Here is a 141,588-nt window from a genome sequence, read left to right as displayed (position 1 = left end):
TCATTTCTCTTGGGCAGATACCTAGGAGTGGAACGGCGGTGTGAGGTTTAACCCTTGGGGGGCACTTCCAGGCTGTTTTCCACCCACCAGCCACGTGGCAGTGCGACTGCACTTGCTTTTTTGCTGCCAGGTCTTCCTGCCCACCTGCCCTCATTTGGCAAATTGTTTGGCAGGAGTTCCTGTCACGGCACAGTGGAAACCAATCTGACTGGGAACCATGAGGATGCGGGTTCAATCCCTGGCCTCGCTCTGCGGGTTAAGGATCTGGTGTTGCCGTGAGCTGTGGTGTAGGTTGCAGACGAGGCTCAGATCCCACGTTGCTGTGGCTGTGGTGTAAGCCGGCGGCCGCAGCTCCAATTAGACGCCTAGCTTGGGAACCTCCCTATGCTGCAAATGCGGCCCTAGAAACTGTGGCATGTGCGGCTGAGTTGAGCAGCAGCTGCAGAAGGTGAAGCACAGCAGGGCTTGCTGCCAGCAGCTCTGCCAGTCCTGCCGGACATGTGATGCTCTTGGCGCTTGTCCGCTTTATTTGCACAGGAAGCTCTATGTTCTAGAGGGGGCACCTACCTTGCCCTCCCCCAGGAGGGCCTGAGGGAACCCCTCGGGAGTCATGGCCACCGAGCCTGGCTCCACCAGCTGGGCCTGGGGCCTGGCGTAGGTTAGATCTGAATCCATTGCCTGGCGGGCAGGTCGCGCTGGCGGGCAGGTGGGGCCAGCCGCTGCCTGCTCCCAGTGTGCCCGTGTTACTCCCCAGCCCTGTGCCCGGGACGCTGCACAGTCAGCCTCAGGTGGACAAGCAGGACAGCAGTTGGCCCGCCCTTCCCCGGAAGAACATCCGTGGACCCAAAGCTGCACAAGTCTTGGAAGAGACGCTTCCTTCCACATCCTCCCCTGGTTCAGGGGATAACGGGTGGCTCGGATGAGGCCCCGACAACAGTCTGTGCCCAGCGGGTGCCAGGGCCTCCTGCCACAACCCCTGCCTGGTGCGGCACCACATCACACCACACCCCTGGGAAGAAGCCCCACCCTCCCACCCCCCTGTGTGTGACCCCTGCGGAGGCCGGGTGTTGCCCTGGAGCTGCCCCCCAGGGGTGGCTCAGCTGTGCGAGGTCCCCACACGCTACCCCCTGCGCGAACGTACCTGTCCAGGATCATGCAGTCAGCCTCTCCAGCAGAGCCCCTCAGAGGAGCTTCCAGCGCTTGCCAGTGCGGGGAGGCCGTCGCCCTTGGGCCCCGCTGGCCCCTCAGGAGCTGATGCAGGTGGCGGCATCAGGGCGCCCAGTGCAGGAAGTGCTTTGGCCCCGACGAGCAGCTGAGGGCCCCTTAGTGGGTCCTCACAGCGGCCAGGCCTCGGCTCCTTTCCCGGGTGGTGCGCCCGGTCCCCCGGCCCAGCGGCAAGGTCTTCGCTCGCACCCTGAGGCTGCAGCAGCAAGAGCGCATCCACGTGGGCGAGCGCCCGACGGGCGAGGCCTTCGTGCGTTGCTCCCGGCACCAAAAGCTGCACCCTGCCGAGCGCCCCCGCCGCGGCCTGGCCCTGAAGTACCTCCCGCTGCGGGGAAGCCGCAGGAGAGCGCCGAGCGAGCCAGGGCCCTTGGCCTCTTCTCGCACCTGGTGGAGCACGGGCGCGGTCACGCGGAGGAGAAGCCCGACGCGCGCCCCGAGGGCCGCACGGCCGTCCACCAGCGCGCGAACAGCGGCGCCGAGCCCTAGGCGGGCCCGCCGTGCGAGAAGCCCTTGGCGGGAGCCGCAGCAGCGCGTGAACACCGGCCAGCGGCCCTAAGGCTCTTCCCCGTGCGGCGAGACCTTCGGCGGCCGCTCGAGCGCCTGCCCTCGGGGGAGCAGCCCTCGGTCCGCGCCGACCGCCGCGGGCCTGCGCGGGGCAGGGCGGGGGGGTGGCGTCCGCAGGTGTCCCCCATCTGAAGATGCCCAGGGGGCTTCTGTAGCCCTGGGCGGCCTCGGGGGTGTCCGCACGCCCCCCAGCGGAGCCCGGCCCCGTCAGGATGTCAGGATTGGCAATGCTTCCTCTGGCCTCCCCGACCTCGGGAAAGGGACTCTGCACACCTCGTGGCCGCTGGCCGTGGGCTTCGGGAGCGGGGCCTCTGCCTGCCCAGGCCCCGCGGCGGCGGCTCTGTGGTCGCTGGGGAGAGGGCTCTCTGGGTCGGGAGGCTCGATTTTCGGCAGCCTCGGCTTGGTCTGTGATGGGGAGGTGGGGACGTCAGGCGGTCCCTCCCACGCCCCACCCCCGGTCAGGCCTCCAAGCGGGACCACATCTCCCAGAAGCCCCTCAAGGCGTGGGTGCCCCACGGAGGGGAAGGCTGCACCTGCCCGAGGCCACCACCTAGGTGAGAGGCCAGCCGGGGCCTGGAGCAGAGGGCTGCTTTCCTAGCTGGAGGTATAGTTATATTTGTATGTGAGTTGAATTTCCACCTGTGCCCATCCTCCACACGCGTTCCAAAGTGACACTCGCGTGACTCCCCTGAGGAAGCCAGCGTTCGCACGCACTCCTTACAGGCCGTGCTCCCTGCCCTCAGTCACCCCATTGGAGCCTCACTTTAGCTGGGGGTGGGGGCAGGGTCGCCTGGCAACCCGCATCACAGAGGCCCAGAGAGACCACGGTGGCCCAGCTGGAGCTCCATGGAAGGAGGGCAGAGCTGGGCTCAGCCCCAAGTCCGTCACTGTCTGAGCCTCCGTGCTCCCACTCCCCGAAAGTGGCCTGGGATCCTGTAGCAAAGCCGGGTGCATCGCTGTTCACTTTGTATCTCCCGTTTCTGAGCTCCGGACTGCGGAACGGGGGAGGAGGGATGCGCAGGCGCCCTGGGGTACGGAAGCTGTTGGCTCTGCATTCCCGGGCCTTTGTTGTGCACCCAGCCCAGGGCTGGGCACCTCGCATCGGCTGGGCTCTGTGATGCTCCAGATACTGTGGAGGTGGGTGCCACGCCAGGTCCCAGACATAGAAGGTGCTGCGTTGGGGTGAGCACTGTAGCAGCTCCACTTGCCAAATTCACTCCAGACAAAGCCCCTTCTGAGGACCAGCCCCTGGGGCGGGTGTGGGATGCTCAAAGCTCCCAGCTTCAGCGATGCTCGGAATCCACTCTAGGAGAGGCTTACCTCGGGGTGTGCTCCACTCTCAAGGCCCCGACAGGCCCAGGTCCTGGTTCATCCAGGCTCACCCACGGAGGGCCTGGGTCCCCCTGCTCTGGGAACCACCATCCTTCTTGAGGGAGGCCCAGCCCACTCTGTCATGCCAGGTGGTCTCCTTGAAGCCTCCACAGGGTCACCAGTCGTTCCCGGTCACCAGGGACTCTTTCCACAGGTGTCCCTCAAGTGGCAGCTCCCCCCAGCCATTATACATTTCTCTGGAGCCAGAGGCTAAACGTCGCAAAGCTAGCCTTCAGGAACCTCTTTGCAAGGCCTGCAGAACCTGAAAACACAGGACTTTCCACTAGAGCTTGGCAGATTGAGAAGCAGACTGGAATCCATGAGGATTTGGTTTCGCTCCCTAGCCCTGCTCAGTGGGTTAAGGATCTGGCATGGCTGTGGCTGTGGTGTAGGCTGGTGGCTGCATCTCCGGTGTGATTCCTAGCCTGGGAACTTCCATATGCCATGGGTGTGGCCCTAAAAGGAAGAAAAAATAAATAAACAAATTTTTTTTTTGGTCTTTTTTTGCCTTTTCTAGGGCTGCTTCCTGCGGCGTATGGAGGTTCCCAGGCTAGGGGTCCAATCGGAGCTGTAGCCACCGGCCTACGCCACAGCCACAGCAACTCAGGATCTGAGCTATGTCTGTGACCTACACCACAGCTCACGGCAACGCTGGATCCTTAACCCACTGAGCAAGGCCAGGGATCGAGCCCGCAGCCTCATGGTTCCTAGTCAGATTCGTTACCCACTGTGCCTGATAAACAAAAATTTTTTTTTTTTTTTTGGTCTTTTTAGCTATTTCTTGGGCCGTTCCCGTGGCATATGGAGGTTCCCAGGCTAGGGGTCGAATCGGAGCTGCAGCCACTGGCCTACGCCAGAGCCACAGCAACGTGGGATCCGAGCCGCGTCTGCAACCTACACCACAGCTCATGGCAACGCCGGATCGATAACCCACTGAGCAAGGGCAGGGACCAAACCTGCAACCTCATGGTTCCTAGTCGGATTCGTTAACCACTGCGCCAAGACGGGAACTCCTGATTTCTGACTTCTGGCCCCCAGAACTGTGAGAGAAGTTTCTGTTTTCAGCCACCAGTTACTGTCATGTGTTACAGCAGCCACAGGAGAGCCACTGTCCCTCGTGTCTGCTTCTCCACGTGGGCTCCATTATCTGACAGTGTCTCCCTTCCCAGGGACCAGGAGGCTGCGGTTCCATCAGCGGACAGCTCTTCACCATTTCCCACTCCCCCGGAAGTAAAAGCCTCACTGTCCAGTAAGACTGGCTCACCTCCTAGTACCCACAGGTCCACGGTGGTCACACGTCCATCCTGAGGGCCAAGGGGGTGAAACACCTGGATGGCATATGCTTGGGTCGTGTGTTCACACTTGCCCAGATCACCTGTGTTATTTTCATTTATTTATTTATGTTTGCTTTTTAGGGCCCCACCCACGGCATATGGAGGTCCCCAGACTCGGGGTCCAATCGGAGCTGCAGCTGTTGGCCTACACCACAGCTACCGCAAGGCGGGATCCAAGCCGCGTCTGCGGCCTATACCACAGCTCACCACAACGCCAGATCCTTAACCCACCGAGCGAGGCTGGGGATCGAACCCACAGCCTCATGGTTCCTAGTCGGATTCGTTTCCGCTGCACCACGGTGGGAACTCCCTGCCTGTGTTACTGAACCAAACTCACCCCAGGTGCCACAGACCTGATCTGTCCCCGGGTTGTAGTGGGGGAAGCACAGGCACGGAGATCAGGCAGCTCCCGCTCAGAAGACCCGACATCCCCAGTGGCTTTCGGCAGCGTCAGGGGTCCCCATCAGCTTGGGGACAGTCCTCTGATTAGCGGGTGGCCAGGCGGCAGCAGCGTGACGTCTGGGAATCTCCGTCAGCGGCTGTCTGAGGTCCGCCTGCGGGTGGTCACCCTCCACCACCGGGTGGTCTTGGTTCCCGCAGCACAAGGCAGAGCTGTGCGTGGGGTTGTCAGCTCTGTTCCTGGGGAGGAGCCAGGCGGCCGGGACACTCCTGCTCCGGTCAGAGCTCTCAGAAGCTCGGGAAGGCCAAGCAGAAGTGGGGTCCAGAGGCACTTGAACCCGGACAGATAGCGGGAGAGCCTACGGAACTTCTGCACAGCAAGGAGCCTGACTCCAGCCTGGGCTTGTCCCCTAAGGCAGAGCGGGCCGGGCCAGCACCGGCTTCTGCGAACTGCAGCCCGGGCCCCTACGGGCCGCGGCGGAGGACCTGGTGGCCGGAGGATGGGCGCCGGCTCCGGCTGCGGAATATTTCTGTCTCCAGATTCGCCCTTTGTCTCGGACCCCTGGCGACCTCGGGCGGGCCCACGTGCGACTGCGTCCCTCTCCCTGAGCAAAAAGAAGGCAGGAGTCCGGGAGAATCGACGGCAACACGGACGCCAGGGAGCGGCCCAGTGCGCAGGCGCAGTGGGGCGAACCGCGAGGCTCCCCGAAGCGCAGCGCCCAGCCACCTGCCCGCCGCGCCTCCTGGCCTCCTGCCCGAGCCCAGGCGCTGGACCGGGAGTTCCTCCTCTCCAGACCCACCCTGCCCCCCGCTGCTTCCCCTCCACCTGAGCATCCACCCCGAGCCCAGCCCAGGCCTCATCTGCAGGAATAGTCACCTGTCACCCGCCTATGGTGGGAGTGGAAGCCGGTGCCGCAGGAGGGACGTGGTCTCCGACCTGAGGCCTGCCCGTCCCATGGTGGGTAGGCATTTGGGGTGTCAAATCGGAGGACAAGGCTTTCAGGCAGAGAAAGGGCACACAGGGGGTGTGCGGATGGTGGGGGCGGGAGTGGTGAGGGCACACATGAAGGGCCATCGGGGATTGGGTGCTACCCCAAGACGGGCAGACTCCCACGCAGGAAGGGCCTTGCTACAGTGAAAGGGAGCCAGGCCGGCCACCAGGCTCCATCCATGGAAACATGGGACGCCTGGGCCCAGGTCTTCCAGGCCTTTGAGATACAAATATGGGTTTTTATTGAATTCTATTTTAACTTTAATTATTTACTTAGTTACTTACTTATTTCTTGTCTTTTCACGACTGGGGGGATGGAAGTTCCCAGGCTAGGGGTAGAATCGGAGCTGCAGGTGCTGGCCTACCCCACAGCCACAGCCATACCAGATCCACACTCAATCTTCTACCTACACTGTAGTTCACAGCAGTCAGATCCTTAACCCACTGAGTGCGGTCAGAGATGGAACCCGAGTCGTCATGGATACTAGTCGTGTTCCTTACCACTGAGCCACAGTGGGAACTCCCTGATGACCTTTTTTTTCTTTTTTCTTTGTCTTTTTGCCATTTCTTGGGGCGCTCCCACAGCATATGGAGTTTCCAGGCTAGGGGTCGAATTGGAGCTGTAGCTGCCAGCCTACGCCAGAGCCACAGCAACGCGGGATCCGAGCCGTGTCTGCGACCCACACCACAGCTCACGGCAACACTGGATCCTTAACCCACTGAGCCAGGGCAGGGATCGAACCTGCAACTTCATGGTTCCTAGTCGGATTCGTAACCACTGCACCACGACAGGAACTCCCTCCCTGATGACCTTTTAAAAATTAAACTTTTGGAGTTGCCATTATGGCTCAGTGGTAACGAACACGACTAGTATCCATGACGACGCAGGTTCCATCCCTGGCCTTGCTCAGTGGGTTAAGGATCTGGCACTGCTGTGGCTGTGGCGTAGGCTGGCAGTTGCAGCTCCAATTCAAACCCTAGCCTGGGAACTTCCATATGCCGCAGGTGCGTAGCCCTAAAAACAAAACAAATTTCAGACGCTGGAATAATTAATGCAAAGAGAGTGTGTACCCTTTACCCAGTTTCCTCTGGTGACAGCATCTGGTAAACTACACTGCAGTACAACCAAGACACTCACACTAGGAGCTCCTTGGTGGCTCAGCGGGTTAAGGATCCAGGGGTGTCCCTCCTGTGGCATCAGTTTAATCTCTGGGCCCAGGAACTTCTGCATGCTGCAGGCAAGGCCAAACAAAGAAAAAACACAAAAAAGATACTGACCAATAGTCAAGACACTGAATACTTCTCTCTGCAGGTGGAGTTGTCGTAGGGCCTTTCCATCCACACCCATTGCCCTCTTCCTTCACCCCCTCCTTGGGAACCAGTTATCTGTTTTCTTTGTCTGTAATTTTGTCATTTCAAGAGTGCGACATAATGAAACTATATAAGGAGTTTTAAGCTGGGTTGATGATTTTCTTTTAAACTGGGATATTGGAGTTCCTGTCGTGGTTCAGCAGTAACAACACCGACTACTACCATGAGAAGAGGGGTTCGATCCCTGGCCTTGCTCCATGGCTTAAGGATCTGGCATTGCTGTGGCTGTGGTGTAGGCTGGAAGCTGTAGCTTCCAAGCGACCCCTAACCTGGGAACCTCCATATGCTGCAGGTGTGGCCCCTAAAGACTATATATATATATTCACCGTTTTATTTTTTTATTTATTTTTTATCTTTTCAGGGCTGTACCTATGGCATATGGAAGTTCGCAGGCTAGGTGTTGAATTGAGTTGCAGCTGCCAGTCTATGCCACAGCCACAGCAATGCCAGATCCCAGCTGCATCTGCAAACTGTGTGGTAGCATGTGGCAATGCGAGATCCTTAACCCATTGAGCAAGGCCAGGGATCAAACCTGAATCCTCATGGATACTAGTCAGGTTCTTAATCTGCTGGGCTGCAATGGGAACTCCAAAATTCACCCTTTTAAAGTGAACACTTTGGGGAGTTCATGTTATGGCACAGCGGAAACGAATTTGACTAGGAACCATGAGATTGCGGGTTCGATCCCTGGCCTCACTCAGTGGATTAAGGATCCGGCGTTGCCATGAGCTGTGGTGTAGGTCACAGACATGGCTCAGATCCCACATTGTTGTGGCTCTGGTGTAGGCCGGCGGCTACAGATCCAATTAGACCCCTAGCCTGGGAACCTCCATTGGCCGCACATGTGGCCTGAAAAAGACAAAAAATAAAATAAAGTGTACGCTTGTTTTTTTTTTTTTTTTTTTAGAAAATTAAGAGATTTGTGCAACCCCTGCCACTGTCTGATTGCAGGAAGTTTCATCACCCTCACGAAATGTGAACCCGTTAACCAAACTCCCGTTTCCTCCTCCTCAAGTCCTGGCAGCTGCTAATCTGCTTTTTATTTCTTATAGGTTTGCCTACTCTGGACATTTCAGATAAATACAATCGAATAACACGAACTCTTCTGTGCCTGGATTCTTTTTTTTTTTTTTTTTTTTTTTTTTGTCTTTTTGTCTGTTCTGGGGCCGCACCTGCAGCATATGGAGATTCCCAGGCTAGGGGTCTAATCGGAGCTGTAGCCGCTGGCCTACACCAGAGCCACAGCAATGCGGGATCTGAGCCGCGTCTGCGACCTACACCACAGCTCACGGCAATGCTGGATCCCTGACCCACTGAGTAAGGCCAGGGATCAAACCCGCGTCCTCGTGGATACTTGTCGGATTCCTTCCCGCTGCGCTGCAATGGAAACGCCTCTTCATTTTCTTTCGATAAGCTCTGCAGGGGCCGTAAGCAGCCAGCCCCTTACAGTGCATGTGGTCACCAACTGCAGTGGCCACTTCGTCTCCTAAGGAACTGCCTTCAGTTAGTGCCTCCCTTCAAGGAACTGCAGGCAGCGGTTTAATCAGGCAGGGCCGGTGGCCACCGCAGTTACCACAGTTACCGGCGCCTCATTTCTACTGGCCGGGCGCTCAGTACTGTACTGCAGACCAAGGTCAGAACCCAATCAAACCCTCAGTCCCAACTTTGAGGGTTCTTGGGACTCCTCCTGATACCAAGTATCATACCAACCGGGGTCCAGTCAAGAAACAGAAGCCACTCCAGACATTTCAAACGGAGGGATGAAGTCAGGGACTTGGTCACACAAGTTTTGCAAGGCTCAGAGCAAAAACAGGAGGCTGCAGAAACTCAGCCATTAACCCTTGTGAACTGGCTATCGCCGAGTGGGACTAGGGGAGCCCGGGGAAGGGCTGGGGACACCGTCTGGGAGACAGTGGGACAGGGCTTCGGGGCTGGCGTTGGGACAGCCGAAAGGCCCTCTCAACCTCCCCAGTCTCTGGGCTGCCGGCTCCGCTGCTGCAGACTCTGACCCGACCGTGCCTCCCCCGGCTTGGGCAGCCTGCTGTCCACGCGCTGAGGTTCTGCCAGCTTCAGTGACGTTGGCTCTGCTCCTCTGGCCATCCAGTCGTCATCTGGCTGAACTTCAGACCTTGGGCCTCTGTCCCTACGATGAAGGACGCCTCGTCCCCCAGCCGCTCCTGGAACACATGGCTTCTTCTAGGTGCTGGCTTGGGGTGGGGGCAGCAGGTGCTCAGCAAGCATGGAAGGGAGACCAGGCATTGGCGTCTCCCGCCCAGCAGAAGCCAAAGCCCCTGTGCCACCCACCGGGCCCCGCATGACGGGTCTCCACCGCGGCGGCTCCGGGCTCTCCCACTGCTCCTCTGCCCTGTGCCGCCCACTCCTACTGTCCCGGCCCTTCCTGCTCATCCTGCCTCACAGTCTGCACAGCCGCCCTCTCTGCCCGGATGCCCTCCCCCAGGGCTCAACGTCCCCAAGAAGCAGTCCCGCACCTTCTGCAGGGTAGTGGCGACAGGCCGTCCTCACTCCTCCCATCCCTCACTGTCGGGCTGTGCCTGAGGAGGGCGGGGAGCCCAGGGGACGGGGAGCCTGGCCTCCTGGCCGCAGGTGACAGCCACACGAGTGACCCCGGGCACACAGACCACCGTACACAACTGGAGCTTGGGGTCAGGGCCAGGGTGGGAGGCAGAGGCTGGAGGTCCTGGGTGCGAGTCTGCCTGCATATCCAAGGCGGGTCCCACACTGCGGATCGCTGCTCTGGGGAGGAACTGCGGGTCCAGCCAGAGCCAGGAGGTGCCTGCAGGAGCCCTGCTTGGCGCCAAGCATGGCGAATCCAGACACAGGTGAACCCCCCCTTGGCCAGCACACGACAGACGCCACTGGGGTGGGGTTCACTGCGGAGGGGCCACGCCGGGCCTCAGCCTCCCCAAGGCAGGGTGGGGGTCCCAGCGCAGCTGGCTGCTGAGGGAAAGCGATACGAGACCCTGCAGGGGGTGCCAGGGCAAGCCTGCCTCATTTCCCTCACATCCGATGCGGGAGTGACAGTAGCAGTACCTCCTGCCCAGGCCCATGTGTGGAACTGCTGACACACACCAGTGGGCGCCGCACAATTTTATTGCTTATTATTCTATTACCAATTATTATCGACACACAATCCACTTGGGGTTCCAGGGTTCCCAGTGTGGCTCAGCAGAAACAAATCTGACTAGTATCCATGAGGTTGCGCGTTCGATCCCTGGCCTTGCTCAGTGGATTAAGGATCCGGCGTTGCCGTGAGCTGTAGTGTAGGTTGCAGATGCAGCTCGGATCAGGCGTTGCTGTGGCTCTGGTGTAGGCTCTCCCACCGCTCAAATTGGACCGCTAGCCTGGGAACCTCCAAATGCCATGGATGAGGCCCTAAAAAGAAGAAAAAAAACCCCCCAAATCCACAATCAATTTGAATATTCTTTTATTACTTTAATGTATTTGTCATATATTCCCGGCTGGTCTCTGCCCCCTCTCCCCAAGCAATGCGCCAAATATTTACAATATTTATTGTTTTATTACTTTTATCGTTAATTTCTTGTCATTTGTTGCATCATCTATGTTTAACAGTGTTTTCTTTTTTTTTTTTTTTTTTTTTTTTTTTTTTTTTTTTTTTTTTTTTTTGTCTTTTGTTGTTGTTGTTGCTATTTCTTGGGCTGCTCCCGCGGCACACGGAGGTTCCCAGGCCAGGGGTTGAATCGGAGCTGCAGCCACCGGCCTACGCCAGAGCCACAGCAACGCGGGATCCGAGCCGCGTCTGCAACCTACACCACAGCTCACGGCAACGCCGGATCGTCAACCCACTGAGCAAGGGCAGGGACCGAACCCACAACCTCATGGTTCCCAGTCGGACTCGCCAACCACTGCACCACGACGGGAACTCCATGTGTTTTCTTAATTAATTAATTAATATTATCATTATTTTGGCCGAGGCCACGGCATGTGGAAGTTCCCAGGCCAGGGACTGATTGTGTGCCACAGCAGCAACCAGAACCGCTGCAGTGATAATACTGGATACTTAACCCACTGAGCCACAAGAGAGCTCCCTAGTTAATTTATTTTTCACTCGAATGATTTTATTAATCATTGGTAATTTTATCTGTTAACTGTGATTCCATTCTATTATTTAAATGTTTTCGTGGATTGCCCCTTGTGGCTAGGCAATAATGGCCTTGACTGGTATCCATGAGGACTTGAGTTTGATCCCTGGCCGTGCTCAGTGGGTGAAGGATCCGAGGTTGCCATAAGCTCTGGTGTAGGTTGCAGACGTGGCTTGGATCCCACATGGCTGTGGCTGTGGCTGTGGGGTAGGTTGCTGGCTGCAGCGCCAATTTGACCCCTAGCCAGGGAACTTCCATAGGCCGCAGGTGTGGCCCCTCAAAAGGAAAAAAAAAAGATATTTGCTAGTACCTATTGCATTATTTGTTTTAGTATGTATTTTATTTTTGTCTTAAAAATGGTTATTATTTTCCCACATTTATTGTTAGTTTTGATCATTTTTGTCTGCTAGTTTTGTCATTTTTGTCTGTTAGTTTTGTCATTTTGTCTGTCATTAATTCTGCCCTTTTCTTCATTATTAATTTAATTGATTCATTTGGCCAGGTTATTGGTCACTGTTGTAGTGGAGACTCCTGTGGCCGAACTTTGCCCTTTGTCCCGACCCGCCGGAGCCCAGCTTCTTGGGAAGGACAAACAAGCCAAGAGGTCAGCGCCCCGCACCGCCCCCCTGCCCCTGGGCTCTATCACCCGACAGACAGCTGCTGCCAGGCTCCGCCGAGGCTGACCATGTCTGCGTGGGTGGCCCTCCTGCTGCTCTGGGGTGAGGCGTCGGGCCTGGGGTCCCCGGGGCAGGGCTGGGGGCCGGCAGGAAGGGCAGCGGGCCTTACCCGTGCGCCTCCGCAGGTCTCGCCCTGAGCCGAGTGACCGAGGAGGCCTTATGTGAGTAGTAGGGTCTGGGCGTGGTGGGCCCTGCCCAGGGAGCCGCTGTCTGGGCTCCCAGCTCTGACTCCTGTGCCCCACACAGTCTTGGATCCGAGGCCGAACCTGTGGGCAGAGGCCCAGTCGCTGCTGGAACCCTGGGCCAATGTGACGCTGACATGCCAGAGCCGCCTGCCAACGCTGGCTTTCCAGCTGCTCAGAGACGGGGTGGCCCAGGACCCGGTGCGCCTGGCCTCGCCCGCCTTGGAGCACCGGTTCCCGCTGGGAGCAGTGACCAGTGACACCCGAGGCCTTTACCGCTGCCGCTCCGGCTTGAACAGCAGGTGGACCGGCCTGAGCAACCTCGTGGAGGTGACTGGATCGGGTGAGTGGAGCGCTCGTGGGGCCCGGAGGCAGTGGGAGAGGCTGCTGGAGGGGCCTCCCTTCCGCCACCCCGCCATCTCCTCATCTTCTGCGGCCCCCGACCGCCAAGCTGGTGGCCTTGGGCAAGTCAGGTGACAGCTCTGAGCCTCAGTTTCCCTGTCTGTAAAATGCAGACGGTGTCTGGACTGACCCTGGGAGGCCATGAGGAATAAATGACTGAATCTCCAGGAAGTGCTTGGGGGGGCCTGGCACATGGGGGGCCCCTAACATGTCTTTCTCGCGAATTCCCGGCTGGTCTCTGCCCCCTCTCCCCAAACAATGCTGTCTACCCGCTGGCACCCTCGGTTTTCATGAGTGTGGAGGTCCAGACCCAGCTGAGCCCCCACGTGTCCCGAGTCAAGCCAGCCCATGACCCCTGCCTCATCCGCAGAGCCCCTGCCCCCACCCTTGCTCTCAACCAAGCCAGTGCCCTGGATCACACCGGGCCTGAACACGGAGCTGCTATGCCATGGGGGACTTCACGGTGTGACCTTCCTGCTGAGGCGGGAAGGCGACGACCAGTTTCTGGAGGTGGTGGAGGCCCCGGAGGACACCAAGGCCATCTTTCCAGTCAAACGGCCTGGCAACTACAGCTGCACGTACCGGACGCACGCGGCAGGCGCCCCCTCTGAGCCCAGTGCCACTGTGACCATAGAGGAGCTGGGTGAGTGCATGGACCATCCCAGAGGTCTTCCTGCAGGAGGAGGCACCTGGAGGACAGAACTGCCTTTGCCTCGATTCCCAACCCTGAATTCTCTGCCCAGGACTGGGCCTGGGAAACAGTGTCCCCACGGCTGCCTGGCCTTGATGATGGGTAGGGATTTGCCACAAGGAAGGGTGTTCCTGGGGCAGAGGTCTGGAGGCTGGGCTCCGAGGAAGAGCCGCCCAGCAGGGTTGTCCTGGGCTCTGGGCGGGCCAGTGACCCTCCCTGCCATGCAGCCAGGCCGCCGCCACCCACACTGACCATCAAGACAGACTCCGCAGCGGTCCTGAGCCCTGGCTCGGGCGTGTCTTTCACGTGCGTGGCGACCCTGGAGGGGGTGCACTTCCAGCTTCGGCGGGGCGAGGAGGTGCTGATGGTCCCCAGAGCCAGCACCAGCCCGGACCGCATCTTCTTCCAACTGAACAATCTGACCCTGGAGGACCGCGGCTTCTACACCTGTAGCTACCAGCTGCGTGACAATCTCACTCCCTGGTCCTTGGACAGTGCACCTGTCGAGCTGGTGCTGAGCGACGGTGAGCCTGGGACACGTGGTAGCGGGGCTGGGAGGGCCAGGGCGCTGCACCCTGGGGGCTGTACCTGGGAAAGGGCGGCCTTTCCTGCAGGTCTCAGCGGCCCAGCCTCAGCGCCCCTGAGGTTCCGCCCTAGGCCCCGCCCGAGGCTCTGCTAACAATTGCCTCGTCGACACGCAAGCCTGGCGGGGCCCCGCAGGCGCTACGGTCACGCGGGCGGCTCCGGCCTCCGGGTGGGCGCAGAAGCCCATCTGTCGAGGGTGGCCGGGCTGGGGCTGCGGGACCCGCCCGGGCTCGGTCGAGGGGCGTAAAACCCCAGGAGGGGCCGCCTGCCGTTGCCGGTGCTCCCCCGAGAAAACTCGACCTCACCCTCGGCGGCTCTTACGGACACACGATAAGGCTCAGTGCAGGTGTGCAAGGGTCCGGAGAGGACGGCGACTCGGGGGGGGCGGCTTTAAACCGTCAGCCCCGCGGGCCTCCGTGCAGGAAGCAGCGGGAGCCGGGAGGGCTCAGCCTAGCCCGGGGCCGTGAGGCTGGACCCCGCGTTGGCAGGCAGCCTCCCGGGGCGTCCGGTCAGCCCGCGTCCTCCTCGCAGGGACCCTCCCCGCGCCGGAGCTTTCGGCCGAGCCCGCGGCTCTGAGCCCGGCGCCGGGCTCGGTGGTGCAGCTGCGGTGCCGGGCACCCCGCTCGGGCGTGCGCTTCGCCCTGGTGCGCAAGGACGCGAGAGAGCACCGGGTGCACGGCCTCCTGAGCCCCGAGGGGACCGAGGCCCTCTTTGAGCTGCGCGACGTCTCAGGGGCGCACTCGGGCAACTACAGCTGCGTCTACACGGACTTGGCGCCGCCCTTCTCGGGCTCCGCGCCCAGCGCGAGCGTGGAGCTGCGCGTGGACGGTGAGCCGCGGACCCAGCGGTCTGGAGCCCTTCCTGCCCATGCGCCAAACCTGGTGCTGCCTGTGGTGGGAGGCGGGAGGCGAGCGCCCTGGGCGCGCAGAGCCCGCTCTCTAGGGCAGTGGGAGGTGGGCCGCCGAGGGGCCCGGGCCGCTCGGCACTTGGCGCATTTCCCGCCGAAGCGAGGGCGCGGCCTACGGGCAGCGCTTTGGTGGAGACGGCGGAGGGTGGACCCAGATTCTACGGTTCAAAGCCCCGACGGCTTTGCACCGGCTGCTGTCTTCGTTTCCCGGTGCGACACGCTTGTCGATTGCCCGTCAGCTTATGACCCCCACCCCGCCCGGGCTGGCATCACCTCTCCCCAAGCCCACGCCGTCTGCGTGTCCCTCGGACTTCCTCGCCCGGGTCTCCCTGGGGGCGCGGGCCAGGAAGAGCTCTGGGCACAGGTTCCACCTCCAGACGGTTGAGGTGGATTCCGTCGGGAACACGATTCCCCTGGATCCTGTCTCTCTTCTCAGCTGTCCCGAGGCCCCGAGTGGCAGACGCTGGGGACTCCAGGAAGCTGCAGGGAGGCCCGGGTCTGGGGGACTCGGCAGGCCCTGGGGAGGGGGTTACAGTACAGCGACCACGACAGAGGCCACCGCTGGGGCTGGAGTGGGGCAGGCAGCGCAGGGGGCCTGGGCAGCTGCGGCCTGGGGCGAGGGGCCTCACGTGACCCACCTGCCGCTGGCCCAGGCCCTTTGCCTAGGCCGCAGCTTCGGCCCCGGCGGATCGGGGCGGTGACTCCGGGCCGCGATGCCGTCTTCCACTGCGAGGGCCGGGTGCCTGACGTCATCTTCGAGCTGCTGCGGGCCGGCAAAGCGGAGCCTTTGGAGAAGGTCTGGTCCCACCACCCCTCCGCAGACCTCGTGCTGACCTACGTGGGGCCGCAACATGCGGGCAAGTACAGCTGCCGCTACCGCTCCTACCCCTTGCTGTCGGAGCTCAGCGACCCAGTGGAGCTGCAAGTGGCAGGTGAGGGGCCAGGCGGCAGGTGAAGCCCGGTTGGGTGGGCTGGGTTGCGGCCCTTCCCTGCGTTTCCTCCCACGCTGGTTCGTGGGCCTAGTCTGCGGGCGTGTGGGGACTGCAAGCAAGGAAGCCTCCTCCCCACCCTCTCCTCCCATTTGTCCAGGAAGCTGATCCTGCTGCGGACCTGGGCTGCTGACCGCATCCTTGGGAAGTTCCTTCTCCAGCCTGGCCCGATCCCTCTTGCCCAAGCTGGAAGCTGGATTCCCCCTGGAGGGAGGGGAACTGGATGGCTCTCCCTCACCCATTCTGAGAATTAATAAATGTGAAGAAAGACCTTAAAATGTGTCTTTGGCCAATGGCAGCCCCACTGCAGGGGCGGGGTGTCCCAGGGCTGAGGGAGGGGGGCTGGGATCCTGTGTCCTGAGGGCGGACAGGCTCTGGGTTGGATCCTGAGGGTGGGGGGGCTGAGGATGAACTCCTGCGCCCACATTTTCAAGACTCCCTTCTTGTGCCTTATTCCATTAAGCTGCCTCCTACGCCCCAGTCCCCTTGCTCCATCCAGAGCAGGGAGGGGCAGCCAGCTTGAGGCTCCAGACGCACCGTGACTGAAGTGGGAGGCAGCTCAGAGAGGCTGCATTTTGTAGTTCCGGCTTCCAGGCGGTGGTGTGGGGCTGTGTCTCCAGCCAGAGGCCAGGTCTCCTACGGAGAGCCCGAAGCTGTGGAAGGAGTGGAGACGCTCTTGGCTCTTATGCACTGTCCCCCGAGGTGCTGGCACACAGTAGATGTGTGGTAGGCTTAGCGTCATCGACAAATACTTGATAAATGGTATTTCTTCAGGGAATTTGCCAGTTTCATCTGAGAGGTCTGATTTACTGCATAGAGATGTTCATAACGCAGTATTCTAGGAGTGCCTGCAGTCACCTTTTTTTTTTTTTTTTGGCCACACCCACAGCATGTGCAAGTTCCTTGGGCCAGTAATCAAACCTATACTACTGCAGTAACCAGAACCACTGCAGTGACAACACTGGATCCCTAACCCACTGAGCCACAAGGGAACTCCAGCGTCACCTTTCATGACTGATGTCCTGTCCCTTCTCCCTTTCTGTCAGTCTACCTAGAGGTTTATCAATTATATTAATATTTTCAAAGAACTAATTACCTTTTGGTTATGCTCGTTTTTGTACTTTTTCTTCTGTTTTCTTTTCTTTTTTTGCTTTTTCGGGCCACACCCATGGCATATCAAGGCTCCCAGGCTAGGGGTCTAATTGGAGCTGTAGCCGCCAGCCTACACCACAGCCACAGCAACGCAGGATCCGAGTCCTGTCAGTGACCTACACCACAGCTCACAGCAACACCGGATCCTCAACCCACTGAGCAAGGCCAGGGATCGAACCCACAACCTCATGGTTCTCAGTTGGAATAATTTCCACTGCACCACAGCGGGAACTCCAGTAACAGTTTAATGTTGGGTTTTAAATAAATTTTTCTTGGTTTAAGTCATGGAAAATTATTTTATGGATTATAAAAAGGTCTACTATTGGTAACTTCATCAATTACATGCCATTGATCCATGATGCTGTTGGGTTCTTTTGTATCTTCACGGATTTTTTGTCTTGTTCTTCAACAAGGGGTGTTGAAGTCTCCAATTACGACTGTGAATTTGTCTATTATTTTCTTTCACCTCTATCAGTTTTTATTTCCTCTATTTAAAGGCTCTGTTGTTAGATGCATATATATTTGGAATTGTTATGTGTCTTCTTGGAGAACTGGCCTTTTGTCACTATGTAATTTCTCTCTTTATGCTTGGTAGTCTTACTTGTTCTGAAGTCCTCTTGGTATATTAGTACAGACACTGCAGTATTCTTTGATGGAGTGTTTATGTCTCTTCCCACTCTTTTCCTTTATATCATTGTATTTAAAGCGGGTTTCTTTGATTTTCTTTTTAAAAAAATTCATTCTGGGAGTTCTCGTTGTGGCTTAGTGGTGAACGACTCTGACTAGTATCCATGAGGACTCAGGTTCAATCCCTGGCCTTGCTCAGTGGGTTAAGGATCCGACATTGCTGTGAGCTGCGATGTAGGTCACAGATGTGGCTTGGATCCCGCATTGTTGTCGTTGTGGTGTAGGCTGGCAGATGTAGCCCTGAATAGACCCTTTGCCTGGGAACATCCATACACAAGTGCGGCCCTAAAAAGCAAAAAAAAAAAAAAAAAAAAATCATTCGGGCAGATTCTTCCATTCGGTGTATTCAGACCATTTGCATGAACTAATGTATAGCTTGAGCTTTGATCCGCCTTTTTCTTTTCTGTTTCTCCCCCCCCCCATGTCTGTTTTCCCTTTCCTGCCTTCTTTTGGGTTATGGTTTCCTCAGGTTCCATTTTAATTCATCTACTAAGTGTTTGATCATCTCTTTGTATGTTTTATTTGAGTGGCTGCTCTAGGGATTACAACACGCATTCTCACCTCTTCACAGTCTAGGAGGAGGAGACTTAAAGTGGAACATTGAGGGAGTTCCTGTTGTGGCTCAGCGGTAATAAACCCAACTAGTACCAGTGAGGACACGGGTTGGATCCTTGGCCTCACTCAGTGGGTTAAGTACCCGGCATGCTGTGAGCTGTGGTGTATGTTGCTGATGTGTCTTAGATCTGGTGTGCTGTGGCTATGGCGTAGGCCAGCAGCTAAGCCCTGATTTGACCCCTAGCCTGGGAACTTCCATATGCCATGGGTGTGGCCCTAAAAAAGCTAAAATAAAATAAAATAAAACAAAATAAAGTGGAATGTATAGAGGAGTTCCTACTGTGGTGCAGTGGATTCATGATCTAGCTTGTTTCTGTGGCAGCACCTGTTCAATTCCCTGCCCAGGGCAGCGGGTTAAGGAGCCAGCATTGCTGCAGCTGTGGTGCAGGTCAAAGCTGTGGCTTGGGTTTGATTCATGGCCTGGGAACTTCTGTATGCCGTGTCTGCAGCCAAAGAAGAAAAAAAAGGGAAGCGTGTAGAAATCTTATCACCATATAGGTCTCTTAGCCTCCTCTCTTTGAATTTTGTTTTTTCCTTTACCACTTAAAGTAGAACATTCAGGGAGTTCCTGTTGTGGCTTGTGTTCCTCCCACAGCACACGGAGTTCCTAGGACAGGGTCAGATCTGAGCCACACTTGTGACCTACACTGTAGCTGCGGCAATGCTAGATCCTTTAACCCACTGTTTGGGGCTGGGGACTGAACCTGTGTCCTGGCATTGCAGATACTGCCAATCCTGTTGTGCCACAGCGTTAACTCCAAGAAATCGACGATTTTTTTTTTTTTTTTTTTGGTCTTTTTGCCATTTCTTGGGCTGCTCCCGCGGCATATGGAGGTTCCCAGGCTAGGGGTTGAATTGGAGCTATAGCCACCAGCCTACGCCAGAACCACAGCAACACCAGATCTGAGCCGTGTCTGCAACCTACACCACAGCGCATGGCAACGCTGGATCCTTAACCCACGGAGCGAGGCCAGGGATCAAACCTGCACCCTCACAGTTGGATTCGTTCACCACTGGCCATGACGGGAGCTCCAGAAATCTGTCATCTTTTGTATCAGTCGTCATGTGATACGGTTTTTCTCAGGCTGTTTTCAATTTTTTTTTTTGGTCTTTTTGTCTTTTTCAGGGCCACATCTGCACCATATGGAGGTTCCCAGGCCAGGGGTCAAATCGGAGCTGTAGCCATCGGCCTATGCCAGAGCCACAGCAACACGGGATCCGAGCCGAGTCTGCGACCTACACCACAGCTCACGGCAACACGGGATCCTTAACCCACTGAGCAAGGGCAGGGATTGAACCGGCAACCTCATGGTTCCTAGTCGGATTCGTTCACCACTGCGCCACGACGGGCACTCCCCTCTTTTCTATTCTTTATCCCCAACTTCCCCGTGTCCTTGTTTTAGGTGAGTCTCTTCTAAAGAACATATGCCCAGCCCATAGGATCTCTCTATTTGGTCTGTGGGGTATGGCACTGCCTACTGAGACTGCTGACCTACTTGGGCGTTCCACCCTAGCCCTGGAAGCCTGGTCAGTCACTGACATGCTCTGAGCCCTTGCCGCCACCTCTATAAGGTGGGGATGGTTGTCCTGCTCTGAGGGATGCGAGAATTAGAGATGCAGTATGTGAATTACCTGGCAGATGGACCAACACACGTAGGCCCTTAATAAAGATTCCCTCCTTCCCTCTCCTCCTTCCCTTTAAACAAACGTGCGCAGACACAGTCCGCAGGTGTCAGAGACGCTCAGGGCGCCCGCGGGAAGCAGATTCAGTTCCGCGATGACAGAAACCGGGAGAGTGGGGGCAGGGAGGGGGCATTGGAGGCTACACGACAGGGCCCGTGTCTGGGCGCTGGGTCGGGTGCTGCACAAAGCGGGTCTGAGGACTCCGGCTCTGCAGACGGAGCAGGTCAGGGGGGCTCAGGAGAGTCGCTTACCCGAGGTCCCCAGAGCAGCCCTGGGGAGGAGCGGCCTCCGCGGCCCGACCTGCGGTCCCTGTCTCTTCCACCCCCCGCAGCCTGCTGGAGGTCCGAGGTGCCTGGGAAGTCGCCTCTCTCGCCTCTGAGGTTTCCCTGCGTTTCTAACTTTCGCTCAGCCTCTCGGCCTTGCCCACACTGCACGGGGACGTCGGTGTGTCCAGGTGGGTCTGGGACGCTCACAAGTAGCAACACAGGGTCGCCGAGCCCCTGGGGCTCCGCCTGCCCATCGGAACCTGACGCGGCGTCGCTCTTTGCTCACTCGCGACACAGAAGGAGCACGTCTGCGACAGGGGGAGATTCGCAGGGGGAGATGGCGACGACGACCGGGATGCCATGGGAGGGGGTCGAACGGCTCACATGCGGTGGGCTCCCCACAGAAACGGAGGGCCGCAGGCGGACGGCCTGACGGGAGCCGAGGCCGAGGGACAGGGGCACACGACGGGGAGGCGGCCGCGGCGCTGGGGGCCCTGGGGCCACGGAAGGGGCAGACGCAGCGCAGCGACAGCGCACGGAGGCCACCACTGCCCGCCAGGCTTGTCTGAGGCCCGGGGCCCTGGGGCAGTCGGACCGGCTCTGCCCTGTTGTCTCTCCTGCTGGGGACGTGGGCGCAGCCACGAGGGGGGAGCCTCCAGGACGGGAGTTGGCAGACAGGGCCTGCGGGGGCGCGGGCTGCGGCCCCGAGAGAAGAAGCGGCCCCTGCTCCGGGAAGCTTGAGCTGTCCTTGCGGAAACCAGCGGCAAGCTCGGTGAGCACTGCACGTGGGGGGGTGTGTGTCTGGGGGATGTGGGGTGTGTGTGTGGGGATGTGTGGTGTGTGTGTGTTGGGGTGTGTGTGTGGGGATGTGTGGTGTGTGTGTAAGTGGGGGGGTGTGGGGATGTGTGGTGTCTGTGTAAGTGTTGGGGGGCGTGGGGGGGATGTGGTGTGTGTGTGTAAGTGTCGGGGTGTGTGTGTGAGGGATGTGTGGTGTGTAAGTGTCTGGGGGGTTTGTGGGGGGATGTGTGGTGTGTGTGTAACTGTCTGGGGGTGTGTGTGGGGGATGTGTGGGGTCTGTGTAAGTGTCTGGGGTGTGTGTGTGAGTGTGTCTAAGTGTCTGGGGATGTGTGGTGTATGTGTGTGTCTGGGGTGTGTGTGTGGTGTGTGTCTAATGGGGATGTGTGGGGTGGGGGGGGTGTGGAGAAGCCAGTCGGAGGAGGTTTTAAGTAAAACCAACAGGGCTGGTGACTCGTGGGATGCGGCGGGCACGGGGGCAGGGAGAGGTGGCACTGGGCAAGCGGTCGCCTGAGTCAGGACCGGGTCTGGAGCGGGCCTCAGGGAAGAGGCGGCCTCACACGCGGGGCTTGGAGTTGGACACGAGCAGGTGGCACAGAGGTGGCCGCGCAGGAGAGGAACAGTGAGACGCCACGGGGGACGTGGCGCCGGAGTCTCGCTGCCCCAGGCGTCCGGGGCCCCTGAGTCCTGAGAGCAGCCTGGCCCAGAGGACGAGGCACGACCTCGGCTCAGCTGTCCTCTCTGAGATGGGCTTGAGTGGGGCAGGGAGGGTGGCAGGAGCCTTCTGGAAGCTTCTCCAGCGGGCCTCCATAGCTCTACCCTCCTCGGGGCCTCCTCCTGGCCCCAGATGAAGACTTGTTTGCAGACAGCACCGGCGCCTGTCCTTAGGCGCCGTGTGGCTCCAGGGGGCTGTCCAGCCCCCTCCAGGCCCTTCGCCCCTTTGGGAACCGCTGCACTGCGCTGGGGGCTTCCCGGGCACCGCAGGACGACGACCTGGGCCCTCGGGGGGACCCCGAGGGCGGAGCTGTGGTGGAAGGTCTTCCCGCAGGCGCTGCAAGTGCAGGGCTTCGCCCCCGCGTGGACCCTCGGGTGCCGGGTGAGGGCCGAGCAGTCACTGAAGGCTGGGCCGCCGGCCTCGCCTCTGCAGGGCTTCGGGCCGCCGTGGGGCCTGTGCTGGGCCTGAGCTGAGCTGGGGCCGGGCCCTGTGCAGGCGAGCGCGCAGCGGAGCGGACCTCTCCTCGCGTGGAGTCTCCTCCTGCGCAGCGAAGCCCGGCCACGCGGGAAGGTCCCCAGCTTCACGGCCGGGCTGGTCAGTGGGGGCGTCCTCGGGAGGCCCTAGATGTCCCTGAAATCCGCCGCTCGGGTGACACAGCGCGTCCACGTCCCCCTGAGAATCCGGCGGCCCCGGCGCACTGCCCTCGGGTCGGCAGGCACCACCCTGCCTGTGCAGGGCCTGGGGGGAGCCCTCCTCCTCGGCTGCCGGGCCCGCTGTCGGGCGGCTCCGACTCCTCCCAACGAACGGCGCTGCCTCCAGCGTGGCTCCAGGGCTCAGGCCCCAGCTCGCGGCCTGCAAGTGGCCAAGCACAGCGTCGCTCCGTTTCTGAAGCAGGCCTCCCCACGCGGCCCGCCGGCCCCACTCCAGGTGGAGACGGGAGCCGCGCCTGGTGTTCTGCCCCGTTTCCAAAGGACAGTTCCTGCCGTGGCTCCTGGATGACAAAAGGGCCCCGGGCTGTCTTCCCACAGCCCCGATGCTGCATCACGGGTCCCCAGCGCCTCCCTGAACTCTTCATTCTTCAGGGCTCCTGCTTTTGTCTTGAGGGTCAGCAGGAAAACCCTGAGGCTTAAATGACTTGAGGGCGAGAGGGAGAGAGGAAGTGTGCCAGGCGCCTGCGCCCCCGGAATCCTCACAGGCACGCGCCCCGCCCCCTGGACCTCGATGGGTCTGCAGACGCTCAGCGAATCCGAAGAAGGGAACCCATCCCCGAGGCAGCAGACTCTACCCTGAACCCCAAGTAGACAGCAGCCCCAGGAGGGCGGGCACTGCTACGGGGCAGCTGGAGAGGGGCTTGTGTAGGAGGTAGAAGCTGCCTCAACTGAGCCGCCCTCGACAGGTGCGTGGGGCACCCGGGACGCCTAATCGGGCATCATTGACTGGACAGATTCCAGGAGGGGCTGGTGGCCTGGATAACTGCTAGTTAAGGCTACAGTGGGGCCCCAGCTCCGCCGATGGCCAGCTCCAAGGCCCTGGCACTCCTGCCCTTGTTTGGGCCTCCGTTTCCCCATGGGTAAGAGGGTACACCATACTGCCTGTCCCCCAGGCTGCTGGCCATATTAGGCTCTTGTTATGTGCCAGGCTCCACCTGCGGTGGGTAACTTCTTTGCCTCATTTCAGCTTCACTCTGCTCTCAGAAAGCGGTACTTTGGGGTGGCACAGCAGGTTAAAGATAGGGTGTTGTCAGTGCAGTGGCTTGGGTCGCTGCTTTGGTGCAGGTTCAGCCCCTGGCCTGGGAACTTCCACGTGCCATGGGTGTGGACAAAAAAAAAACCAAAGTCCTTTTTTCTTTTTCTTTTAAGGGCCTCACCCTCAGCATAGGGAAGTTCCAGGGCTAGGGGTCCAATTGGAGCTACAGCTGCCAGCCTACACCAGGAGTTACAGCTGCCAGCCTACACCACAGCCACCACGACTCAAGATCCAAGCCTCGTCTGCGACGTACACCACAGCTCAGGGCGACGCCGGATCCTTCAACCCACTGAGTAGGGTCAGGGATGGATTCTGCATCCTCATGGGGACTACTCGGGTTCGTTTCTGCTGAGCCACAGGGGAACTCCCAGAGGAGTCCCTGGATAACTGCGTTTCAGGCAAGGACACAGGCCGGCCAAGCAGGTCTCAAGTAACTCGGAGAGGTGGAGCAACTTGCAGAAGATCACATGGTTAGCCAGGGCCAAACTGGGATTTCAGCTCTCCTCCTCCTCGAAGTCCACAGGGTCCCACGAGCTCCCACGACCTCCCTCGCCACATGCCAGGTCCCAACCACCCTTTTGCCCTGGATTCCAGAAACACGGCAGCCCCTGCTCTCCCCAGAAGGCTCTCGTGCATGTCACACCCCGGGAGCTCCGCCTCCCACCCTGCCCTCTGCCTCGATGGCGGTTCTTCCTTGTTTCAACGTCGTTTGCATTTTCTCTGAAGACTCTTGGCCCCACCGGAGGATGGGGCCATGCCCCCCTGCCCTGGTGACATGCGCCCAGGCAAAGCTGCAGGAAGGGCATCTGACCAACCTCTCTCCAAAAGATTTGCTCCTCACGGAGCCACACCCGTTTTCCGAACAGGCCGTCACCAGAGTCTGACCTGCGCAGGCGCTGTCTCACGCGCTGCAAAGACCGCCTCGTCATCACCTCTCAATGGCACGGAGGTGGGTGCTACTCCTACAACCCCCACTATGCTGACGGGGAAACAGGCGAGAAAGTCACAGAGCCAGGAGGAGGCAGAGCAGGGGCTGGATGTGCTAAGTCTCAAAGGTTCTTTTGAGTCTCCCTGCCCACCACCCACCTCCTCGCCTCACCCACCCCACGGCAGAGCTTCCACCAGGTGGGGCCAGACCCTTCTGGATGGTCCCAGGGCTGGGTCTGCCTGGGGTACCATGGGACCTCCCCGGGCTGACATGTGAGTGCGTCTCTAAACCACGGTGCCCACTATGGCCTGGGGCAGGTCTGTCTCCCCCAGACCCTGGAGGTCAGCACAGCGAGGGCTCTGAGGGGGAGGCAGGGGACACGGGGTGTTTCTGCTCCCTCCCCCAGCCAGGCACCCAGCCCTTATCTGGCAGCGGCAGCCTGGCTTTTCCCTGGGGACGTGCCCTTGCTCGCGTCAGTCCCACCACCGGTCCACCAAAGCCAAGCTCACGACCTGACCTGCTCAGCAAGGCTGAGCTTGGGCATCTTTCGCTGTTCTCCCGACGGGTTTTGACACTGACGAGACACAAGCATGGGACTGCTGGGCCAACTCCGTCTCCCTCGGGGACAGAAGCTACTTAAGAATGAAACTAACACAGGACCGTCCAGGTCGGGTGACACAGGAGGGTGGGGGCGGCAGGGAGCTGGGGGGGGAGGTTTCCTGAAAGTCCCACCGGAAGACGTTATAAGAGAATTTTTGTGGGTGGGAGGGGACAGTACACTTCCTGAGCCTCTTGGGTCCTCAGGAGATTCTCTTCAGGCCAGTTTTTGTTTTGTTTTTCTCTTTTTATTTATTTTTTAATTTTTTTTGTCTTTTGTCTTTTTTGTTGTTGTTGTTGTTGTTGCTATTTCTTGGGCCGCTCCCGCAGCATATGGAGGTTCCCAGGCTAGGGGTTGAATTGGAGCTGTAGCCACTGGCCTACGCCAGAACCACAGCAACGCGGGATCCGAGCCGCGTCTGCAACCTACACCACAGCTCACGGCAACGCCGGATCGTTAACCCACTGAGCAAGGGCAGGGACCGAACCCGCAACCTCATGGTTCCTAACCGGATTCGTTAACCACTGCGCCACGACGGGAACTCCTGTTTTTCTCTTTTTAATATACAACCATAATATATATGCATATATAAAAACAACTAGTGTATGTGAGTATGGGGCTGGCTGACAGGGTGCCGGTGGGCGGGGAAGGTCGGAATCTGGCCCCCCCCCAGCACCCCTCCCTGCCCCCCAGCCCCAGGGCAGGTGCTGGAAAGCCAGGTAGCGCGATCTTGTGTGGTCTGCTAGCTGCATCCTTTCAAAGGCCACACCTTCTGGAACCCGGAGAAGGACGACCACCGCTCCACTCCAAGTGGGGGTTGCAGGAAGGGCTCCCAGAGGTGCCGGTGGCTGAAGGTGGGGGCCTTTTTGCCACTGTGAGGCACCCCCCACCCCACTAGCGGTTGGCTCCTCTGTCGCTCTCCAGCTCTTGTCACCTCTCCTGGTGTCACCCAGTCTCCAGCTAGGTGTGCAGGGCTTGTGTGGGACTAAAGAGCCAGCTCGGGTCAAAGGCCCAGGATCAGCTGGCAAGGGCTTGACCCTGCAGCCACCCTGCCTCTTCCACTGTGTCTGTGGGCGACAAGAGAGGAGAGCTTGCATTTGGATTTTGTTCCCCAACCAATCATCTCACCAGGGTGAACTTTTAATTTAAAACTTAAAAGAGACGTCTCTGAAAAAAAAAAAAAAGAATGAAGCTAACAGGAAAACTCAACTGAGAAACAAATCAGCGTCCTGATGCTGCCAAATGAGCTTCTGGATCTATTGCCGTAAAACCTCCCTACGTGGCTTTCATCAGTGTGGCCTGGGTTTTTGGTCCCTGGCAATCAAAACAGACCTGCTCAGCATGGTGTGTGGGGGTTCGGGTGAGTGGGCCCAAGTCCAAACCAGCTTCCCACGTTCCGGGGCGGGCCCTACCCCGTGTGTTGGGAGCACCAGCCACTTGCCTCTCACCTCTCTTGTCCAGCGCCTGAGTCAGATCCTCCACCAGCACAGCAGCCTCCTCGCTACTCTTGGGGCACTGGGCCCCCACCCAGGCCTGGATCTTGGGGGGCAGCGTGCCCAGGAACAGCTCCAGCACCTGCAGCTCCAGCATCTGTTCCTTGGAGTGCATCTTGGGCCTCAGCCACTCGTGGCAGAGTTCACGCGGCCGGGCCAGGGCCTCCTATGGGTTGGAGGCCTCCTTAAAGCAGAAGTGCCGGAAGCGGGTGGGAGGTGTGACCAGAGTTAGATTCCTGGACCTGGGGGAAGCTGGCCTCAGCATCCTCCACCATCACTCGAAGAAAGCCATCCTGCTCCCAGGGCACTGGGACGGCCATTGGGCAGCAGGCCTCTAGTGAGATCCAGGATGGCTGGAGCCTTGGAACTGGGTCTGCAGGAAGATCAGAGTTGTGTCATCATGTGAACTTGGGGCCTGTGTCATACCTGCTGTAGGGCAGATGTGGGCTGGGGGCCTATGAGATGTGACTCATTCTCACAGAGATACAGATAATCAAAATAATCAGGACAGTGCCTTTCTATTTTTTTTTTTTTTTTGGTCTTTTTGCCTTTTCTAGGGCCACTCCCGTGGCATATGGAGGTTCCCAGGCTAGGGGTCCAATCGGAGCTGCAGCCGCCGGCCTACGCCAGAGCCACAGCAACTTGAGATCCGAGCCGCGTCTGTGACCTACACCACAGCTCATGGCAACGCCAGATCCTTAACCCACTGAGCAAGGCCAGGGAGTGAACCCGCAACCTCATGGTTCCTAGTCGGATTCGTTAACCACTGCATCACGATGGGAATTCCTCATTTTATGGGTATGAAAACAGAGAGGAGAAAAGATTTCCCTACAGACTCCCAGATAGGGAGGGAAAGGAAGGGCAGTTGCTGAGCTATAAACCCTGGGAGCCTGACTCCAAGGCCAGCATGCTCCTCCCACAGAGAGTCAGGGCTGTCTCCTATCTCGCACATACTCCACTCCCCAGACAGCCACACAGCCATTCTCTTTACTCTATTTGCTAATTATTTTGTAGCTTCTGAGATGGAATCTTAGATAATTGATATTCAGCTTTTCTTTTCTAAAACCTGTATTTCAGGCTATAAATTTTTCTTTAAACATAGCTTTAGCTATACACCCAAAAGTTTGGTTTTACAACTTCATTATCATTTAGTTAAAAATATTTTCTAGGAGTTGCAGCTGTGGCGCAGTGATTTATTATTTGTTTATTTATTTATTTATTGTCTTTTTAGGGCTGCACCTGAGGCATATGGAGGTTCTCAGGCTAGGGGTCAAATCGGAGCTGCAGCTGCTGGCCTACACCACAGCTCACAGCAATGCTGGATTCTTAACCCACTGAGTGAGGGCAGGGATCAAACCCACGTCCTCATGGATACTAGTCGGGTTCCTTACTGCTGAGCCATGATGGGAAGGCCAGCACAGTGATTTAATGATCTGGCTCCTCTCTGTGGCACTGCCAGTTTGATCCCTGGCTGGCACAGCTGGTTAAGGATCTGATATTGCTTCAGCTGCAGCCTACAAATGTGTGGCAGGTTCGAGCCCTGGCCTGGGGAACTTCTACATGCTGCAGGTGGAGCCAAAACAAAAAAGAATGGGCAAGGGATTTGACTAGACATTTCTCCAAAGAAGATACACAAATGACCAATAAGTACATTAAAAAAAAAATAGCTCACCATCATCAGCTACCAGAGAAGTGCATATCAAAACCACAATGAGGGGCTTCCCATCCTGGCTCAGCAGAAACAAATCTGACTAGCATCCATGAGGATGCAGGTTTGATCCCTGGCCTTGCTCAGTGGGTTAAGGATCCGGTGTTGCCGTGAGCTGTGGTGTAGGTTGCAGATGCAGCTTGGATCCCACAAGCTGTGGCGCAGGTCAGCAGCTGAAGCTCCATCCAATTCGACCGCTAGCCTGAGAACTTCCACATGCAGCAGGTGCGGCCCTAAAAATCAAATAAATAAATAAATAAAACCCCACAATGAGATATCATTTTACACCTCCTAGGATGACAGATACCAAATGTTGGCACTTGAGACATGGCTTTGGGCACAAGGAGAAGTACACATTAGTAAAACAGGAACTCAATCCCGAAAGCTTTCAGTGGCAGCTGGTGATTTCAGGCAAAGCTGTGTTCTAGACCCTAATTCCACTGTAAAGCTCACCTGGGCCTCTTGTAACCTTACCTTTGCTGTTACCCCAATTCCTGAGTTCTTTTGACCTTCTTATTCTCTTGTGCTAAAATCCCTCTCTGCACCTGACTCATTTCTCCTAGTCCTCAGGCTCCACTTTAGCTGTCATCTTCTCCAAGAGCTATCCCAGCAGCTGGGAGCAGGCTAAGTAGCCTGCTGAGTACCCCAGGACTTTTTTTTGTCCTATCTCTGTGCTCTAACCATATGTTCCTTCAGCGAGAGTGGGCATGCTGGAGCCTACAGCAAGTACACAGTAAACAGGTGCTGATCAAGTGGAAGAACCGGGACAGGTGGAGTTTGATGCCGGGAATTATTATGGGGGTACCAGGAGTAAAAATAAATGCAGTGACAGTTTCCAAGCCCCCTTTTGCACCCCTGGAATTGCTGCCTTGGAAAAATCCCTGATGAGTCTTTGAGACACATGGATGTGGATCACGCTCAGGCCTCATATCAGGTCGAGCTCCCCTGGCCACAACTGCTTAAGCAACTGAGGAGACCGATTCTTTCTTTTCTTGCTCCTTGACCTGATAATAGGCCTGGCACAGAGCAAACATGCAGCAGATGCCCCATCTGATGACTCGACCGCCTGCTGCCAGACTTAAGGCCAGAAAAGGTGTCAGTGGGCATAAAGCCAGCTGGGTGACTGCTGGTCCCATAATTTCCGCTACAGACGTGGCAAAGCACAATTCCTGTCACATACTTGGCAAACGCTCTTCCAATCATCCAAATATACTCCCCCTGACAAAATCCCAGTCGTAGTTATATGCATACTCCCGCCCTCAGGCAGTCTGTCAGTCACATCCCCAAACACACCCCCGCACCCAACTTTCTCAGTGCCACGCACAGTCAGTCAAATACACACGCATCGGCATCAGCACCGTGCAGGATCATTTCAACAGCCAGTCAGCTACACACCCGAAATCACACACAGTCACAGACACAGCTTCTCACTCACGTCGCACACCCTCCGACGAAGTCTCAGTGAGCGTCTTTGTCGGTCTCACACTTGGTCGCATCGGTGAGACATCCTGTCCGCCGACCACACACTCCCAGCTCGTCAGTCAGACACACACACCGAGGCAAGCCCGACAGAGAACCACAGCCAGACACACACGCAACTGCTCAGGCAGCCCCACACCCTTCATCGCAGTCAGCTGCTCCCGGTCTGTCTGGCCGCCCGTCCGCCCACGCGCCGCTCCGGGTCAGCCCGTCACTCCGCATCCGCGCGTGTCCCTGCCCCACGGTAGGCTCAGGCCGCCGCAGGCGTTCGCGGCTTTGGGCAGTTCCTCTGCCGCGGGAGCCCACCCAGACTCACCTCACCGCCGGGCGGACGCTGCCGGGAGCCGAGCGCGCGCTGGCCGGCACCACAGTTCCCAGAATGCGCCGCGCGCCCCGCCGGGCACGTCACGCCGCTGGGAGACGCCTCCCAGAATGCACCTTGGCCCGCGAGTCCACCCAGACTACAGCTCCCAGAATGCACCGCTCCCCGGGCATGCCGGGAATTGTAGTCCTCGAGGGCGCGCGGCCCGTGGGGAACAGCAGCCGTGACTTCGGGGAGCAGTGGTGGCCGTGTGGCTGGTCCAGCCTGGAGGGTGTGTGGGAATGAGGGGGTGTGTGAGGAGGCGAGGGACGTGCATCACGAATGTAGTGTGTGTGGCCCACTGTAGACCATGTATCTATTGTGTGTTAACTGTCCATAATCTGGAAGTCAGGCTGGGTGTGTTACTCTGTGTCTGTGTGTGCCTGTGTGCAGGTGAGCCTTGAGATCCCCTGTGGGCCTGGCCTGTGCTCGTTGCCCGGAGCCGCTGGCCATGTCTCTTGCAGCTCCTCAGATGAGTCCCTGCAGCCAGAACCAGCAGGTTTTGTCTTCCTTTCACAGACACGTGCTGAGCTCCGAGGACCAGCCAGCGCCCTTTGGGCTTGGCTACTGCAGTGAAGAGGACCGCCATGGCCCGGCTTCACGGAGCTGATGTCCTCGTGTGGGGACGCAGAGGGTAACCAAGGAAACAGGTCAGCGCTCCAGGGTGCTGGGACCTCAGACCGAGTAGAGGGAAGGACTCGGGGAGAAGTGGTTCCGGAGGGTGAACATGCCTGGGCCCCAAAGTAGGTACAGGCAAGGGGGCCTGGTGGGAGGGGATTGAGGGAAGGAGATGGAAGAGGACACAGTCAGAACCGGGAGGCTTATGGGTCACGTGTGGACTTTGGCTTCTACCTTGAGAGAGATGGGAGCCATGGGAGGCCCTTGAGTGAGGAGGGCTGTGTTGTGACTTAGCTATTTGTAGGATTTCTCTGGCTGCCATAGGGAAGACCGTTGGGTGACAGAAGAGGCAGGGAGATCCAGGAGACAAATTCTGCTGGAGTCCAGGGAGTGGCGCAGGTTGAGGTGTGGCAAGTGGTCAGCAATGGACCTATTTTGAAGGTGGAGCTGACAGTGCTGATGGGTTCAAATGCAGCATTCAAAGAGAGCACAGGAGTTCCCATCATGTGCAGCGGAAATGAATCCACCTAGGAACCATGAGGTTGCGGGTTCGATCCCTGGCTTCGTTCAGTGGATTAAGGATCCAGTGTTGCTGTGAGCTGTGGTGTAGGTCACAGACGTGGCTTGATCTGGTGCTGTGGCTGTGGCGTAGGCCAGCAGCTGTAGCTCTGATTAGACCCCTAGCCTGGGAACCTCCATATGCCATGGGTACGGCCCTAGAAAAGACAAAAAAAAAAAAAAAAAAAAAATCTGGTCTCTACTTCATTCTGTAACACAGAGATAATAATTTCTCCCCACTTCCCAGCTGATGATGACACCCTCTGTGTCTCCAAGTCCATGGTGGGAGGCAGAGTTGTGTCAGCTCAGGCACAGCCACACCCTTAGACCCAAACAGACGTGGAAAGACTTCTTGCCAAAGGCTCCTTCCCACCCCTGGCACAGGCCCCGTGGGTGAGTAAGTTCAGGAAAAGAGCCGCAGGCGTCCACGCCCACCCCCTCTCCTTGACAGGGGTGACCCAGGGAGGGCTGCACTTGGAGCAGGAAGCCCTGGACCTGCAGCTTAATGGCTTTACTCAGAGCCTGTTTCCTCCTGGTACAACAGGGACAGTCCCCCAGGAGGGTGGAAGGCAGTCTGCCGTGAAAAGACTTTGTGAAATGAAAGAAGACACAGAAACAGCTCACAGGGCCCTTGCTGCCTGAGGCCACACTGCTTTCACCCCTGCATCCCCACCAGGCTCCCAGGCTCAGGGCTCCTGTAGAAAGCAGCCTTCTGATTTGATGCCTAGGTGACGGGCCTCTAGAACTGCCCCTGAGCCTAGGCCCAGTCCTTGGGCTGCAGCCCATGCCAGCCCCTGCCTGTGAGTTTTTAGGGGCTCACTGTGCTGGGCTGGCCAAGTTCCTTAATGTAGGGACAAGGAGGTACTGTCACCACCCTCTGTTAAACAGGTGGGGGGAATGGGGGCACAGAGGGGTTAAATCAAAGATTGTAAAGAAAGGGATGGGGGAGTTCCCGTCGTGGTTCAGTGGCTCATGATCCCTGGCCTCGCTTGGTGGGTTAAGGATCCGGCATTGCCGTGAGCTGTGGGGTAGGCCGGCAGCTGTAGCTCTGATTTGACCCCTAGCCTGGGAGCCTCCATATGCCATGAGTGCAGCCCTAAGAAGAAGAAAAGACAAAAAAAAAAAAAAAAGGATGGAAAGGGGGAAACGGAATCAGACTTGAGTTTCAAAAAGACAACCTGAGAGCTCCTGCTGTGGTGCAATGGGATCAGCAGCGTCTTGGGAGTGCTGGGACGTGGGTTCCATCCCCAGCCAGCACAGTGGGTTAAGAATCCAGTGTTGCTGCAGCTGCAGCTTAGTTTGAGGTGGTGGATTGAATCTGATCCCTGGCCTGGGAGTTCCCTATGCCCCAGGGCGGCCAAAAAAACAGAGTAAAGAAAGACAATTTTTACTTTTTTATTTTTTGCTTTTTAGGGCAGCACCTATGGTATATGGAAGCTCCCAGGCTAGGGGTCAAATGAGAACTACAGCTGCCAGCCACAGCCACAGCCACAGTAATGCCAGATCCAAGCTACATCTGGGACCTACACCACAGCTCACGCCAGCACCAGATCCTTAACCCACTGAGCAAGGCCAGGGATCAAACCTGTGTCCTCATGGATGCCAGTCATAGTCATTAATCACTGAGCCACGACGGGAACTCTGAAAGACAAACTTTAAAATAGAGATGAGTGCTCAGCTCAATGAGTTTTGACCAATGCACACACCTGTGTAACCCCTGTCCAGATTGAGCTCTAGCACTCTCCATGAGGATGGGATTTGGCTGCCATCAGCCCGATATGGAATGCAGGTGGTGTGACCAGGAAACTGGATTTGTGACTATTTATTGAATTCTCATTTCACCATGTGCACATGGCTCGTAGGCACCGTGGGAAAGCTCGGCTCCAGGGCGCTTCAGGACCACGGACAGGTCCCGTCCAGCGCGCAAGCCCGGACTCGGCTGCTGCTAGGATTTCTGACCAACACGTGAATTGTGCCCATTCTTGATCTTCACCCAAAGCGAGTGATATGCTGTGTAATGGTCTCAGGTCTCAGCTCCTTGCTCGTAGGCTTATGGATGGCGGCAGCTGCAGTCCATGGCAGGATCCCTCATGACGGGGACTGATGGGGACACAGTGGAAATGTCACGTGGGTGTGTGCCCAGAAGAAGACTGCACATCGTGGTCCCAGCTGTCCTGAACTCACCCCAGGGGTGGGAGCGGTGAGCTGGGCTTGGGGCCCTGGCCCACCCAGGCTCCTTCCTCGGCTGGAACAGGGAGCATACTGGGTAAGCGGTCAGATCTACGATCAAACCCACCTTCACCACTCTCTGCTGGGAGCCCTCAGGTTTCTGTCTGCGGGATGGGGTAACAGTACCTCTGGTGGAAGGCTGCTTGTTCATTCCTTTAACAAACACTCCACAGACCAGGCGTCGCATCGTGAAGCTTCCAGTCTGTGGTGAATGGGAACACGTGCAAAGCATTCAAACGTGGTGCGGGGCAAAACGCATCTCAAGGTGTGGGCGGCCAGGGAAAGGCTCTGAGTAGCTCAGCTTATGCGCTGTTGAGGGGCCGGCGAGGTGGAGGAGGTGCATGATGGGCAAGGAGGGAGCCACGGAGAGGCCTGCGACACGAGCTGAAGTTAGGTCACGCAGGAGTCAGGAGGCGTGGAAAGGAAGGTGAATTTGTTACAAATGGGGGGTCAGCAAACTTGGCCCCAGTGCCAGTTTTTGTACAGTCTGTGATCTAAGAATAGTTTTTACATTTTAAGTGATTGGGCGGAGGGGGGGATGAACAGAAGACAAATGGTACATGAAATTCAGATTTCAGGGTCCCTCAACAAAGTTCTAGATTGCCTCAGGAAAAAACCTAAAGGATGTATGTTTTCTCTCACAAGGAAAGAACCCACATGCCATCCTTGGTTTGCTCCTTGGACTGCGAAGCTGAAAACATTTTCTACCTGGGTTGCAGGGAGAGTCTCCTGACCCTGCTCTGATGACCTGCGCAGTGACCTGGGCGGTTTAAGGGGAGGGATGGCCTCATCGTTCAGGGTTCAAGACCCCTCAGTGTTATGTGGAGATGAGGGGAGGGGCAAAGCGAGGCAGAGACCCGTGAGGAGGTGGAGGCCAGGGCAGCAAAGTGAAGGCAGCAGGGGCAGGGCATGTTTTGAGGGAGATTTGGTTTCTAAAAACGTCCAGCCCTGTGACCACCGCCCTGCCCTCTGCATCACTGGGCCTCGGGCTCCATCACCTGCCACTGGGCTCTGCCTCCGGGCTGCTTGGCCTCAGTAGATGCGGGTTGTGGTCTCAGTCGCGGGCCCAGGTTGCAGATGGCACGTGAAGGGATGGATTCCTGTTCCCGGAGTCTACTCCCCACATAGCAGTGGGGCTCCAAGCTCCTGGCTTGCACCGTGCGCCCAGGGCTGGGATTCTGGTAAATGAGCACAGGCAGTGGGCAGTGGCTGAGGCCACAGCCACACACACAGGCCACCCCGGGACAGACCATCTCCTCAATCCCCTGAACTGAAAACCCATTCACAAAGCAACACTTGGGTAAACCAACTGTAGTATGTCCATAGAATGGACTGTTACTCGGCTACAAAACAAACTGACACACCGCACAGATGGATGGGAAACATGATGCTCGGCGGGAAAAGCCAGACACAAAACAGCACGTATCCTACGACCGCATTTATGGGGAGATGTCCAGAACAGAGATAGAGAGGAGGTTAATGGCTGCCAGGGTCCGGGAAAGAGGCGAGTAAGGAGTGACGGCAAGGGTTACAGGACACAAGCACACACCTGAGCTCACACCTGCACAGGCAGGTGGAGTCACACCCTGCCCTGGCAGGCACACGTGCAGGGTCCCCCTTGGATACACACCTGAGGGCTCACCTCCTAGCCCTGGTCCCTCTCCCACCCGCAAACCCGGGACGCGCAGCGCCCCGTTCTCTTTCCTCCCCCACAGTCGGGCCACTCCGGGTCTGCGCCCCCTCAGGCCCCACCGAGCGCACACACGCAGCTCCCGGCTGCTCGCACGCGCCGCCCTACTCCAGCCGCCGCCGAGCCTGAAGCACCTCCCCTTGCGCGCCGCCCTCACATGCTCTCCAAGGGCCCTTCCGCTTGTTAGGGTGCTTGTTAGGCAAGGATTTGTTGGGGAGGGAAATGGTCGCATAGTTCCAAGAAGATCTTGAGACCACAAGGTTGCAGGTGGCAGTTGCCAGCAGATAGTTTTTTTTTTTTTTTTCCTGTGTCCCTGGCATATATGGTAGTTCCTGGGCCAGGGATCAAATCTGAGCTGCAACTGCAACCTACACCCACAACGGTGGCAGTGCTGGGGTCGCTGCAGAGGCAACGCCAATCCTTAACCTGCTGTTCCACAGCAGGAACTCCAGGCAAATACTGTTTTGAGAATGGCTCGTGGTGTCCTTGAGTCTGATACAGTTCAGAAAATTCAAGTACTCAGCGACACAGAACATGCCTGAAACCACACCCCATTACATTTTGGACGCCTAAACTGTAGTTACTCCATTTTGATTTTTGTTGTTGTTTTGCTTTTGTCAGGGCTGTGCCTGTGGCATTTGGAAATTCCCAGGCTCGGGGTCCAACTGGAGCTGCAGCTGCCGGCCTAAACCGCAGCAGGAGCAACATTGGATCCCAGCTTTGTCTCTGACCTCCACCACAGCGCAAGGCAACACCAGATCCTTTTTTTTTTTTTCTTTTTTTTTTTTCTAGGGCAGCACCCGAGGCATATGGAGGTTCCCAGGCTAGGGGTCGAATCGGAGCTGTAGCCACAGGCCTACACCAGAGCCACAGCAACGTGGGATCCGAGCTGCATCTGCAACCTACACCACAGCTCACGGCAACGGTGGATCGTCAACCCACTGAGCAAGGTCAGGGATCGAACCCGCAACCTCATGGTTCCTAGTCGGATTCGTTAACCACTGCGCCACGACGGGAACTCCAAGCAACACCAGATCCTTAACCCACTGAGTGGGGCCAGGGATCTAACCTGCATCCTCACGGATGCTAGTTGGGTTGGTTACCACTGAACCACAACGGAAACTCCCCATTTTGATTTTTAATGGTTAAAGCAGATGTATAGTGAATGTGTGACAGACAGGCCTTAAGACAAGCTGTTCCAGTTAGCACAAAGTTCAAGTTAAATCGTACATAAGCCAGAATGACTTCCCTGTATCTCAGTACCTAAAAATTTCTTCCATCTGTACAAATTCAGACTAATTTATTTACCTTCTTTGGGATTCCTCAACCAACTTCATGTGGCAAGGGAGGGGTGGGACAAAAGGGGTTGGGCTGCTTTTCTCCAAAGCAACAGTCAATTCTCTGACACTGCCCACCTGGAGACAGTAGGATCCGATTCCACAGGTTGAGGGTTCAGTCCTACAAACCTGCCCCAAACCCCACTTCAGATGCCAGTCACAAGTCCAGGTTGTCACCTGCACTCCTGACGGCACCTGGCTGCAAACCAGAGGCTCCCACCCAGTGGGTTAAGGAGCTGGTGTTGTCACTACTATGGCTTGGGTTTCTGCCATGGTGCAGGTTCCATCCCTAGCCAGGGAACTTCTGCACGGTGCACGTGTGGCTAAAGAAGAGACAAGAGAAAGAAGGAAGGAATCCGGGCCTTGGCGGTTGGCCACAATCTGAGTGTCGGTTTTCATAATTTAGGTTGGCTGATACGGGGAGTTTAATAACTTAAAAGTGTATGTGCTACAACTAGCTTGCAGGAACCTTCACGGAGTCCAGGATATCTTAATCTTACCTCAACTGGCCTTGTTAACTCAACACACACACACGGACATTTAAGTGGGGAGTGGGAGATGGTGAACCATGAAACGTCATCAAATTTAGCTTAATTTGAAAGAATTAAAGTTTTGCTTTATTTAAATTTATTTTTTAAACTGGTAATACTTTTACATATTTCAAAATTCCAAAAATATCAAAAGATAGAGTGAAAATTATTCCTCATCATTCCCCTTCCTTTTCTCATCCCCACAGACAACTGGCACGTCCAGTTACCTTGCAGACCCTTCAGATACATGCAGAGCGTCCTATGCTCTTTCACTTAGCGGTGTATCCTGGGTGCTTTCCCCCAGGGGTTCCCGAAACTGTCCCCACTGCGACGTCTGTGTAGTTCTTCGCGCCACCGAAAAGCACTTTGTGAGCTCCCTGTGGTGGACACTGAGGTTGTTCCCCAGGTTTTACCTTTGAAATCAGTACCACAGTAAAAGCCACCAACAGTCTGGACACAGAGAATTCATAACCAGCAACTGGCTTGCTGAGACAAAGGGCTGGCTGGTTTGTAATTTATTTTTATCTTTTGGTCTTTCTTTTTCTTTTTTTTTTTTTTAGGGCCACACCCGCGGCATATGGAGGTTCCCAGGCTCAGGGTCTAATCGGAGCTGCAGCTGCCGGCCTACACCATAGTCACAGCAACCCAGTATGTAATCCGAGTCTGTGACCTACACCACAGCTCACGGCAATGCCGGATCCTGAACCCACTGAGCGAGGCCAGGGATCGAACCTGTGTCCTCATGGATGCTCGTCAGATTCATTTCCAGTGAGCCACGACAGGAACTTCCCCCGGTTTGTAATTTAGACGGCAAGAAACAAAGTACTCTACAGAGGCTGCATCAATTCACAGTCCCCCAGAAGTGTGTATGGAACACTTCTCCTTTTGGAAAAAAGTCAAAGGCTGGTAAGATGCTGGAGACCACAATGCTGCAATTCTCCTGAAAGGTCGTTTAGTTTAATAAGCTACATGAAATCCATTTTTTGGAGCAAAATGTTCAAAATATAGTGAGACAAAAAATTATATATATAGTAAGAAGTGTATGTTACAAGAGAACTAGATGGGACTCTGCTTTTCTAGACACGAAATAACTACACATAAATATTTTTGGTGTGTGTCTAAAATTTAGTGTTCACTGTAGATATACACACCTGTATTTCAAGGAAAAAAATTACAAGAAGAAATAAAATCTTCCCTGGATGGTGGAAGTATGAGGAATTAAATTTCAAATAAATGTTTAGGTTTTGCTATAAAGGTTTATTTTTATAAACTGATAAAACCAGGGTCTTTTCCAGAGTTCTCCTATGGTACAGCAGGTTAGGGATCCAGCAGTGGCATGGGTTTGCTCCCTGGCTGGTGAACTTCCATATGCTGCAACTGCAGCCAAAAAATCAGCAACGGGAGTTCCCTTCGTGGCTCAGTGGTTAATGAACCCAACTAGTATCCATGAGGGTGCAGGTTCGATCCCTGGCCTCATTCAGTGGATTAAGGATCCGGCATTGCCATGAGCTGTGGTGTATATTGTAGAGGCCGCTTGGATCTAGTGTTCCTGTGGCTGTGGTGTAGGCTGGTGGCTACAGCTCCGATGCGACCCCTGGCCTGGGAACCTCCAGATGCCATGGGTATGACCCTAAAATAGCAAACAAACAAATAACGCCTCCCTGCCCCAAAAAACCCAAACAAAATATATTTTCTCTAGTTTATAGTAATTTCCCCTGAGGAGTTTATCTGACTTGGTTTCAAAGTGTCTGTGAAGAAATCAGTAATATTATGCCTAGGGAGTTCCCTTGGGGCTCAGTGGGTTAAGGATCCAGCATCATTGTTATTGCTGTGGCTCTGGTTCCATCCCTGGCCTGGGAACTTCCGTGGGTGAGGACAGAAAAAAAAATTTTTTTTTGCCTAGAAAATGCGACCTGAAATCCAAAACGAGAAATGGAAAACTTGTACAGGTCTGGACGGCACAAAATTAACTTTTTCACCAGGACAACCTGAGAGGCTTTAAGCCAACAGACGGCGCCATGGATGCCCCAGAAAAAGACAGAGCTCTCCCTCTCCCCAGGTCAATGAAAAGGCAGGGCCAAAGTCACCCGGTCACTGAAAATTCCACCTACAAGGAAAGTTGGGACATCTAATCTAAATGATATCCTCTGAGGCAAAAGGCCCAAAAGGGAATGCAGCCAATTCTTTTTTTTTTTTTTTGTCTTTTTGCCATTTCTTGGGCTGCTCCCGCGGCATATGGGATGTTCCCAGGCTAGGGGTCCAATCGGAGCTGTAGCCACCGGCCTACGCCAGAGCCACAGCAACGCGGGATCCAAGCCCCGTCTGCGACCTACACCACAGCTCACGGCAACGCCGGATGGTTAACCCACTGAGCAAGGGCAGGGATCGAACCCGCAACCTCATGGTTCCCAGTCGGATTCGTTAACCACTGCGCCACAACGGGAACTCCCGGAATGCAGCCAATTCTTGAAACAATTTTGAAAATAGGACTGATTATAAACCTTGCAGGTCTCTGTGCAACACCCCTACTCTCCTGATCAAAAAGTCAAACTCAGCAGACCTTGTCCAAGACGTGAGGGCTATTAACAAGACAGTCCAAGATTTGCAGCATGAGGTACCTAACTATTCTGGGAGAACACAGCTGGTGCTCAGTTCTGGACTCAAAAGATGTTTCTCTGCACCCCTATTTTCTGTATCCCTATTGCAGAAGCAGCACAGCAGCGGTTTGCTTTCGAATGGCAGGACCCAGAAACACAGGTGGTCCAACAGTACTGTTGGACAGTCCTGCCTCAAGGACTGTCCCTTCCTTGTTTGGGGAAATGCTGGCCGGGGACCTCAGAAACTTCACACTGAATGAAGGACTCTTACTCCAGTATGTGGACGATTTGCTCATAGCAAGCCCTTCGTAGAACAAGTGTCTACAAAACACCTCCGGAATCCTGCACCATGTGGACACTTGTGGATATGAGGTCTACCAGCAAAGGCCACGTGTGAAGTCATGTAGCTGGGTTTTGTCCTTTCCAAGGTCAGTGGGGTCCTTTGCCTGAGAGACAAAACAGGCAACTGCAGTTCAGCAGAAACAAATCCGACTAGTTTCCATGAGGACGCAGGTCTGATGCCTGGCCTCACTCAGTGGGTTAAGGATCCGGCTTGCCGTGAGTAGAAGGCATGGCTCAGGTCTGGTGTTGCTGTGGCTGTGGTGTAGGCTGGCGGCTCACACAGCTCCGATTTGACCCCTAGCCTGGGAAGCTCCACGCGCCGCAGACATGGCCCTAAAAAGACAAAAAGCAGCAGTCCATAAGCCCTCACGAGTAGCCGTAATGCATTGCCCAGGCCACCAAAGGGTGAAACTCACGTAATAAAAGGCAACCGGACAGCTGACCAAGTGGCAAAGCAGCAAAAGAAGGGGATTATCAAGCTGTGACAGGGTCACTTCTCCCAGAGTGACTTGGTGAAATACCACCTGTGTATTCAGAAAAGGAGAGAGGGGCTCACACTTGCCCACACCTCAACTAGCTGGAAAGGCAGTGTGCAGGCACCTGCTTTGATCCCAGAGGCCCTCATGGACCGTGCACTGCAGCACATTCGCAATAGAGCCCATCACAGGCCAGACGATGCCTCACGATGGGTTCAGAAGTACACAGTGGGGCCGAACCCACAAAGGACATCCAGCGCGTCCCACAGAGTCGGTGACTTAAGCTAAAAGTAACCTGAAGACTGCAGCCCTGCACAGATGGGGGCCCAATGAAGAAACCTGCCCTGCTGAGGATGGCAAACAGGCTTTACTTGAGTGCCTGGAGCCGCAGGAAATTTCAGATACCTGCCAGGGGTGGTGGATACTCGATACTTTCTCAGGACGGGTGGAGGCACATCCCGCTCAGACAGAAAAGCCCCCAAAGTGGTTAAAGTCCTCCCTAAGGAAATTATGCCCTGGTGTGGACTATCGAACTCCCTTCAAAGTGGTAACAGGCCCGCCTCTGTCCTGAGTAAAACTCAACAGGTGTCTAAAGCCCCGCCAACTGGAAGCTCCATTCACCGTGGAGTCCCCCACCAACTGCAAAGACAGCGAAAACGAATCATGTGTTAAAGAGGCACCTTGTTAAAATGTGTCCGAAGACTAACTTCACTTGGGATGAGGCCTGGCTGGTTGCCCTGCTCCGGGTCCGGGTCCGAGTGGCTCCCAGAGGCAGGCTTAAAGGAAGCCCCTTTGAAACGCGGAACGGTGGGCCATTCCAGGTGTCTGCCGGCGGGGACTCTGCATGTCCCCAAGCATCTAACCACTGCTAATGATGTCAAAACTGGGCACTGTTCTGACCCCTGATCATGAGCTTGCTTCCAAGAGGTCTGCCTATCAGCTGAGGGGACCTCCCATCCTTTCCGACCTGGAGACCTTGAAAGTTCTCCAGGTCGGAAAGGGGCCTTGAAAGTTCACTGCAGAAGGTTCACGCAGCTGTAGGTAGGGAAGGAGACTGTATTACTCATTAAAACGTTAAAGGCTAACCGGCCCCAGGCCTATCCACTCCATTCCGCAATCCCTCCCTCGGAGCCCTGTTCAGCAGGAAGGAGCCAGAACGACCGCCACCCCCTTTCCCCACAAGACTGTGGGGGCGGAATTCTATCGGGTGGGGGGCATGCGGCCCTCAGCGGTCTTGCTCTGTCAACCGTGGGTGTCGCAGTGGTCCCCGTGGCTGCAGTCTCCCTGGGTCGCAATCCCCATGACCTGGCCCGTTTGCTGGCTCACGCCGGCAGTCACCGAGTTTGCAGTAACCCATCACGCACCCCTCCTTCCTGAATAAAAGCCTGAATCCTGCCTGGAGAAGAGGGTGCTTCGAGACACTCGTCTGCCACCTTCTGAGTTCCAGCAGCTCACCTCCTGATTAACCAGGCTGCTGGGTGGGAACAGAGCAAGCCTGGAAGTGGCATCAGACACCACCTTCAAACAAAGCCCAGCTTCTCGGAGCCACTGTCAGCTGGGCGCGGACTCCAGGGTCAGCCTCCACCACCAGCTGCGCCACGCTGGGATGTTCTGCGATTTAGCTCATGAACACAACGCACCCCTTCCCAGACCTGGGAGGCACCGTCTGTCTGGAAACACCCCTTGCCCAGCCATGTGACTGGGTCATCTGCGAAGAACCAAATGGAAGACGGTGTGGGCAAAGCGTGCAGGGCGAACTGCTGTGCCAGTAAGAGCTGACGAGGGAAGTCTGTGGAGGAGCCCAGGGGAGAGCTGGGTGAGGGAAACGAACCCGAGGCATCCCGGAGGCCCGCCGCTCTGCGCCCACGGGAACGCCGGTGGCTCTGACACTCACAGCGTCCGAAGAACAGACACGGACCCCAGGGGTCCCAACGAGGGTGCTGCCTCGCAGCCGGGGCGTCCCGGCGGTGGCAGTGCTGATGCTCCATCATTCGGACGCGACTCTCCGAACTGCGGCTGCTGGACCTTCCAGGGTGATGCGGCTTCTAGGAAGCTCCATGCGCTGCCAGGCCAACGGTCCTTCTGCCGGGACTGCGAGGATGGTCGTCTACACGCTGCGCTGCGCCACGATCGCTTCCCCGCGCTGACGGCAGGGATGGAGCTGCCTGAGGAGGTGTCTGCGGTGGCACCGCAGACACAGGCACGCGCGCTGCGGATGAGGGCAGCCGCCGGCGAGTCTCGGCAGGACGGGCGGCTCGCGTGGGGACAGTCCTCCCGGCCTTTTGCGCTCGCTTGGAAGCAGGCAGGCCTCGGCCCTGGGTGGCTGCACCCTCTGTGCTGGGACACTGAGGATCGCACCTCAAACCTCACGGCCTCACGCCAAGAACAGCCCAGGCCCAGGTCAGAGGCTCTGCCTTCCTCAGAAGGAAAACCGGCAGAAAGGAGACGATGGCCTAGGCGGCGCCTCCAGCGGCGAACGGAAGAAGGGCCTCGCCCAACTGCCCGGCGTCGCCCAGATGGGGCAGAGATGAACCAGCTCCCCGCAGGCTGGCTCTCCTCGGCAGCGCAGCTGAGAGCAGGGCTGTCTGAGGGTCTTGGGGCAGAGACCCTGCGCGAGACAGGGAGCTGTGCTGGAGACCGATGGACTCTGAGAGCCGAGCCGGAGCCCCAGCTCTCACGAGGCCCCTTGGCACAGGCGGGCGCCGCCGCCGAATCAGGAGTCATTCCACCAGGCCGGGGTCCGACGGGCAGGCTCAGGATGGGACCAAACATAGGCTATCCTGTTGTTTGTTTTCCCCAACATATGAAAGACTAAAAAAAGAAAAAAAGAAAGGAAAAAGAAAAGGGAGACCTACAGATTAAAAGAGACCTAGAAAAATATCAAATATCAACCAAATGACTGTGTGAATTTTGTTTAGATCATGATTAGAACAAAGAGAAAACAAAACAATTTATGAGGCAACCAGCAATATCTGAACATTAGCTATTTGATGATATAGAAGAATTACTGTTATTTGTTTAGATAGGATAACATAGTTTTAGTTGAGATTTAATAAAATTATCATTTTTCCTGCTTGATCAGACAGTCTTTTTTTTTTTTTCCTTTTTTGGCTGCTCTGCGGCATATGGAGTTCCCAGCCCAGGGACAGGATCTGAGCCACGGGTGGGACCCATGCCACAACCGTGGCGATGCTGGATCTCTTGACCCACTGGGCCGGGCCAGGGATTGAACCTGCACCCTGGCGCTGCAGAGATGCCACTGATCCTCTGGTACCACAATGGGAACTCCCATCACAGACATTTTTTTTTTGTCTTTTTTTTTTGCTATTTCTTGGGCTGCTCCCGCGGCATATGGAGGTTCCCAGGCTAGGGGTCCAGTAGGAGCTATAGCTGGCAGCCTACACCAGAGCCACAGCAACGCGGGATCCGAGCCATGTCTGCAACCTACACCCCAGCTCACAGCAACGCCGGATCGTTAACCCACTGAGCAAGGGCAGGGATTGAACCCGCAACCTCATGGTTCCTAGTCGGATTCATTAACCACTGCGCCACCGGGAACTCCCCATCACAGACATTCTTAAGTGAAGCCAGCATTTTTTCCTTTACTGTGTTGCCGGGGGAGGAAGAAAACAAGCAACAACCTTGGGCCACGTCCTTGAATCCCACTCAGGCCCTGGCAGTTTTTTTACCCACTGTGGCTTTTGCTCTATCAATGCAAAAAACATCAACAAATGATGGCTCAGTATGATTAATAAAATAGTTTTTGTCCCCACAGAACAACATGATTATATAAAAATTTAAAAAGCCTTTATTTTTTCAGAGATGTTCAGAAAAACAGATGAAACAACATGATTTCTGGGGCTGATGTGAAACACCCCCGTGGCAGGTAGGGGTAGGGGTGCGAGTGAAAACATATTATCCATGTTGTAGGTGCAATGTCCAAAATAAAATGCTAAAATTTACATTACTCCGAAAAATAAGTGGCTTCTCCTCCTTCCTTCAGACCAACTATGAATGCTGCAAATCGGTGAAAAGAAGTCACTAAAAACACGTTGTACCTGTGCCAATGGTATCATTTGTTAAAAATCAAACGTATAGGAGTTCCTGCTGCAGCGCAGTGGGTGAAGGATCTGGCGCTGCTGCAGCTGTGGCTTGGATTTGGTCGCTAACCCGGAATTTCTATATGCTGTGGGGGCAGCCAACAAACAAACAAATCCAATGTCTAGGTTGTGAGGAGAGTCCTGCTCACTCAATTTAGAGAGTTTGGGGAAGGTCGGCTTCTCCACCTCGAGGCTAGAGGATTCTCTGCTGAGGGGCTGTCTGGGGCTCTCTAGACCCTTGAGCAGCATCCTTAGCCTTTCCCATGGGGTGCCAGTGGCACAGCTCCCTTCTACCAGTTGTGACAGCCAAGCAAAATGTGTGCAGACATCACCAAATGTCTCATGGGGAACAAAACCACCCCGACTGAAAAGCTCCATCACAGGCAACACAATGGTTTTCAGCAGCAGCTGAGAAACAGGCAACGGTTTTCAGCAGGAGCTGTGACGCCTTCCCAATACGCTATGGAATTTCACAAAGGGGGGTTCTTTGTCACTTCATTTGGGCAAGAGTGCAGCTGCCACACATTTTCTAATAACTCTGACGTGCAGAACTGGCTCCCAGGCACCAGGTATGGATGTGTGGAACGAGCTGTTGGCAAAGTATGAACTGAAACCCTGGGCTGCCTTCACACACAAACACACGTTAATCCCCGCACATTTAGGATGCTACAGAAAACCTTTCAGAAAGGCAATGGCATTTTGTTTTTGTTCAAATGCTTTTCAAGAACTAGTTATCACTTTGGAAAATTACACCCACACAGCAATCCCTCCTGTAATATGTCGATGGCCAGCCCTACAGCCTGGGTACCAGATGGCAAAGCCACAGGCCAGGGTCCCAGGTCCCGGCCCAAAGAAATCACAGGGAGAGACACTGCATCCACTCAGCCCGCGTCACCCTACTGTAGATTACTCGTTTTAATCTTCCTCTACAGAAAGGGGGACATACCTGGATTTTCTGACCTGTGTGTAGGTTACATCACCTATGAATTCATTTTAGAGCAAAAGGAAAGAATGCAAAATATCTGTGGTTGGGGACACTGGGCTGGAGACGGGAGACCGCCCTGAGCTCGGGTGTTTGGAAGCATCGCTTCCTGAGGAAACGCCAGGGATTCTGAGCCCTGGTTCCCGCTCTGTAAACTCCCTACACGGACTTACCACATCTCTGCGCCCATGGTTCAAAAGTCACCCGCAGAACTTCCTCCCTAGGTGGACTCCCCGATGTCAAGCAGCACGGACGTGCCCACCGAAGGCTCTTCCACCCCAATCACATGCACAGGGCTTTTCTCCTGCGCGATTTTGCTGATGTCGAACAGGGCGAGGGCCCTGCTCACCGGCTGTCCTGCCTTCGGCCCGGCCCTGGGGCCCGGGAGCTGCTGCCGGCTGAGGGGCGGGCTCGGGCCGGCCTGCAGGCGCGGCCGGCCCTGGCCCCGGCCCCGCGGCTCCTCTCTGGTGTGCGTGATCTGGTGCCGGATGAGGTGCGAGCTCTGAGCGAAGCACTTGCTGCACTGGCCGCACTTGAAGGGCCTGTCGCTGCGCGGGGCCCTCTTCCCGGGTGCCGCGGGCTCGGGCCACGTGGGCTGCGCCAGTGCCGGCGCCTCGAACACCAGCCTGGGAAGGCCCTCGAGGGGCCCCTCACCCACGTGCTTGCGCTGGTGCTGGGCCAGCGAGGAGCTGTGCCGGAAGCCCTTCCCGCAACGGTTGCACTCATAGGGCCGCTCGGCCGTGTGTGTCCGCAGGTGCAGGAAGAGGCAGGTGGTGCGCGAGAAGGCCTTGCCGCACACGCTGCAGGCGTACGGCCGCTCGCCCGTGTGCGTGCGCCGGTGGCGGCCCAGTGACGAGTTCTGGTTGAAGGCGCGGCCGCAGTCCTGGCACTCGTAGGGCTTCTCGCCGGTGTGGATGCGCAGGTGCACCGTGAGGTGCGTGCTGTGGCAGAAGGACTTGCCGCACTCGGGGCACTTGTAGGGCTTGTCGCCCGTGTGGATGCGCTCGTGCTGCACAAGGGACGAGTTCTGGCTGAAGGCCTTGCCGCACTCCTTGCACGTGTACGGCCGCTCGCCCGTGTGGATCCGCTTGTGCACCGTGAGGTGCGCGTTGTGGTTGAAGGCCTTCCCGCAGTCGGCGCACTTGTAGGGCTTGTCTGGAGCCCGGGCCCCCACTGGCGTGGCCCGCCCAGCCCCGGGAGGCCCGGCCGAGGTCTGCTCCCCAGCGCTGGCGGGGTGTGGCTCGGCGTCGGGAGCCCGCAGGCCGCGAGCGCACAGATGCTCGGTCCTGGAAACCTCCGGCAGCGGACTGGGGCTCGAGCCCAGGCCGCTGCTCTCCGCACGCCTGAGGCTCTCGCAACTGCCGCCCCGAACCGGTGTTTCCTTGAGGCCGAAGTCCGACCGCCTCCAACCACCCTGGTCCTTCTCGGGCACGGCTGCCCGGCCCTCACAGGCCCCGTCTTCCCCCGGGGCGGCGGCGGCGGCGGGACAGGCCGCCTCCCGCAGGAAGCCTTCCCGCCGCTTCTCCGCAGGGAGGCCCAGGCCCCCGGCCGGCGCTCCACCTTCGGGCCCAGGCTCCCAGCCTGAAAGAAAGCCAAGAGCTGCGAGGGGCTGGAGGAAAAAGCTGGGAGCGGGGGACCCACCCGCGGCCTGTGTCCTAATGACTCGCCCCGGCTCCCACTTCTGCCCTCACGTCAGCTCCAGGGCCCCTTCTGCAAACACAACCTCACTCCGCGGATTCCACCAAGATTTCTTAAGCACCTGCCATGGGCCAGGAAGGCCTAGATCAGGAGCGGACCAGCTACTGCCAAACTACCAACGGTTTTCAGGGCCGTGAGGAAAAAAACAGGAGAGAGACCAGCAGAATTCTAGAGCTGTCCCCGGCTGTTTCGTCATCCAGGTTCTGCTGTGATGGGATTTTGTAGGTGACATGAAGTTCTCTCATCAGCCGACCTTAAGCCTCAAAAGAGAGAGCTGATGTGGCTTCCGGGGTGGGCCCAAAGCAAGCCCCAGCCTCTGAAAGCAGAAGAGGCAGAAGGGAGAGGATGGCTGGGCAGCGGACATGAGAGGGGAACGTGGGTGCCTTGGCAGGTCACAGCTCTTGGCTGATGGTCTGCAAGGAAACGGAAACCTCTGTGCCACCACCTGGAACCGGACTCTGCCACAACCTGACTGAGCCTGGATGCGAATTCTTCCCCGAGTCTCCCAGTACGCCTGCCACCCCGGGGTCTAGCCTGCAGACACCCCGCCTCTGGCCGTGTGAGGTCTGGAGCCGATAAACCGTCAGGTCTGATCCAACTGGGAGTAATAAACGTATGCTGTTTTAAGCTGTTGTCTTTGTGCTAACGTGTTCGAGCAGTGATAGGACACACAGAGACGGCACATTGGCCCCCAACGCCTCAAATAGCTACTGGCCAGCCTTATAGGCTGGGGATGAGGCTCCCTAAGGTGAGAGGGATGAGTACCACCTTTTGTTAACTGCAGTACATCCCCCTCGACCATATGCCCTCATGCTAAGGAGGTGACTCTTGGGAGGCCCTGGGTAGCTTCGGGACAGGAAGCTTCAGCCTCTCCCTTGTGACCGCTGCTTGCTCATGTGTCTCCTTTATGTCAGCACTAATCAAAAGCAGTAAATGCAAGGAGTGGTTCCCTGAGCAGTCACGGCAAGTTAGTGAACCTGGGGAGGGGCTGTGGGAGCGCCCAACCTACAGCCGGTCAGCCAAAAGCATGGGAGGCCCTGGCGTGTGACTGGCGTCGGAAGGGGGGCAGCCTATGGGGCTGAGGCCTCAAGCCGTGGGGTCTCCAGGGAGATGCTGTCGGAAGGGGCCGAGTCGCTGGGACCCTCGGCTAGAGTCTGGAGGTGAGGACTGGCTGCTGAGAGAAAAACCACCATCTGGGTTGCCAGCAGTACGGGTGGGTAGACACACACCACAGTACTGCCGGCAGGTGGCCTCCGGGAGCTGAAATGCTGGGAACTAACTAGGTAGTGTGATGAGTGCACAATCTGCGAACATACTCAAAACCAAAACCTTCTCACTGTAGTGACAACGCCGGATCCTTAACCTGCTGTGCTGCGGGGGGACTTCCGGCAGAGTACATTTTAAATGGATGAATTTTATGGCAACGGCATGCTTGGGACCGGAGACAGAAAAGGGCTGGCCCGAGGGGAGTTAGCTCAGGGCCTGGGGGAACAAAAGCCAGCCCTTGGGGCTAGAAGCTGCCCGACAGGCTCTAAGCCTCAGAGCAAATGAGGTGATTCCTGCAGATGGTGCCAGATGCTTGCAGGTGGGAGGCTGAGCTGCACATACTGATGTTCTCTGTCCCGTGGCCACAGCCCCCTTCCTTCAGAATGTGGTCAGGGTACCCGCACACCAGCTCCAGGGAGAGGCCAGCCAGCGACAACACTACAGACCCTGTTCCCAGCCTCCTAGCGGCTGAGACCTCGATGCGTGACATGCGGAGTTCTGATGAAAGGGGACATGAGATTGGCGCCTTTCTTCTCACATCCCTTCCCCGAGCACAGAGGCTGTGGCCACCCCCCCCCCCGCACCCCCCCTGGAAAGGCCTGAGAGTCAGAACCACCCGCCCAGGCAGCCTCAGTTCCGCAGCAGTGCTGCTCCGTGAGAAAAACGCTGCTCTTTCCTGAGCTGCTCTAGCCCAGTGTTCGGTGTTTATGGCTGAATACGATCCTGTGCCTGAGAGAACAGAGCGTGTGGGGAACAGGTTTACACAACGTGGATGTGCGAGAAAGACACAGGGAAGATGAAGGGCAAGCTCACACATGGGCAACGACCCTGTGGAAGGGCAGTGAGAAGGTGCTGGAAGCAGTGGGATCCGGACCGCTGGAGGGGAGTCGGGGAGCATGCCAGGCAGGGACGGAGGTCAGGGACCAGATGCCTTGCAGAAAGAACTACCCGGTCAGCCTGAGGCCGCCAGCTAAGAGGGCCAGCTTTCAGGGCTGGCCTTGGGCTGGGTTTGGGACCTCGGATTTTGGGAGGGCTGCCACCAACCTAACTGGTCAGAGAGAGAGGTTCACTGCTGGTGCCAACAATATGGTTTCTGACCACACCTGCTTTTCATACGAGTTTGGTCTGTGCCAGGAGCCGGGGGGGCGGGTGTGCCTGTGTGACCAGCCCCCTATAAAAACCCTGGGCCCAGAGCCCAGAGAGCGCTTCCCTGGTAGCCAACACTTCTCACATACTGTCACAACTCACTGCCGTGGGCACGGAGCATGTCCAGGCCACTCCCCTGGGGAGGGCTCTGAGGCTGGCCCCTGGCTCCCTCTGGACTTGGCCCCCGCATCCTTTCTCAGGGACTCCGACACAAGCCCTTCCACGCAGCACGCCTACTCCTGAAGGGGGTCCCCTCTGGTGGGTTCTCACCTGGACAGCAGCCCTGGGCAATTCCTCTCTCAGCCACCCACAGCTCAGCCCCTTGCTCCAGCTGGGAGATGACGTCGGGTTTGGGAAGCTCAGGCCCTGGAAACAGAGAAAGATGAAAGAGGCAGTGGGGGGTGGGTCTGCTCTGCACAAAAAGCAGCAGCCCAGGCTCCGACCCTAGACTCCTGATCGTCAGGGCACAGGACACAGCACAACAGAAGTTTCGCTTTGGGACAGAAAAGGGCAGACACCCTCCTACCAGCTCATCCCAGAGGGAATGGGAACGCAAGGTCTCTGAGCCCCAGCCCAGGTCCAGCCCTCTTACCAGGGGCCTACCACCCACAACCCACAAAGGGTAAGTCACTGCAGGCCTCAGAGCACCAGCTTGGGAAGCGGGCCTCACCCACGGACAGCAGGTGCCCAAAGGTCTCCAGCATCACGTCTCGGTACAGGATCCTCTGGGCAGGGCCCAGCCGCCCCCACTCCTCCTGGGTGAAGTCCACGGCCACGTCCCGGAAAGTCACCGGCTCCTGAAACATCACACACACTCAATTGGCTGGACTGTTCCCATCCGTGCTCTCTGGAAGCGGAGGAGGAGCGGGGACGGTGAAGACAAGCAGGCCAGCGTCCTGAGAGAGCACGTGCCGAGCAAGGCAAGTCAGGTCTCACTGGGCACCTACTGGGCTGCTATGTGTGAGGGTGGGTTGTATGGTGAGGTCCTAAGAAAGCATCCAGGCAACATCAAAGCCACCCTCGGGACCTACAGCTGACCTCTGGCAGGGAAGGTGCTGACAGAGACCAGTCTCTACTGCTGACTTGCACATGTGTGGGCTAAAGAAATGGTTACTTCATCTTGGGACAGTCTGTCAGGCAGCAACAGCTGACGCACTAAGAAACCCTTGGCTTCACAGCAGGCTTCTTACCCTCCCTGAAAAGGAGGGTGTGCAACTGGAGTCGGAAACTCACTGGCCTTCAGGGACTGAGCAGACGCATAAGTGATTGAAGTGGCCCATTTAAGAGCTGACATGGGCATTTAACCTGCGAGGTGATGATGCAGGAAGTGATGGGTAATATGTGCCCGGTCTGAGGGGGCAGCTGGCACTCAGACCAACTGACTGTGGGGGAAAGACAGGCCCCACATGCTCAGAATTTCCAATCTGTAGCAAGAAGCTGAAAATGAGACCACATTTTAAGGTGAAAACTTCAAATTTTTTAAAGTTGATGCAATGCATTTAAAAAGTTTCCCGCAAATGAAATACTCCTGTGGGTTGGCCATGGCCATGATCGAAAGCTGGGTCAGAGCCTTGGCTCTGTCATCACCTCAAGAGGCACAGCGCTGGTAGCCACTTCTGCCTCCTTGTTTCCTTGTCTGCAAAGGATCACTCCTTGGGGACTATAAGAGGGATTAAGCGGCTATAAAATACTTCCTATAGGACAACTGGAGAGCCACATGCAAAAGAATAAAGTTGTTCTACCTCACACCATATGTAAAAACTCAAAATGGATCAACGATATAAATGTAAAAACTATTACAACTCTTAGAAGAAAACGCATGGATAAATCTTTGAAATCTTGTATTTGGCAAAGGATTTTGAGACCTAATAGCAATAGGACAAGTGATGAAATAAAAAATAAACTGAACTTCACTAAAATTAAAGACTTTTTTTTTTTTTTTGTCTTTTTCTAGGACCGCACACGCAGCATATGGAGATTCCCAGGCTAGGGGTCCAATCAGAGCTGTAGCCGCCAGCCTTATGCCACAGCCACAGCAACGCGGGATCCGAGCCGCGTCTGCAACCTACACCACAGCTCACAGCAACGCCAGATCCTTAACCCACTGAGAGAGGCCAGGGATCGAACCTGCAACCTCATGGTTCCTAGTCGGATTGGTTAACCACTGAGCCACGACGGGAACTCCCAAATTAAAGACTTTTGTGTTCCTAAAGACATTATCAAAAAAGTGAAAGGACACCCACGTGATGGGAAATAACTGCAAATCACACCTGATAAGTGACTTGTAAGTATCTAGATATGAAGACCTGGTAAAACTCAATGATAAAGATAATCAAATTTAAATGGGCAAAGGGTCTAACTTTAAGAAGATATAAAAGAAAATATACAAATAGCTAATAAGCACGGAAAAGATGCTCAACATTCACCACCAGGGGAATGCAAGTCAAAATTACATACCAAATACTTCCATTTTAAAATGGTATTTTTGGAGTTTCTGTGTGGCACAGTGGAAACGAATCTGACTAGTATCCATGAAGATGTGGGTTCAATCCCTGGCCTTGCTCAGTGGGTCAGGGAACCGGCATTGCCGTGAGCTGTGGTGTGGGTCGAAGATGAGGTTTGGATTCCGTGTTGCTGTGGCTGTGGCGCAGGCCGGCAGCTGTAGCTCCTATTCAACCCCTAGCCTGGGAACTTCCATATGCCAGGGTGTGGCCATAAAAAGCAAAATAAAATAAATAAAATAAAATAAAATGGTATTTTCTTTTAAGGAAAACACGATTTTAAAATATTCAAGAGGAGTTCCCGTCGTGGCGCAGTGGTTAACCAATCCAACTAGGAACCATGAGGTTGCGGGTTCGGTCCCTGCCCTTGCTCAGTGGGTAACGATCCGGCGTTGCCATGAGCTGTGGTGTAGGTTGCAGACGTGGCTCGGATCCCGCATTGCTGTGGCTCTGGTGTAGGCTGGCAGCTACAGCTCCGATTCGACCCCTAGCCTGGGAACCTCCATATGCCGTGGGAGCGGCCCAAGAAATAGCAAAAAGACAAAAAAATAAAATATTCAAGAAATTATAGTACAGGTAGCATGTGGCTCTGACAAAAACTGTGCAGCAGATCTGTAGAACCCTTTGGTTGGAATTGGAGATCTCTGCTCCTGTCCCCATATAGTCACCTCCCACTCAGAGGGTCCCCAACCTTGATAACATGCCCCCTGTGCTCCCTGCCCCCACCCACCATCACCTACTCTGTTGCCAGTGACAGCCCAGCCGCCAGGTCCACTGGGTTCTGGCCTGTCTTAGGCCACAAGAACTCTCGGTGGCATCACATGAGGCCTTCTTGTCTCCTCCTGGAATGCCAGCAGGACACCACTCCTTGCCTCTTGTGACCCTCCCTGATGCCCTACCTTAGACCCTTGTAGCCCTCCTCTCACTCTGCACTGCTGGGGCCTGGAAGGATGGGCACTGTCAGGCCCCTTTCCTCCAGATACTCTCCCACAGCTGACCAGACCACCCTGGCATCAGCTGGCACCTGGTCACCCTACTCTCAGTGTCTCTCTTACCCTCACCTCCAGATACCTGAATGTTTTCTCTCAAGCTCATGCCATTCCTGCTTAAACACCAGAAGGGGCCCTTCTCACCTTTAGATATGGGAGGACCCCTTTAAGTGTGGCTATAGTTGGCCGAAAAAGGGCCCCCAAAGATGCCTGAGTTCGAGTACTTGGAATCTGGAATGTTACCATACACAGGCAAAGGGACTCTGTGGATGTGATTAAGGAATTTAAAGATAAAGGAATTATTCTGGATTATCCAGATGGCCCCTAAATGCAATCACAAGTGTCCTTCTAAAGGGAAGGCACTGGGAGATTTAATTACAGAAGGCAGAAGACAATGTGGCCACTAAAGCAAAAGCCTATGCTGCTGGCTTTGAAAATAGACAAAGGGCTGGAGTTCCCATTGTGGCGCAGCAGAAATGAATCCAACTAGGAACCATGAGATTGTGGGTTGGATCCCTGGCCTCGCTCAGTGGGTTAAGGATCCGGCATTGCCGTGAGCTGTGGCGTAGGTCACAGATGTGAGCTGTGGTGTAGGTTGCAGATGTGGCTCAGATCCTGCGTTGCTGTGGCTGTGGTGTAGGCAGGTAGCTCAGATTGGATCCCTACCCTGGGAACCTCCTTATGCTTTGGGTGCGGCCCTGAAAAAAAAAAAAAAAAAAAAAAAAAAAGACAAAGGGCCATGAACCAAGAAACGTAAGGTCTACAGTCTGATAGCTGGAAAAGGCGGAAACAGATTCTCCCCTGCAGCCTTGACAGGAAGAGTGGCTCTGCAGCTCTCTGCCTCCTGTGATAAGCGGGCCTCCAAGACGACCCCCAGGGATCCCAGCCCTTCTGCAGTCCCCTCCTAAACTGAGCAGGTTTGATTTGTGTAACCGATAGGATACTGCAGAGTGTGGAATCCTGACCCCAGGTCACTTGTGGCTTCCATCTAGCTCTATCCTGGATCACTCATTTGTGGGAAGCTAGGTGCCATGTTGAGGACATCCAGGCAGCTCCACGGAGAAGCCCATAGGAGAGGAACAGAGGCTACCTGCCAACTATCACATAAATGAGCCATCTTGGAGGTGGAAGCTCCAGCCCCAGTCAAGTCTCAGATGAGCAGTCCAGGCTGACATCTTGACTGTAAGGAGTTGGGGTCAGAACCACCAGCTAAGTCATTTCAAAAGTCCTATTATCAAAAACTGCAATCATATTTATCTATTTATTTATTTGTATTTTAAGGCCACACATAAATAAGGCATATGGAAGTTCCCAGACTAGGGGTCAAATTGGATGGAGCTGCAGCTGCTGGCCTACACTACAGCCACAGCAATGCAGGATCTAAGCCTTGTCTGGGAACTACACCACAGCTCACAGCAACGCTGGATCCTTAACCCACTGAGCAAGGCTAGGGACTGAACCCGTATCCTCATGGATACTAGTTGGGTTCGTTACTGTTGAGCCACAACAGCAGGGAACTCTTACTACTGTTTTAGGCTACTACACAGCAACAGATAACAGACACCCTATTAAGGTTCTCACCACTGACAAAGATTTTCTCCTTGACCAAACTTTAGTTTAGCTCATCTGAATCATCTTCTAAACTAAGCCCTGAGCTTTGGGCTTTTGCATCCATTTTTTTTTTCCTCTGGCTATGCCTACAGCACAAGAGAGTTTCCAGCCCAGGGACAGAGCGGCTGCCACAGCAGCCACCCAAGCCACTCAGTGACAACACCAGATCCCCAACCTGTTGCACCACAAAACAATATCCTGTGTCTTTTTTTTTTTTGCTTTTTTTAGGGCCGCCCCTGCAGCATATGAAGGTTCCCAGGCCAGGGGTCTAATCAGAGCTACCAATGCCGGCCTACACCACAGCCACAGCAACGCAGGATCGGAGCCTCATCTGCAACTTACAACACAGGTCACGGCAACACCTGACCCTTAATCATTGAAAGAAGCCAGGGATTGAATCCACATCCTCATGGATCCTGGTCTGGTTCGTTAATCACTGAGCCATGAAGGGAACTCCCCTGTGTCCATTTTTGCATCCCTACCAAAAATCCTGTCCCATAGGTTATAGCCAGAATCCTACCCTTCATATCCAATCCCTCTTGATATCTTTCTTTCTTTTCTCTCTTTTTTTTTTTTTTTGTCTTTTTGCCTTTTCTAGGGCCGCTCCCTCGGCACATGGAGGTTCCCAGGCTAGGGGTCTAATCGGAGCTGCAGCCACCGGCCTACACCAGAGCCACAGCTGAACTCTGGATCTGAGCCATGTCTTGGACCTACACCACAGCTCATGGCAATGCCGGATCCGTAACCCATTGAGCAAGGCCAGGGATCGAACCCGTAACCTCATGGCTCCTTGTCAAATTCGTTAACCACTGCACTACGACAGGAACTCCCTTCTTGACATCTTCTCAAAGTCCTCATCCCTCAAAATACTCCAGGTAACATCCCATCACTTGGCCTGCTTAAGCAAGAATCCTGTTTCAGTTCAGTTCAGCAAGAATTACCCCCCAACCTCCTGTAAATCCCCACTTTTTCTTGTATTTGGAATTAAGCGCAGTTCTATACTGAAGTCTCTTTTCCCCTATTGCGACAGTTCCCGAACACATTCTGTTCTTACTGCTTTAACTGCTGTCCAGCTCTGGTGTTCTGTGACATGGCTCACTCCCTGCCCCCGACTCCCAGCCACAGCAAAGTAAACTAAGGCCCGGTTGCCTGTCTCATCAATCTGCAACAACACATCTCTCAACACGTGCACATCCGCATACCAAATCTGAAATAAATGCAAATCCCCATGGACAACAATAAAAAAAAAGTCCAGGCGCTTCAGGAATTACGACTTTCTTTAGGCTCCTGCCACGTGGAGAAAGCACTATGCGGAGAACACAGGCAGCGGACACTTTGTCCAGAAACGCTGGAGCTTCGAATCAGGCGCCTTCCCAGATGGCCTTCCGAACAGGCTGCCGAGAACTGCAGTCCCCGCCAGCCCTGCAGGAGCCCTGTATCGCTCCTGCCCCACAAACGCGGTGTGTGATCCCCTGTCCTCACCCCCGGAGACTGCGTCCCGGCCACAGGCTGGGGGCTTCGGGCAGCGGGGCTCTGTTTGGGGGTCGGTGGACTCCGCCCGCGGGAGCATCTCTACGCCAGTTTCTATTACCCTTCCGCAGAGCGGTCGGCCTTCGGGACCGGGGGAAGGGTGTCGAGGGGGCGAGCCTGGTCCTCAGGAACCACCCAAAGTCGCATCCTGGAACCGGAAGGCCAGAGGCCCGGGAAGCATGCGCACTCGAGGACTGGAAGGCCCGGGTTCGAAGCCCGACGCCCTTCTTAACCAGCTAGGTTGGTCCGAGCGCCCCAACCGGGGCTTCCGTCTCCCAGTATATCCAGGGGTTGGGGCTCTAACGCCCGACCCCGCTCCGTGCGCTGCGAGGGCTAAAGGGTCATTATCTGTGGTAGACGCCCTGCCCGGGCCCGCTGCCGTCGTTGTTATTGTTACTATTATTGTTACGGCCTACCTGAAGCCGTTCCTCCGGGGGACCCGTAGCCATCGCCAACGCCGCTGCTTCCTCCTCGGGGTCCATCCTGGGCAGACAGGTGAGGACAGGAACCCTTGGCGACTCCGAACCCAAGAGCCACCCCCCAACAAGGATTTGGGGAATCGCTGCCCGGGGACAATGGCGGCTGCGCGGGCGACGCTGCAAATACAGCTCCCAGAAGGCCGAGCGGCGCCAATGGAAACCTTCGTTCCTGGAGCCTTGACCAATGGGAGCTTCCTGGCGCATGCCCTTCGGCCAAGGGGGCTGTCCCGACTGCGGGCCAATGGGAGCATCCGCTCGCCGGCTTCCCGCCAATGGGAGCCTCAGGCGGGCGTGCAGCGGGACTGGTGGGTGGAGGTCCTCCGGAGTCGTTACGGTGTTGAGGTCTCAGATCTCCCAGCCCACCCTTCCTGGCAGCCTTGCTCTCGGGTGCCCCCGCGCCCATCTATCAAACACCGGATTGCACCCTGGAATGCGACCGCCCAGGTTGAAATTCCGGCCTGCCTTTCCCAGTTGGAAATGCACAGGAGACCTGGGGCTTTTTTTTTTTTTTTTTTTTTTTTGTCTTTTTGCCATTTCTTGGGCCGTTCCCGCGGCAAATGGAGATTCCCAGGCTAGGGGTCGAATCGGAGCTATAGCCGCCGGCCTACGCCAGAGCCACAGCAACGTGGGATCCGAGCCGCGTCTGTGACCTACACCACAGCTCACGGTAATACCGCATCCTTAACCCACTGAGCAAGGCCAGGGATAGAACCCGCAACCTCATGGTTCCTAGTCGGATTGCATTAGCCACTGAGCCACGACGGGAACTCCTGGGGCTTTTCTTGTTTCTCTCTGGCTCGTATACTGCCATTATGCTTAAAACATTTTTATGTTTCAAAATATAAGAACATTTTGTTAATAAAACCGGTTTTAAAGGGCTACCAACTGGGAGGGACACATTTTCTGAGCGCTGATCAACTTGTTTCTCTATTTGGGCTGTTCCCTTTGCAATGGGTCATTTCTGTGGGTCTGTTGGAGTCTATTAAAAAGTTGATTTGAGGAGTCCCCTTAGTGGTGCAACAGCAAGGAATCCGACTAGGAACCATGAGGTTGCCGGTTCTATCCCTGGAGTCGCTCAGTGGGTTGAGGATCCGGAATTGCCGTGAGCTGTGGTGTAGGTCACACAGACGTGGCTCCGATCCTGTGTTGCAGTTGCTGTGGTGTAGGCTGTCAGCTTCGATTGGACCCCTAGCCTGGGAACCTCTATATGCTGCAGGTGCAGCCCTAAAAAGCAAAAAAAAAAAGTTATTTGGGAGTTCCCCTTCATGCTGCAGCAGAAATGAATCCTACTAGGAACCACGAGGTTGCAGTTTCCACCTCTGGCCTCCCTCAGTGGGTTAAAGACCCTGGGTTGCCCCAACTAGGTCTCATATGCCACTTGAATCTCCCTGTGTTGTGGTTGTGGCCCTGGTGTAATAGGGCAATTCCAGCTCCCACTCGACCCTTGGCCTAGGAACTTGCATGTGCCACAGGTGCGGCCCTAAAAAGACCAAAAAAAAAAAAAAAGGTTTATTTGGAGTTCCCTGGTGGCTCAGTGAGTTAAGGATCCTTTGTTGTCAGTGGCTTGGGTCGCTGATGTGGCACAGGCTGGATCCTGGCACAGGAACTTCTGCATGCCATGGATGTGACCAAAAAAAAAAAAGGTTATTAGGAAAGAAGGAAAAGCAGATGTTCATCACAGGCAGTTGAACCAGTACAAATATTTACTTGACCATTTGCTGTATGCTAGGAACCAGGCACAGCAAAGCAAGGAATAGAGATACTCACCTGCCCCCATGGGGCTGCTGCTGTAGACACACAATAAACCACAAACACTACAAAGGGGTGAACGATCACAGTCACTGTGGACACTGGGCATCTGGCTTCCAAGGGGCCGCGATTTCCACACCCTCTTCCATCCCTGTTCTCTCTTTCTGCCCCAGTATCGCCCCACTCCAGTCCAGCGACCGGCTCTTCTCCCTGCTGGGCATCACCCCTGCCACCCCACCCAGGGCCCAACCCCACAGGGTCTGCCCAACCAGGAGGTGGATGTGTAAGGCACAGTCACCAGAGCAGGTGGCTGTGGGAACCACAGATCTGGCAGACTCCAGGAAACAGAATCTGACCACTATTGGGAGCCCAACAAACTTTCCTGGCAGAGTCCCTTTCTCTATAGGCAGAGAGGTCTGGAAGGGTCTATTGCCTTTCTCTCAGCAGAAGGGCTCCAGAGGGTGAAGTGGTGAGTGTTGGGTCTGTATCTTCTCCCTGGGAACACCTCTTGTATTTATTTTAGAATCAAGCCAATGGGCTCATTTGCCCCAGTCATAACTGTGCTGAATCTTGATGATTCTGCATGCACCAGTCTGCATGCTGTTTCCCCATTATTTTGTTTATGTATTTATTTATTTGCTTTTTATGGCTGCACCTGCAGCATATGGAGGTTCCTAGGCTAGGGGTCAAGTCGGAGCTACAGCTGCTGCCTGTGCCACAGCCACAGCAATATGGGATCTGAGCTGAGTCTTCAACCTACACCACACACAGCTCACAGTAACACCTGATCCTTAACCCATGGAGCAGGGCCAGGGATCGAACCTGCATCCTCATAGATAGTAGTCAGGTTCGTTACCACTGAGCCACAACAGGAACTACCCCTATTATTTTAATTGTTTCTTTTCTAGTAGTTTTGTTTTCTCCTTGCTTATACTACAGAGTTTTATCTATTGCAGTAGTTCTCAAAGTGTGTGCTGTGGACACACCATGGGATTCCTGAAACCCTTTCTATGAGTCAGTGAGATTTTTTTGTTTTTGTTTTTGTATTTTCTTGAGCCGCTCCCACGGCATATGGAGGTGCCCGGGCTAGGGGCCTATTCCTAGGCCAGAGCCACAGCATTGCAGGATCTGAGCCGCCTCTGCGACCCACACCACAGCTCATGGCAACGCCAGATCCTTAACCCACTGATCAAGGCCAGGGATCGAACCTGCAACGTCATGGTTCCTAGTCGGATACGTTAACCACTGCACCATGACGGGAACTCTGAGTCAGTGAGTTCTAAACTAAGTTCATAATAATGCTTTTTTCCCCGACTCCCATTTTCTCACAAATGTAGAGTTTTTCAGAGGCTTCTTGATGAGTAACAGATTGAAGGTGTTAAAAAGAGTCAGACATCAGTATCTTGGCGAAAACAGATTTTATGCAGTAACTGCTGATGTAGGGGAAAGAGATAAGCTCCATTTGAAGATGTGCCCAACTGGTTGTTTTGAAGGGAGAATGAGGGAATCAGAAGGGGGGAGCGCGTGAGAAACGACAAAGCGTGGGTCGCTGTAAATGTGATGGGGCCATCTGTGTCTGCTGCTGGACATGCCCAGTTAGGAATTAGGGTTGGGGTAAGTTAGGGTTCTATCCTCCCACAGAGACTGGAGACAGAGGCCCAACCTTTTCTGATGACTGCATTTCAAAGGAATGGCTTTCAAGTCCCTGAGAAAGACACTTCTGAGTTGAAGGAAATACAAAGACATCTCAAAGGGGCAGAGAAAGGATTCACAATTGTAAACCCTTTTTAGTCAGGGCTCTAAGAAAGGGCCCTCAGGAGTTCCCGTCGTGGCTCAGTGGTTAACGAATCCGACTAGGAACCATGAGGTTGCGGGTTCGATCCCTGCCCTTGCTCAGTGGTTTGAGGATCTGGCATTGCAGTGAGCTGTGGTGTAGGTGGCAGACGCGGCTCAGATCCCGAGTTGCTGTAGCTCTGGTGTAGGCCGATGGCTACAGCTCCGATTCGACCCCTAGCCTGGGAACCTCCCTAAGCCGCAGGAGCGGCCCTAGAAATGGCAAAAAAAAAAAAAAAAAAAAAAAAAAAAAAAAAAAAAGGGGCCCTCAGGTGTTGGCTAGAGCAAACTGCAAATTCCTGGCAGCGTTTCTCAAGAAAGCATTTTGACCGGAGGCTAGGATCTCCATAGAGACACAGTCTTATGCTTCTAGAAGCCATGTAAGTGTGTGGTCATATCTTAGCACAAAGTTTTGGACAGAGTTCTTATTTGCTGAGAGTTGTGCAATTCTCAGAGGCATAAGTGGTTATGATACTCCAGCTGCCTTCAGGCAGGCCAAACGTTAAAGAGATCTGCAAAGAATAAAACAGTTTCCTAGGGTTCCATCGTGGCCTAGCGGTTAAGGATCTGCTATTGCGATTGCCTGTAGCACGGTCACTGCTGTGGCGCAGGTTCCATCCCTGGCCTGGGAACGTCTACATGCTCCGGGAGGCCAAACACCAAAAAACCCAGATGCCTACCCGGCTAGCTAAGTGATCTTAAGAAAGTCTCCGTACCTCTCTAAGACTCAGATACCTCACCTGTAAAATAATGTTGGCTCCCTCAGAGGCCTGTGATGAGAAGGAAAGAAACTGATGGTAAATGTGAAATAGTTAATGCGAGTCCGGCACAGAATCAGTGCTAGATGTACAACACACGCTACTCGCACGGAGCGGCTGATGTGAATGCGCTTGCGAATAGATATATAACACGTGATACATAACACCTGTTCCTATTTCATACACCTTTTTGTTTTTTTGCTTATTGGTTTTTTGTTTTTATCTTTTTAGGGCTGCACCTGCGGCATATGAAGGTTCCCAGGCTAGGGGTCGAATCGGAGCTGTAGCTGCCGGCCTACACCACAGCCATAGCAACGCAGGATCTGAGCCGTGTCTGCAACCTACACCACAGCTCACAGCAACGCCAGATCCTTAACCCATTGAGTGAGGCCAGGGATCGAACCTGAAACCTCATGGTTCCTAGTTGGATTCGTTTCCGCTAAACCACGACAGGAACTCCCACCTTTTTATTTGGAAAAATTTCAGAGAGATTTCAACAGAAACATTAGTTGCAAGTTCACCGACAGTAATATTTTGCCACATTTCCTCTTTCCTTCTCTCTCTCTCATTACACACAATCAGGAAAATATTTTGTCAGCCATTTATACAAATTTTTTTTTTTTTTTTTTGTATATGGAAAGTTCCCAGGATAGGGGGCCAATCGGAGCTGCAGCTGCTGGCCTACCCTGCAGCCGCAGCAACACACGATCCGAGCTGAGTCTGTGAGCTACACCACAGCTCACGGCAATGCTGGATCCTTAACCCACTGAGTGAGGCCAGGGATCGAACCTGAATCCTCATGGATGCTAGTCGGGTTCTTAACCCGACAAACAATAAATAAGTGCTGGAGAGGGTGTGGAGAAAAAGGAACCCTAGTACACTGTTGGTGGGATTGTCAATTGGTGCAACCACTGTAGAAAACAGTCTGGAGATTCCTCAGAAAACTCAAAATAGAACTCCCATTTGATCCAGCAATCCCACTCCTGGGCATCTATCCAGAGAAAACCACAACTCACAAAGACACATGTACTCCGATGTTCACTGCAGCACTATTTTCAATAGCTAAGACATGGAAGCAACCTAAATGTTCATCAACAGAGGAGTGGATCCAGAAGACGTGGTACATAGACACAATGCAATATTACTCGGCCGTTAAAAGGAACGAAATAACAGCATTTGCAGCAACATGGATGGACCTAGAAATTATGCTAAGTGAAGTCAGTCAGACAATGAGACACCAACATCAAATGCTATCACTGACATGCGGAATCTGAAAAAAGGACACGTGAACTTCTTTGCAGAACAGATACTGACTCACAGACTTTGAACAACTTATGTTTTCCAAAGGAGACAGTTCGGGGGGTAGGGGGAATGCGCTGGGGTTGTGGGATGGAAGACCTATAACAATCATCACTGGATTGTGATGATCATTGTACAACTATAAATGAAATAAATTCATTGAGTAATAAAAATAAAAAAGATTTGCTTTTCCATAACCAATAAAATTCTATCAACCACACATACAAATAAAAAAAATAATTTTTTTTTTTTTTTTGCTTTTTATAGGGCCACACTTTTGGCATATGAAAATTCCCAGGCTAGGGGTTGAACTGGAGCTGCCAGCCCACACCACAGCCACAGCAACATGGGATGCAAGCTGCATCTGCAACCCACAGCACAGCTCACTAAACGAGGCCAAGGATCGAACCTGTGTCCTCATGGATACTAGTAGGGGTTGTTACTGCTTGCCACAACAGGAATTCCTAAAACCATTTTTTCAATTGAAGTACACTTAATTTACAAGGCAGTGTTAGCTCAGGTGTACCACGAAGTGCCACATGTACCTACATTCTTTTTCAGATTCTTTTCCAGGTCCTATTTTCCTCATCATCCTGCTAGTGCTCAAGTTAAAAAAAAATAAGTAAATAAGCCTGTTATTGGAGTTCCCATCATGGCTGGGTGGTTAATGAACCCAACTAGGATCCATGAGAATGTGGGTTTGATCCCTGGCCTTGCTCAGTGGGTTAAGGATCCCACATTGCTGTGAGCTGTGGTGTAGGTCGCAGACATGGCTGGGATCCTGAGTTGCTGTGGTTGTGGCAGAGGCCAGCAGCTACAGCTCTGATTCAACCCCTAGCCTGGGAACCTCCATACGCTGCAGGTGCAGCTCTAAAAAGACAAAAAGGCAAAAAGGCAAAAAAAAAAAAAAAAAAAAAAGCCTGCTATCCAGCATTTCTTCAGTGAACAAAGAAAGCTGTTATGTACTAGGAACTGTTTGGCAGTAAAGAAGACAAAATCCTGACTGACCCTCATAAACTTACATTTGTGTGTGTCGGGGATTGTTAGGGTTTGTTTTTTTTTTTTTGCCTTTTCTAGGGTGGCTCCCGAAGCATATGGAGGTTCCCAGGCTAGGGGTTTAATTGGAGCTACAGCCACTAGCCTATGCCAGAGCCACAGCAACGTGGGATCCGAGCCGCGTCTGTGACCTACACCACAGCTCACGGCAACGCCGGATCCTTAACCCTGAGCAAGGCCAGGGATCAAACCCTCAACCTCTTGGTTCCTAGTCGGATTCGTTAATCACTGCGCCACGATGGGAACTCCTAGACATATTTTAAATACAGTCTATTTTATGTCGGATGGTATCCATCAGGATGGACTAGGTTCTCCTGGGGTAACAAGCGAGCCCCACTCTCAGTGGCTTCAATCTGTTCGCACTCACTGGGCACTGGGCTGGCAGCGGGGTGGGCGGGCAGGGGGTGGTGTCCAGGTCCTCACAACCTCTCTGGATGGAGAAGCTGCTGTTTTGACTGTTGCTGGCCCCCAGCCTCCCACCAGAGGCTTCTGGTCTCAACTCCCTTGGACCCCACAGCAGCGATCACATGCACGGCTCGGCTGAGCGCCTCTCCGCGGGATCTGCAACGACTCAGCCCAGCCTGCTTGAGGGCCGGGGACAGAGAAAGTGCCAGCTGCTGAGAAGACGGTGGTCTCCGTGGGACTTCAAGTTCCCTGGGACTTCTGCTCTGAGAACTTCAAGGTCAAAAAAAGAGCACAGTGGGTGGGGAATCTTTAAGATGAAGCTGTGACGTTTACATGGAGAGTGAGCAGGACAGACTACGAAAACAGACTACACAACCTGAAAGCAGAAGAGACCTAAACATAGACACAAAGGCTCCTACATCAGTTAGATTTCTGATGAGAATTAGATCATAGCATAAAGAATCCCTGGGTAATAGCAGATACACAGAGCACACTGTTTGATGGCCAACTGACAAAATTCATACAGCCTTAGCGTCCCGTCTAAAGAGCTAAGATTTTAAGAGCTGATCGTGTCCAAAGAAAATCAGAGCTTCCATGGTCTCCAGAAGGCAAACATACACGCCATTAGTGGATCTGAATCATCCGAGGTCAAGAGCATTCTGCTATTCTGCTTACGGTCGTCAGGAAATATCGTGGCACAGAACACCTGCACAGTAAGTAAAATTCCACCTGGTAAGCTTGATCCAGACTTTATGAAGAAGGCTCAACATTTAAATTTGTATCTTGTGTACAGGGTGTTTACAGGACAAAAAAATAAATGCACTCTTTTTTTGTTGTCTTATCAAGACATTGCGGCATTTAAGCGAAGCCTCGAGTAGGGCTTGGGATTCAAGTCTGCAAGGTGGAATCACGGCAGGGCCTGTGGAATGATGTTCCTGAAAACCGATCCCAAGCAGGATCTGGATGAACCGTCAGCTTCACTCACATGTGTAGACAGAGCAGCAGTGTAAAGTTTAAAGGAACAGGTTCTGTAAATTCTGCAAGCTGTATCCATGCAGGAAAGCTTGGGCCAAAGGGTGCACACAGCAGGTCTGAGGCTGAGAGTTTTAGGAGGTCCTGTGGGCAAGGCTGGCCCTTGGCTGGCCTGCGGGAACTGGGCTTTTAGTGCTGTCTGTACTTTAACTGACAAGGCTGTGTCCCTGTGCCTGGACTGTGGAAATATGTGTGATCTACTCCAAGCGCCTGGGAGCCTGGGATGTGGTGCATGCTGGCAGAAGGTGCCTTTTTGCCTGGTCTCTCGTGTGCTTTGTGTGAGCCCCTCAGGAGAGGGAAGGTGCTGGAAGCCTGCACAGGGACATCAGGGAGATTTTGCCGGCCTTTTCGCTTATGATCCATCCCTCATGCTACTCCCTTGCCGACACTCTCGGCCACGAATACAACTATATGCTGAGCCCATGAGTTATTCCAGGAAATCTCTGGATGTGGACGTGGTCTTGTGGACCCCCAAGAGTTCCACCGCTGCTTTTATCAAAAATATATTTAGGAGTGGAATTCCCTAGTGGCACGGCAGGTTAAGGATCCAGCACTGTCGCTGATGTGGCAAAGATTTGATCCCTGGCCCGGAAACTTCCACAATGCCAGGCACAGCCAGAAAAACAACAACAACAACAACAACAACAACAAACTATAAATTTAAGTGAAACCAAGAGGAAACAGCCATCTGGATGCACACGTTTGAGACTACTCTTCACATGTTGGGATGGGTCCAGGAGTCCGAGATTCTAGCACTTCCCTTCAGGTGGGTCTTATGCATATTCTGATTTGGAACCAGTGGCCTCTGGGTGTGAGGATGATTTGGCTGGAAAGGTCTCAGGGTCCCATTTCAAAGGAGCCCACTGCTTGGGCCCTTAAGGGCCTCGGGAGTTCGCTTTATGAAAGGGCAGCTCTCCCCGAGCAGGGCCTGAGGCACTGAGGGCATACACAGCAGCTGCAGCCCCCCATGTGCCCTCAGGCATCCGCACTCTCTGGGAGCCCGTGACCCCTAAGCCCCTGAGGGGTGCCCCGTTTGGAAAGAAGGGACTTGAGGCCACCACACACCATCTTCCAAACTCACATCTCTAAGACATGCCTTCAGTGCATGAGGCCACTCTCAAGACCTGGCAAATGGAAACATCTCTCAGATGTTTGCTCAAGAAGAACAAACAGTCGTCTGTTAGGCAAGTCCTTCTCCCAGGCCTCAGTGTCTCCCAAAATCGACAAGCTTGCAGGACCAACTGCCTGACCAGGAAGCAGATCCTGTTCTGTGCAGGTTGCACTAGGAAGGTATTTCCGATTTCAACCCCGGGTCTCACGTGAATCATAGGGCTGTTAGTTCACGGGTCTCAAGGAAAGTATCAGGTAGCTGCCCGGTGACCCTGGGGGAGCACACTCAGTACCTGTGCTTATGAAAAGTCCCTCAGAAGGGATTCCACCCGGCTGGCCCAGGATATCAGCCTCTCTCCCAGCCCCCACTTTCTGGGGCCTCCTGACGAGGAGGTGATAAGGCTTCTGGAAAATTGAACCTCAGAGCCTTGAAAGACTAATTCATCTCCTTTAATTCCAGGGACTTCTAAGAAGCCAAGGAGCCTTCCTGCTCTAATGGAGTCAACTCCGGCCCAGGAGAAGACGGACATCTTTTCTTTAAGGTCTTGCTTCTTCAATCGACTTACGATCACAGCGACACGGAACCCAAAGGAAACCTGTTCATAATCCCACCAATCAACTGCAGGTGTCCTCATGTAGTTTTGCTCACCTACAGGTTCACGTTTGCAATAACTGGTTACCCAAACGAGCAGTGTAGCAGAATATGAAGTACTACAGAAGGTTTAAAATGGGAAACAGCTGTCTTCTGACCCACTTCACCCCATCGTCACAGACCCCAGCAGCCACCTTTAATCATTGCTGGCTCTTCCGGAGGTCGCCTCTGTAATTCTGATCTTTCACGGTCTATGTACTTTACTGACTGCCTGCTCTGATACGGAGTTTTGTTTGTTTGTTTGCTTTCTTTTTAGAGCTAGGTTCCCAAACTAGGGATCGAATTGGACCTGTAGCTGCTGGCCCACACCACAGCCACAGCCACGCTAGATCTGAGCTGAGTCTGCAATGCCAGATCCTTAACCCACTGAGCAATGCCAGGGATGGAACCTGCGTCCTCATGGATTCTAGTCAGATTTGTTTCCACTACAACGGGACCTGCTGATAAGCTTAGATTTGACTCACACTGTTGCGCCTCTACTTGCTTCCAGTTTTTGAGACATGACCGTTTAGCATCTCCTAAGTAATCTGATGTACTCTATTAAAAACCCCACTTCCTAAGACGAGAATACAGGTACACTGGGAGTTCCTCTTGTGGCTCAGTGGGTTAAGAACCTGACTCTCTGAGGGCTCGGGTTCAATCTCTGGTCCCACTCAGTGGGATGAGGATCTGGCATTGCGTGAGCGGTGGCGCTGTGGCTGTGGCTGTGGCCGTGGCCGGCAGCTGCAGCTCTGACCTCCCTTCTACTTTTCTTCCCCCTCTACTCTGCAAGAGCTGCAGTCTGTATCAATACTATTGGTAACAGGACTGGGAACAATGGCACTGCATTCTGCTGCCATTATGAAACCCTAGTGTCACAGCTCCAGGGTTCTTCCTAAAATTAAAAAAAAAAGGAGTTCCTGTTGTGGCTCGGCAGTTAGCGAACCCGACTAGCATCCATGAGGATGCAGGTTTGATCCCTGGCCTTGTTCAATGGGTTAAGGATCTGGCATTGCCGTGATCTGTGATGGAGGCTGCAGACTCGGCTTGGATCCTTCGTTGCTGTGACTCTGGCGTAGGTCAGCAGCCACAGCCCTGACTGAACCCCTAACCTGGGAACCTCCATATGCCATGGATGCAGCCCTAAGAAAACCCTAAAAGGATCAACAACAACAAAAAAAACCAAAGCCCCAAACAGTATCTACTGTTTATTTCACAGCCATGCAAACACTGTTTAGTGAAGGACCAAACAAAACATTTCACCCTTTCGTTCCAGTTTCATGAGTCCTCTGCCTCTTTCAGGAAGTATTAACAGCAGAGTCAAATGAATACTCCTTCCTAAGGTTTGCTTCACGTATGGATTACAATTGTCTTCTACAATCTGCATGTTATTTTCCAAAGAATTTGTTTACTTTTGTGTGTGATTTGTTTGTTTCTGCTTTTTTTTTTGCTTTTTTGCCTTTTCTGGGGCCGCTTCCCGCGGCATATGGAGGTTCCCAGGCTAGGGGTCTAACCAGAGCTGTAGCTGCCGGCCTACGCCACAACCACAGCAATACGGGATCCGAGCCTCATCTGCAACCTATACCACAACTCACGGCAACGCTGGATCCGTAACCCACTGAGCAAGGCCAGGGATCGAACCCGCCACCTCATGGTTCCTAGTCGGATTTGTTAACTACTGAGCTACGAGGGGAACTCCAGAATTTGTTTACTTTTAAGCCTGTAATTCACCTTTCCCTTTTTAAATTAGAACAAACATTTCTTTTCCTTAAAAAAATATTCAAGTTGCATGGTGGCTCAGTGGGTTAAGGGGCTGGTGTTGTCACAGCTGTGGTGCTGGTTAATGCCATGCTGCAGGTTTGATTCCTGGCCCAGGAACTTCTTTGTGCCTTGGGCATGTGCCCAACTCCCCAATCATATTCCATTCTTAGTTTCAAAATTATCCTTTCTAGATGTTTTTGCAATATCTTTTATAATTTTTTTGGCTGCACCCAAGGCACATGAAAATTCCCAGGTCAGGGATCAAACCCAGGCTGCTGCAGTGAAAATGCTTGATCCTTAACCTGCTGTGCCACAAGAGAACTCCCATTTTGCTTTTATTTTTATTTATTTATTTTTTTCTTTTTAGGGCCACACCTGTAGCACGTCAAAGTTTCTAAGCAAGGGGTCGAATTGGAGCTACAGCTGCTGGCCTATGCCAAAACCACAGCCACAGAAATGCCAGATATGGGCCACGTTTGCAACCTACACCACAACTCACAGCAACACCAGATCCTTTAAACCCTGAAGGAGGCCAGGGATCGAACCCACATCCTCACAATTATTAGGTCCATTTCTATTGAGCCATAATGGGAACTCCCCATTTTGTGTTTTTAATTGTTTGTTTACAGTAAACATGTCTGGCTTCAAATTTCATCTTTAAACACCACCTTCCTCATGCAATGCTGAGTGGGGCTTTCAGTCTGCCATCATTTCCAGGAATGTTAAGGGGACAGGGTCTGATTGAGTTTGGGTAGCTTTTTGCACTAAAAAGATTATCCAGTGGATACGACTCCATTGAGTTTTTTAACTCCTGCTGAGAGCTCTGACTGGTGTTTTTCATGTGGTTATATTCATAGCATCTCAGCAAAAGGCAGAGGTAAATAAATTTTAGTGTACACATAAAGCACTTTTAGAAACTGCACTTTTTTTTTTTTAAACTGCTAGAGATTCTGATTTAGTAAGATGAGGGTAAGTTTGGTAGTGTGCATTTTACACATATACACTCCAAGCAATTGTAATAAATGTGGTCATGAGTCTACACTCTGAGAACCATACCTTGGTCATCTGATGTCTGTCTAGTAAAGAAAGTCTGGCAGTGAGTTTTCCATCCATTCACAGGGTTTCTCTCCCATGGGTTTTCTCATGTTGAATAAGGGATGTACTATAACTGAAAGCTTTCCCACTTTCATTACATTCATAGGGTTTCTCTCCAGTGTGAATTCTCTGATGCCTAGTAAGCTGACACCGCTGGCTAAAGGCCTTTTCACAGTGACTACATTCATAGGGTTTTTCTCCAGTATGTGTTCTCTCGTGTTTTGTAAGAGTTGATCGATCACTGAAGGCTTTTCCACAGTCAATACATTCATAGGGCTTTTCTCCAGTATGTGTTCTCTGATGTTCAGTAAGGCGTGACCTCTGACTGAAAGCTTTAACACACATATTACACTGATAGGGCTTCTCTCCAACATGTGTTCTCTGATGCACAATGAGAGGAGACCTCTGGCTGAAAGCTTTCCCACAATGACTGCATTCATAAGGTTTCTCTCCAGTATGTGTTCGCTGATGCACAATAAGCTGAGATCGCTGCCGAAAAGCTTTCCCACAGTCATTACATTCATATGGTTTCTCTCCAGAATGAATTCTCTGATGTGAAAGAAGGTGAGAGCTCCCAGTGAAGCCTTTCCCACAAAGATTGCATTCGAACGGCTTCTCTCCAGTATGACTTCTCTGATGTTCAATAAGGTGAGAGCTCCCAGTGAAGGCTTTATCACACTGACCGCATTTATATGGCTTCTCTCCAGTGTGAATTCTCAGATGCCTAATAAGCTGAGTGCTTCGAATGAAAGACTTTCCACACTGGTTACATTCATAGGGTTTCTCTCCAGTGTGAGTCCTTTTATGTGCAACAAAGTCAGAACTTTGGCTGAAGGACTTTCCACAATGAGTACATTCATATGGTTTCTCTCCAGTATGAATTCTTTGGTGTACGATAAGGTTAGAATTCCACCTGAAAGATTTTCCACATTCATGACATTTATATGGTTTTTCTCCAGTGTGAGTTCGCTGATGTCTAAGAAGTTTGGAACTCTGGGTGAAGGATTTCCCACACTGTTTACATTCATAGGGCTTTTCTCCAGTGTGTGTCCTCTGGTGTACAACAAGGTCATAGCTCTGGCTGAAAGACTTTCCACACTGAGTACATTCATAGGGCTTTTCTCCAGTGTGTGTCCTCTGGTGTACAACAAGCTTGGAGCAACAGCTGAAAGATTTTCCACACTGATTACAAGCATATGGCTTCTTTCTGGTCTGAATGATGCCACAGTCAGTAAAAGACAAGGCCACATGGAAGGCATCGCAGTCCTCCTCACATCTGAATGGTGCTTCTGCAAGGTCATTTATCTCAGTTTGTGCAAGGCATTCGTCACACTCATGCTGACTTTCCCCAAAAGGCATGGGCTTATGTTCATTCAGAGACAAATTATGATTAATGATGTTTCCATAGTCCTTACCATCATCACTGTTCTCTGCCGAAAAAATTGTATGAAGAAAACGAAGGGAGGTACCATAGCTGAAAGAGTCACTACTGACAGTATAAAGATAAGGTTTTTTATTTTCCATTTCAACATTTGCAGGTTTATTCAAGTAAATTCTCTGACAAAAGCCTATAGCACGTTGATAATCTTCACAGGGCCTCAGATCAGCCCAGCCTTGCTGACGATTAATGAAAACTGAATTCTGTTCCAACTTTTTAACCGGGGAGTTGAACTTAAGGAAATATGTTCTTACGGGTAATGTCGGAGGTAGGATGCTTAAATTCAGATAACACCCCCCTTGAGCAAATAGTCTTTCTGAGGTGGGTACCACTGGACTCTGAGGGTCCTTCTGATGCTCCCTTAGTTGCTCCCTAGAATGCTGCATTTCTAATGCGACCAACCAGGGGCCCTCCTCCTGTACACAGTGTTTTACTTCCAAGTGGTGGGAGGGCCCTTCTATAGCAATATCCTCTTTGGAAGGTGACTCTTTCCGTTCCAGCGCAGACTTCTGGTCTGAAAAAAATCCAAAATGCCTGAATTACTGGAGAAGCTTGAGAAGGGAGTGTGGGATGAAGGAGACCACCAAGTATGAGCGGTATCTCTGGGTTTGTTTCCATTCCATGGACTGTGATTTCATGCATGACGTGAAAGAGGGGGATGGCTCAGCAAATAGGAAATCAGTGCTAAAATACAAAGAACAGCAAAGACAATGAAGAGATGACCCAAGGGAAATGGTTCCCAAAGAGGGAGCACATGAATAAAATAACCAGGGAAGGGTGAAGATTAAAGGAGAAATCCAGAAAAAAATTGGGGTCTGAAGGTATACAGCCATCAATCACCAACAAAGATACCTCCATCCTCTTTGCTGGGACTTCTGAATATGGTACCTTATTTGGAGAATGTGTCTTTACAAACGTGTTAAGGATTTGACATGGGGAGATCGGGTGGGTCCCAAATGTTACCACAGTGTCCTTATAAGCGGGAGGCAGAGGCACAGAGAAGGCAATGTGAACATGGAGCAAAGAGATTTGAAAGTGCTAGCCTTAAAGAATGAAGTGATGTGGGCACAGATTGAGAAATACCTCAATCTTATGATCTGCAATCTTAGCCTGTCTATTTCCTGGTGCTGGATCATGAAATGGGATCCCAAACACCAACACTGACTTAATATTCTTTCTTTTGGGGGGGCTGGGGGAGCACCTGTGACATATGGAAGTTCCTGGACCAGGAATCGAATCCGAGATGCAGCTGCGACTTACGTCACAGCTGTGGAAAAGCCAGAACCATAACCTACTGTGCCACAGCAGGAACTCCTGACTTAATATTCTTAACACATCATTTCTACCATCATATCAGGCTGCCAAACAGAGAAGAAAAGTCTCTTTAACCACTCCAAAACAAGTGCTAAGTTTCCCCCAGGGTGTTTGGCTACATTGGGTCACTTAAGTGGACCCCACCAACTGGCGACTTTTTTTTTTTAGGGCCACACCTGCATGCCACACATGAAAATTTCCAGACTGGGGTTGAACCGGAGTTGTAGCTGCTAGCCTACATCACAGCCACAGCAATGCGGGATCTGAGTGCATCTGTGACCTTCACTGCAGCTCAGAGCAATGCTGCATCCTTAAGCCACCGAGTTGAGGCCAGGAATTGAACCCACATCCTCACAGGTACTAGTTGAGTTCTCAACCCACTAAGCCACAACAGGAACTCCTATCTGGCAACTCCTGAGGCTCATTTTTCTTGGTGTTAATCTAGGAATAAGAATACTTAATTTACATGGGTTGCTTAGAAGTGGAAATGAATCAGTATGTGAGCCCCACATGATATCTGGTATGTGATGCACTGCTATGCACAGTACTATTGATACTGGCACCCTTGTTATTGTCCTAAAGGGGATTCTTCCATCTGCTGCAAATACTGGGCCCCTAACAAAGAGTACTGCAGGCTTCCAGCTTCAGACTGTTACTTGGGTCCTCCAAGATTCTGCCTTTACCTGCCACTTTGCCCTTTCATTCATGCAGCCACCAAAATCTAGTAATATCATAGCCTTTGCCCAGATTCCCAGGCTTCACTCTCCACACTTGCCATGGAGATAAGGATGCTCCATTTGGCAAAATATGAACTACAATTTCTGGCCATCCTTTGACTTTCAGAAGGCTGTTTCCCTTGTACCAAACAAAGACTTCTTGCCCTCCTGGGCAAGGTCCTTATCCATGCCCAATACCACCTACAACCACCACAGTTCTCCTTCCCAAGACTCTGCTGTGCCCCTTTGGTGGTGTTGATAATGTGAACTTTTCAAATGAACAACAGCCTCATCGAGAAAAGTGAAATGGTATCTGGGGATGAGGAGGAGGAAAGGAAAGAAATCTTGGGGTAGGTAAGATGTGTTTTTAGCATTGCTGTACATGCAAATCTTCTTTCTGGCCCACCTTCAAGATGTAGATCTTGTGGTCAGAAATGTTTTCATTTGACACCTGGCAGCCTGATACGATGGTAGAAATGGTGTGTTAAGAATACTAAGGAGTTCCCGTCGTGGCGCAGTGGTTAACGAATCCGACTAGGAACCATGAGGTCGCGGGTTCGGTCCCTGCCCTTGCTCAGTGGGTTAACGATCCGGCGTTGCCGTGAGCTGTGGTGTAGGTTGCAGATGCGGCTCGGATCCCGCGTTGCTGTGGCTCTGGCGTAGGCCGGTGGCTACAGCTCCGATTCAACCCCTAGCCTGGGAACCTCCATATGCCGCGGGAGCGGCCCAAGAAATAGCAACAACAGCAACAACAACAACAACAGACAAAAAAAGACAAAAGACAAAAAAAAAAAAAAAAGAATACTAAGTCAGGAGTTCCCACTGTGGCACAGCAGGTTATGGTTGCAACTTGTGCCTGGCTGTTGGAAACTGGACAAAGGAGGCTGAACATTCTACAGCAGTGTCTGAATCAGGATTGTGAAATTAGAAACTCAGATTGTGTGGGTCAGCCAGAAGGTAACACCTATACAGAAGACAAGGAAGACACTGCTGGTAAACTGAATTCGGAATGATGTCATTTGGGGATTCCTGTTGTGGCTCATTGGGTTAAGAACCCAACAAGTATCCACGAGGAATCGGGTTTGATCTCTGACCTCGCTGAGTGGGTTAAAGGATCCGGCATTGCTGTGAGCTGCAGTGTAGGTCGCAGATGAGGCTCAGATCTGGCGTTGTAGCTGTGGCATATTCTGGCAGCTGCAGCTCTGATTCGACCCCTAGACCAGGAATTTCCACATACTTCAGGTGTAGCCCTAAAAATATTAAAAAAAAAAAAAAAGGAAAAAAAGATGACATCGAGGATCAAGGGTAAGGAAAAGTAGGTAAGACTTCAGAGGAAAAAATAACAGAGGCTGGAGTTCACATCATGGCTCAGCAATAAGGAACCTGACTAGTAGCCATGAGGATATGGGTTTGATCCCTGGCCTCGCTCAGTGGGTTAAGTATCTGGCATTGCTGTGAGCTGTGGTGTAGATCACAGATGTGGCTCAGATCTGGCCACTGCTGTGGCTATGGTGTAGGTCGGCAGCTACAGCTCTGATGTGACCCTTAGCCTGGGAACTTCCATATGCTGTGGGTGTGGCCCAAAAAAGAAAAGAAAAAGAAAGAACAGATGCTGAAGGCAAAATAATTACAGGGAAAGAAGGAGCAGGAACACAATAGATAAATTCAACACTTCTCAGAAGTTGTGAAGGACACATGTGTTGCTTATTTCTAAGTGAGCACCAGTCAGAAAAAGCCATGTACTGCATGATTCCAACTATGACATTCTAGAAAAGGTAAAACCACAGAGCAAGTAAAATAATCAGTGGTTGTCAGGAATTAGGGTGGAGGAAGGGACGAAAAGGAGGAGCACAGAGGATTTTTAGGGCAGTGAAACTACTCTGTATGACCTATAATGGGAGATACATGACGTTATACACTTGCCCAAAGCCCAGAGCATGTACAACATCAAGCACAAACCTAATGTAAACTACTGATTTCATATAACTTATCCATTGTTCATCACCTGTAACAAATGTACCACGGAATGCAAGATATTAAAAAGGGAACTGCATGGGGAAGGGCCGTATCCAGGAACTTTGTACGTTCTGTGAGCATGAAACTGGTGTGAAAAATAAAGTCTATCAGTTAAAACAACAAAAAGCCAGAAGCTGCCCAATCAGTCAGGGTGATGGACCTGCGAATATACTGAAAGCTTTTGCATATTTTAAGTGGGTGACTTGTACGGTTTGTGAATTGTATTTTGATATAGTTCTAAAAGAAGAAAAAGAACTCTAATTAAGCTGACACACGGGGTAGGAGGTGGGCCTATGAGATGGGGAGAAGTGGAAAAACAGGTCCACGAATGGTGATTTAGGGCGAATTCTTCTGGAAGGCATGGATGCACAAGTTCTCACCACACCTTGGAACTGGCCGGAAGTCATGGGAACATCCAACACAGAGGATGTGGACACTGAACAGTAGAGCAAAACCAGGCCTAAAGGGGAGGCCTGAGGAGCTGCCGCCCGAGAGGGAGGATGAGGGGCTGGACGAGAAGAGGGGGCAGGAGGGTCTGGCAACGAGATGCGAAGCTGAGGGGTGAAGACCAAAGGGAAGATGGACAGAAATGAACCCACGGGGGAGACACGTTCTGACAGCAATGTGTGTCCTCCGTGGGCTGACATGCACGAGAAGGTGGCTGCCTTGCTGGACACCTGAGCGAGCTCCCCAGACAGCCTCCCTGCTCCTGAGACCTTAACAGTTGGGCCACTGGCCAGTTCTCACCTCGAGGAGGTCCCCACTCCGCCTTCCATGGGTCCTCCCCTTGCTCCAGGTGGGAGATCACATCTGGTTTGGTGAGCAGAAGTCCTGGTCAATGGAGGAAGAACAGAGGGCTTGGTGCTCTGCTTGGCGATAGGCTCAGCCCTCGCCCACCTGGGGTCACACTGGATGGACAAGGAGGGCCCCACACCCACCCCAGGAAACTTCCCACTCCCTGAACCACAGACCCGCCTGGAGGTGGAATAATCGGCAACACCTGGACCTGCATCTCAAAGGGACTTACTGCGAGCACCTTTCGGCCCAGGCCAGGCACACCCTAGAGGTGAGCTGTAGCTCTGGGGCCGGCAATGGGCAGTACCCGACTTACCCAAGGAGACCAGGTGGCTGCAGGTCTCCAGAGTCACCTCACGGTACAGTGTCCTCTGGGCTGGGTCCAGCTGTCCCCACTCCTCCCACGTGAAGGTCACAGCCACATCCTTGAAGCTCACAGGAGACTGAAACATCACTGATGTTAACATGCAGCCCTGCTGTCCTGATGCAAAGGCTGGAGGACAGGACAGCACTGGGGAGGGAGAACCCAGAGGGCCTGACTTTGGACCAGAGCTCAGGTCAGACCCAAACCCTGGCGTTTTCCCTTCTTTCTGAGTAGATCATCTACCACTGGTCACAGCTGATTTTCTTTTCTTGACTTTCACCACAGCTGATGGCAACACTGGATCCTTAAAACAACTGAGCAAGGCCAGGGATTGAACCTGCGTCCTCATGGATACTAGTCAAGTTTGATACTGCTTAACCACAGTGGGAATTCCCTGTTCGTTTCTATTCTAGGAAACAAAGGGGACCCTTTTTGGAGATCCCTGCACCAGCTTCTCTACAAAGTCACAGGTCGGAAGCCAGTCAAAAAGGATGTTCTAAATCAGGGGTCAGCTCATTATGGGCCAAGGAACCAATCAGAGGTGTGGTATTTTTAGATGGCTAATGCCACAAGTTGAATTCTTTCCCCATGAATCCACATGTTGAAGTCTTACCCCACAATGGGAACTATTGGAGACAAAGCCTTTATGGATGAAATTAAGGTTAATGGAGATCATAGGGCAGGGCCTTAACGCAATGGAACCGGCGTCCTTACAACAGACACCGGAAGCCCCTCTCCCCACCTTGGGGAGACACAGAGAGAACACCATCTGAAAGCCAGGAAGAGTCCTCACCAGAGACCAACCTTGCCAGCACCTTGATCTTGGACTCCAGAACTGTGGGAAAAAAAAAACACCTGCTGTCCAAGACACTCAGCAGGTGGTATTTTGTTACAGCAGCCTAAGCAGAGTCATACAGCTGAGATGGGATTTTTCCTTTTTAAAAGGCCACATAGGAGTTCCCATAGTGGAACAGTGGTTAATGAATCCGACTAGGAACCATGAGATTGCGGGTTCGATCCCTGGCCTTGCTTAGTGGGTTAAGGATCCAGTGTTGCTGTGAGCTGTGGGGTAGGTCGCAGATGCGGCTTGGAGCTGGCATTGCTGTGGCTCTGGCATAGGCTGGCGGCTACAGCTCCGATTAGACCCCTAGCCTGGGAACCTCCATGTGCTGTGGGAACGACCCTAGAAAAGGCAAAAAGACAAAAAAAAAAAAAAAAAAAAAAAAAAAAAAAGCGCCACGTAAAAAAAAAAAAAGGATATGAGACAGAAGCTGTAGGTGGCCTGCAGAGTACAAAATAGTTCCTACCTGGCCCTTAACAGAAAAGGCTGATGACGCCTGCACTCAATAGAGGCAGCAGGCGAGGGGTCACACACTCTGTCCTTGGGTCCTGGTCAAGTTGGCATCTCAGTTTCACTAGCTGGTAATTGAACACCTGGGTGTGTCCCTGAACTTCTCGCAGGAGCTGTCGTGATGTGACTGTGAACACACCCTTTCACAGTGGAGAGTCTCACTCACTGAGTGAGGCCAGGAATCGAACCTGCAACCTAGTCGGTGGTTCCTAGTCGGATTCGTTTCCGCTGCACCACGACGGGAACTCCTGGATGCATTTTAGAGCCAAGGAGACCAAGGCAACGAGAGCAAAGATCCCCAACTCACCTGGGATGGGATCTGCTGAGAACACGACTCCATCTTCTCCTCATACCTGGAGAAGCCGTCGTGGAGAGGGCAGAGGTCCTCAGAAGGCAGGGCTGGGGTTGGGGGAACAGTTAGGGATTCAGCCCCACCTCAGCATCTCCATGCTCTCGAGTTCCCCCACAGCCCCAAAGGAGAGGGCAGCCAGTGCCAGCTGAGGAGCTGCCCTTGGGGAGTATGGGGCAGGGAGTTGGGGCTCTGACCACGTGGTCTCCCTGTTCAAGGCCCTGAGGTCAACTGAGGTTGCCAAGCCAGCTTTCCGGTTGCGGAGACAGCCAGTGTGCCTGGGTCTGGGCCTGTGCTGCCCCAGGCTCAAGGTAAATGCCTTGAGGCATGTACTGGGGTGTCTGAACCATGAGCCCACGGATACACAGCAGTCCCTTAATATTCAAGTCAGGAAGGGGCCAATTTTTCCTATCATCTCAAGATACTAAGTAGGAGGAGGTGGAGGCAATGGCAAAACAATAAACTGTACAATTAAAAAATATCCCAATGATGGAGTTCTCTTATGGCACAGCAGGATAAGGATCCAGCATTGTCACTGTGGTGGTCTGGGTTGCTGCTGTGGGGCAAGTTCAGTCTCTGGCCTGGGAATGTTCACATGCCACAGGCATAGCCAAAAGAAAAAAAAAAATCCCAAAGAAACCTCAGCTAGTTTATAAAAATGGAGTGGGAGTGGATGGGACAAAGGATATGAAACTTCCCAGGAGGAGAGTCAAGGGCACTCTGAGATGGGGTGTATCATCCTTCTGGAGCTGCTGAGATGCTGTCCCACTGCCCGGGGCAGGGGAAGTGGGGATCACACCTATTAAGCCTTGCTTTACTTATTGTGTCACTGCTTCCCACACTCTGCTCATCTAGCAGCATGGCGACAGTCCCACTTAGACGGCCGGGCAAAAATCCTCCCGAATCATGCCCCAAACCCTTTCCTATGTTTAACTACCTTTCACCCTGCCTGTATCAAAAGTGTACCCATGCCACAAAAGCACGTACACGCAGACGTATACCACACTAAGAAGGCTGCCCAAGGAGTTCCCACTGTAGCTTGGGAGGTTAAGAACTCGACTAGTACCCATGAGGATGTGGGTTCTACCCCTGGCCCCGCTCAGTGGGTGGAAGACCTGGCACTGCCATGAGCTGTGGTACAGGTCACAGATGGGGCTCGGATCCTGTGCTGCTGTGGCTGTGGCATAGGCCGACAGCTGGATCTCCTATCGACCCCTAGCCTGGCAACTTCCATATGTTTCGGGTGTGCTGCTAAAAAGAAAAAGGGGAAAAAAAAAAAGAAGGTGGCTGCCCAAGACTCTCATTCTGACATTCCTATCCATCCACAGGCCCTCTCCTACTACCTGGGTCCACTTCTACCCTCTGATTCTCTTCTTCCTTGTCTGGAGACATCCCAGGACAAGTGAGGGAAATACTCCCTCTGCAACCAGACTGCTTCCTTTCCAAGTCCCAGCTCCGCCACTTGCCTCGATAGGACCCTGAAGAGGCTTCCTTAACCTCCTACCTCTCAGTAGACATCTGGGAGAAAGGCAGCCCCTGCCTTGTGGTGCTGCTGCGATGATTACACGAGCTGCATTTATGGAGTTTAACGCTGAGCTGACACAATGTAGGAGCACAGCAGATTTAATTACATTGGTCACAGTTGGACATAAAACTCCACCTCTTCTCCTCATGCTGGACCCAGGAGTGGGCTGGTCCAGCAAGAGTTCCTCTGTGTGCAGGGGTAGGGAGAAGGCTTCTCCTTCGCCTTCCTTTTCCAGTTTCCTTTCCCTGCTAGTGGAAGATGGGGTTTCAAGTGCTGCCCAGGCTTCATGTCCAGCCCAGACCTCTCTCCCAGGCTTCCTGCCACTGCCACTGCCTCCTCCACAAACAGCCATACCTCCAAAGATTTGATGAAATAAAATCCATGTCTTATAACAAGTCAATGAAAATTTAAACAAACTTTTTGTCTGCTTGTTAGGCCTCATCCTTACCCTTTCTTTAGTTTGCCTTGTGTATCTGCATTAACCAGACCTCTTTAGGAGATGGCCTTTCCTTTTTTTTGCCATACCTGTGGCACGTAGAAGTTCCCAGGCCAGGGACTGAACCCACTCCACAGCAGCAACCTGAACCACTGTAGTGTCAATGCCGGATCCTTAATCCACTGTGTCACAGGGAACTTTTCCTTCTTTGTGAGGGGTCACAATGAGCCTTCCCCCACTTTATACTGCACTTCTGGATTATATAAAACTGTCAAGTCATCATCTGACATACAGGTCTTTATTTCTTTTTTTTTTAATTGTTTTGCTTTTATTTATTAAAACATTTTTTTTATTTTTCAGTCTTTTTGTCTTTTTAAGGTCGTACCCGCTGCATATGTAAGTTCCCAGGCTAGGGGTCCAGTCGGAGCTGCAGCCGGCGGCCTATGCCAGAGTCACAGCAACGCAAGTTCCCAGCGGCATCTGCGACCTACACCACAGCTCAGGGCAATGCCCAATCCTTAACCCGCTGAGCGAGGCCAGGGAGAGAATCCACGTCCTCATGGGATGCTAGTAAGGCTCGCTAACCACTGAGCCACGACGGGAACTCCTGTTTATTTTCATTTAAATTTTAGTTTTAAATTTTGTTTCTTTTTTTTAATAGTCCTTTATTTCAAAAACACATGTAATTGTGCTGTTACCTTTAGAGTGGAATAGTCCTCAGAGCTTGCTGAAAGACTGTTTCCTGGCTTATCCTCAGGCTGGCATGAAGAAAACCTTCCCTTTCTTTTTTAGATTGACTACCAATTGATTCTTTCAACCAAAGACTCCTCAATGCAACACAGCTGCCAGTGACCAGGGATTTCTCATCTCCTGCACAGCGGCCTTCATCTTGCCTCCTCACTATTAGTGGAAACGCAGGAGTCCTCACTCCTTCTATTTCTTTAGCGCTGCCCCTGGCACTGTGTTATTTCTACCGCTCGAAGCTTCTACTCCCCAGGCTCTGAAATCCAAACGCCAGCCTCATGAACAAGGCAACTGGGGTCCCTGCTCTTCACACCTCCAGACTCCTCACACTGAGTCTTCACTTGGGGCATCACCAAAAACAACAAACATAGGCCTCCAACACATCAGTCAAAGCCATTCGCTCTGCTAGGACTTCCCTTAATTCTTTGTTCATCTGGACAACAGATACTTTCTCTTCAAATTGAGTTCAAAGTCCACGTACCAGTGGAAGAAACCTTGTCCGTATTCCGGTGGCCTCCGGAGCACTGCGGAGCCTCCGGGCAGGTTCCCTAGGGGCAGGTTCCCCTGCGCGCCCGGTCAATGGCGGCACTTCCGGTGGTCGGCGGAAGTGCGCGCGCTCAGCGCGACGAACTGCAAGTCCCAGAAGGCATCGCGGCGGGCGGCGTATTTTTTTTGTTGTTGTTGTTTGTTTTGTTTTTTCTCCTTTGGTGGCGGTTCCTCCAAGCGCTGTAGCCGCCATCGCCCCCGGCGGCCGCGGGAGCGTCGAGGCCTTGGGCGTCTGAGCGTAGGCGACGCATCTTTCTTTCTGTTACAACGGCTGGTGTTGTGGTTGAGAGCGTTGCTCCCCAGGGGGCTCTGTCCCTCGGGCTCAGGTTAGCGGACGCTCTGATCTCCTCCTGGGCGTTTGCGACGCAGATCGAGGGCGGGACGTTCGCCTCAGAACCCTGCGCGGCCTCGCGTTTTCCTCGTGGGCCTCTGCAGCGCTCAGACGTGCAGTGGAAGTAAAGCGAGCCCACCTGATGAAGCCTACAGAAGCTGTTTTCTCAGAGCCCACCATAGCAAGGGCGTCCGGAAGCTCAGAGGCCGACAGAGGAGAGGGAAAGCTTGACAGCGACAAAAGGAAAGGCCTCAGCTGTGTCCTGGTGACTCTTGGTGGAGTGTTGTAGTTGGAGGCCGGCTAACTAGAATCGGTCATCCTATGTGATAGTTCACGGGAGCTTATTTGGCTTTCTCCTGTTGGTCCTGAGTGGGACAGGGACCAAAAGTAGGGAAGCTGGCAGTTAGCGACCAAGTCTTGACTGTTTGAGGCCTATTGCTACAAAGGTTGTCGGTCAGAGTTCTGCTATATATGGTCTGGCCATTTATATTCAGTCTCACTGCCTTGCAGAGCAGAGGCCCACACACCGTCTAACCTGCCCTGGCTCTTCAAGGAGGGAGAGGCCACAGGAAATTTTCCCAGCCTGGCCGAATGGCTGGGACCACTCTGGCCCTACGAAACTTCAGGCATCGTTAAGCTCCTGGATTGTGCTCTCGTGTCTGGGGTGCTGAAGGAGTTTTCAAGGAAATGTGACTGTTAAATGGATATTTCTGAGGGGTATGTAAATGGATATTCTAAAACTGCTAATTGGATATTCTAAAACTGATTATAGTGATGATTGTAAAATTCTTGGGTATATTAAAAACCATCGAATTGTACAGTTTAAGTGGGTGAACTGTGTGTGAATTATGTCTCAGTAAAGCTGTTAATCAATACATACAATTACCAATACCTATTAGTAAAAAAAAAGATATAATGGGGGTAAGTGACTTTTAAATATGTAACTTTTAAATTATTAACACACCTAAAAGTATTAGCAGTAATTTCTTAATATCAAATATCAAGCAGTTCCTAATGTGGCACAGAGCTAAGCTACCCAACTAGTATCCATGAGGACACAGGTTTGATCCCTGGCCTCGCTCAGTGGATTAAAGGATCTGGCATTGCCATGAGCTATGGTGTAGGTCGCAGAAGTGGTTGGGATCCCTCACTGCTGTGGCTGTGGCATTGGCCAGTGGCTATAGCTCCTGTTTGACCCCTGGGAACTTCCAAATGCCGCCCTTTTTAGGGTACAGCCCTAAAAAGACAGGAAAAAACCCCCAAGTATCCAGTTTTTAAAACCCAAATTGTATAGTTTTGTTTATATTTTGTTTACGCAAATTAGGATCTGAACAAGTTCACACCTTGCATTTCATTCATGTGTGCTTAAGTCTTACAGTTTATGGATTTCAAAACCTCCACATATTATTTTTCCTTTTATTTCTATTTATTTGTTGAAACTAGGTATATTTTTCTTGCAGGATTTGTCACATTTTGGATTTTAAAAGTGGTATCTTCCTGGTGTCATTTCTCTTTCCCTTGGTTTTCCTGTAAACTGGTAGTTGGATCTTGAGGCTTAATTAGATTCAGATTTGTATGTGTGTTTGACAGTCATAGGTGGTGCATATGTTTCCTTTTTCATCATATCAGAATGCAAATGATGTCTGGTGCATTTTGGTGATGTTGTTTTTAATCATTCAAGTATTGACAGCCTGATGCATCTATTACACAGTTCAACGTTTTTCACAGAATGGTTTTAGTGATCATTGATGCATTGATACACTGATCATTGCCTCCAACACTCATTATTTCATTAGAAATTACAAAATGGTGTTTTTCTAATATATCATTCCTTCGGCATAGATCTGTTGGAAAACTTCCCCTTACCAACTTTTGTTACCCTAAGATACAGTTTGCTCAGGAGAGGGAGGATAAACGCTTCATTCTTTCCCTTTGCTTTGAGAAAATAGAAGTGCTAGAATCCTTCAAAGGTGATCCATGTGTTTTATATTCATGAATTTTAAACATATTCTGTGGGGGTTTTTTTTTTTTTTTTTTGTCTTTTTAGCTATTTCTTGGGCCACTCCCTCGGCATATGGAGGTTCCCAGGCTAGGGGTCGAATCAGAGCTGTAGCCACTGGCCTACGCCAGAGCCACAGCAACGCGGAATCCGAGCCGCATCTGCAACCTACACCACAGCTCACGGCAACGCCGGATTGTTAACCCACTGAGCAAGGGCAGGGACCGAACCCGCAACCTCATGGTTCCTAGTCGGATTCGTTAACCACTGCACCACGACAGGAACTCCTGAGGTGCTCCTTTTATCACTGACTTTCCATATGCAATTTAGTCTATTTCTGGATCTTCTTTTCTGTTGAATTGCTCTATCTATGTGCGAATACTACAATTTAAAAAGTATAGATGCTTCATAATATGGTTTACTATCAGGTAATGCTGGCCATTCCTCACTGTCTTTCTTTTTCAGGGTGTTTTAGGCTTTTCCCTCTTGTTTATTCTTTAGCCCTTAAAAACTGTTGAGGATTGAAAGAGGAGCTAGTAATAGCAGTCGTAATAGTAATAGATTCAGGGCTTATTAACTACCAGCCCAGTAAAGTCCCTGCGGGTATGGACTCAGTACTGCTCTTGGTAACCCTGTAAGGGAAGACATGGTATTAACTTTCCCTTGGAACAGCTGGAAAGCTGAGGCACAGCTGGCTAAGTAACCAGTTCGAGGAGGGGTCTGGGCCTGGTCTCCTCGCCTCTGGACGTTTGGCTTCCCCACTGTCGCTGGGCCAGCCCGCACGGTCAGGGTGTCCAAGCTGAGGGTCGGTGCCTCTGGCAGGACCCCCTCAGCCTCCCAAGGATGAGGGGAGCAGCCCAGCAACCCCACCAGGCCCAGAGGGAGCACTGCTGGCCAGCTCTCCTTCCGCCAGTGGGTCCCGCCTGCTGGGCAGCCCCTTGGCCCACTCCAGGGGCACCAGTGCCTTGCAGGACATCGATTCCCACGCTCTCGCCTCCTCTCCTGCCCTCTGGGAGTTTTCAGCTTTTCAAGCCAGCTTCCCTTTCTTGCTGTGGCTGTTCCCAGAGAGATGACAGCAGGGACAGTCTCGGCCACTGGCGCTGCAGCAGCTGCTCGGCTGTGTCAGGACCACTTGCCCAGGCGCACCCTGTGAGTGAACACTAACCTCTAAGTGCAGTCTCTGCTTCTGCCTCATCACCAGTGTCACCGTGGTGACATACTTCTGTCACCGGCTTTCTCTCCAACACCGTGAGGATGTTGAACCTGCTACCCAGCCCTGTCTTCTGGGAAGCAACAGCAGTGCCCGAAGCCTGTCCACCCTTGTGCTCCCGGAACCTCTTCCTGCAAATGACCACCCTCCCCCCGCCTTAGATAAAACTCACCGATGCGCCCTGGTGTATCCAGGAGACCAGACCCCGTCCCTGTCTCTGTCTCACACGTGATTAGCTGAACCATTTGTTGCACTGATCTTTTGGAACAAGACGCTTTTTACCTTGAAGAGACCAAGTTTGGTTCATCTTCTCTGCTTCCCACAGGACCCTGCCCTTTGAGGCATATCAGCCTGGGCCAGCATCAGGATGTGGAGCACCCTCCCGAACAACTCCAGAAAATCAGCTAAAAAAAAAAAAGAGACATTCCTTGATCAACCGCCCGAGAGCTGCTGCTCTAGCATCCCTGCAAATGCAAAGCAACCTTCTGCCCCACCTTCGAGATGCAGATCTTGGGAGTGTAGCACAGTGGAAACGAATCCGACTAGTAACCCTGAGGATGCGGTTCGATCCCTGGCCTTGAGCAGTGGGTCGGGGATCCAGCATTCCTGTGAGCTGTGGTGTAGGTCCAAGATGTGGCTTGGATTCCGCATTGCTGTGGCTGTGGTGTAGGCTGGCAGCTGTAGCTCCAATTCAACCCCTAGCCTGAGAACTTCCATGTACCGCGGGTGTGGCCCGGAAAAAAAAAGAAAGTTGGAGCCTCACGCCATCTTAACAGCAAAGGTGCCCCTCGGGGGGTGCAGAGTGAACAGGGCAGAGCTCCTTGCTGCTGAGCTTGGTTGTAGGGCACAACAGGACCCTCTCAGCTTGGCGTAGGGGAGGATCTTCTGGTCTTTTCTGGACCTGCTGACTCTGTGCAGGACATTCAAGCCCTCCTCACATCTTCAGTCCACTTGGCTGTCCTTGGTATCAACGGACAGCAAACAGTGGTGGTTGATTTGAGCAGAAAAGGGCCCTGGGTGGCAGGATTTCAGGCAAGGAGGAGCTGGAGCAGTAGCGTGGACAGGAAAAGGGCTGGAATCAAGGGGAGCACTGGCAGAGACCTCTGGCTAGGATGCCCTCCTTGGCCCTGGCGCCCTAGAGGCCCGTCCAGACTCTGCTCCTAGTATTTCTGGAAATTTCCATGGTAAGCAGGATGATACCAACCCGTGTATTCATGTTCTGCACCTTATAATGTGCTTGTGTTACGTGCATGGGAAAAGGAACATGGCAGAGCTGAGCGAGGCAAGGATCTTGAGGGGGGAGAACGGCCTCCAGAAGGACTGCAAACCTGCCCTCGTCCTGATTTCAGCCCCTCCTGACGCTGACCTCCAGAACTTTAAAATCATGAGATTGTATTGTTTTAAGCCACAAAGTTTGTGGTAATTTCTTACAGCAGCAAGTACAGAACTAACATAGGATTTTCTGGACATGGGCCCCAGTATGGGTATTTTTTAGCTCTGCACGGCATCCTGGTACGCGGGTGGGGAATTTCTGCAGAAGTCTAACAAGAGGGGCTGTCAGTAGCCTTGGGGAGCCCCAGCTTGCCGCTGAGGCTCAGCCATGCCCCAGGAACTGTATTAGACACACATTAAGAGCCTCTGCCTAGGATATCAATGAAAATTCAATTAACTATCAAGAAGATTTTGTAAAAGGGCATTTTACTTGCATCTGAGAGTTTTAACCCAGGAGACAGACTCTCGGGATGATCTGAGAACTGTTCTGTTAGAAGTCGAGGGCATCATGATACACATTTTTTTTTTTGGTTGTGCCCATGGCATGTGGAAGCTCCCAGGCCAGGGTTGGAACCAACACCACAGCAGTGGCCCAAGCCACAGCAATGACAATGCTACGCCCTTAACCTGCTGAGCGGCCAGGGGACTCCCATCATATACATTTTTAAGACAACAGATGGGACATCAAAATGACATACTGATCCTTTTTTTTTTTTTTTTTGGTCTTTTTAGGGCCGCACCCGCGGCATATGGAGGTTCCCAGGTGAGGGGTCTAGTTGGAGCTGTTGCCGCCAGCCTATGCCAGAGCCACAGCAATGCCAGATCTGAGCCACATCTGCGACCTACACCACAGCTCATGGCAACACCGGATCCTTAACCCACTGAGCGAGGCCAGAGATCATACCTGCAACCTCATGGTTCCCAGTCGGATTCGTTTCCGCTGCACCTCGACGGGAACTCCAACATACTGATCCTTGACATAAGCTTCGCCGTGGTGACCTCGTTCGCATAAGTGCCTACGACGCGATCAGCACATCCCCGTGGCCCCTGCGGAGCTGGGAAGAAAGACATTCCCTTGAGGCCTTACGTTGCTAAGCAGCAGAAGGGTGCAGCAGGCACATCCACCTTTGAGGAGCCCTGGTCCCTGCGGTGCAGGGGCAGCCTGCACACGGGGGGTGGGGGGGGGCAACAAATGTGGAGAATTGTATGTTCAATTTTTTTGTCCTGCCTTAATGTATAAATTTTCTTTCATCAAGGGAGAGGAGCTGACACCGACACTAGGAAACCCACAGCCGCTCACGCAACGGACCCTACTCTGGTTTCATGTCAGACATTGCAGTGAGATAGAACCAGGAGCCGGTCATTGGGTTGGAGCTATTCCCTCACATCTCTCTGTTTCCTGCATCCCTGTCACTCTCCCCAGGCAGAAGGAAGGAAGGCGAAGGAAGTTCTGGGGAGATGGCCCCCATGTGTTCAGTGATTTGAGCACACCCACCTCCTGTGCGGCCCCGGCACTCTCGCGTCATTGCTGAGATGCTCCAGTGGATTTCAGGCCCCTCCTGAGAAACCACTGCGTCCTCAGTGGTGAATCCCCAGGGAACCCAGGATGAGAGAAAGTGTGGATGTCACACATCTTTCTAGAAATAGTTCCCTGGAGCCAGGTAGCACGTTGCTTCTTAGCTCCGTGTTCTCATCTTCCTGAAATCCTCACACAAAAGGGGTAAACAGTCCCACGGATTCTAATTTTAGATTCTACATTTCTTCTGGATGGTTTTTATTTGTTGTCAAGTAATTATTACAGGAATATTAAGTTAAATAGTTTTAAGAAGGAAAAATCAACAATCCATTCCACTTTTATTCTCGTCCATGGGCAAACTTTTTTTGTTTGTTTGTTTTGTTTTTTTGTCTTTTTTTGCTATTTCTTGGGCCGCTCCTGCGGCATATGGAGGTTCCCAGGCTAGGGGTCGAATCAGAGCTGTAGCCACTGGCCTACGCCAGAGCCACAGCAACGCAGGATCCGAGCCGAGTCTGCAACCTACACCACAGCTCACGGCAACGCCGGATCGTTAACCCACTGAGCAAGGGCAGGGACCAAACCCGCAACCTCATGGTTCCTAGTCACATTCGTTAACGACTGCGCCACGACGGGAACTCCCAAACATGTTTTAATATGACAGCACAAACATGGACCTCATGCATTTTTCACTTTACATAAATATTTCTTACAGAATCTGCATAAAATAGGTTAGAAACTACACAAATGGCCCCAAGTGGTAAAACATCTAAGTAAAAAAGAACATCAATGTGACATTTCCTTCAACTGTTTCAATCTCTGTACCAATAATGTACTCATTTGAACAACAAATTTCCCCATGTCAGAGTTTATATTATTCTTTTTCTTTTCCTTGTTCCTTCTCAGATTTGGGCCTCGGTGATATTATGATCTGTGCTAGGGGATCAGCTTTTGAGGGATTGTGTCATAAGAGCAGAGATGGACCATATGTCCTTACATGGAATGTTACTTAACAGTTTTCTTTAAGAAACAGTTCTCTGGGAGTTCCCTGGTGGTCTAGTGGTTAGGATTCAGAGCTTTCACTGCTGCAGCCTGATTCAGTCCTTGGTCTGGGAACTGGGATCCCACATTAAGCTGGTGCATGCCGAGGCAAAAAAAAAAAAAAAAAAAGGGTTCCCTGATGGCCAACCAGTGGAGAGCACCATCTGAAGGCTTTCTACACTGATTATCTGCATAGGGCTTCCTTCGCTATGAATTCCTTGGTGTCCCGTAAGTAAGATGGTCTACTGAGGGCTTTTCCACAGCACATTCATGTGGTTTTTCACTCATGTGAATTTTCTGATTCACAATAAGATAAAAGATGTGTCTAAAATTTCCCAAGTTGCTTATATTTATAGGGGTTCTCTGCAATATGGATTCTTTCATGTTCAGCAAGGTGAGAATTCCGGTTAAAAGACTTTTCACACTTATGACATCCCTGGTGTTTCTCACCAGTGTGAGTCCTCTGATGAGTAACAAAGTGAGGACTCCAACTGAAGCATTTCCCACATTGATTACACTCAGAGGCTTCCTTCTCTTCTACATGAGTTCTGTGATGTGAAAGGAAGATTTCCCGTGTTAACTACATTCATTAGGCTTCTCCCCAGGTGGCTTTCCTTGATACACATTAAAATCAAGGGTGTGACAGTAAGATTCCAACACTGATTACAAACCAGAAGAGTTTTTCTTCAGCATGAGTCCTCCGATGCCTAATTCGTCAAGACCTCCTCCCAAAAGCTCTTCAACATTCCTGACATTTATGGGGTCTCTCTCCAATGCAAGTTATGTCAACACGTTGGGAGCACCTGCTGAAAGACTTCCCACATAGATTATTTATACAGTTTGTCTCAGGTATGAGTTTTGTGTGTGTGTGTGTGTGTGTGTGTGTGTGTGTGTGTCTTTTTGTCTTTTCTAGGGCCGTGGCATGTGGAGGTTCCCAGGCTAGGTGTTGAATTGGAGCTGTAGCTGCCAGCCTACACCACAGCCACAGCAACTCGGGATCTGAGCCGCATCTGCGACCTACACCACAGCTCACGTCAATGCCAGATCCTTAACCCACTGAGCGAGGCCAGGGATCGAACCTGCAACCTCATGGTTCGTAGTCAGATTTGTTAACCACTGCGCCACAACGGGAACTCCAGGTATGAGTTTGTTAATGTGCAAAGAGAGGAGAAATCCATTTAATAGATTTACCACATTAATTATATGTCCATAGGGTATCTCTCCAGTAGGAGTTAAATCCTATAATTCTAGTCCTAGACATAAACACACACCTCCAATTTTCAAAGTGTTCCTTGAGTGTTTTAAATTTGACACTAACTTCCAGCAGGTATTGACACACCCAAACACCGTGAACGATTTTGGAAGTGGTGGCCGTTGTGAATGATGTAGACGCAGGAAAAGAATGAAGACCATACACTGGTGGATGAAGGTCTCCAGGAACCGGTCTTCCATTGGCTCATTCCCTGCTCTGAAGATGCTATACTCTCTTACACCAAAGTCCTTATCTGATCCTAAATAGAGCTCTGAGGGACTGCTTTAATCCTTTATGTTTCAGTTTTACCTTTTACGATCTTTCATTGGCAGTATTTTTCTATTTGCAATCTAAGCCCCAGGGACTGGTGGATTACTACCCTGTGGCCTTAGAATTTTTTTCTGCAGGCATTTAAGGACTCGCTTGTCGAGGAAACGGATAAAAGTACATATACATGTCTAGTTCTGCCACTCTCAGGTTCTGCCCCTTTGGATGAGTTGCTCTGAGTTTCCTCCTGCTCATCCACAAGTCAGGAAGAAGACTGACAACCTGGGAAGGCTAACATGAGCATTCAGAAAATACTGAAATTGAATGAGGGCTCTCGTGGTTGTCTCATTAAATTCTGGCTCCAAGAACCACTGTGGAGTTTCCCTTGTGGCTCAGGAGGTTATGAACCTGACAAGTATCCATGAGGATGTGGGTTCGATCCCTGGCCTCGCTCAGTGGATTAAGGACTCAGTGTTGCTGTCAGCTCTGGTGTTGGCTGGCAGCTGTAGCTCTGACTCAACCCCTAGCTTGGGAACTTCCATATGCCCCAGGTGCAGCTCTAAAAAGCAAAAGCAAAAACAAAAACAAACAAAAACAAAGAGGGAGTTCTCTTTGTGGTGCAGCAGAAATGAATCGGACTAGCATCCACGAGGATGCGGGTTCAATCTCTGGCTCTTCTCAGCAGGTTAAGGATCCGGTGCTGCCAGGAGTTGTGGTGTAGGTCGAAGACAGGCTCTGGCGTGGCTGTGGCTGTGGTGGAGGCCAGCAGCTACTGCTCCAATTCGACCCCTAGCCTGGGAACTTCCACATGCTACAGGTGTGGCCCGAAAAAGCAAAACAAGGAAACAAATGAACAAAAAGCGAAAGAACCACCCTAATGGTGGTCGTTTCTGCGTTCCGTGGTCTGGGGCGCTGAGGCAGCAGAAAGCCGCATCTCGGCTCAGAAATGGGACCCTCCTCTATTTGCTCCAGCCTTCAGCTTCCTCAACACACTTCTCCCAGTTACTGGCCTCATTCACTTCTGCAAGGGCCGCTGCCTCTGCCCCAGACCATCCGTGTATGTCCTTTTCCACTAGACACGTCTTCAAAATCTGAGCAGCCTCCTCATCCAGCCCATCAGAGTCTTCCTACCTCGTGTGAGAACAGAGAGCTATGCTGCTCAGCCCCGAGCCCGGGTTACGTCTGGGCTGCCAAACCTGATCCAATCCGGTGCTTCCCAGAGGAATACCATGTCCCTTTGGGCATGGCATCCATTGGTGGCAACGTTCACATCATGTACCCCCCCTGCTGTCACCGCAGAAACAAACTGCCACCAACTCCGTGGCTTGAGCAATACACATTTCTCCTCTTACCAGTGTGGGGATCAGCAGTCTGCCACGGGGCTTCAATCAAGCTGTTGCCAGGACGGCACTCCTGGAGGGCTCCAGAGGAGGAATCCATTTCCTTGTCCTTTCTCGCTTCCAGAGGCCACTCCGCATCCTTGGTTTACGGTCCTCCATCGCGGGACTCTGCTCCCGTCATCATGTCTCCTTCTCTTACCCAGACCCTGCTGTCTCCCTGCGACACCCTTTGTGATGATAGCTGGTCCACCAGGATAGTCCAGGGTACTCTCCCTGCTTCATCACCGTAATGTAATCACAGCCGCAAACCCCCTTTGGCCACGAGAGGTACCACATTCTCGGGTTCCGGGGATTCGCAGTGGAGGCCTCTGGGGGCCGTCATTCTGCCTCCTACCTCCTGCCTCCTACCTCCGCTGCAGGATGTTCAGACACGCCCTGGGCCCTGGTGGCAAGTTAGGAATGTAACGGTGGGGGGTGCTCGTGTGAACTGCGTGGAGCTTGGGGAAAGACCAGGAACCACCGGTTTTGCATATTCGAGCCCTGATCATCTCATCTGATGTTAAGGAACGTGGGACCCCCTACCTAAAGGTCAGAGGATCTCGCGGCCCTCTCGGAAGCAGTCGACTGGACTTCACATCCCGATGTTACCTACAGCTTTAAACCCTCCTAAGCAAGCGTTTCTGACCTTCACGTTTCCTTTAGTGACAGTGATGAGTAGCGACTAGGGCGCTGCTGGCCCTCCTGGCATTTATCACGTACCACCCCCCATCATCCTCCAAATCACCGTCCAGGCTCCTTATATAAATCACCCTGGGAGATCCATTTGCAAGAAGGAGGTTCCTGCAACCACTGCCCTCCACGGCTGGGCATACCCCCAGCAGCTAACTGCACCTGCCTCCCACCCACTCCCCTTACCCACACAGCACGACTGCCCAGGTCCACCCGTGGTCCATCCCTTTCGTTTGAACATTCCTCAATCCTTCTCCCCCCACCCCGTCACCCCTGCGGCTTATGGAGGTTCCCAGGCCAGGCATCAAATTCAAGACAGATATGTGACCTAAGCCACAGCTGCAGCAACCCACCGCACCACAGCAAGAACTGCTAACATTCTGTCTTCTAATTATCATTACTGAAGAGACAATTAAATACGTGGGAAAAGACACAGATTCTACCACAGAAATATAGTTTATTCATCCATGCTCTCTCCTGGTTCTTCCAAATAAATACTTTACCACAAATACAACATCAGTGCACAGACTTTTTAGTACCTGGATTTAAAAACTTACAGTAGGAGCGTTTGCGGGTTCATTAATATCTATTTCAATGACCAAATGAACAACCAAATCCACGGAGTAAAAAGTTAACTGTGCTTTTCCAACTGATGGATTCCTCAGCGGCGACTCCCACTGGTTTTCTTACTGCCTTGGGCGCCGGGCATCCTCGGCTCTTGAGAACTTCCTTGCTCCAACTCCAGCCGTTTCCTATCAGGCGGTACCCCAACCTGGCCCGCTTGGTGACACTGCGGCATCGGGCGGCCAAGATAGACGACGTCTCTCCAGCCGGCCTGGGGTTACGAGGCGGGCTGCTTCTTCCTGCATCTCGCCGCGCTGTGGGTCTTCTGATGCCCGATGAGGTGCGAGCTCTGGGTGAAGGCCTTGCCGCACTTGCCGCAGGCGTAGGGGCGCTCCCCCGTGTGGGTCCTTTGATGCCTGATGAGGTGCGAGCTCTGGCGGAAGGCCTTGCCGCAGTCCCGGCAGGGGTATGGCTTGGCCCCCGTGTGGGTCCGCAGGTGCTGGGAGATGGCCGAGCGGTCGTTGAAGGTCCTCCCGCACTGCGGGCACTCGAAGGGCCGCTCCCCGGTGTGCACCCGCTGGTGCTGCGTGAGGGAGGAGCTCTGCACGAAGGCCTTGCCGCAGGCCTGACACGCGTACGGCTTCTCGCCCGTGTGGATCTTCTTATGCACCGAAAAGTAGCGGGGGTTGCTGAAGGTCTTGCCACACTCGCTGCACCTGCACACCTGGCTGCCTCTGCGGATGCGCGTGAACGTAACCTGCGGGCCGCCGCCCCCGCCGCCCTGCTGCGACAGCCGCGCACACGGAGCCTGCGGCCCGGTCCGAACCCGCGGGCCACGCCGGTGCGGGCCCTTCCGAGGCAGCGCGGGCCGAAGGGAGCCGCGGCCTGTGCTGGGCCCAGGGCCGGCCGGGGCGGCAGCGGCGGGGCCTGCTCTGCGCGGCTTCCCGGGCAGGGGCGCTTCCTGGGGGGGCGCCACGGGCACCGCCGCGGAGTCCGAGCCCCCCGGGGCCCCGGCCGGCAGGGCGGCTCCCGAGGCGGCCCCGGAGGCCTCCTCCACTTGCAGGTCTCGGGCCGGTTCTTCCTCGGGGGCGCCGAGCATCGGCGCAGCCAGCCGGCTGCTCTCCAGGGTTGTCTCCCAGCCTGCAAGAAACCCAGCGGCGTGGCCAGGGCGCCGACGCAGGCGACAGTGTGACACCAGTAAACGTTCAGGAGCAGAAGAGCGAGACTGGAGGCGGGGCAGCGGCGGCAGCGGCGGCGGCAGCGAGAGGCGCGGGGCTGCCGTCCCCCCTCAGCGCGACGGCAAAGCAGCGCCCGGCGGCGGGACCGAGGCCGCCTCGGCGCCCACAGCGCCCGCCCCGCCCCTCCGCGGCCGCGGGGTCGGCTCGGGACCCTGGACGGTGCAGGGGGCCCCCGAGGGCACGGCCGGGGACCCCGGCCCCGGAAGGGGGTGGCCTTACCCACGGAGACCAGGTGTCCCAAGGTCTCCAGCATCACGTCGTGGTACTCGGTCCTTTGCGTCGGCTCCAGCAGCCCCCACTCCTCCCTGCTGAAGTCCACGGCCACGTCCAGGAAGGTCACGGGTTCCTGCAATGTCACACTTCGTGTCCCAGCCAGAGGGGCAGGGAGTCCTTGGTGGGGACACTCCAACAGAGTCCGCTGTGCTGGGGGTGCCCCGGCTTTGGGGGTCTGCTTGCAGGCACGGGCTGGGGCCTGAAAGAGACCCAGCGTCTCATTCTCACAAGACCAGCGGCTCGGGCCCAGGCTGGAGGCAGAGCCCCAACTTTACAGGGAACTGCCAGTGCCACAAACAAACTGCCTCCACAGGGGACCATCCCTGAGCCAGCCTGGCCCCTCCCTAGGCACGTCCTCTGGGGACAGTTCCTCCCTGCGGGACGGGGACGGGGGCTGCACTGCGATCAGTCTTTTCTCAGGGGCCACCCAGGACTCGGGGAGGAGGCGGCCTCCCAGCACCCTTTGCCTGGATTTGGGAGGCACTGTGCCCACAAGGGGCAGAGGCTGCTTGAAAGGAGGCTGGAGCCCCTGAATACAGACATGCCTGAAGCCCTTCCTACACCACTCGTTGCAGGAGAGCCAATAAATTCAGTCCTGCGCTACGGCCACGGGTAAGCCTTGACCGAGGCCACAAACACACCATCAGTGGCTGCCCCGTGAGCCTCGAGGCAGCAAGACAGGGCTGGTTCTGCCTCGTCCACACCCCAGCTCTGGGTTATTCTGAAGCAAAACCCAGGTCTTGATGCAGTCACAAACCCTCAAGTTTATGAAGGATGAAGGCTGGGCTGTGGTACCTCCTGCCCCTACCCTCAGCTACCCATCTCCTGACCCCTGGCCGCCACGCCCCTGTGTGGCCTCCAATGATGCCAGGATGGCTGGAGGGCAGGCCTGCCCTTCCTGCCCAGAGACTCTGAAAGGCCCAGCCCGTGGGAGGCCTGCAGGGATGCTGGGACCAGAGCAGGAAAGGGTGACACCCACTTACCTCAGGCGGTGCCTTCGCTGGCCAAGAGGCCACGTCCTCCTCGTGCTGCGCTGTGGTCTGGAGAGAGCTGCCGGGGCCCTGGGTGGGCAGTGCTGGGAGGAGAGGGCACGCGGGGTCAGCCAGTGTGCCAGGTGGCCTTGGGCAGGGCGCAGACAGCCCATGTTGGTCTCGAACCCTGGGGCCAGCGCACACCCACGGCTTCTCCCATACAGCGCCCCCTTCTTCTCACACCGCCCACACCCAAACCCCCACGGAGAGACCACAGGGCACCAGTGTCCGCACTGCTGGCCCCATCCCCTCCCTCCTCCAGGACTGCTCCAGCTGCTTCATCTCCGCGGCTGGCCTCACACCTTCTCCTCAGGGACAGAGGCCCCCTCTCTGGCCTCTGCGTCCTCCATGCTCCTGCCCCCGCTCCCACCCCTATAGAGCGTGGGACCCCCCCATCCCATCCTGATGCAAATTCTACCAAGCTTCTTCTACCTCAGGAAACAGCCCTCGGAGCCTTCCTGCCCCTTCCACCCGCTTCCACCGCAGCTCTTTAACGTCTGACTTGCCCTAGAGGCCGCCACATGGTCCGCGGGCTTCTGTGATGATGATGCCACCCCTGCCATCAAGAGGAACACACCACATGACCCAGGCTGGCCCCCCATGGCTTCCTCCTGGCCACGATGACCGGCTCAGGGATGAACGCCGGGCCCACCGCCAGCCAATCAGAGCCAAAGAGGCACCTGTTAGACCATTTAGGAAGGAGAGATTTCACGTGTGGAGGAAACGTACTTGAGTGAAGCCCCCAGAAGGATGTCACAGACAAGAGAACAAGCCCTGAAGACACGCAGAGGCCCGGGGTGCAGCCACGCCTGGAGCTGGGGCGCCCTGGGACTTTCCAATCAGCGGTCCTTCTCCCTTGGCCCCTCTGTGCGAGGCCTTGTGGCCGTCACACCCACGAGGCCCAAACAGACATGCCGGCCACAAGTGCAGGACTCTCGGGGCTCCCTGGAAGGCCTCGTCCATCACCGTCCGTGACCCTGACTGTCTCCGTTCACCCCCAAGGGGCTTTCACCTCATGAGCCCAACAGCTGTCTCCCGGCACTGCCTCGGGTGCCTCATGCTGCTGTGACAAGCTGCCCTGACGGTGCCTCAAAATAACGCACATTGGCTGTCTTACAATTACAGAGATCCCAAGTCTGACGCCAGCCTCGGGGGCTAAAATCGAGGTGTTGGCAGGGCTGCGTTCCTTCTGGAGGCTTAGAGAAGCATATATGTCTTGCTCTTTCCAGTTTCCAGAGGCTCCCTAAAATACGTGGCTTGCGGCCCTTTCTGTGTGTCACCTCTGCCTCAGTTGTCACATCTGCTCTGACACTGACCCTCCCCCCCGCCTCTCCTAAGGACCCTCGTGATGGCTCTGGACTCATCTCAACAACCCAGGATAATCTCCCCATCTTGAAAACCTTCACTTAGTCACACAAGCAAAGTCCCTTTTGCCATGAGGGGTTCAAGGGCTTCAAAGGTGGGTTTCTCTGGGGCCGTCCACCTGCTGACCATAGCACCCCAGACCCAGTGCGTGTGGGAGAGACCACTCCTGCCGCTGCCCAGCCAGCTCCCTCCCCGCTTCTCCAAAGGCTCCGTTCTTTGCATCCAGCCTCCCATGTCCCCTCCCCACCCAAGCATTAACGTCCATCAGTCAATCATTCATTCACTCAAGAAACAGCCGGGCACCTGGCACAGACATGGGAGGTGCAGATGTGCAAAGAAGTGTCGAGTCCCATGGAACTCAGCCTGACAGACGTCATATCTCACGGAAGCTGGCTCCCAAACACATCCCACACCTGGGCCCCCTCCCTGGCCCAACACCCCTGTCATCATCCCCGCCCAGGCCACCAGGCCTCTCGGCAGGCATGGTGACAGCTCTGGGTGGCAGATCTGCTTCTAGACTTGCCCCTGTTCTCCGACCTCCATCAACAGCACACTGCAACCCCTGAGCCTTTTTTTTTTAATGGCTGCACCTGTGACACGTGACAGTTCCTGGGCAAGGGATTGAATCCGAACCGCAGCTGCAAACTACACACCATAATTACAGCAACGCCAGATCCTTTAACCCACTGAACCAGGCCGGGGATCAAATCCTCACCACTGCAGCGACCGGAGCTGCTGCAGTCAGATTCTGAACCCACAGAGCCACAGCAGGAACTCCAAAACCCGGTGAATCTTTTTCTTGTTTTTTTGCATTTTAGGGCCACACCCGCAGCACATGGAAGTTCCCAGGGTAGGGGTCTAACTGGAGCTACAGCTGCTGGCCTACACCACAGCCGTAGCAACTTGGGATCCAAGCTGCAAATGCGACCTAAACCGACAGCGCACGCCAATGCTGGATCCGAGACCCAGTGACCGAGGCCAGAAATTGGAACTGCATCCTCAGGGGTGCTAGTCGGATTCACTCCCACCGCACCATAATGGGAGCTCCTAACCCGGTGAAGTTTGAAAGCACCAGCAGATCGTGCCACCTCCCCATACACTCTGGGGTCCAGTGCCCGATGCTTTGGAATAACACTTCCCCTTGCTTTAAGACAATGGGGCAGGCATGGCAGCGAGGAGGCAGGACCAGGCGGGGGAGGGGAACGCCCCTGGCCTGGACGGGGTGGGCACCCTTTCTCACTCACCTCCTGGGAAGGCTAGGGCTCCTCCCTCACCCTCACCACACTCACCCTCCTCCTCTGACATCCAGGTCACATCCTCCACCAGGGCCACTGCCTCCTGGCAGTCTGCTGGGTGCTGCGACGCCACCCACATCCGCAGTTTCCCGGGCAGCAAGTCCAGGAACTGCTCCAGCACCAGCAGCTCCAGCATCTGCTCTTTAGAGTACATCTCGGGCTGCAGCCACTGGCGGCACAGCTCCCGCAGCCGGGCAAGGGCCTCGCGGGGCCCAGCCGCTTCCTCAAAGCGGAACTCCCGGAACCGCTGTCGAGCGGTCTCAGGGTCAGCTGGATGCGTATCCAGATGCTGAGTGGGCTCCCTGAGGATGCCTGGGCTCAGGGCCTCGTCTTCAGCATAGAGGGCCCGGATCTGGGCGTTCCGCGGACGAGCCGCCTCCTGGTTCAGTGTGAGGACTTCGACGACCTCGATCTTCATCAGGGGACTCTCAGCAGGAAAAGGATCGAATTGAGGGTCCAGATGAGCCTCAGGACACTCTGTAAGTCGAAAGCAGAGCAAGGCAAATGGCCAAGAAATACTGGAAAAGTTGTGTGACCTCACCAGTCACCAGAAAAATACAAATCAAAACCACCGTGGAAACAACCTAAATGTCCATTGACAGATGATTGGATTAAGACGATGTGGTATATAGATGCAGTGGAATACTACGCAGCCATAAAAAACCAAAACAATGCCATTTGCAGCAACATGGATGGAACTAGAGACTCTCATACTAAGTGAAGTAAGTCAAAAAGAGAAATACAAATATCATATGAGATCACTTTTATCTAGAATCTAATATATGGGGCAAATAAACCTTTCTACAGAAAAGAAAATCATGGACTTGGAGAACAGACCTGTGGCTGCCGAGGGGGAGGGAGTGGGATGGACTGGGAATTTGGGGTTAAGAGATGCAAACTATTGCCCTTGGAATGAATAAGCAATGAGATCCTGCTGTATAGCACTGGAATCTCTATCTAATCACTTATGATGGAGCATGATAATGTGAGAAAAAGGAATGTATACATGTATGTGTGACTGGGTCACCTTGCTGTATAGAAAACTGACAGAACACTGTAAATCAGCTATAATGGAAAAAAAATCCTTATTAAAAACAAAAGAAAAAACCCAAAACCACAGTGAGATACCAGTTCATACTCACAAGGATGGCTACTATCAAACACGGGCAGTAACAACTCTTGCTGAGGATGTGAAAAAACTGAAATTCTGTTACCAGGAATACAGAATGCTGCACTACTCTGCAAAACAGTCTGGCAACTCCTCAGAAACTTAAACACAGAGTTACATCACCATCCAGGAATTCCAATGCAAAAGAACCGAAAACACATATCCACACAAGACCTTGTATAAAAATGTTCACAGCAGCATTATTCATAATTGGCAAAAAGGGAAAGCAATTCAAATGTACATCAAACGGTAAATGGATAAACAAAATATGGTCTATCCATACAATAGATTTTCTTTTTTCTTTTCTTTCTTTTTTTTTTTTTTTTTGTCTTGTTGCCTTTGCTAGGGCCCTTCCCATGGCATATGGAAGTTCCCAAGCTAGAAGTCAAATCAGAGCTGCAGCTGCCGGCCCGCATCACAGCCACAGCAATGCTGAATCTTTAACCCACTGAATGAGGCCAGGGATCAAACCGACATCCTCATGGATACTAGTCAGATTTGTTTCCGCTACACCACAACGGGGACTTTTTTTTTTCCATGTTACAGCCACAACCATAGCAATGGAAGTTTCCAGGCCAGGGATTGAATCTGAGCCATAGCTGCAGCAACACCAGATCTTTTAACCTACTGTACTGGGCCGGGGATCGAGCCTGTGTCTCTGCAGCAACCCAAGCCACTGCAGTCAGATTCTCAACCCACACCATCACAGTGAGAATTCCAGAAGAATGAAGTTTTGATACATATTACCGCATGCATGAACCTTGAACATTATGCTCAAGAAGCCAAACACAAAAAGCCACATATTGCATGATTCCATTTATACGAACTATACAGCAACAGAAAATAGTTGAGTGCTTTCCAGGAGATTCCAGGGGAATTGAGGGCTTTGAGGTGTGATGCCTAAAGGATACAGAATTTCTTTTTTGGGATGATGAAAATGTTTTAAAGTTAGATCATAGTGGGAGTTCCGGTTGTGATGCAGCAGAAACAATCTGATTAGTATCCATGAGGATGGGGGTTCGATCCCCGGCCACACTCAGTGGGTTAAGGATCCAGTGTTGCTGTGAACTGTGGTGTAGGTCGCAGACTTGGCTTGGATCCTGCATTGCTGTGGCTGTGGGGTAGGCCTGCAGCTACAGCTCCGATTGGACCCCTAGCCTGGGAACTTCTATATGCCACAGGTGCAGCCCTGAAAGAAAGAAAAAAAAAAAGATCATTGTGATGGCTGCACAACCTTGTGAAATACAGTAAAACAACCGAATTACACACTTTCAAAGAATTAACTTTGTTATATAAAATTATATCTCAACACACAAAGAAAAAAAAAGAACAGGCATCAACAAGACTCTGATGCTCTATATGTCTGCAGCCATGAGAGGCCGAGAATCTGATCTCAACTCCATGGGAGCTAAGAATGAAGATGCCTGGGAAAAGCAGAGACTCTGGGTCCCAGCGCAGAGTCTGCAGAGCATCTGCTGAACAGAATGCCAGGATGGACTTGAAATGCTAAGGAAGGCTCATAAAGCAACAGGAAGCAAATATTTTTCTTTTTTTTTTTTTTTTTTTTTTTGTCTTTTGTCTTTGTTTGTTGTTGTTGTTGTTGTTATTGTTGCTATCTCTTGGTTCTTGGGCCGCTCCCGCGGCATATGGAGGTTCCCAGGCTAGGGGTTGAATCGGAGCTGTAGCCACCGGCCTACGCCAGAGCCACAGCAACGCGGGATCCGAGCCGCGTCTGCAACCTACACCACAGCTCACGGCAACGCCGGATCGTTAACCCACTGAGCGAGGGCAGGGACCGAACCCGCAACCTCATGGTTCCTAGTCGGATTCGTTAACCACTGCGCCACGACGGGAACTCCTTTTTTTTTTTTTGTTTTGTTTTGTTTTTTTTGTTTTTGAAATATTTTTCTCTACAACTGCACGAAGAAATGCTATGACTTGGAGGCTTCAAAAAGTAAATGTATGAAAGATGAACGGTGTGGATTATGATTTACTTTTGTTGAGATTTACGTTTTATAAAAATAGAAATTGTGGGGCTTATGTCAAAAGTAAACCTGCCCTTTGACCCTTGCTGTTGTGAGTATAAACGGTGAGCACCGCTCTACCCGGGAAGGATTTTACAGCATGAACACAAAGCCTGAACCATAAATGGCCAGGAACTTTCACAAGATTAATCTACTCATGAGCAGGGAGCTATCCAGAGATGAAGACAGATGACTGCTGTTCTACCTAAAGAAGGAGGATTCAGAGACAAAGGCCACATCACATACAAGAGAACTCTGACCAAGAACCTCTGCAGCAAAAAGCCCAGCTGATCAGGACTTAGTAATGACTAAAGTTAAGTTTCTCTCTCTTTCTCTCTTTTTTACCTTTTTACGGCCACAAGTTCCTGGGCTAGGAGTCAAATTGGAGCTGAGGCCTATGCCACCGCCACGCTGCATCCGAGCTGCTGCAGCTGCAGCTTGCACCAACACTGGACCCTTAACCCACTGAGCAAGTCTAGAGATTGAACCTGCATCCTCTTGGGTCCTTAACCCTCTGAGCCAAAACGTCAACTCCTCAAGTTTCCTTTTTTGACTCCACACCAATTATCTCCAATCTGAACCAGCCAACTATCAGTGTGCTTTAGTCTCGAACAAGCACAGGCGATGGTGGCTGACCCCCTTGCTAGAGCAAAGCTCTGAGTACACAGCTCTTGCATGTTCTCATTGGACTGGTTTTTATTTCTACAACGCTCCCTGAGCAATGTAGTAAATGATGGAGTAAAACTGGAAGACACAAATAGTGTTGAAAGACGTCAAGAAAACTGTCAGAGTTTGTTCGAGGTTCAGAGGATTAAGGATCTGGTGTTGTCACTGCAACAGCTCCAGTTGCTGTTTTGGTGTGGGTTTGATCCCTGGCCTGGGAACTGCGGCAAGCCTTGGGTGTGGCATAAAAAAAAAAAGTGAGATTCCCACATTAGCATTAAAAAATTGGGACACTGGTTTTAAGGGGATTATGGAAGGTAGGAATGTTCCTGTCACATGAAGTGAACAGAACAGTGAAGACGCACAACAGGAAACTACTACTCAAAACGAATCCCCTGCTGAGTTTATGATTTACCTCTCATTTCAAAGCTTTATTCCCTTTCTTGTCCCCCTCTGACCTCAGTCCTGTGCTTACTGATCACCAACCAACCGTTGGGTGATCAAAATTGCTTTTGTTTGTAACACTGTTAAGGTACAAACTCAGGTTGTCTCTCCAGGGCAAGAAGAGCTAACAGGTCCCAGAGCCATGGGCCCACCTGGCCAGAGAATCCTGAACCAGAGACACTATGACTTCCAAAACCACAGATTAAGAACTGTCATAAAGCAACGATTAACCCCTGCCTCTTTGTTCTTTCTCTTTAAAACACTCCTAAGTCAAAGATCAAGTTGGAGTGCATCTGAGACTTGTCTCCACGCAATAAACCCACACGTTGCTGTAAACTCTTGCTGTCAGGGTCTGGCCTTCTACGCCTGGGGAACAGAGCAGCTTTGCTCATTCCAGTGGAGTGACTGCGGGTGCGTTTTAAAAAAGAAAAAAAAGGCAAGAGATTCCGGAAGCGATTAGGAACAGCAGCTGCCTGCACAGGCTGTGTCTGCGCCGTCTGCGGCTTCCCAAGCACCTGCCGCCAGACGCACTAGGCAGACAGCGTGGGGTCCGGGCCCAGGGAGCTGCCTTTGGCGGAGTCCTTGAACACAGACGACGTCTGCGTAAGGCTCCGGAGCAGGCCCTGCTGGTCCCACCCCGCAGCGAAGCGTACAGCCGCCTAGGCCAACTACACAACCAGGGCCTCTCCTGTCAGAGCTCCGGGAGCGCACGGTCACAACTTCCGGCCTGGACGGAAGTGGGTTGGGCACCGAAGACACTACAATTCCCAGGAGCCTCCGCGGCGCGGACTTCCGGCTCCGCCATGTTGAGGCTTAGGAAGTCCCCTCAGGGCGCTGGCTGGCTGGCGGCCGCTCGGCCTGCTGTGGGGCCGTCGCCTCCGACCTCCCCCGCTCGCGTTCTCTCCCTCGAACCCCGGCAACGGCGGACGTGTCCGGGACGGCGCCGGCGCAGCCTCTACATACACCCTCTCGAGCTGCAAGTCCTTCCGGTTGGGCAACACTGGGTGTGGAGAGCGCGGCCGCTCTGCCCGGAGCCACGAGCACTCGGATTCCGACCCACTTTCGCCCCCCGCCCCTACCTTCTATCTCTGTCTCCTTGGGCCTTTGCCTTGTCCTTCCTTCGAATTCCTGACGGCAAACCTCGGCTCTTCGGCGGCCACCACGGGTGTTCCCGTTGCTGGCGTGCGACTCGAGGAGTGAGTCAGCTCGGGGTCAGGAGTTTCCCTGTGCCGGGTGGGGCCGCCTGGCCACCCGAGACTGGCCTTGAGCGCTCCAGGGTTGAGAAACAGGTCCTGGGCCATGCCGTCACTTACGTCTAAAGTAACTTTTTCTTGGATAACAACCTTGACAGGCATTTGATCTTCCATTTCCAACGTCTTCTCTCCACTCTCTCCCAAATAAACTTTTGAATTAATTTCTTTGGGGCGCTTGCCCGTCCCAGTTGATAGCTGCAACCATCTTGAGCATTTAATATCCTTCCTTAGATTTTCTGATTTATCCTCCCCCACCCCCTTCTCGATTTGAAAGCATAGTTCACTTTTTAGATACAACTCTTAAGGCTTGAACCCTCTCTGAGGGTAACTTGGGAAGCCAGGGATAGAAATTTACCGGAGTCCCATCAGCACTAGCCTAAGAAGTATCCCAGATATAGGATATGCGGGGGGGGCTCCCCCCAGCTGCTTCATGCTGGGCCACAGTCACCATTTTGAGCAATAATCATGCATAACAATCTTTTTTTTTTTGTCTTTTGTTGTTGTTGTTGCTATTTCTTGGGCCGCTCCCGCGGCATATGGAGGTTCCCAGGCTAGGGGTTGAATCGGAGCTGTAGCCACCGGCCTACGCCAGAGCCACAGCAACGCGGGATCCGAGCCGCGTCTGCAACCTACACCACAGCTCACGGCAACGCCGGATAGTTAACCCACTGAGCAAGGGCAGGGACCGAACCTGCAACCTCATGGTTCCTAGTCGGATTCGATAACCACTGCGCCACGACGGGAACTCCATAACAATCTTAATTCTTTTTTTTTTGTCTTTTCTAGGGTCGATCTCCGCGGCATATGGAGGTTCCCAGGCTAGGGGTCCAATCGGAGCTATAGCCGCCGGCCTATGCCAGAGCCACAGCATCGCGAGATCCGAGCCGCATCTGCGACCTACACCACAGCTCACGGCAACGCCGGATCGTTAACCCACTGAGCAAGGGCAGGGATCGAACCCGCAACCTCATGGTTCCCAGTCGGATTCATTAGCCACTGCGCCACCACGGGAACTCCAACAATCTTAATTCTTAATAAATGGTTCCTAGCCTATAAATTTCTGAAATTTCCATTTTGTACTCCTTGGATAACCAGAGAAATTTTTATATACAGCTTTATCCCTTAAAAAAAAAAAAAAAAAAGCTGGATTCTTTTTATTCTACTTCATCGTCTCTACCCCCCCTCCATTTCTAATTATTTCTCCTTTAATACTGACCTTGTATTTAGTTACTCCCCTTATCCTTAGGGGCACCGGATGTTTTAAAATCTTGCATCAAGTGCTCACTCAAAAATGTTAACAGTTTTAGGGAGTTCCCACTGTAGCACAGCCGAAAGTAACTGACTAGTATCCGTGAGGAAGCAGGTTCGATCCCTGGCCTTGCTAAGTGGGTTAAGGATCCAGTGTTGCTATGAGCTGTGGTGTAGGTAGCAGATGAGACTCAGATCTGAGCTGCTGTGGCTCCGATTCAACCCCAGCCTGAGAACTTACATATGCTGTAGGTGTGGCCCTAAACAGCAAAAAGAAAAAAAAAAAAAAAAAGGAAAAAGTTAACTGTTTTAAACTGTCGAGTGTGTCTGGGTTTGGATGTCAAAAACTCTGTAGATCTTTTGGTCTTGAGAGCCGAGCACATCCGCCACCCAGCCAGCCAGCTGTCCCTGCATAGCAGCCCTTCAGGCGGGCGCTGGTTCTGCAGTTACAAAGCACCTACTGGGTGCTATGCAGTGAGTGAGACGGCCACAACCCTGGAAGCCCCTTGGGTAAGTGTCATTCTAGGCACCTCTATCTTCTGACTCATCTCTTGGACCACTCGCAAGCCTCTAAGGTCATCTTCACTGCTATCTGTTCCAGAGAGGTGTGTGCCCACTTGACAGAAAATAAAAGCTGTGTTTACCAGCTAACAAGGTTGACAGTGGATCCTCACCTTACTGGGCCAGGACTCACTGACGCACCCACCTGCCTGGGGCCGCATAAGATTATCCCTATCAACTGCAGCTCCAAGTACTGGCTTTCAATCAACCATCTGAATAACCCCCGGGGAACTCAGTCCCCTTACCTGCAACTCCCCATCTAGCTAGGGGGCTATTACACAAAGGCACAGACCCCTGGGCAGGTGTTTTACATCTTTTGGGCCTCAGTTTCCCCACCCTAAGTGATTAGGGACCTAATGCCAGGTACTGCATGTAGTAAAGACTGATAGAAACTACTGTTTTCTCTTTTTTTCTTTTGTCTTTTTGCCGTTTCTTGGGCTGCTCCTGCGGCATATGGAGGTTCCCAGGCTAGGGTCTAACCTGAGCTGGAGCCACTGGCCTACGCCAGAGCCACAGCAACGCTGGATCCAAGCCACGTCTGCGACCTCCACCACAGCTCACAGCAACACCAGATCCTTAACCCACTGAGCAAGGCCAGGGATCAAACCCGCAACCTCATGGTTCCTAGTCGGATTCGTTAACCACTGTGCCACAAAGGGAACCCTTTTTTTTTTTTTTTTTTTATGCTGTTTTCTTTCTTTCTTTCTTTTTTTTTTTCTTGTTCTTGTTGTTGTCGTTGTTGTTGCTATTTCTTGGGCCGCTCCCGCGGCATATGGAGGTTCCCAGGCTAGGGGTTGAATCGGAGCTGTAGCCACCGGCCTACGCCAGAGCCACAGCAACGTGGGATCCGAGCCGCATCTGCAATCTACACCACAGCTCACGGCAACGCCGGATCGTTAACCCATTGAGCAAGGGCAGGGACCGAACCCGCAACCTCATGGTTCCTAGTCGGATTCGTTAACCACTGCGCCACGACGGGAACTCCTGTTTTCTAATTAAAGTTTTCTTCTCTCAAATTCAGTCTCCCTGCTCCCTCCCTTCCAGGTAAGCTCTCTCCCTCACAGTTCAGTTTCCTAGTGAATGCTGACCGATTAACCAGGTACACCAGGGCTACCAGTGCACAAATAATAGTAACTGGTTACAGTGACAATTTGCCAGCTTGTTGGGGGAGGTGGGCAGGGTCTGCTCCCCTTAACCTGTTGCATGCTCCCGTCCCTCTTACTCCTTGTCCCGGATGCCCCCAGCTCTCCCCACTTTCTGCTCCTCTCCCCACTCCTCACGCCTCAGCTCTGCTGGGCGCCCTGCAACATCGCCTTTGAAATGTGTCTCCTAAGGCTGCTGACTGTTGTGCATCAGAAACTCCAAAGCCAGGCCCAAAGGAGAATGTACCAAAGCCCCTGACGGGCATCTTGACCTCACTCAAAGTCTCTGAATCAGCACCAGCAGCTAGCATTTCGTGAAAGGCCCCAGCACCCAGGCTTTTATGCCACCACAGCCCCACTAAGGACAGCATCCTAGCTTTAGGCAACAGAAATCACGCTGGGAGAGGCTACGGACCTGCCGAAGGCCACACTCCGGGAAAGGCAGCAGCCGGAATCCCCGCCCTGTTCCTTCAGACCCTTCACAGCGAAGAGGGCTTCCCCCCAGCCACCATCTTTGCCTCAGAAGTCACTGCCCTTGCCACTGCCCGCCTGATGGTCTTTCCCCACAGTCTCCACCTGGGTCTCCTTCCCCATCTCGCGCTCTGTTCGGACGCCACCGCAGAGCTGCCTTCCTGCCCAGTTCTGAGCTAACACTGGCCACCCACGCTTCCCCGCTACTCCAGACATCCTGCTGTTGCGTTTTCCTTCACGGCCCTGCCCGCCATCTCCAAGTACCTGGTTCATTAACTGACTCACTCCCCCACCTTGTCAAGAAGAGCACTGCGCAGTGGAACGTTCTTCGGTGAAGGAAGTGGCCTCTATCTGCACTGTCCGGCACCACAGCCGTGAGCGGCAGGTGACCCGTGTGACTAAGCAACTGGTAAGTTCACTTCAGTCAGCCACATGCGCTGGTGGCTGCTCTGGCATGAACCAAGCCCGGTGAGCCGGGCCTTTCCGTCCTGTTCGTCAGGGTGACCCATCTCTACCCTTGGTCTTTTGGCAGGTGCTCAAGCAGTGTTTTGACAAGTGCAGCCTGAGAGCCTTGGTGAGCGCTTCGCCAAGGGACATGTGGGCCTTCAGGTCTGATATATTCATATTCCAAATTGCAGGGCCTCTCACTGGCACTGCAACTGTGTCCTATCTGTATGTCATCATGGGAGGACAGCTGCTGCCGCCGCCAAGTTCCTGTCTTTCACTTGGGAGCCCAAGCGGGCCTGGGGTGAGAGGACGCTTGGTTTTCACTGGACTTGCTTCCTCTCAGACCAGCCAGGCCAGGGACTTGCATTCATGCTCCCACAGCATTTCTCTGGAGTCTGCTGGCTGGGATGAGAGTAGGACTTAGGAAAGGACTTCATATACTTCAGGTGTCAATGAGCCCTAAAAAGTCAGTGCTTGTACTTAAGTCTTCCATGGCCTTTTTTTCTTGGGGGGGGGGAAAGTATTTTTAGGGCTACACCTGTGGCATACGGAGGTTCCCAGGCTAGGGATCTAATAGGAGCTGTAGCCACCGGCCTGCGCTAGAGCCACAGCAGTGCAGGACCTGAGCCACATCTGTGACCTACACTGCAGCTCACGGCAACGCCAGATCCTTAACCCACTGAGCGAGGCCAGGGATCGAACCCACATCCTCATGGATCCTAGTCGGGTTCGTTAACCACTGGGCCACGACGGGAACTCCCTTCCATGGCCTTCTAATGTAACTTTCTTCAAATAGAGCTGACTTTACAGTACTTAACTGAACTTAACAATTTATTCTTAGGTATCATTTCAAAATGATACCTAAGAATAAACAATTCTTAACAATTTAACAATTGTTAACTATTTTTCTTAGGTATCATTTCGAAAAAGCATTGTTAACAAAATCTTTCCTCCATCTGTTAAATTGGTTATTCCTGGTATAAGTCAAGGCTGTTTCTGTATTTTTGTAATCTGTTGCACCTGCTCGACTCATAACTATTTCAGAGCATTAGCTTTTTTTAAGGTATTGTTATGAGCTACCATTATTTCTTCTTTTTTGGTATTTTTCTCATTTTGTGCTTTAGTGAGAACAATGCTATGTGTGTGTTGCAGAAAAAACCTATTAACATAGTACCCTGTGTTTTGTCACTGAATAGCTCACGTTCCATGGAAAATATCTTTTAACAGAAGTTGGAAAATATTCACTGCCCAGGTCAATACAGAAATGCAACCAACTGGTCACTTTGTTCTAAGAAAAAGTCCCACTTCTCCTGGGACCAATTTTGCCATCTTTACACTTTTCTAGAAAGCTTTCCATCTTATTGTTTTTTCATTCATGTACTCAACAAATAATTACTGAGTACCTATGCTATGTCAGGAACTGGTGACACAGCGGGAAGACGACCGTTGTTTCCATTTTAGGAGCACAGTTATGGGCAGACCCTCTAAACATGGAAAGTATCCTCCCACCCAGCTTCCTTCCCACAAGGCGGTCACATCCTGTTAGTTTCTGTGTTCTCCCAATGATAACCAGTTGGCATGTTCAAACTTGCATGTGTTCATGTGTGCGTCTTTAAGGGGATCTTTATGTATGTTAAGATGTGTATTTTACATATTTTAAGAAATATGTCTCTCTCGGAGATTGTTTCTTCAGTCACAGAGCTGCTTATTCCTTACGACTGTTGTGTAAAGTACTACAGTGGGAACAACTACACGTACTGCTGTCTATCTGTGTAGAGTTTCTCTTTCCTGTATAAGATTTTAGCTTGGCTTTTATTTATTGTCTATCCAGAAAATGGGCTCTTGCATTCTTTTTTTTCGTCTCTGACTCATTTATTCCTGCTTTCACGTCTCTTCAGGACTTTTGGGAGTATTTCCCCCTCCCCCCCATATCTGAGTCAAATGCTTAGTTCATTTATTCTCATTCTTATTCATTTGATAATTAAAGCCCTTCAGGCCTTGAAATTACTCCGGGGACTGTATCTGGACACCAGGAAGCGAGATCCCCAAATAAAAGGATTAAGAGGATTAAGATCACATGGGTCCTAGAGAATAAATGCACGGATGGTGACAGAAGACATAAAGTATTCTTGGATAAAGACGGCACAGTATGTGACCACACCGACAGGCTGGATTCCTGCCAAAACATGTCTGATATTCATGCAGGATTCCAGACTCTTAGCCAGTCCCCAAGGATAAGACCCTCTCAGAGTTCTCTGTCACCCCCTCTCAAGATTTTCCGTACCTACCCTCTTGTCTCAGCCTGGACTAGTGTTCAGAGTCTCCTCTTTGAAGAAGCCCTCTGCTCTCTTGAAATTTTTTCAATGATTTATTCGCCTAGCAGTTACCTGAGCTAGAAATTCAGTCACTGTTTTAGCATCTGGAGACACACAAGGAAAACTAAAATAAGGATGCTTGCTCTCCCCATGCTACTGAACATTTGTTCTAGATGTTCAAGTCAGATGCAGAACCCAAGGTGACAAAACAGCACCTGTTTTAGTATACATTTGTACAGGTGACCCACACATCTGACTGTACTAACCATTTTAATATTTTTTTAAAAATATGGATGTATGGGTCATCCTTGTGCAAGGACAACGCTTAATCTCTGTGTGGTTCCACTTTTAGTGGAGGTGCTGCTGAAGTAAGCACTGGACTGTGACATTTTACAGAAGGGACTTGGGCATCTGCAGGTTTTGGTATCCATGACAGTCCTGAAACAGTCCCTCAGGGATACCAAGCGACTGCTGTCCTCTTGTGATCCAAGCTTGGTGTACTTTGCCTTCTTTACGACCTATCTGGTGTAAAACAGGATGAGTTACTCCATTTTTATGATCCAGTGTGGTTCTCTTCAGTGTAAGGTTTTCTGTTGTTCTGGCAAATAAGGCCTGAGCTAAGGCTAATGACTTGCCTGCACCGATTACACTGGGTGTCTGCTCTCATATGAGTCCTCTGATGCTGAACACAACGAGGACTCCTACTGAAGGGCTTCGTGCTGCGGGTGCCGTGGCTCCTGAGGCCTTCCTAACACTGAGTCCGTTCTTGGACACTCGCCAGTGTGACTTCTGTGAGCTGGAAGAAGACAGCTGTCTGTGAAGCCTTTCCACAGCCATCATGTCCCCATGACTTCAGAGTTCTTGGATACAGTTATTTGCTGTAAGAATGCTTCCAAATTGAACACAACTGGAATTTTCTATCCAGTATGAATTCTCTCAAATCAGGCTGTGTCAGGCCAGAAGCCTTTCCTGCTATCATCATTCATGTTTGAGTGAAAGGGACTTCCTCCATTCAGGGTTTCTGCATGTTAAGGCTCCCAGGTGAGCCTTCTCATAAAAGCTGAGCTAGGCAGAAAACAGGCTGTCTGAAACGACACATATTTTTTCAGTCTTGTTCTAAGAATTACCCTTTGTATAAAACAACTGATTTCCTATGTCCCCCACATGTGTCCTTTATAACCCATTTGTATCCTCTCAGGCCAAAGGATGACATCTTGAGAAGAATTTCTTTCTCTTCCTCTCAACAAAACAATCTTCTTTATTAATAAAACCAGTCAAGATATGGGACCGTTCCAAAAACACCTGAATCTAGGTGAAAGCTTATTAGGTAGTTCTCTGTACTGTTCACGTAAAATATTTCAACATAAAAACCAAAGAAAATCTCTGTTTCCACACTTCAAAAGTCTGCCTTAACCAGATTTTCATGTCACTAATGCCAAAAATTTAGTAGTAATAGCTCTCCTTTACTGTTACTTTTATTTCCCTATTTATTTGCTTTTTTAGGGCTGCACCTGGGGCAAATGAAAGCTCCCAGGCCAGGGTTCAAATTGGAACTGCAGCTGCCGGCCTGCAGCACCGCCACAGCAACATGGGATCTGAGCCGCGTCTGTGACCTACACCACAGCTCACAGCAGTGCCCCCTTGACCCATGAGTGAGACCAGGGACCGAACCTGAATCCTCACGGATACTAGCTGGGTCTGCTGATCCACAACAGGAACTCCTTGGTTGTATTTTTAAAATAAGACATTGATACATTAAAAGAAAGTATAGAGTAAATACATATTTTCACAAAGGACAGTCCCAGGAAATCTCTTGAAGCCTTCACCTACGAGCAGCTCTTGGCAGCTTCCTTTACCCTCTTGGGTCATTACTCAACTAACCCACTGAATCCACCTACAAATGCTACTGTCTCAGGCCAGGTAGTACCACCTCTTCCCCAGACGCTACCATGGCCCCCTGGCTTCTGCCATCTTCAGAGTGAGCTATGAAAAGCACACCACACACCTGCTCAATGAAAACCAAACTCCCCTCACAGTGCAGGCCCTGTGTGCTCTGATCAACGTAACTCCCATCTCCCCATTAGCTCTTCCCAGCCCAGTGGGTGACTTTACATTCCCTGAATGTGCCAAGTTGGCTCCATCCAAATGGTGTTTTTTCTCCTGGAAGCTCCCTTCACCACCACTCTTACGTGGCCTCTGACTTTCTTTTCTTCAGTAACTGGCTTCAATCTCACCCCAGCAGTACCCCCTGAGCGTCTCCTCTAGAGCACCCCCCCACACTGCTCCCTCCTTTACCCTCTGCCCTTTTTCTCCCTGTTCATTTCTGGCTGCCCCAAGGCACAGGGCGTTCCTAGGCCAGGGATCAGATCTGAGCTGCAGTCGTGACCTGTGTCACAGCCGTGGCGAAGTGGGATCCTTTAACACTGTGCCCGGACGGGGATGGAACCTGTGTCCATACTGCAGAGATGCTGGCCGCCCTGTTGTGCCACAGCGGGAACTCCTACCCCATGTTCTTTATCCCCTCCGTGTGCCACTGTTCCCTCGTGTTTACACAGTGACATCTGTGTGGCTTGTGTGCAGAGGCTGTCAGCTGCTAGACTCAGGAGTCTGCAATGGCAGGGGTGATGTGAGGCCTCTGACTCACTACTAAAATGCACACTTTTTCTTTTTTATACTGCATCGGACACAAGAGGCCTTCCATACAAGTATCTGAGATAAAAGGGGAGGCAGTGGAGGAAAGACACCACGTGAAGGAGTCAGTGTGACACAGCAGAACCGTGTTAGGCACCTGGAGCCCTAGGCCTAGCCTGCAGGAGTGTCCTGGTGAGCTCCCCCGCACATGGTCTCTGCTTCTGGATGACCACCCTGAGCCTCCTGTCACATTCAAGTCAAGGCTCCCAAAAGGTGCAGAAACACTGGTGCCCAGTGCCCCCCACGAAGCTAGATTTAAGAAACCACAAGAGCATCCAGAGGGGCAAGGCTGGAAGGTTTGCCAACACGGGACTTAAGTTCCAGACAGGATGAGTCCCAGACCTGCCACAACCAAGGCTGGATGGAAAGAGGCAACCGGGGGAACAGAAACCATGCTGGGTGGATACAAAGTGTCTGAGTTGCTGGGAACCTTTCCTGTGGGTTTAGTTTAGGGACCTGCGCCAATGGCTAGAAGGGAGGGGAGGTTTTCAATGCAGAGAATGAAAGGAGCGACTTTGGAACATAGAAAAGAAAAACACAAGTGGGGGAACATGCAGCTTTCACAGCTGAAGCCTTCCAGAAGCAAGGAATTACCAAGTCGCTTGCAAAAGAGCGCAGAGAAGAAAGGAAGGGAGAAATCTCAAGTTTTCTTTACAAAGCCAACACGTTCTGATACAGAAATGTCCCAAAATAATAAACACAAGGAGGAAAACCACCCACTTCCCCAACCCAATTTATAAATATTGATGCCAAGATGCTAAAAAACTAACAGATGCCAACAGCACATTACAGCAAGGGCGCGTCTATGATTATGTCACTGTTGACGATTCATATGAAAAAAACCCCATGATCACCTTGGAGGGGGGAAATTGGGGCCATTACTAATTTTCCTTTATTGGAAAGGATGAGAAGAATTTCTGTATCCAGATAAAACTGATTCGAAATAAAACAGAATCAAGCAGTATGCCTGTCAAAACCCAGAAACTTGCCAATTTAAGTCAGACCACTCAAATCTTCCCTCTCAGCTAAATGTTTTTTTTTTTTTGTCTTTTGTCTTTTGTTGTTGTTGTTGTTGTTGCTATTTCTTGGGCCGCTCCCGCGGCATATGGAGGTTCCCAGGCTAGGGGTTGAATCGGAGCTGTAGCCACCGGCCTACGCCAGAGCCACAGCAACGCGGGATCCGAGCCGCGTCTGCAACCTACACCACAGCTCACGGCAACGCCGGATCGTTAACCCACTGAGCAAGCGCAGGGACCGAACCCTCAACCTCATGGTTCCTAGTCGGATTCGTTAACCACTGCACCACGACGGGAACTCCCTCAGCTAAATGTTTTGAAGTACTAGCTAGGATGGCTGTAATTTCATAACTTCAAAAAACATAAAATAATAATACAAGTGCCCCCTTTTTTTCCCTTTTTTTTAATGGCCACACCCACAGCATGTGGAAATTCCCAGGCCAGGGACTGGATCCAAGCCACAGCTGCAACCTACACTGCAGGTGCACCAATACCGGATCCTTTAACCCACTGTACCACACAAGAACTCCCTGCCTTCTCCTCTGTGGTTGTCAGTACAATGACTTTGTGCCAAGAAAATTCATGAGAATCTAACAAAACTGTTACAAATAAGAGAATTTAGCAGCATAACAGGTTCATCTGCAACAACTATGCAAGACCTCAAGGCAGGATTACTCTGGATTAACAGCAATTACAGTAGATGCCCAACAACAGCACTGGAAGGGCTGGCCAGCATAGTGAGAGGAGACCCCTTTGTGCACCTGCGCCAGAACTCAACTGAGACGAGTTCTACATTGAGAAATTTCCAAATCCAATCCAATCAATGCAATGTATGTTCCGGGGTATCTTGCGGTGCAGCAGGTTAAGAATGTAGTAGCACTGTCACTGCAGCAACTTGGGTCACTGCTGTGGAGGTTTGACCCCTGGCCTGGGAACTTCTACAAGCCATGCTCATGCCCCCTCCCCCCATCCCGACCCCAAAAGTAATAACTGTCCTAACAGGATTTTTCTCAATGAATGCTGACAAGCTGATGGTTCAGTGCTCATCTGTTTGAGAACAGCTAATAGGTCCTTTTCGCCTTTTTTTTTAATTATGAGAGAAACTACTACTCATCCAAGTTACTTATAAAGCTACAATAAGTAGAGAAATATGGCATTTACTCAGAGACAAACAGAGGTCAAGGGAGCCTAAGGGGCCAAGAAGGCCTGCACGTGATGATGACTATGAGAATTATATCCATGACAAAAATGGCATTTCCAATAATCGGAAGAACTGAGTCTGAAAATGGTATTGAAAAAACTTGTGTCCCACATCATGAAAACAAAACCCCAAAATACCAGAATGTAGGAAAATATTTGTACAATCTGCCTAAGTATGAGATGAAACAAGGAAGAGGAATAAAGACGGATCTAAAAGGAAAAAATACCTGAATCTATAGAATTTCTTCACAAAGACTTGAGGTAGAAGAGAAATATTGGCCTGATATTTGCAATATTAACATCCATGATATAGTGTAGAGTCCCCCCCCCCAAAAAAAAACCAAAGCAACGGGGAAAAAAGGAAAATATATAAATCCACAAAAGAAAAAACACAAATGACATGTAAACTTACGAAAATACACGTAACTCCATGAGAGAAATGTGAACTAAACTGAACATACCTTTTCTCATCAGATGTGCAAACCTTAAAAAGCGGACTCTAAATCACTTGTATCTTACAAAGAGGAAAAGGAGCTCACATGTTCAGCATACATATTTCAAAGGATCTTAGAAGTTTCTTGCTACCAGATTTTTTTACTTACATCTTGGTTGATCCAAAGTTCATTTCTAGAAATCCTACAAAAAACCAACCTGAATGTGCAAAAAAAAAAATGTGTGCGAGACACTTTTTGCAGTAACTTGAACGTCCATCAGGAGGAACAAGTCAAGTGATGTCTGCACTGTATTTGTTAAAGAAGTGCACCTTTCTGCACTGAGTACAGGAACACCCTCAGGGCACAAACACATAACCAGAAGTGTAAACATATTTTAAAACCTGGCTGGAGACACACACCAGTTGCTGAATACATACGGGAAGGGCAGCAGCAGATGATGTGTGAAGCACGACGAGGGAGGCCTTACTGCCAACCAGGCACTGGCAACAGGTTCACGTTCAGCTAAGCGGTACACCCAACTCGGGCCATAGGAACACAGAGCTTGATCCAGCAGGTCTGCAACTACTCGACACAACACCCCCTCTGGGCGTTTTCCCCGCCACTTCAATTTCTAGACACCAGCTCCTGACTGCCCAGTCGGCCCACTCCCTGCCAGGATCCCTTGTGCCTGGTTCTCACCTGAAAAGGTGTCTTGAGGAATTCCTCTCTCCACCGACCAGAGCTCTTCCTCCTCCTCTAACTGAGATACCACATCTGGCTTGGAAAGCTGATGCTCTGCCCAAGGGAAAAGAGAGAGGGCTTGGGGGTCTGTGTTCGGGAGAAAATACTTTCCGGCTACAGCAATTCTGGTCCCGTGTTCTCCCCTTGGGGCCTAACTGCTGGTGACAGGCGGTGCTGATATTCCCGCCCCCTCCCTTTAGCTAGTGGCTGGCAGTTCCGGACTCTACCCAGTAAAGGAGCAATAGGACCCAGTTCTGGCCAGCAAGGCACAAAGGGAAGTTTGCCAGCTAGGGCCCCCAGGCATTGTTCTTCTTCCCTGTCAGTCTGTAAAAAGAGAACTGGCCAGGGCTGCCGCCTCCCTTTCTTTCTGCCTTGAACATGAACGTGATACTTGATGTCACAGTCCGGCATCTACTAACCTAAGAATGGAAAACTTCACACTAACCAGGGAGCGATGGAACGAGCTGGGTCTTTCATGATACTCTTGAGCGGTCAGACCTGACGCCATGTCCTTTGGAATTCGTTTCAGCTCTGCCTCTGCTAGCTGAAAACCTCTGTTTGACCCACCTCCCCAGCATTCAGTGCCTCAGGGGTGGACCAGGTAATGCTTCAGAAGTTATCTGTGAGGTTATCTTTGTCCTGTGTGTACAAAGTCAAGTCCTCTCCCTCAGGCTCCAAAGACCTTGACGTTTGAACTTGCAGGATGAGCCCAAGCTGACACACACTGCAAAGGCACCACATTTATGCTGCAAAGCGCAAATCTTTATTGACACACAGGCCATCCTTACCCACTGAGACCAGGTTCCTGTAGTTCTCCAGCAACACCTCCCTGTACAGGGACTTCTGTTCAAGGTCCAGCATTCCCCACTCTTCTGGGGTAAAACCCAGCGTCACATCTTCAAAAGTCACTGGTTCCTAAAACCCACAGGTGCCTGTTCAGTCAGGGCCTGTCGTCACCCACACTGACAGGAGGGAGAGGCTGACTGAGAACATGCAGGCACAGTCAACAAGGTGACCTGAAAGCATGCAGGTATCTCATCATGAGTTCTTGCTTTTGTCTGAAACAGCAAACCCAAGGCTGACCCTATTCTGGTCACAGCATGGAGGACTACCCAGTAAGGCCGAAGGAGATTCTTCATTCTCTGAAAACCTCTCCATTTTTTATTAACCTGGGGATTCCTGGGTATACCTCCTGCTACGGGATTCCGCAATGAGCTGAATCATCACACACTCCAGCCTTCAGCTCCCACCCACTGCCCATACTATTTATATTTCCTCCACCCTTCAAGGATCCATCTTCATCTCTCTTCTCTCCCAGTGACTAAGTTTTTTCTTTTTTTTGCTTTTTAGGACCGCACCTGCTGCATATGGAAGTTCCCAGGCTAGGGGTCCAATCGGAGCTGTAGCCACTGGTCTACACCACAGCCACAGCAACTGTGGGATCCGAGCCACATCTGCGATCTACACCACAGCTCACGGCAAATGCCGGATCCTTAGCCCCCAATAACTAAGCTTTAATGCTAAAGTAGCTGTTGAAATCTAAATAGAAGCCTGATTCCTGCTTAGACCTGTCAACGTCTCCCTCCCCAGCTCCCACTCTCCTAGTTTAATGGATAAATGAGAATCCCCCATAATTTGACCTTTATCCTTGGAAAGCTAAAATACTTGTTATTCCTCTGTCCACTAAGGTCTCTCCTTCCCAGCCAGTTCCTCGCCCAACCCCGAGATGTTGCGCGGCCCGGGGCATTTCAGGGATGGACTCTAAAACTCATAAAGAACCCTCTACTCACAGGGAACCAGGCCGTCGGAAGCCCGGAAGCCATGCCTTCCTCTTCCTGGAGGTGTCTCGGGGGAGTGGGCAGAGTCCTGAGAAAGTCAAATTTGGAGGTGGGAGGGGCGCGAGGGTTGAGTCACGGCCCCCGCCCCCCTCAGCCCAAACAACCGGAAATGACAGCTCCATCCCCCACTTCGGAAGACGCCCTGAAGGGCTGTCTCCAGCAGCTCTCGAACACCCAGAGGGCCGGTTCCCCATCCTCCACACCCAGAAGGAATCGGTCCGTTTCCTCACCCTTCACGAGCCCTGAGGGGGGACGGCCCGCCCGGTCCCCGCATCTTTTGGGCCCCAAGTCCCCGACCCCCACTGCCCCTTCAGGCCCCGCGGCGGAAGGACGGCAGGCGAGGTGGTTCTGAGCTCCTCTTGTGTTTGGCGAAATGGGGGCTGCGGCTGGGCTTGCCCTGCAGAGCCGGCCTGGAACAGAGTCCCCGACGGGCGCGGTTTTGGCGCCGCACTCACCCCGCGCGCGGCGCACTATGGCGCCCGTCGGTCCGTGGCGAAGTGCGTCAGCGCGCCGGTCCGGACTACAACTCCCAGACACCCCCGCGGCGGGGCGCGCCCCCACCTTGCAGGCGACGGCCATCTTGGCGGGCCAACTCTGGGTGGCACGCGAAGCCCGGGCGACGGAAGGGCGCCCTAGTAGTCCCGCTGGGCTAGAGAAGGCCTCGGGCTGGACCCGTCAAGCGACTGGGCTGCAGCACCGGCGAGGACGGCAACGCAGGCCAGGAAGGAGCCGTGCCCTGACATATGGGCGACCACGCGTGGGGAGGGCCGGAAGTGGAGAAAGGGAGCGTGGGCGGGGCTGAGGCGGAAATGCAGAGGGGTGGGGCGGGCTGCAGCTCACACCCAAAACGGAGGGAGGAGGGGCGGGCCGGAAGTGCTTGGGGGCAGGGCTAGACGTCCTTCAAGTTCCGAGAAGGGGGCGGGGCTTGGAGGGCATCCACGCCTAACGGAGAGGAAGAAGGGGCGGTTTGGAATGGTGGGAGGTGTTCTGGAGGGGAGCGGGCAATATGCCAGAGAAGGGGAGTTTCCGTCCTGGCTCAGGGGTAACGAACCTAATTAGTATCCCTGAGGACGCAGGTTTGATCCCTGGCCTCGCTTAGTGGAGTAAGGATCCAACGTTGGTGTAGGTTGCAGAAACCGCTTGAATCTGGCCTATCTGTGGGTGTGCTGTAGGCCGGCCGCTGTAGCTCCCATTCCACCTGTATCCTGGGAACGTCCATATGTTGCAGTGTGCAGACCTGAAAAAAAAGACACACAAGTATATATATATATGTTCACATATATGTATATACCTGAGGAGGGAAGGGGAGACGGGCCTGCCCGGAAGTGTGCAGAGGACGAAGCTGAACGTCCGCCAGGCCCAGGGAGGGGAGCGGGGTCGGGCCCATGGACAGTGCGGAGGGGCCAGGACTAACTGTCCACCCAAGTTGTGGGGAGTAGGGCATTGTCACGTGGACTCAAGGCATGGGGCGTGGGGGTTGTCAACGATAAACCAGAGCAGGACGGTAGTTAAAGCGGTGGAAATAGATTTTACTCAATAAACTGTTTTAACAGGGGTTGGGTGACTTCATTGTAGAACTGAGCTGAATTCTGCTTTATAGTCAAGGATTGGGGAGGGGGGTGGAGGTGGGGGGTAGTTGGTGGGTAGAAAATTAGGAAGAGACATCAAGTCTAGGGGTATTTTGAAACAAGCTGATAGGTTTTTTTACTGAAGGCAGGCTGGGGTGATGGAATATCACCTGGGAGAGATACTGGGGACGATGATTTTGATCAGATGTGAGAAGTAAGGAATTCTTGATAAACTGACTTAGGATTCTTGCTAAAGTGGAGGAAATGTGTGTACGAGGAAGTACACGCATGGGCCTTCCTGGGGAAAAGGTTCAGCAAAGGATCTTTGTCAGGCAGTTGGAGGACGCTGGACAAGATGCTCTGCCCAGTGTCCTCACTTGCGAGCTAGATGTCCATGTTTAGGAAGTGAAAGAAGTCTTTGGCTGCCTCAGACGTGGTGTTTGCTCTTTTTCCTTGGATGCATTCCCCCTCTCATCATATTGAAGCATCTGGGACAAAATATTTTCATGTCTTCCTCAGAGTCCAGTGTCTGGTGTCTCAGGTTCCAGGGTCTAAGCTCTGATGTTCTCCCGTTGCTGCTTGGGGCTCTCCTCTCCTTCTCAGCGCCGGCCCAGTGTAGTCTCCTCACTTCCTTGGGATTTCCTAGCAGGTTCCAGCAGCCCTGTGCTCTATTTGGGTCATTCTGTCCACCGCATACTAAATTTGTTCCAGGAGTTGTTAAGTTCTGTGGTCACTGTGGGACACATCCATGTGCAGGCTGCACATCACATTGTTCATCGTATTTGCTGCTATTAAGACCTTAAGTCTGTTGACTTTTTCGTGTTCGTACTTAGCCAGAGACCATACAGGTGTTCCTTATTCTAACAGCATTTCCTAGGATTTTTTTTAGCTATTGTAGATAAAACACCCCTATTCATTTAATAATTTAGGCCTCTTTTCTGTTTTTTGTTTGTTTGTTTGTTTGTTTTTTTGTCTTTCTGCTATTTCTTTGGGCCGCTCCTGCGGCATATGGAGGTTCCCAGGCTAGGGGTTGAATCGGAGCTGTAGCCACCGGCCTACACCAGAGCCACAGCAACACGGGATCCGAGCCGCATCTGCAACCTACACCACAGCTCACGGCAACGCCGGATCCTTAACCCACTGAACAAGGGCAGGGATCGAACCCGCAACCTCATGGTTCCTAGTCGGATTCGTTAACCACTGCGCCACGACGGGAACTCCCTCTTTTCTGTATTTTGACATTCAGTTTTTCATGTTGTGTAGCCCCAGGCAGTGTAATGGCAATTAGGTGGCCAAATTATTGTATCGTTTTGAATGTGACTGGGGATGCCTCTGGTGGTTCACCGTTAAGTGGGGCCTTGACATATTAAGGAAGCAAGCCCCCGTGGAAGTTTTTTCAATTCTTTCTGCATATAGGATTAAAACAAGATTTGAGGTTAAAAGGCAACTTTAAATAAGTATGTTATTTAGGACTGACTCATGAATGCCACTTTAATACAACCTTTAATAATGAATTGCCTGTTATTTTTCTCACTTAGCGAATAAAGCGTGCTATTTGATTATATTACAAACATTTCATTCAGCCTGTTGTGGCTGAGTGGTAACAAACCCAGTAATATCCACGAGGATATGGGTTTGATCCCTGGCCTCACTCAGTGGGTTAAGGATCTAGCATTTCCTCGCAGATGTGACTCAAATCTGGGGTTGCTGTGGCTGTGGTGTAGGTTGGCAGCTACAGCTCCAATTCAACCCCTAGCCCAGGAACTTCCATATGCCATGGATGTAGCCCTAAAATTTTTTTTTTTAAATTCTGAACAAATGTTAAATATTAATTGCATGTAAAATACCAAAAATATTATGCATTGGAGGTTCCTGTCATGACTCAGCAGTAGCGAACCCGACTAGTATCCATGAGGACTTGGGTTTAATCCCTGGCCTCTTTCAGTGGGTTAAGCATCTGGTGTTGCCATGAGCTGTGGTGTAGGTCGAAGACTTGGCTTGGATCCTGCATTGCTATGGCAGCTGCAGCTCTGATTCCACCCCTAGCCTGGGACTCTCCATATGCTGCCCCGAGGGGCCCGAAAAAGAAAAAAAGGCTGGATTAGCAGTACTAATTGTTTCATTCAATTGCAGAGTTTAATTTGCATTTTTCTTCTCCTAATATACTCTGTATATAGTCTGACAAACCTCTTTATTGAGATACTAAATAGTTGAAATATATTCACCTTCTTTTTTAAGATGTTTGATCATGTCCGTGGCATGCAAAAGTTCCAAGGCCAGGAGTAGAACCTGAGACACAGCAGCAACCCAAGTCATGGCGGAAACAGTGTCCGCTCCTTCATATGCTGTGCCACCTGGGAGTTCCAAAATATATTAACATTTATTCATATGCTTTTTAAAAGCAGTAGTCTACTATTTGTTTTTTTGTTTTTGTGTTAAATTTTATGGCTGCACTTGTGGCATATGGAAGTTCCCAGACCAGGAGCCACAGCTGTGAGCTATGCTGCAGGTGCTGCAATGCCAAATCCTTTAACCCACTGAACTGGACTGGAGATTGAACCTGTGCCTCTGCAACAACCCAGACCACTGTGGATGTATTCTCAACACACTGTGCCATGATGGGAACTCCTTTTGGTTTAATTTAAACAATGTATGACTGAAAATAAGAGATATAAAACTACATATTGACCAAATCACTGTGGCAGCTGATGGCAGTCACCTGAATTGTAGACCTGTGGCTTGATTTCCACTCACCGTTGTTCTCTTAGCTCATCACACAGCGCATCTCAAAGTGTTCCATGTGAAGGGGAACACAAGTTTAAAGTCATTTTAAAAAGAAGAAAAAGAATCTACTGTAAAGCAAAGTGACCCAGTTGGAGTTCCCGTCGTGGCGCAGTGGTTAACGAATCCGACTAGGAACCATGAGGTTGCGGGTTTGATCCCTGCCCTTGCTCAGTGGGTTAACGATCCGGCGTTGCCGTGAGCTGTGGTGTAGGTTGCAGACGCGGCTCGGATCCCGCGTTGCTGTGGCTCCAGCGTAGGCTGGCAGCTACAGCTCCGATTCGACCCCTAGCCTGGGAACCTCCATATGCCGCAGGAGCGGCCCAAAGAAATAGCAAAAAGACAAAAAAAAAAAAAAAAAATCTGATTGGAATTTTTAAAAAATCAGTAAAAAAAATAATAAAAATAAATAAATCAGTAAGATTGCAATAAACCAGACAAATAGGAATAAAGATATATAAATCAAGTACACACAAAATCTTTGTAATCTTAATAAGTATATTAAAAAGGAGGTTCCTTTCACAGTAGAAGCGTAAAGACGAAATATCTGGGATTCGTCGTTGGGAAATGGAAGAAACCTACGGGAAGATACACTTCTGAAGAGACACACAAGTAAAATGAATAAATGAAGACGACTATCAAAGGTCCAGGATAGGAAGGGCAGCTGTAAATCCCAAGCCATCAGTAGGCTCAACACGAGAGCAAACAGGATTGCACAGGACGCTTTGGGAGCCTGCCCTTGGACCTCGTACTTTCTTCCTCAAAATGTGAAGGAAGGAACTGACTGCCATTCTTCACAAGAGCAAACAAGTTGGATTCAAACTCATCTTAAGGAGAAATGCCCTGGAAAGTGCTAGTTCAAAAAATTATTTTTCTTTCCAGTAAATTTAGACTTAACAGCCATCAATACCATACAGTAATAATCATAGAGCTTTTTTCTGTGCGTGGTGGCAGGGGATTCATCTTGTACTTCAGCAAATTGGCACAGTTTATTTTGAATTGAGGTATATGGTTTGTTTCCAGCACCTTTTTTTCACCAAATAGGGCTCAGGCCACCCCTGTGAAGAGTGAAGGAAAGACCTGTATGTAGGTCTCCGTGTGTAATTTGATGAATCCACATGTCCTTGGCCCCACTGTGTGTTTTCCCCTTATATCCTTGGAACTCTGGAGTGTCTCTCTGCCTCTTCTGTAGCCTCTTGGAAGTGGCTCTGGGGCCAGAGCTGAGGTCACTTGGCCTTTCTTGCTGACCACAGTGGCTCTGCTTCTTGTGTGTCCACCTCTGAAGGAGTGACTCTGAGTCAGGTAAGCAGGTCATCCTGTATGGGTTGTTTACATCTTTTGGAGATTAAGCCCTTCTCAGTTTCATCATTTGCAAATATTTTCTCCCATTCCTTAGGTTGTCTTTTTTTTTTTTTTTATGGTTTTGTTTTCTGTGCAAAACTTTAAGTTTGATTCGGTCCCATTGGTTTATTTTTGTTTTTATTTCTATTGCTTTGGGAGACTGGACGTAGGAAAACATTTGTATGGTTGATGTCAGAGAATGCTTTGCCTGTATTCCATTCTAGGAGTTTTTTTTTAATTACTCAATTAATTTTATTACATTAATAGTTGTGCAACAATCATCACAGTTTTATGGTGTCTCGTCTTAATGTTTAAATCTTTTAGCCATTTTGAGTTTGTTCTGTGCATGGTGTGAGGGTGTGTTCTGTTTTCATTGATTTACATGTAGTTGTCCAGTTTTCCCAGCACCATTTCCTGAAGAGACTGTCCTTTTCCCATTTTATATTCTTGCCTCCTTTGTCAAAGATTAATTGACCATAGGTGTCAGGGTTTATTTCTGGGCTCTCCATTCTGTTCCATTGGTCTGTATGTCTGTTTTTGTACCAGTACCATACTGTCTTGAGTAGTGTAGCTTCGTAATATTGTTTAAAGTCTGGAAGAGTTATGCCTCCTGCTTGGTTTTTGTTCCTCAGGATTACTTTGGCAATTCTGGGTCTTTTATGGTTCCATATAAATTTCTGGATTGTTTGTTCTAGTTCTGTGACAAATGTCATTGTTAATTTGATAGAGATTGCATTGAATCTGTAGATTGCTTTGGGTAGTATGGCCATTTTAATAATGTTAATGCTTCTAATTCAAGATCATGGAATATCTTTCCATTTCTTTGAATCCTCTTTAATTTCCTTGATTAATGTTTTACAGTTCTCAGCATATAAGTCTTTGACTTCCTTGGTCTGTATATTTTGAATATTAATCCCTTATCTGAAATATCAATTCCAAGCATCTTTAACCATTCAGTAGGTTACTTTTTCATTTTGTTGATGGTTTCCCTTGCTGTGCAAGAGCTTTTTAGTTTGATGTCATATTTGTTTACTTTTGCTTTTGTTTCCCCTGCCTGAGGAGACATATCCCCCCTCACCAAAAAAAATTATGAAGACCAGTGTCAAAGATTGTACTGTTTGTGTTTTCTTCTATAAGCTTTATTGTTTCAGGTCTTCCATATAAGTCTTTAATCCATTTTGAATTTGTTTTTGTGCATAGTCTGAGAAAGTAGTCTAGTTTCATTCTTTTGTGTGTATCTTTCCAGTTTTCCCAACACCATTTATTGAAGAGACCATCTTTTCCCCATTGTATATTCTTGTTTCCTTTGTCATAGATTAATTGCCCACATAAACATGGGTTCACTTCTGGGTTTTCTGTTCTGTTCCATTGGTCTGTTTTTGCACCAGTTCCATACTTTTTTCATTATTGTATCTTTGTAATATAGTTTGAAACAAGAAAGTGTAGTACCTGTAGCTTTGTTTTTCTTTCTCAGGATTATTTTGGCTATTTGGGGTCTTTTGTGTTTCCATACAAATTTTACAATTATTTGTTCTAGTTCTGTGAAAAATGCCATGGAATTTTGATAGGGATCAAATTGAATCTGTCAGTTGCCTTGGGTAGTATGTTCAGTTTAATAATATAATTTCTTCCAGTTCATGAGCACAATGCATCTTTACATCTGTGTCATCTTCAATTTTATTCACCAATATCTTATAGTTTTCCCAGTACAGGTCTTTTACCTCCTTATTTAGATTTATTCCTAGGTATTTTATTCTTTCTGATGCAATTGTAACTGGGAGTATTTTCTTAATTTCTCTTTCTGATAGTTCATTGTTAGTGTATAGAAACTCAACACATTTCTCCATATTAGTTTCGTAGCCTGCAACTTTACAGAATTAATTGATGAGATCTAGTAGTTTTGCCTGTGGTATGTCTTTTAAATCCTGCTAGGACATTGGCTATGCCCCTAGAAACATGAAGATGCAAATGATGCTTTATGATACCTGTCTTAAAGTTAGTAGTAGAACACCATTTTGGAAACATTGGGGAGTTAGTTTAAAGCTCTCTGATTCGCTTGACAGGACTGTGCAAGAAAGAAATGGATGGCATGTTTTTCAGCCCTCCTCTGTGACTGCTATAAAATTGTACATATATGAATCCCCATGATATTTAAAGATAAATTTTCTCTGCTTGACACTCCACATTTGGTGGTTCTCTGGTTCATATGTGATGTAAAAAATATGCCGTTGTCATTGATAACACTTTTATTCTCTATGGTAGTCATTTCTTTTTTTTTGTCTTTTTTGCTATTTCTTTGGGCCGCTCCCACGGCATATGGAGGTTCCCAGGCTAGGGGTCGAATCGGAGCTGCAGCCCCTGGCCTACGCCAGAGCCACAGCAACACGGGATCCAAGCCACGTCTGCAACCTACACCACAGCTCACAGCAACGCCGGATCCTTAACCCACTGAGCAAGGGCAGGGATCGAACCCGCAACCTCATGGTTCCTAGTCGGATTCGTTAACCACTGCGCCACGACAGGAATTCCCATATGATAGTCATTTCTATGAGACATTGTTCATCAGGTACAGACCCTGAGTCTCATTAAATGATGTTTCTATGGCAAATCAAGGGCATAGGAAGAGCGTCGCTGCTCACACATCCTTATCTGTGACTGCAGGGAACCGCAAGTACAGAGCCTTATTACATTTGGGTACATGTTTATGGATCAAAGATAATTTGTGGATTTTTGCCTCCTTTGTGGTTTATTTCTGACTTTAAGGAAAATGGAATTCCAACCAACAGCTTTTTCATATGAATTGTAGTCAATGAATCTCTTTAATCTACCTGAACTTCCTGGTGTTAAATACGATGAAAGCCGTAGTTGAAAGCCGGGTGACATTGGCTTACAATGGCCTCTAGTATGAGTTCTCTTGCACTTGATAAAGTGAGGATGCTTCCTGAAGGCTCTTCCATACTGATTACATGTATAGGGTTTTCCCAGTATGAGTTCTCTGATGTGGCATCATAAGTGCCGAACCATGCCTAAACCCTTTCCTGCGAGGAATATATCCATAGCCTCCTCTCCAGTGTGTGCTGTGATGTCGAGCAAAGAGAAAAGCGTGAAAGCTTCCCCCGCATGATCACATTGTGGGGTTTCTCTCCATCACAGATTCTTGGATGTAGCATAAAACAGTCACTCCTTGGACGTAATTTCCTGAATTCCCTGCAAAAGTGAGGGTTCTCATACATATAAATTCTCTCATATGAAAAAGGGATCATTTGTACCTTTATAGGATTTTTCTCCTGTATAAGTTCCAAGTTCAAAATGTACTGAAAGGCGATTTTCTCAGTAAAGACTCTCCCACACGCAACACATTTGTAAGGTTTTCTCCTGAGTGAAGTTCCTCATGGCTGTAAGGGCTCAGCTCTGTTCAGACTTCTCTACACTCATTATATTTATATGATCTCTCCTGAGTATGACTTCTCTGATGTCATCGTATGGTGGAAGAAGAACTGAGTTCTAATTAACTTTTTCCCAAATTTCTTCTTTTTTATTTTTTATATTTATTTTTTTGCTTTTTAGGGCCCACACTTGTGGCACATGGATGTTCCAGGCTAGGGGTCTAATTGGAGCCGCAGCTGCCAGCCTAACACCACATCCACAGCAACACCAGATTCTTAATGCACTGAGTGATGCCAGGGATCAAACCTACAGTCTCATGGAGCCACAACGGGAACTCCCCCAATTTATTATTCTTGAAGCCTGTGTCCTGAATCACTGTTTCCTCCAGGGCCTCGCATTCCTGGTCTCGGCCATATGTGGAAGGGTGTAGCTCACCCTGTGTGAATCTTTCTGTTTTGAGGATCGCATATGGTTCAAAGAGAAATGCCCTGCTTTCTGGTTAACTCTGTTTCTGAATCCAGTTTTCAGACCTGGGGAAAAATACAAATATATACAAATACAGATATTGGTGTATATCACACACGTAGGTGGATAGACAGGTGACATAATAGGCCTCCTTCCCACTCGTGCAGGAAGGCTGTGCAAGTCACTACAACACATGGGGACGTGTAATCCTCTTTCAGGGGGGGCAACGAACAGTTGGGGCCAAAAAGCCAACCGACTGGTTTTCAGCCAGTGAGTATTCACTGAACACCTAGCATGTGCCAGGTATGAATAAAGACTTATATAGGAGAGGAAAGGAGCTGGGCAGATGTCTGGTGGAAACGTATTCCAGACAAGGGGCGCAGCAAATGCAGAGTCCTCGAGGGGGAGCGTATCCTGTCTCTTGAGTACCAGGGAGAAGACCAGTGTGGCTGGAGCGGAGCGAAGCAGAGAGCGGGAAGGAAAAGCGTGGCTGCCTAGGCTGCCTCCCAGGCTGTGGTGTGAACTCCCTGAGGGAGCCGAGAGCCTTCAGAAGTTCTGAGCAAAGGAGGTAGAAGCCATGGCAGCTCGCAGGCTGTTACGGGGACACTGACTTGGTGGCTGGGGTGGAAGCAGGGAGGCTGGTGCCACGGTCACTCTAAGAGATGCTGACAGCCAGGCAGGCAGAGAGAGCAGGCTGCATTCCAGGTAGATGTGAGTGTGACACTGGCAGGACCTGCTGTCCAGTCACATGTAGGACATGAATTAGAAGAGTCCGGACACCAGTGGAGATTTTGCCTGCACCAGGGAAAGAACGGAAACGCTGGCGACCAAGACAGGCGATGCTGGAGGAGCTCGGGCTGGGGGAAGCACTGGCATTTGATTTGGGGCATGTACATGTTCCTTCAAGCCCAGGAAGCCCATCGGAGGCGGCGTTGGTCTGGAGCACAGAGAGGACACTCGGCTGGTATTACACACCTGGGCAGCAGCAGTAATAAAAAATCTGAAAAAACGAGGCACCAAAGAAGGGATACCAGAGTTCCCATTGTGACGCAGCAGAAACGAACCCGACTGGCATCCCTGAGGACGCGGTTCAATCCCTGGCCTCGCTCGGTGGGTTAAGCATCCAGTGTTGCTATGAGCTGTGCATGGTGTAGCTCCCAGACGCGGTTCGGATCCTGCGTGGCTGTGTCTGGCAGCTGCAGCTCTGATTGGACCCCTAGCCTGGGAACTTCCATATGCTGCGGGTGCGGCCCTCCAAAGCAAAAAAAAAAAAAAAAAAAAAAAAAAAAGCGATGCCAATTTGGCAGACCTTTAAAAAGCATCGTGGCCCGGGGCACTGTGCCTTCTGTTCCTGATGGAGAAGTCTAGGACTGAACTGACAGAGGATCAGGCCCGCACTCCAGGGGCTTGGAACCTGGGGGAGCTGAGGGCAAGGCTTGGTAACCCGAGTGAAGAACTGCAGCCTCCCCACCCCAGCCCCCGCCCCCAGAGCATGTGGACGTTCCCAGGCCAGGGTTCAGCCTTGCTTCCTCAGCAGAGAGAGACCTGCTGTCAGCTGCGGGCTCCTTAGGAGCCCAGGTCACATTTCTTGGGCCACTAGGCAAGCAAGGCCGTGGTCCACAGCCCTGGATGTTTGCACCCAACACGAGACTCCTGGAGCCGGAGCTTACGGCTGGCAGCAGGCTGGTCTCACAACGCCTCCTGCCTGATCCTGCTTTCCTCCCTTTTTGCTTTTCTTTCTGTTACTAGTGTTATTCCCCCAAAAATCTTTTGTACTTGAACCTCCATCTTAGAGTTGGCTGACCCTGAGCTACACCCGGAGAAGCCACAAGGAAGCAGGGCAGCTGCTGCATAAAAGTGCATACACAGTCGTGAGATAGACTCCACCACAGACATGGATAAACTATACAGAGGGACCAGTCCCCAAAGAGAGAAACGTACAGGAAATGCACAGACTTGCTGGTGATGAATGGCATGCAGAATATACGGTCGCATTTCAAATTCTAGGCTGGATACTGTGGTAGGTGGAACTCGAAGATGGTGCCCATGATTTCCTGGCATCACAGCATGATCAGTTGAGGTTGTACAGCAGAGATGAGATTTTGAAGATGTAGTGAAGGTTCTAAATCCATTGGCTTTAACTCAATAAAAAGGGAGATTATTGGACATCGATCAAGACGGTGGAGGAAGAACGTGGAGCTCACCTCCCCCGGCAAACACGTCAAAAATTCATCTACATGGGGAGCAGTTCTCACTGAAAACTAAGGGGAACCTGGCAGAAGGGCTCGTGTATGAGCAAGGCTGTACGACAGCCACGGGTCGTCTGGTAGGAAGGGAAGAAAAGCAACTCAGCTGGGACACATGCACCTGCGAGAAGAGCCAGAGGAAAAGGGAGATGATGACACAAGTGGATTCTAACCTGGGGCCTGAGTGACGAGAGCCTCCGATTGGGTCCCCCAGTCCTGGGGTCCCATCCAGGGGAGGTGAGCACCCTTGGCTGGTTGGCCAACCTCGGTACTAACGGGCTCTATGGGAAGCCTAGACGCCACTCGTGCAGAGGGGGTGCATTCTGGTTCCCCCCAAGGCAGGACGGAGAGGGAGGAGGAGGACCACTCCAGGCTGTCTCCGAGAGCACGCCTGCCGAAACAAGCCAGCACTCCAGCCCTGCTCACTCCATGTCACACTGCTGCACCAGATCTGAGGTGGCGAAGGCCAGGGAGAAGCCTGGGCTGCAGGGCACAGAGGCAACGTGGTCCCGGGCAGGAGGCTGCATGGGGCAGCAGCAGCCACTGACAGCACTTACTCAAGCAGTGCGTGAGCAGCAGCCTCGACCTCCCGCCTCTCTCCTAGCTCCAAATCTAGGCCCGCCTCCTACCAAGCTGCCAGCACACCCTGAAGTAAGACGGGCCTTGCTTCTCTGTTAACTTCAGCTCTCCCACCCAGTGCATTGGGCTCGTGCAGTCTGTTTAGGGATGCTCCCAGGAGAACACCCCTTCGAAGCTACAGCAGGTACCTTAGTTGCATTATGTAATTATCTTGTTATGTGTTTTGTTGCCTGTCAAATCTTTACAAAAACAATGTACCAGTGTTCATGTTGTGGTGCAGTGGAAATGAATCCACCTGGGAACCATGAGGGTGCAGGTTTGACCCCTGCCCTCACTCAGTGGGTTAAGGATACAGCATTGCCGTGAGCTTGAGCTGTGACGTAGGTCACAGACGTGGCTCAGATCTGGGTGGCTGTGGCTGTGGCGTGGGCCTGCAGCTACAGCTCTGATTAGACCCCTAGCCTGGGAACCTCCATATGCTGCAGGTGTGGCCCTAAAAAAAAAAAAGAAAAAAAAAAAGAAGTTCCCATCATGGCTCAGTGGTTAACGAACCCGACCAGGACCCATGAGGTTGTGGGTTCAATTCCTGGCCTTGCTCCGTGGGTTAACGATCCGGCGTTGCCGTGAGCTGTGGTGTAGGTTGCAGACGCGGCTCAGATCCTGAATTGCTGTGGCTGTAGTGTAGGCTGGAGGCCATAGCTCTAATTCGACCCCTAGCCTGGGAACGCCCAGAAATGCAGGAGAAGGTGTGGGAGAAAAGGCACCCTCCTCCGCTGCTGGTGGGAATGTAAATTGGTGCCACCACAATGGAAAACAGTTGGAGGTTCCTAAAAAACTAAGAATAGGAGTTCCTGCTGTGGCGCAATGCGATCCTCAGCATCTCTGTGGTGCCAGGATGCAGGTTCTATCCCAGATAGGCATAGTGGGTTAAAGGATTTGGCACTGTTGCAGCTTAGGTCACAGCTATGGCTTGGAGCTAATCCCAGGCCCAGGAACTCCATATGCTGTGGGGCGGCCAAAAAAAACAAAAAATAAATAAGTAAACAATAAAAATAGAACTACCCTATAATCCAGCAATCCTACACCTGGGCACATATCCGGAAAAAAGCAAAAACACTAATTTGAAAAAATACATGCAGAGTTCCCATTGTGGCTCAGCAGTAATGAACCCAACTAGCATCTATGAGGATGCAGGTTCAATGCCTGGCCCTAGTCAGTGGGTTAAGGATCCTGTGTTGCTGTGAGCTGTGGTGTATGTAGGTCACAGATGCATCTTGGAACCTGTGTTGCTGTGGCTGTGGTGGAGGCCAACAGCTGCAGCTCTGGTTCCAGCCGTAGCCTGGAGATTTCCATATGCTGGAGGTGCAGCCCTGAAAAAAGCAAATAAATAAATAATTAATGAAAAGATGCATGCACCCCAATATTCATAGCAGCACCAAATACAACAGCCACAACATGGAAACAACCCAAAGGCTTATTAAGAGGTGGCTGGTTTAGATGTGGTGTACACACACCCACCCCCCCACACACACACACTGAGATGTTGTGTGTGTGTGTGTGTGTCAATAGTATATTACTCAGCTGTAAATGAAATATTGCTATTTGCAGCATCATGGATGGACCTAGAGAATATTACACTATGTAAGACAACGTCAAATATTAAGATATCACTTATATGTGGAATCTAAAAAATTATCAAATGAATCTATATACAAAATGGAGACATTCACAGAGTAAACAATTTTACGGTTGCCAAGGGAGAAGAGGGGAGGGGAGGGATAATTTAGGAGTATGGAATTGACAGATACAAACTATGATACATAAAATAGATATGCAACAAGGATTTACTGTATAGTACAGGGAGCTATATTCAAAATACAGTAATAACCTATAATGGAAAATAATCTGAAAAATATATACAACTAACTCATTTCACTGTATGCTTAAACTAACACAGTATGGGGAGTTCCCATTGTGGCTCAACTCGTATCTATAAGGATGTGAGTTTGATCCCCAGCCTTGCTCAGTGGGTTAAGGATCCAGTGATGCTGTGTGCTGTGGTGTAGCCTGCAGATTCGGCTGGTATCACATGCTGCTGTGGCTGTGGTGTAGACTGGCAGCAGCTCCAATTCAACCCCTAGCCTGGAAACTTCCATATGATGCAGGAGCGGCCCTAAAAATCCAAAACGAAAAACAAAAAAACCTAACACGATACTGTAAATCATCTATACTTCAGTTGTATTTATTTATTTATTTTTGCTCAGGCAAACACCAGAGCTCAAAGCAAGGTGGGATCCTTAACCTACTGAGCAAGGCCCGGCATCAAACCTGTATCCTCACGGATACTAGTTGGATTCGTTTCCACTGCTCCACAACGGGAACTTCTGTACTTCAACTTTTAAAAAAAGACAATCACCAATATGAAGCACAAATAATATTTGTACGTGGGAGATCCTTTGAGAATTCTCTTTGACCTTGACTTAGACCAAGTGGGGAAGACACGTTCCCAGTAGCTGAGGCCTCACACATACCCTGCCTGGGCTCCTCTGGGGGTTTCCCGTCCCCGCGGTCATGCTGCGTGGTTGGAGTGTGGATATTAATTATTTTTTGTATCTATATGAATTATTATTTATTTCAGGGACTGATTTATTTTATACACACACATAAGACTGAGCACATTTCAAAGCACATTTTCTAACTGCGTGTTACTAATTTATCCACTGATTTCTCCACATCGCATAAATTGAGTTCCATTCCTAATCTAGAATCTTTACGTAACTGTTCCATTAATTCAAAAAATGCCTACCTTCTGTTTGGATTTCTAAGTAAATAACTATTCTATCAATGAATACTGAGGTGCCCTTAACTGAATTTTAACATATTTTCCTCGAAAAGAATGATGGCATAGAATAATTTCGGTAAATTATGCTGTACATGAAAACAAGGCCAGGCGAAAACGTCCTCTGATTAAAGCCGAAGGAGTAAACAGATGCCAGCGAAGGAACACGGACATCAGCAAGGGGCTGAGTAGGTAAACAACAGCACCTCTCCGAAGTCCCGCATCTGGCGGGGCAGGGTGGGCGCAGGGCTGCCGCAGGGGGTCCGGCAGCCTGGGGCGACCCCGCGCAGCCGCAGACCCCGAGGCAGCTCCAGCGGGAGGCGAGGCGGGAGCTCCAGTCTGCGTCCCGCCCGGGCGGGCGGAGGCCGCGGCGCTTCCTGGGACTCGCTCATCCGGGGCCTGGCGCGCTCACGCGCACTTGCGCCGAACATGGCCGCCGCCGCCGGCGCCGGTGCCGCCCGCCCGGCCGAGGTGAGTCGGCTTCGCCCCTGGGCATTTCGGTTCCAGTTTCCGCTCGCAGGCTGCGGGTGTGTGGCGGGGGGCGGTGTCCGCCGGGTCCTGGTGCGGCTGGAGCGGCGCGTCTGCCCGCCGCGGGCAGTGGGAGCGCCCCGCTCTCTGGGCGGCAGGGCGAACCGGGGGGCGGCGGCCCTGGCTTGTGAGGACGCCCCCCAGCAGGTGTAGACTCCTGGCGAAGGGTGAGGACGCCCCCTTTCTGCGGATGTGGACGCCCCCCCAGCTGGTGGGGAAGTCCCCCTTTTGCGGGTATGGACGTCGCCCTTCTGCGGGTGAGGACGCCCCCGGCGGGTGTGGACGTACCTCAGCGGGAGTGGACGAGCCCTCTTGGGCTGAGGACGCCCAGGGATTCCCCCCGCGGTTCCGCGCTCCAGTGGAGCCGGTCTTGCCATAGGGACCCTTTTGCCCCAGCCTGCGGGGTGTCCTGACCCGTCAGCCGCCCTTCTGCTGCGGGGTGGTGGGAGGGCCGAGGTGGCCGCGTTGGGCCCGCAGATTGTGTCGTTTCCCACTGAGTCTGGCAGGTGTCAGATCACCCGCTTTATGCCCACTTATAGCTGCAAAGTTAGGTCTTGCTTCGTTTTCCCACCTGTTAGGAGCCACTTGGCTTTCTTCTCCCTTGTTTAGCGGTTCGTTTCCTTAGCTCCTCTTCCTCCGATAGTTTATTATATGGAAAAGTTGAAAAACTTGTGCGTCCTATATGAACGCATTCACATCTGCTATGCTTGCGAGTCCCCTGTCTTTGTTCCATTTATCTACCCTTTTAGCCGTCCACCAGTCTTTTTTTTTTTTGTCTTTTTGCTATTTCTTTGGGCCGCTCCCGCGGCATATGGAGGTTCCCAGGCTAGGGGTCGAATCGGAGCTGTAGCCACTGGCCTACGCCAGAGCCACAGCAACGCGGGATCCGAGCCGCGTCTGCAACCTACACCACAGCTCACGGCAACGCCGGATCCTTAACCCACTGAGCAAGGGCAGGGATCGAACCCGCAACCTCATGGTTCCTAGTCGGACTCGTTAACCACTGAGCCACGACGGGAACTCCCACCAGTTTTTTAAAGGGCACATTCAGAGTGGCGGATTTCGATCTCTTGTGACACAACAGATTAAGGGTTCGGCATTGCCACTGCAGCGGCTTGGGTCGCTCCTGTGTCTCCGGTTTGATCCCTGGCCCTGGGACTTCCACATGCTGCGGTGCCCTCAAAAAACAGACAAAAAACCCAAAGTGGTAGATTTCACTCCACTTCCCCTCAAACATCTGACTGTGCGTAACATCAGTAGAGTTCAACATTGCTTTTTAAGTTTTGGAGGGAAAACTGACTTATGCACAAATCTTCATTGTATCACAGGATGAGTTATGATAAATGCAATCCAAAGCTTTATCAAAATTACCATTACCCCAGAAAGATCCCTTATCCTTTGCCAATTAAATTTTTTTTTTGATTGTTAGGGACTTGGGCTTGTAAAAAATATGTTGAAAACATCAAGCCTTTTTTTTTTTTTTTCAGTCACAAGAAGTAACTTTATTACTTGTTTCGCCCCCTTCCAACCCAACTTTTTATTTTTTTAATTTTTAAATTTTATTTATATACATAAATATTTTTTAGGGCCTCACCTGAGACATATGGAGGTTCCCAGGCTAGGGGTCAAATTGAAGCTGTAGCTACTGGCCTACACCACAGCCATAGCAATGCCAGATCCTAGCCACATCTGGGACCCATACCACAGCTCACTGCAACCCTGGATTGTTAACTCACTGAGCAAGGCCAGGGATAAAACCTGTATCCTCATGGATAATAGATTTGTTTCTGTTGAGCCACAACAGGAACTCCCCAACTTTTTATTTTGAAAATTTTTTACCTGCAGAAATGTTGCAGGAATAGTTCATTGAACACTTGTAAAACCATCCAGATCATCAAGTTATTAACACTTTGCTACATTAGCTTAATCTTTCTTTTTTCCCTGCCTCAAACACATGTGTACACACTCTTTTTGTATATTTTACCCCCAGAGGTTAAAAGGTTTATTACTCACATAATGAGACTGTGTTGGGAGAGCAGGAGAGGCTTCCCAAGGTGATCCAAAAACAGCATGAGGGAGCAGAAAAATGATTAGAGAATGGACCCGGGCTGGGGGTGGCCTTGCATTGGTTGGAACTTGCATGGCTTGAATTTTTGCCAACATCAAGGAGAAAGCACTCAGGCTTTCTTGTTAGTTTGGCTAGAAGAAGAAGGGGCAGTAGGTGGTTGGGGTAGGGGAGCTTTAAAAACTGTCAGCAGTTGGTCATCAAAAATAAAGTTGGGGGAGTTCCCCTTGTGACTCAGCAGTAATGAACCTGACTAGGATCAGTGAGGATGAAGGTTTGATCCCTGGCATCGCTCAGGGGGTCAAGGATCCAGTGTTGCCGTGAGATCCAGTGTAGGTCACAGATACGACTCGGATCTGGCGTGGCTGTGGCTGTGGTGTAGGCCAGCAACTATAGCTCGGATTTGACCCCTAGCCTGGGAACTTCCATATGCTGCAGGTGTGGCCCTAAAAAGCAAAAAAAAAAAAAAAAAAAAAAAAAAAATAGTCAGACTGTTTATCACAATTGGTAATCAGATGGGCAGCTTTTTTTTTTTTTCTTTCTTTCTTTTCTTTTTCTTTTTTTTTTTTTTTTTTGTATTTTTGCCATTTCTTGGGCTGTTCCCGCAGCATATGGAGGTTCCCAGGCTAGGGGTCAAATCCGAGCTATAGTTGCTGGCCTACACCACAGCCACAGCCACGCCAGATCCGAGTCGTATCTGTGACCTACACTGGATCTCATGGCAACGCCGGATCCTTAACCCACTGAGCAAGGCCAGGGATGGAACCCGCAACCTCATGGTTCCTAGTTGGACTTGTCAACCACTGAGCCATGACAGGAACTCCAGATGGGCAGCTTTTTAGGACAGGACCGAAGTTGGCAGCAAACTATTTTTGTTAAAAGAATATATCACTTGAACAGGTAAAGTAAACATTATTGTGTGTGGTTCACAGAGATGGCAGGAAACACACAGAGTCAGAAAGCTGAGGTCCGGCAACCAGTGATATTAAATACCCAGTCATCCGGCCTAAGTGGATCCCTCTGCAGGGTCATTGAGAGCGGGGATAAAGCCCTTCAGAGGTGAGTGCCTCTGAATTCTCCACAGGTTTGTCACATTCCTATAGAATTAACTTCTCGCATGTAGCATCGGAAACATGCTAAGTGGGGTCTAGACCAGTATTTCCCACCACAGCAGGTTCAGCACCTGCTTAGTTTTTTAAACAGCTGTAATGAGATATAATTCACATACCATATAATTCACTCTCATGAGGCATACGGTTGGGTGCTTTTCATTATAATCAGGAGGTTGTGCATGTATTACCAATATCAGTTTTAAGATGTTTTCATCATCCCCCAAATGAAAAACCTGTGCCCATTAGCAGCCACTTCTCATTTCCTCCATTCCTCTCAACCCTAGGCAGTTACTAATGTACTTTCTGTCTCTGCATTTACCTATTCTAGACATTTCATATAAATGGTCATAAAATATGTAGTCCTTTGTCTTAGCTTCTTTCACTACTAATTCACAAATTAGTAGTGTTCAAGGGTCATCCCCATTGTAGCATGTATCTACTCAGTTCATTTTTATGGATGAATAATACCCCATTGTATGGATATACTACATTTTGTTCATCCATTCATCAGTTGATGGCCATTTCGGTTGCTTTCTTACTTTTTAAAAATTAATTATTTAGTGTTATGGCCACATCTGTGGCAGCAGCATATGGAAGTTCTCCAGCCAGGGATTGAATCCGAGTCAAAGCTTCGACCTCCATTGCAGGTGTGTCAGTGCCAGATCCTTTAACCCACTGTGCTGGGCTGGGGGTGGAACCCTAGCCTCTGCAGTCACCCTCACCTCTGCAGTCAGATTCTTAACCCACTGCACCACAGCAGGAACTCCTAAGTTACTGTTTCTTTTTGGCCACACTTACGGCATATGGAAGTTGCAGGCTGGGGATCAGTCCAGTCCTCCACGGAGACAACCATTGGATCCAACCGTTGGATCCCTAACCCACAGAGCAAGGCCAGTGTTTGAACCTATATCCTCACAGACCCTATGTTGGGTTCTTAACCTGCTGGACCACAGTGGGAACTCCTTGCTTTTTTTTTTTTTTTTTTTTTATTCATCTGAGGGAGACTGATGGCATTACTCTTTAGTTATACTGCTAATTAACCTTCACTTATTTGTGTAGAAATAACAGTACTCATACAGAGAGAAATCAGGTCAGTGAAGTGTGTGCTCTTCTTTCTTAGTTACATTCTTTGAAGCACAAAAGGTTTTAATTTTGATTAGTCCCAATTTATCTACTTCGTAACTTGTGGTTTGGGTGTCATATTCATGTTTCTGAAGATTTATGTCTGTTTTTCTTTTAAAAGTTTTATAATTTTAGCTCTTACATTTAGGCTTGTGGTACACTTTGAGTTAATTTTTGTGTAATGTTCACTCTTTATGATCAGTAGCTGCAATCAATAAAAGGAAAGACCTTTGTCTTAAAAATTTTATTTCTATGTTTAAATGCTGGGCACAGCTACCTCAAAGACAAAAGAAACAGTCTGGTGCTAGAGACTGTAGTTTGAATTAAAAGAAATAGGACAGAATAATTGTCTTCAATGAAATTGAATGAGATGAGTTGTGGCCGGATGCTGCTGGAACAGTAAGTGTTGCAGACATGGATTCAGACCAGGTGTGTTAAATAGGAAGGGAAGCAAGACACTACCTTGGTGGAAGGGGATTTGAAGCACTTATGCAGTTAAGAGCAACCGGTGTTGTCTGGATGATCTTGTGTGACAGGCGAAGGGTCAGTCAGTCACCGCCTCTGCTATGACTGGAACAGCATCAGGAAGAATTAGCACAGAAAGCAGTTCTCCAGACAGACCAGCAGTCTCAGTACATGTTAGGGCGATATTCAGTGGGTGGAAAGCCTCGGTCGGAGACCGTGGAAAAGATGGAAAGGCTTTGGTGGACGTGGAGAAGAGAACGATGGTGAGGAAAATTAGTAGTACTGGCGTTTTAGAGAAGTGCTCTTGTGGCTGGCTGAGCACAGGGTCAGAGGAGGAGTGGGGGAAAAACAGAGAACCCCCAAAGTTTGTGAACAGCATCAAAATGAAATTTTTTTTTTTCCTTTTTAAGGCTGCACCTGCTAGGGGTTCGTTCCCAGGCCAGGCTCTAATTGGAGCTGCAGCTGCTGGCCTGCACCACAGCCACAGCAGTGCCAGATCCAAGCCACATCTGAGTCCAAACCACAGCTTGCCCAGTGCTGGATCCTTAACCCACTGAGTGAGGGCAGGGATCGAACCCACATCCTCATAGACACTGTATCAGGTCCTTAACCTGCTCAGCCAAAGCAAGAATTCCAAGATGAAATTTTTATAACATAGTTTTTGTGTCATTGTGTTGCTGTAAAAAGCAATACACTGATATTTATGAAGGCAGTAATAATGAGACTTTTTAAAAAACCTTAATTGACATTCCTTTGTGGCTTAGCAGATCCTGCGTTGTCACTGCTGTTGCTCTGGTTGCAGGTTTGCTACCTGGTGGGGAAACTTCTGCAGGCCGGGGGCTCGGCCAAAAAAATAGCAAAAGAAATTTTTTTTAATTAAAAATTTTAAAAATTGGAGTTCCCGTTGTGGATCAGTGGTAATGAACCTGACTAGTATCCATGAGAATGTGGGTTCAATCCCCGGCTCCACTCTGTGTTAAGGATCTGGCATTGCTGTGAGCTGTGGTGTAGGGGACAGATGTGGCTTGGATCCCGCGTTGCTGTGGCTGTGGCATAGCCCGGCATGTACAGCTCCAGTTTGACCCCTGGCCTGGGAACCTCCATACACCTTGGGTACAACCCTAAAAAAAAGACAAAAAAATAAAAACAATCTTAATGAAATTGAATGAGATTCTTGCATTAAATACTCTAATTTTATACTGTTCCCCCAAAGTCTGTCTTAATATCCTCCTCTATGCTGGTGTGTTTTCTTTTGCAGTAACCTTACTATGGCACTCATGCTGTCATTTATTGGATGTAGAGCTGTAATGGCCAGTTTTCCTTAAGGGGAGAGATGCGGAATAGGGAGTGCATTCATGAATTCGGGGCTGTATCTGGATTTCCTTTCAGCTTCCTTCTCCTAAAGGAAGGCACCTTTCCTGTAATGCTCTTAAAATACACGTAGTGTTTTCTGTTCGAAAGTACCTGAGGTTGATAGCTGTAGGGTCTGTGGTCCACAGAATGGTCAAGCATCATGTGCAGCAGTCCCAAGCGTGGGAACAATGTGCATCCCCAGCTAAGGCCCAGCAGATGCTAGCAGGTCCTTCTGCTTCCATCTTTGTGACAACCTGACACCTCCATGGAAATCCACATGCCCCACGGGAAGAACTGCCAAGGTCAAGCACCGCAGGTCAGGCTAGGCGAAACTTCCCCCCTTACAGGTGCAAATTTACTTATCACAGCTTTTTATTTTTTTTTTAATTACTCAGTGAATTTTATTACATTTAGTTGGACAACAATCATCACAACCCAATTTTATAGCATTTCCAACCCAAACCCCCACAGCATCCTCTACCCATTTGGAAACCATACGTTTTTCAAAGTCTGAGTCAGTATCTGTTCTGCAAAGAAGCTCATTGTGTCCTTTTTTTAGATTCCACATGTCAGTGATAGCATATGGTGATGGTGTCTCACTGTCTGACTGACTGCACTTAGCATGATAGTTTCTAGGTCCCTCCATGTTGCTGCAAATTCACAGCTTTTTTGAGATGTAATTCATATACTATATGATTCATTCATCCAAAGTGCACAGTTCACTGGTTTAGAATATTTACAAAGTTGTGCAACCATCACCACTATGTAATTCCAAAACATTTTCATGAGTCCAAGAAAAAAAAAACCCATACCCTTTAGCAGTCACTCCCCATAACCCCTTCTCCCAGCTCGTGGCAACCATTGGTTGGCTTTCAGTCTGTATGGAATTGCCTCTTTTGGATGTTTCATGTAAATGGGGTTATACAATATGAAGTCTTGATTCATCTTTGTTGTTGAAGCATTTATAGTACTTTATTCCTTCTTAAGGGTGAATCATATTCTATAGTGTGTATGTCTACATTTTGTTTATCCATTCTTTGGTTTAATGGACATTTATTTGGGTTGTTTCTATTTTTGTTTATCATGAATAGTGTGCTGTGACCTCATAATTCATTTAGAAATTTATGCGTAGACATTTGTTTACCCTTTTCTTTAGTAAATATCTATGAGTTGAATTGTTGGGTCATATAACTCCACGTTTAACTTTTTTTTTTTTTTTTTTTTTTTTTTTTTGTCTTTTTGCCATTTCTTTGGGCCGCTCCTGCGGCATATGGAGGTTCCCATGCTAGGGGTCTAATCGGAGCTGTAGCTGCCAGCCTATGCCAGAGCCACAGCAACGCAGGATCCGAGCCGCGTCTGCGACCTACACCACAGCTCACGGCAACGTTGGATCGTTAACCCACTGAGCAAGGGCAGTGATCGAACCTGCAACCTCATGGTTCCTAGTCAGATTCGTTAACCACTGCGCCACGGTGGGAACTCCTCCACGTTGAACTTTTCGAGAAACTGTCAGACTGTTTTCCAAAGCTTCTGCATCATTTTACATTTCCCCCCAAAGTGTATGAGGGTTCCAGTTTCTTCTCATCCTCGCAAGACATGTTACTGTCTTTTTTGATACTGGCCACACTGGTGGGTGTGAGATGGTGTCTCGCTGTGGTTTTGATGAGCATTTCCCTCATGGTTAATGATGCCGGTCATCTTTTCCTGTGCTTATTGGTCAGCCGTATGTCTTCTTTGGAGAAATGTCTATTCAGATCCTTTGCCTTTTGTTATAATTTGGGTTGTCCTGTTATTATTGGGTTATGAGTTACCTATATCTTCTACAAGTTCTTTATCAGATACATGCTTTGTAATTATTCTCTCCCATTTGGTAGGTTGTCTTTTCACTTTCTTAGTGGTTTGTAAGTCTTATTTCATTCAAATAAATATCTATTATAGATGAAATGGACATTCCCTTCGCTCCTCAAGGCCTTTTCCCGTCCACATCCCCAAGACAGTCATGGTCACGGCTTTGCTAGGGGTGTTACCAGGGCATGTTAGTATTTTTACTTCCAGAATATTTTGTGTGTCTAAAAAATTGTACTAAGTGGTATCATCCTGTATATGTCTGACTTACCTCACTTCCTTTAAATGCACACATACATCCTTCCCCTACAGACCTGAAGGGCAGGGCTCTCTATCTCATTTTCACAGGACAGCTATAGGCCACTGGGCCCCAGTCTATGCAGAAGGCTCAGTATAGACAGCATGTAGCCCTGTAGCAGGGTACCCTCAGGAGGCCTGAAACATAGGAGCGTCCAGGACTGACAGCTGGTGGTGTGGTTC

At 51.6% G+C, this 141,588-nt stretch overlaps 4 protein-coding genes and 2 long non-coding RNA genes across 9 annotated transcripts in view; 3 read left to right on the top strand and 3 right to left on the bottom strand.

Annotated features, from left to right (window-relative positions):
* Nucleotides 11,883-16,086, top strand: A1BG (alpha-1-B glycoprotein). Its single transcript, XM_003128132.6, has 8 exons — nt 11,883-12,094; nt 12,178-12,213; nt 12,299-12,577; nt 13,007-13,279; nt 13,555-13,851; nt 14,444-14,740; nt 15,473-15,751; nt 15,909-16,086. The coding sequence occupies exons 1-8, from the start codon at nt 12,061-12,063 to the stop codon at nt 15,914-15,916; spliced, it is 1,503 nt and encodes a 500-aa protein (XP_003128180.1). The 5' UTR covers nt 11,883-12,060; the 3' UTR covers nt 15,917-16,086.
* On the bottom strand, nt 25,536-30,085 carry LOC100626788. The gene is made up of 3 exons (XR_303915.3): nt 29,990-30,085; nt 26,442-26,859; nt 25,536-26,060 (listed from the first exon to the last, which is right to left on the bottom strand). It is a non-coding gene; the product is annotated as an uncharacterized LOC100626788 (long non-coding RNA).
* On the bottom strand, nt 37,057-56,888 carry ZNF8 (zinc finger protein 8). The gene is made up of 5 exons (XM_005664944.3): nt 56,651-56,888; nt 50,274-50,400; nt 49,874-49,969; nt 45,667-47,074; nt 37,057-43,222 (listed from the first exon to the last, which is right to left on the bottom strand). Exons 1-4 carry the CDS (start codon nt 56,714-56,716, stop codon nt 45,714-45,716), a joined length of 1,650 nt encoding a protein of 549 aa, XP_005665001.1. The 5' UTR covers nt 56,717-56,888; the 3' UTR covers nt 37,057-43,222; nt 45,667-45,713.
* LOC100518738 (neurotrophin receptor-interacting factor homolog) lies at nt 68,929-118,229 on the bottom strand. The gene is given in 11 exon segments (XM_013998887.2): nt 68,929-69,478; nt 69,480-70,654; nt 88,770-88,934; nt 92,865-93,694; nt 94,012-94,264; nt 95,049-95,140; nt 97,751-98,233; nt 115,533-115,628; nt 116,363-116,489; nt 117,365-117,440; nt 117,643-118,229. Coding segments are annotated over 11 exon segments (3,396 nt in total). The 5' UTR covers nt 117,687-118,229; the 3' UTR covers nt 68,929-69,423.
* On the top strand, nt 104,214-109,029 carry LOC106510599. The gene is made up of 2 exons (XR_001309217.2): nt 104,214-107,139; nt 107,263-109,029. It is a non-coding gene; the product is annotated as an uncharacterized LOC106510599 (long non-coding RNA).
* Nucleotides 133,004-141,588, top strand: part of ZNF329 (zinc finger protein 329) — a 19,024-nt gene continuing 10,439 nt past the window's right edge. Inside the window, exons 1-2 of one of the 4 annotated variants that reach the window (XM_021097379.1) lie at nt 133,004-133,089; nt 136,144-136,270. Coding sequence is in view for 1 of the 4 variants with exons in the window: in XM_013998909.2 (XP_013854363.1) it covers nt 133,337-133,403 (67 nt within the window). In the remaining 3 variants the exon portion in view is untranslated. Of the gene's footprint in view, nt 133,090-133,321; nt 133,404-135,940; nt 136,296-141,588 lie in introns of those variants that run through there. The other 3 variants (XM_021097381.1, XM_013998909.2, XM_021097380.1) reach the window with 3 other exon arrangements.

This window comes from Sus scrofa, chromosome 6, assembly GCF_000003025.6.
Source record: "Sus scrofa isolate TJ Tabasco breed Duroc chromosome 6, Sscrofa11.1, whole genome shotgun sequence".
In the NCBI taxonomy this organism is placed as follows: Eukaryota; Metazoa; Chordata; class Mammalia; order Artiodactyla; family Suidae; genus Sus; species Sus scrofa.
This window is presented reverse-complemented; position numbering and strand designations above follow the sequence as displayed.

What these genes read in the sequence shown, in the direction of transcription:
- A1BG (XM_003128132.6), top strand. Translation starts at nt 12,061, where the DNA reads ATGTCTGCGTGGGTGGCCCTCCTGCTGCTCTGGG. An exon ending in TGTGACCATAGAGGAGCTGG is followed by an intron (nt 13,280 to 13,554) that starts GTGAGTGCATGG and finishes CCTGCCATGCAG; the next exon opens with CCAGGCCGCCGCCACCCACA. An exon ending in CGTGGAGCTGCGCGTGGACG is followed by an intron (nt 14,741 to 15,472) that starts GTGAGCCGCGGA and finishes CCGCTGGCCCAG; the next exon opens with GCCCTTTGCCTAGGCCGCAG.
- ZNF8 (XM_005664944.3), bottom strand. Translation starts at nt 56,716, where the DNA reads ATGGACCCCGAGGAGGAAGCAGCGGCGTTGGCGATGGCTACGGGTCCC. An exon ending in CCCCGGAGGAACGGCTTCAG is followed by an intron (nt 50,401 to 56,650) that starts GTAGGCCGTAAC and finishes GTGATGTTTCAG; the next exon opens with GAGCCGGTGACTTTCCGGGA. An exon ending in TGCCCAGGGCTGCTGTCCAG is followed by an intron (nt 47,075 to 49,873) that starts GTGAGAACCCAC and finishes GCTTTCTTTCAG; the next exon opens with GCTGGGAGCCTGGGCCCGAA.